Source organism: Eurosta solidaginis, chromosome 2 (assembly GCF_040869045.1).
Source record: "Eurosta solidaginis isolate ZX-2024a chromosome 2, ASM4086904v1, whole genome shotgun sequence".
Taxonomy (NCBI): domain Eukaryota; kingdom Metazoa; phylum Arthropoda; class Insecta; order Diptera; family Tephritidae; genus Eurosta; species Eurosta solidaginis.
Genome location: NC_090320.1, coordinates 217102705 through 217246883, shown reverse-complemented (window position 1 = coordinate 217246883; position 144179 = coordinate 217102705). Strand labels below are relative to the sequence as shown.

General features: G+C 36.4%; 1 protein-coding gene across 1 annotated transcript; it reads left to right on the top strand.

Moving 5' to 3' along the window:
* The first annotated feature begins 34535 nt into the window (after positions 1-34535).
* Positions 34536-139197, top strand: rdo (reduced ocelli). The gene is made up of 12 exons (XM_067769878.1): positions 34536-34665; positions 50298-50495; positions 73574-73701; positions 86243-86386; positions 86589-86693; positions 89347-89473; positions 89647-89843; positions 92067-92222; positions 104952-105098; positions 108581-108743; positions 111570-111701; positions 138176-139197. Exons 1-12 carry the CDS (start codon positions 34536-34538, stop codon positions 138712-138714), a joined length of 2166 nt encoding a protein of 721 aa, XP_067625979.1. The 3' UTR covers positions 138715-139197.
* The last annotated feature ends 4982 nt before the right edge of the window (positions 139198-144179 follow it).

The window sequence follows — 144179 nt, the reverse complement described above, 5'->3', positions numbered from 1 at the left end:
ATAAGGAGAAAAGAGAAATGACGAGATATACCTTGGAAAGCTTGCACATTTTAGAAAACAGAGAAAGGACCATGAACAAGAAGGAAGATAGCGATAATATTGCCGCAGCATACATGCTTTGTCTAAACAGAAAACAAATTAGTTATGACAAGACTACCACACAAGGTGGTACTGATGAGTAAATGTTAATATTGTCCGATATTGTTGTAAGTGTAGAATTTTTGTTTACTTTAAAACTACTTTGTTAATTTATATGTATGGGCTTTTCAACATAAAATCTTTTTTGTTTGTTTATTTAATTTGAAAATAAATAGTGTTGCCCCTGAGGATGTTGAAATATTCAGCGAAACGTCGGGCGTAAGCTGAATTAATCGTTTTATTTGCACCAGCATAAATTAGATCAGACTAGCCTACAAATCACAAAAAATAAAAATTATCGAACTGATCGCAAAAAACCCAACAAAAAAAATAAATTAAATTTAACTTAGTTAAATTAAGTTAAACTATATATTTATGGCGGCCACCGTGGTGTAATGGTAGCGTGCTCCACCTACCACACCGTATGCCCTGGGTTCGCACCCCGGACAAAGCAACATCAAACATTTTAGAAATAAGGTTTTTAAATTAGAAGAAAATTTTTCTAAGCGGGGTCGCCCCTCGGCAGTGTTTGGCAAGCGCTCCGGGTATATTTCTGCCATGAAAAGCTCTCAGTGAAAACTTATCTGCCTTGCAGATGCCGTTCGGAGACGGCATAAAATATGTAGGTCCCGTCCGGCCAAATTGTAGGGAAAATCAAGAGGAGCACGACGCAAATTGGAAGAGAAGCTCGGCCTTAGATCTCTTCGGAGGTTATCGCGCCTTACATTTATTTTTATTTTTATATATTTAATAAGCGAGACACGCTCACATTGCTTTACATATTTTTCTAATGATATTAGAGAAAAATTACAAACTCTACACACAGCGATGGTTTCTAGGAGATCTTTCTGAATTTTACTTCTATATCAGCTAGCTTTTCGGGAGCTGAGTTTTGAACTCAAAGTTCCCAACATTCATACTTCATACTGGTGTAATTTTTTGCATATATTTATGAATTCGGCCACAAAAAAAAAATTGTACCAGGAGATTCGACTATGAGTATGCTTTTTCCCCACCACTCTCTTACCAGTTCGGTACTATTAAAAAAGGGAATAATATCGTATTAGAAACAACATGTAGAGTTTCGATCCAGTTCGGAGCCAACGAAATAGAACCAAGATAAGAACTAGTTAAAGTGAAAACTTGTATCTACCAGTGAAAAGGTATTGACGAACTGTAGTGGTTCTGAATGCACTAGAAGCGCACTACTTTTGGAGTAGATATTTTACCTACAGTGTATTTAAACTATATTTTTTTAATCCAAGTTGTACGGAACGTTTTCAGGTATATTTAACAGAATTTTGTAGCATTAAATTTTTAGTAGTGAATTTTTATCGATGATTCAGCTTACAGCTTATAACTGGGGCAAAGTTACCTGAATACTGCAATCTTCATAGGCAGAAAGAAAACATCATTATAATATCAGGGAGAACAGGTCTTCTGAGACAGGGATGATGCTAAAAGCCTCCTCTCTAACAACAATAAAAAATAAGCTAATGTCCATTGTTACAGTTACATTACACCTCGTTAAGAAACAAAAAGATTAGTCACCTTTTACGTTTGTATCCGAGCTGCCCTACATAACCTAATGCGTACTACTATCGGACCCGAGGATAACTCGGGGTACTATTCAGACAAGTACGCCATTGCCCATACATACTACATTCCGGAACGCCTGTACTACCCGCAACTTTTCGTACCTCGCACCAATCCGAAGCCGAGTCCGTGTTAGTTACAAATTAGCAAAGTAAGGTCTCGCTTTTTGATGCTTCTTTTCAGCTTTTACACTTCAAGAACACCAACAAGCTGCTAGACGCATCTTTCTCTCTAAGAGACTAAATAAGAATACGAGCTGCCGTGTATGCACACTTATTTATAAACAAGCTGCAAATAGTGACCAGAAATTTTCCTCGCTTGCTGGGACTTCTACACCCACCCAAAAACACATTTCGTATGTGCTTCTATATCCCTTCATGTTAAAGAGAAGTGGTAATAACAGCATCTTCACTGCCAAAAGCAAAACTATTTTAGTCACACGTCCACTTAACTCGAAAAGCCTTTTAAATTATAGGAGCAGGTGCCATCAGCTACATATCAATAAGGTTTCGCCTATTTATTGCCAATTCGTTTTGCCTTGTAACCTTTGAGCATATGTTTATACTACAAACTTTGTAGTATATCTACGATGTGCCACACCAGGCCTGGCGGCTTACGAGTTAAGACATCGCGTATTTACTTAACTAGTTATGCATGAAATGTTTGTAGTGATTACTCGAAGAGTACGTGCTTTGATTCATATGCACACACTCTTTTACACTTACATACGTACATATACGACAGTTTTAGCAACCTCATTTTAACCAACTGGACACATGCTTACAAGTAAGGCCTCGCTAGTAATAGCAGATGTTGGAAGTGCGGGTTGCAGGAGGAAACGATCGAGCACGTTCTATGCTCCTGTCATGCGCTCGCCAGGCAAAGACTCCAGCTATTAAGAAAAATAAAGTTATCAGACCCAGAAGCAGCAAGTAGCATAGGTCCTTTTATTGTTTTCCAAGAAGACGAAGTGGCTTTAAAACTTAGGTTGTGTTGTTTGATACGGCTTGGACTTAAATATTTCATATTTAACATATATTTGAGAAATTGGCCACCAACAAAAAAACTGCTACCAGCTTTAAGGAGCCTCGACTATAAGTATGCTTTTTTCCCCGCAAAGAGGATAATATTGTACTAAAACCACTATGTAGAACTTTGACCGGGTTCGGAGCCAACGAAATAGTACCAAGAAAGAACTAGATGTTAGCTGTAAATTTGTATCTAGTTCGGAACTATCGAAAAAGTGCCAATAAAGAACAAATTTTAAAGTGAAAATTTTTATCTAGTTCGGAACTTGTGAAAAGGCAATGCAGTGGGACAGTTTCCATCGCTAGTAAAAAGCAGGTAAAAGAGATAGATGACGAACTAGTAGTGCTTCAAAATGCACAAAAACTCATCTATTTTGAACTAGAGATTTTTCCTTCAGGTAGAACTTCATAACAGTCGTCCAACCAGTCTGAAAATGAGTACCAAATAAAAAATCAAAATACTGGGAAAAGCCCATTGGCTTCGAAGTATTTTGCTGAGTTGATTGACCTCTGAAAGATCGTGGTTTTATATTACGTTGTTGATAAAATTGCCCAAAAAAGTTTAATTGTAAGTATAATTTTAGATAACGGGTGGGATTGAAGGCGTGGTTTAGCGCAACTTTTTCAAAGGGCTGCCAGGGCATTTTATAGCTTCACCAACACAGTTAAAAACCTCATCTACCCGTTCCGAATCCTATTAATTTAGCAAGAGAGGTTCTGGCGATCCAAAGTTCCCCATGAAAGGGGAGGTTGTATGAGAAGGTTCAACTTGACCTCATCAAATACTTATTGAAACTGGTATTCTAGTACCTTAATGGTGCTATTTCCCGCTAAGTATCATATCAAGAGCCTGCAAAAGGACTATCAACTTCAATAAAACTCCCCAAAAACTTCGGGATTAAGGAGTTGATAAGCACAATTCACAGCTCCCGTAACCCAATTGTTAACGTCACCCACGCGAGGTTGATCCTATTATGACATGAATGTATCATACACATACATATTTAGCAAGCGAGGCTGTGGCGACCTAATGTTTCCCATGAAATTTGGAGGTGAGGGCGGTATGGTCTAGAAGTTTCAATGTCGTCATATTAAATCGTTCCCAAGATGGTCGGGCTAATGATGCTTGTTTCCGGAGCGTACCGCATCTATATCCGGAAAAAGATTATCAACATCGACAACTGTCCGTAATACCGTCGAGGAGTGTTTTTGGTGAAACAACAACAACAATGAAACCTCCATCATGTCTCCGTACCGCTACAAGAAGGAGAAAAAGAAGAGATGCATATATCAGCGCCGTTTAAAGAAATCGCGAAATTCCGGCAAAGTAGTCTGCTGATTGAAATGTCTTTAACCCAGAATTTTTTTGGAGAAAACTGTTTTTCAAATTATTTTCATAAACGCGGCATTTTAAAAGTTTTTTCAATACCGCCCTATTTGAAAATTCGGTTGAAAAATTTTGTCTAACAAAATCCAGAGGGTGGAACTTTTTAGAAAGTTTTTCAAAAGTTTCCTGAGGGCGGTTTCGAAATGGCAGCTGGAATTGGGTGTTAGTCTACTCAACAGTCGGTATATACTATATGCACTTCATAATCCCGACTTTCAGAATACCGAAAATACATTATTTCGACAATTTTCAGAAATTGCGACACAACGAAATGCCGACAAGATAGTATTCGGACTAGGAAAAGTCTTGACAATTCCAAATCCCGACAGCACCCGACATTATTATCGGTGTTGAATAAGCCACGGCTTAATTTTTTAAGGTGCAGACGAAGGGCTCTATTGCACAAAAGTGTTCTGAGCAGAAATAATGTCAATCGTGTAGTAGACGCTTGATCGGCTATATGTTTTACAGAGTTAAGAGCAAGACTGCAAGAATGTACCCCGTGCAAGGGCGCCTTTTTTTGATGAAACGAAATAACTATTACTGAAATGCAGCACCCTATACTTCAATTTTATAATTGAATTACTAGCTTCCTCGTAATGTGGAGGAGGTTTTTAGAGCTAATAAAAAATGTTGTATTCCAAGAAGTCACAATTTTTCCTAGATGGCAGTAATGCCCACTGTCACATGTACATATATACTTATATTATTTTTGTATGAGTATATACATTTTTATACTCAGCGCGCTTTGCACACAGAGTATATTAACTTTGATTGGATAACGGTTGGTTGTACAGGTATAAAGGAATCGAGATAGATATAGACTTCCATATATCAAAATCATCAGTATCGAAAAAAAATTTGATTAAGCCATGTCCGTCCGTCCGTCCGTCTGTCCTTTAACACGATAACTTGAGTAAATATTGAGATATCTTGACGAAATTTGGTACACCAGCTTATCTGGACCTAGAATAGTTTGGTATTGAAAATAAGCGAAATCGGATGACCACGCCCACTTTTGATATATATAAAATTTTAGAAAACACAAAAAACCTGATAATTTAGTAAATAATACACCTAGAATGTTGAAATTTAACATGTGCGCTGATATTGAGACTCTTGATAAACATTTGGAAACATTTTTTTAAATGGGCGTGGCACCGCCCACTTGTGATAAAATCAATTTTACAAATATTATTAATCTTACCTCAAAAATCGTTAAACCTATCGTAACAAAATTCGGCAGAGAGGTTGCCCCTACTATAAGGAATGCTTTGCAAAAAAATTAAAGAAATCGGTTAAGGACCACGTCCACTTTTATATAAAAGATTTTTAAAAGGGTCGTGTACGAATAAAATAAGATATATTTTTGCAAAAAAGAGTTTTATGGCAATGGTGTTACATTTCCCAAGTGGATTTATAACAATAAATAGGAAAACTTTCAAATTTAAAAAAATGGGCGTAGCACCGCCCCTTTTTTACGACTAAGCAATTTTCTATGTTTCGGAAGCCATAACTCGAGGAAAAATTTACGGATTGTAATAAAATTTGGTACACAAATTTTCCCTATAGCAGGAAATATTTCTAGGAAAAATGGACGAGATCGGTTAAAGACCACACCCACTTTTATATAAAAGATTTTTAAAAGGGTCGTAGACGAAAATAATAAGCTATATCTTAGCGAAAAAGAGCTTTGTATCAATAGAATTTTACTTTCTAAATTGACTTATAGCATTAAATTGGAAAAAACCAACATTTTTGAAAATGGGTCTGGCACCACCCCTTTTATGACTAAGCAATTTTCTGTGCTTCGGGAGCCATAACTCGAAGAAAAATTAACATATCGTATTGAAATTGTATACACATATTTTCCTTACAGCAGAAATTATTTCTAGTACAAATGGACGGAATAGGTTAAAGAACACGGCAACTTAGATATAAAACAAATTTAAAAGGGCCGTAAACTAGAATAATAAGCTATAACTTAGCAAAAAATAGTTTTGAATCAATGATATTTGACATATCAATTTTTATTGTAAGATAAAATGGGGAGACATTTTTTTTTTAACGGGCGGTGCCACGTGTTATGTAGAAAAGTCATTTATCTGAAATGAATTGTACAATTGAAGCTCACGCTGAGTATATAATGTCCAGTTACACCCGAACTTAGACACCTTTACTTGTCATAACTAAAATTTTTAAGCCCAACATTGCGTCGGCATGGGTGTTATAAACGCTAATGTAATCACAAGGTCAAAATGTAAAGCGCAGCGATTTCTACTTCTTACAATGCCCAATAGTGAGCTGAAAATGTTGCCAAAAGTTAACGGAAAAGGGTCGTGTTGAAATCATGTTATTTTCAAATCAACACCACAAATCTGACGCCGTACACTCCAAAACAATGTAACGCTAAACGTGACTGTTTACACTTACAGACCCAACACAAAAAGAAGCTAACTACAGTCTGACTAGAAGTTGATTTCCATCAAAATTCGGATTATGGTAAAAATTATACAAGCGTATAATCAGCTGTGGAATAGAAGGAGAGAGTAGGCCTAACAAACCAAAGTACCCAGCTTCAAGTGACGAGACAACTGACAAAAAAAATGTATTTTTGTGAAAATTTAGAAAAAAGTTTTTGTAATTAGAAAACTGAAAGTTTTTCAAGAAGATCAGTGGTCAGAATGCAGTGATTTGGCAAACACTCCGAGTGTATATCTGCCACGAAAAGCTTCTCAGTAAAAGTTCATCTGCCGTGCAGACGCCGTTCGGAATCGACATAAAACATGTGGGACATACCAACTCGTAGGAAAAATTAAAAAAAGCACGGCGCAGCCTCACCTGAAATCTCTTCGGATGTTATTGCGCTTTGCATTTATTTATTTATAATAAAGATTAGTAGACCGCAGGACTGTTTTTGGAAAAATATCCTTTCCGAATTCTTCACCAACTTTTGCCGCGATTTGTGTTCAGGATTTACTTTATTCGTTTCAGAATACGCACTGCATTCACAGCAACTTTAAGACCCAGAGATAGATAGAAATTACTTTATTATTAAACATCTTTTGTAGGTTGTCAATAAAACATAGTTAACCTTAAAATATATATGAGCTCCACACCAAAATGAAACATTTACATTATTGGTAATTTCGAGAAAATCGGAAAAATTTATGGCAGAAAATACTATACACGTAAAGACCGATAGTTCCAAAAACGGACTGGGTCGGGTCTGACACTAACTTTGTCGATCCATAAATTAGAGGAAGGCAGATTATTGCAGCGTCTTTCAGGCAGAAATTATAGTCATGAAGAAAGCAGAAGAAGTTTTGGGGGAAGCATGAATAAGCTGCAGTCACGCCAATATACATATATATTGTTAGTCAGGCGGCGATTAACACAAAAATTTCACACAGTACTTCATCAAGAAGGGTACTGGAATGCAAAGAAGCACAGAAAAAACTTCGCTCAGGCCGGACTTTAATCTACTTATGCTAGTTTCCTGGTCACAAACGGATGGGGAAGGTAAGAAAAAGGCCAATGAGTTGGCAAAGAATGGTGCAGGACTTCCTGAATCGACGGTAGACGTCCCAATCCATTTCGGAGAAATCAAAAGGAGATAGGAGTTGCATATGATCCATCAATCTGGAAAGGAGTGGACAGAAGTATGGGACTGTTAATTTTCTTACATAGTGTGCAAATCCTACGATTTAAGGCTCACAATGTAGCTCATATCTCAGAAGAGCGTATAATTAAGGCTCACGATGGGCATAATAACTTGACACTGCCTTCTGAAGTTACTTGCTTATGAGCTAGGCCTCGTCAGTAAAGATCTGTGTTCGTATCCTGTGCTCGACAGGTCAAGGCTCCTGTGGCGGCAATTAAGCTAGGTCTTAGTAAATGTCTAGTATTTGCCAAGAGGGTGGAGGTTTTCTATTACATAATTCCTGGCACCTGATTCGGGTTTTTGGTTTAGTCGTCAAACAAATTCTGGTATCACTATGAACACATTCAGCCCATGTGGGGTCTTTATCAGAATCGATTGTTCTGAAGCCTTGATATTCATAAGGCGACGCATACTCATGTCATGTGTTGTTCAATAAAACTCTGATAGCTTAGATAGGGTGGTTTAGAAACTGCAATTATGATGGTGATTTATAAGCTGAGGAGCGGGTTGCTCAGAAAAGGATTTTGTGAAGCTTTGTGGGAAGCTTATTTATAAAAAGATGTATGAGTGGACTGAGGCTCTTCAAAAGAATTGATACATGCGCTATAAGGGTTGATGCTTTCAGGGCAAGATAGTTCTAATAAAGCGATAATATTTGAGATTCATTTACAAAAAGTATATCACCTTTGATACACCTAAAGACCGTACCGTCCTTACTTGTTTTAAATCAATTTGAAGTATGCATAATTTGTGTCAATAAGTATTTTATTCATAGCGCACGTTTGACTCATGCGTACATAAACCGTTAAATGCTCTAACTAATACAATTAATACCAAACCGTTATAAATTTAATGCCTCAGCTGTGATAAATTCGAGTAGGCTTTAGAAAAACAATACCAATAAAATTACGCGAAATTTTATTTGACGAAATTCGCGCTGATGATGCTAATGCAGAAAAACCTGCGTTTAAACATGTACGAATAAATAGAAGCTAGACGTGTGCGTGACTAAAATGAATTTTTTTTTTGTAACAAATGTTGTTTTAATTCAAATTGTTCATGCATGAAGTATTAAATATATTATCTGTAAAACAAAGTCTTTGTGTGAATTAATATTATTAAAAAGTACTATGTAAATTTAGTATATATAGGGACATATGTACATACATTAAGACTGGCATAAAATGTTCTGAAAATTTAGTACTTCCTACAGGTTTTTTGGTATTGTCATATCACGCTATAAATTAAAATATTTTTGAATTGGTGTTATATGACATTTATAAAAATATATTAGCTTCTGAAGCCAAGCCTTCATAAACGAAAAAAAGAATACGAACAAAGAGCTATGTTAAACAATTCTGTATGTTTGAACGAATAATTCCTAAGTGAGAAAAACTGTTCCATGTAAACAAGGGATATCGCCAAAACCACACATGTGCAAATCATGCGAATCAAGTAGAGAAATCTACATATATATAAATAGGCAAGTGGAAAACTTTGCGCCCCTTTTACGGCCAAATCATAATCCTTAGATATAAACAATTATATACTGTATGTATGGTATTCTCAGGGAGCTGTGCACACAGATTAAAGATGCGTCCACACCAGTAACAAAACGTGTTACAAACAGTTATATAACCAATGTTATGTAACTTGTTAGAAATTCAACTGAAAAATGTTGTATAACACGATGTTGTGTAACTTTTTTTCTGTTTTTATAGCAGGTTACATGTTACCCAGAGGTTGTCGGTAAAGATCAAAGGAATTAGATAACCTGGTTGTATAACAAGTTGCAGTTGTTTTAAAACAATTGTTATACAACTTTACTATTTCGTTACCGGCGTGGACGTACCTTAAAAACGTTCAATATAGCTCTAAGTTATTTATTTAAAAATGAAACCACTTCAAATTTAAAAAACAAATTGAAACTACTAGAACGTTTAAACTCACACTCCAAATGCTAAGCGTGTTCGGTTTTGTTTTCTTGAGGAAAGAAGCATGCCTTATGCAAACGAACTCAAATTTGATCTAGAGAGCAAATAGTGTGTACATATGTAGTGTTTTTGTTGGAAATTTGGCGCGAGAAAATGCCAATATGTAGTAAGCTTCTCGGTTTGTCAGCTCCAACAATTTTGTATACTACTTTGTTCGTAAAATAAATAAAATGAAATAAAATAAATTTAAATAAAATAAAATAAAATAAAGTGAAATAAAATAAAATAAAATATAACAAAATAATATAAAATAAAAAAATAATAATATAAAATAAAAAAAAATTTAAATAAAATAAATATAAAAAATAATAAAACAAAATAACATAAATAAAATGAAAATAATAAAAAAAAAATGTTATTAGAAAAATTAAATTAAAAAACTTAATTAAAATATTAATAAAGGTAAACAAAATAAAATAAAAGATTTAAAGTAAAATAATATAAATTTGCCGAGTAGCAACATCGGATGAGCTTATTGTTTATTAGCGCATTTCAACGAAGATATTTTGTAAACAAACGATCATGCTCATGTTTTAATGCTAACAATTTATTTTTTTTAAATTTTCGTTAGACTCAAACAATAAAACAATGGCTTATTTACTAATTATTTTTTGAATATTAACAAACATGCGAACATATATCCTACCACATTGCTTTTTTTTCGACAATTTAACACTACCACTAAGTTGATTCTAGTCTTACTAACACAGCACTTTGGTGACAATTGGTCTAGATTTTACGAGAAATATGTGAATGAGGCAAAAAAGCAGCCTAAGCTGAGGAATAATGAATAAGTGTGATTTTATCACGCTATAAGTGAAATATGCGAGTATTTAAAATGTGAATCACTTCTTCAGTACTCTTAATCTTACTCTTACTGTCACTTTTATTCTTACTCTAACTATTACTCTTACTTTTACTCTTACTCCTACTGTTAATTCTTATCTTACTCTTACTCTTATTCATAGTCTAACATCTACTCTTACTCTTACTATTACTCTTGTTTTTACTCTTTCTCTTACCTTTACTCTCACTCTTATCCTTTTTCATACTCCTACTTTTACTCAGACTTTTACTCTTACTCCTTACTTTACTTTTTCTCTTACGCTTATCCACACTCTTATATAACTTTTACTAGTACTCTTACTCATGCTGTTACTCTTTCCCTTGCTCTTACTCTTATTCTTACTCTGAGTTTTACTTTTAGTCTTAATATTACTTTTCCTCTTACTTTTACTCTTACTCTTAACTTTGTTCTCCCTCTTACCCTTATTCATACTCAATTCTGACTTTTATTCTTAATCCTTATTTTACTTTTTTCTTACACTTATCCATACTCTTATTCAAACTCTTATTCGTGCTCTTACTATTACTTGATCTTAAAGGAGGTTTGCTAGTATTTTATTATTATATTAATATTCCGTTTTAGATCTTGGGGTAATACTGTTTTCACAAAGAAATTAAATGATCTCATTTCACCTTCTAATGAAATCGTTAATTTTTTGCTTTCACACAGAAGTAACTGCTCGATTAGTATGAAGGATAAGACAGACAATCATGGCGGAACGATACAAGGTGGGAGCATGGTGACATACCTACAAACAAAAAAAATTCCATGTACTTGTAAATTCGATGGACAAATGTCAAAATCGTACTGCGCCGGTAGTTGATGTATCAAATCAAATAAAAAAGGTTATAATCAGCTGTTCGATGCGGCCACTTGTATCGTTCCGCCATGCAGACAATGACATTTGCTTTGACAAATGACATTTTTAAGCACTGAACACACCAAAAACTAAGAAGCGGAAACGGAAGCGGAACGCTGCCAACAGAGTTGCATTGTACTTTTGACTTCACTAGGCATTCGATTAGCTACTAATGAAATAATAATAGATTCGAATTTTGTAGGGAAGATTGAGCTCAATAAGCGTCTTAATGTAGAAAACTGCCTTTATTATTCAATAAGCCGTCTGTGTGAAAACAGTATAAGATTGAAGCCCCTATCTCAGTAATTAGTTCAAAATAAACCAATAATGCGGAGAGTTTTCAAGAAAAGTTTATCTCAAAACTATGAAAATTCATATCTTAGAACTCCTTTGAAGAACTTGCATAAAATCGTTAAAGGGCTTTGTTTCATTCAAGATTTGGCCAATAGATGATTTACAGAAGTTTAAGGCACACTGACCTTGAGAACTTTTTACTCTTGTAAAAATAGTTATGTTATAATTTTTAGGTAATATTACACACTGTAAGAAATGGTGTCGAGCTCCATTCTCTTCAGCCTAAATGCAGCGTTTCTAGTTCCTAAATAGTACGACATTCATCACCGTTTCAGTTATTTTTCTGAGCTCTCTTTGGGATCAGAAACGGCTGTACCATATGAGCATGACTGTTTTGTTTGGTCAGTTGCTCTGATTCGATCCTTTCATTTGCATAGGTGAAAACTCTTGGTCAATTGAGATGTTATGTGATACTATAACTATCTGACAATTATATTAAATTTAAAATAAGTATGTCAATTAAGCTTTAATAAGCTCTTCGGCAGAAGCACAATTATTTGCTGCATATGTATAAAGTGTTAATACTTCGAAGTAAGTATATTGATTCTAGAAACTCACTTTGTATGCATTTTGCGTCATACGATACAGTTTTGAAGTGAATACACAGTATATATTATAGATGCACTTTAAATTTACTCTCATTCCAACATTCACTTCCTACTCAAATTAGCCTCCATGACAAAACATCTCTGATATGCATTGTAGCATCCAGAATTTAAACTTAGCAAGACTGGTCCTATTACTTAATTCAATACTGCATCAAAGCAATCCTCTTAGTAAGTGTATGCACATATTTGAAGGCAAACTGAAAGCAAAAGGAAACCAAAGTATATGCTGCAATGCACTTATTGTTCTTTGTATTTTCTTTACGCAAATACGTTATAAATCAATATCAAACTCAAAAGTTTTGTTCGAATTTTAGGGATTATCTATTACTTAGTCGTTTAGGGATTTTCGAAGCGGTCTAATCACTGAACTGTTGAACAAATAACTAAAAAATTTTTAATGCAAAATGATCCTTATTTACGGTGCTACTATGGTAGTAGAACTCCACAGTTAAATGTGTTCGCGGACTTCACTTACACTATGCTTCAAAACACTATGCTTAGCTCTATGTAGATGATGTTAAGGGGTCAAAAAAAAAAACATCCCGCGGCAATTTTGAGCGCAGGCTGGCCTGCAGCATTTTTAGTGTGTGTTTTTTAGACCTGAAATTATACTACACTTCCCTGCCGAAGCTCCAAATTAAGAATATCAACTTTGATACTATGCGATTGGTAATTGAACATAAATGTGCCAAATGAGAGCATCTACAGAACTTAAACCTCTCTGTGGTGTCGGTAAATTGTGTCCTATATTGTTGCTGTTGTGTCAACAGTGTTTCGCCCCATTCAATGGGCACTAAGAATTACAAATTTTGATCAAAGTCCTCTAACGGAGGCACAGGAAACTGACAGGCTCATCTGGGCGGACCATAGGGAGACTGGTGTTAGAGGCGTAGTTTCCACATTTCAATTGAAAAGGTGGTTGGTGTCATGTTAAGACACATCGCGCAGGACATACATTACGTATGCCGGGGTTGATACTGGACAAGCAATAGTTTAACCTGTTGCAGTATACAGATAGAAGTTAGGCCTGGTTGAATTGTGTCTCCCTTGGTAGTGTGTTTTTTTCTTCTGCAAGTGTAGGATATTGTGCATTGACAAAAGTCTTTATCGCGAGCGTTCTGGCAAATGCGTTTTGCCAAAGGGCTTCATTGATCTGATTCTATCCCATTCTATGTACCGGAGCGACTCGGGATTTTTTTCCCGACCAAGGGCTGTCATTTCAGTGTAGCCTACACATCAAAACTCGCTTACTCACCGGAAAGAGTCACCTTCATTTCCTATACTGATGAATGCACGACAATGGCAACAGATTCCAGCCCTTCAATGGACGAATTCGTTTTTTTAATAAGTAGCGGCCTGGTATTGTCACCGACCAAATTCAAGGCCACCCTGTTCACGACGTGGAATTCTTGACGCAAATATTGGACGCTCGCGTCGGTAACATTACGCTTACGATTATCATTCACTCAAGGATCTTAGGGGTAACGTTCTTTAAGACTCGTAATTGTATCTTAAGTGTTATTGAACCTTTAACTATAACGATTACAGTTGTAGTAGTTTTTTTCTCTGGAACGCATTAACCTATGAATAGCTTTGTTCGCTAAATCGTTGAACAACATTTTTAGGTTTTTACTGGCATCTTTAAAGCCACTTTTTATTAACATGCTTAATGTTTGTTCGTATGTAACAGAATTTTTGGACTCGATATTGACCCATCGTAAACGGACAGATTCAATTCGAACTTTGTACACTTATTAAAGACCGATATCACTGATGGTGGGGTGGCATAAGGTCCACAGACTCAACTTCAATTGACCTTACGAACATTTCAAAAGGCCAAAAGGTCAAGGAACATAAGCGCAATTTAGCGCATTGGCATATGAATTGGTCTTAAGGTCAATTGGCCATTTAAAGTGGTCATAAGGCTAATTGACTATGTGGCCATTTAGGAAATTTCAGCTTGACTATGAGACTATTTCTGGGAAAAGGTCGAACCATGTTTTTAATGAATTGAGGTCAGCACAAAAAAAAAAAACAAGAACTAAATGATGAATTTTCATTATATTCAGCTGAGCTCACAGTGTATATTAATTTTGTTCGCAAACCGTTACCCCGTAACGGTATAAACTAATCGAGATATATATAGACTTCTGTCTATAGATCAAAATGATCCCCCTGTACGTCCGTCTGTCTGTAAACACGATAAATTGAGTAAATTTTGAGGTATCTTAATGAAATATCGGAAATTTCGAAAAACCGAAAAAGTGCGATAATTCATTACCAAAGACGGATAAAGCGATGAAACTTGCTAGGTGGGTTGAGCTTTTGACGCAGAATAGAAAGTTAGTTACCTTTTGAAAGAAGGTAATTTAAAAGTCTTGAAAGCTGTAATTTGGCAGCTAGGTTAGGTTAGGTTGAACTGGCCGGTCCATGAGGACCTCACATAGACGGATTGAGTCCGTAGTGTTACCAGAAATTTGTTTTAACGACGAAACTGGAAACCCCTATCAGAAAGCAGGACCTATGTTATAAAATAACTCCATCCTCTTGGAAAATACTAGAAGCTTCCTAGGAATTAAGCCACTTGCTGCTTCTAGATCTGACAGCTCTATCACTTCTAATAACTGGAGTCTTAGCCTAGCAAGTGCAGGGCACAAGCACAGAACGTGGTCGATCGTTTCCTCATGCAACCCGCACTTTCTACATTTGCTATCACTGACCAAGCCTAATTAAAAGGCATGTGACGCCAGAATGCAGTGTCCAGTCAGAATACCCGTCATGAGTCTAAAATCCTCTCTTTTTAATGATAGATGCAACTTTGTTAGTTTAAGGTTGAAAGGCCTACACATAATCTTCGACACTTTACAGCCCCGCGCTTGAACCCACGCCTTTCCCGCTTGGTCGATCATGTACACCTCTCGTCTTCGCTTAATCTCGCCAAGTCTAATTGGGACGTCTTCGGAGCAAGCTTCAAAGGATGCGTCCTTGTTAGCTAGTTCGTTCGCTTTTTCAATCCCATCTATTCCCATATGCCCTGGAACCCAATATAGATGTATGCTTCTCCCTGTCCCGGTTCTCTGCAGAGACTGCTTATACGCTAACATGCATTTAGATGCTGTCCTATGCGAGATTATTGCCTTAATTGCTGCTTGACTGTCAATATAAAAGTTAACACGGTTGCAGCTTAAGCTATTCTCTGCCAGGGTTTCTACTGCTTTAGTTACGGCTAATATTTCCGCTTGGAAAACGCTACAGTAATCCGGCAGCCGCTTATTTCCGGATCAGCACCAGTATACCACAGACCCTACTCCTTTCACTACTTTGGAACCATCTGTGTACACATGTATCGCCTCGTCCGCCGTTTGCGCACGCTTGCGCCAACCGTCCACCTCTATTTTGGCCTTAAGATCCCCTCGAAGCGCAGATAGGGAATCAGGTAGTCTGTTCGTCTTGTGATTGATGACGCCATATTACTATGGCCATATGGTCGGCGCTCAAGCTGCCCCGAGGCACCGAGCCTGGTTGCAGTTGTTAATGCTATGTTCTTTGATACCAGGTCTACAGGTGAAATGTGCAGAATGGCATACAGTGCAGCCGTCGGGGTTGTTTTCAGGGCTACGGGAGCCCTGCATCGATAGTCTGCATATCCCTCTAATTTTTTGAGGTATGTTGTTTTTTGTGTGGATTTCCACCAAACAAGAACTCCGCAGTATAAAATAAGGCTTACAATCGCTGTAAAAACCCAATGAAAAAGGGAGGGCGATAAGCCCCACGTACACCCCAGCATTCTTTTACATGCATAGAGTGCCGTTGAGGCCTTCTTCAACCTCTCCTCCACGTTGAGCTTCCATGACAGCTTACTGTATAGAATGATTCCTAGATATTTTGTACAAGGTTTCTCCTGTAAGTTGACCCCTCCTAACTTAGGCCTAGTCTAATTTGGGACCTTGTACCTCTTTGTAAACAAGACGATATCCGTCTTCTCCGCATTGACTTTCAACCCGACATTAGATGCCCAGGTATGAATATCCCGAAGCGCCCGATGCATCAAAGAACTAATCGTTGGAAAGCACTTTCCACTTATGACAATTTCAACGTCATCTGCGTAAGCCGTAAGTTTTGCGGGTCCCTCATCGTATCGCCTGAGCGGTTTCTTGATGACCAGCGTCCACAGCAGAGGTGATAGCACCCCTCCTGCGGCGTGCCCCTGTCCCTTGATTTCGTGGCTTCGTACAATCCCCTTTGTGAAGTAGTCTTCCTGCAATTTAACAAACAACCGATCCATCTGACTAAGGCGGGATGTGCTTCAATGTAATTAAGACCATCCATAATCGCATTAGAAACATTATTGAAAGCCCCGCAATGTCCAAGAAGACTCCTAGAGCATACTCCTTATATTCCAGGGATTTCTTTATGCTTATTACAACTCTATGCAATGCGGTGTCTACCGACTTGCCGGATGACGATGAAACTTGTTAGGTGGGTTGACCTTGTTGAGGCAGAATAAAAAGTTAGTTACCTTTAGAAAGAAGGTAATTTAAAAGTTGTGAAAGCTGTAATTTGGCAGCTAAATATGTAATGTTCGGTTACACCTGAGCGTAGCCTTTTTTACTTGTTTTTGTTCAACTTTTTAGTTGGAAGTGCATTGAAACCTTGTTTTTTTAAGCTTTTTTACGCGATATTTTTTATTTAGCCTAAATATAACTGAAATCCTGTTACTATTACTTAAGTCAGTCAATAACGCAATCGGTCCGCAAGCAAAAATCTTTAGTTTAAATTTCAAAAAATCGTATAACGTAAAAACTAGTGATCTTCTGAACTGAATTCGAAATCAAAAATAGTAATTCGTAATATTTTATTGGAATTGTAACACATAAATGTTCATTGACTAATTGTTATGCATACACACAACAACTTATTAAATATTTCTGTGTGAATAGACCCATCAGCTAAATTTGATTTATCATATCCAATTACTTACAGCATACTACAATCAATTACAAATTGACATGCGTACGTAATTTACATACATATAGTTACATATTCTCTTATTTAGATATCTTTATACATGTGTTCTTCTTGTAAAGTATATTTTCCATATCATTGTAATGATACGTGAAATTGACTTACCAATCTTACTTCAGTTTCAAAATATCGTAGCTCCCTTTTTGCGAACGCTATTCGCTTCATATTCAAGACAGTTTATTCAAGGAATTACTTTAAGTTTGCTTTGCATAAAAATCTTTACAAAGTTTCTTTTGCTAAGGATGATTATTGCTACTTTTGCTATTCTCAGCTTACAACTAACAATACTAAAAGAAATATGAATACACATAGATATTTACATATGTGTATATGCCAGATCCAAACTTGGCTGCTGGCACTTCACGTTAAACGTATATATTACGTGTTTACCCAATAAACTTTTGTGTTCAGTCTGTTACCTGCATCGAGTTTGCTTTGTTGATTTTCCGACAGGGTGGATAATTGATGTATATTGGAACTATAGTTACGACACAAACCCGTTTAGGCGTAGGCCCATCATCAGTGTCAATTTTCATTCTGATTTGTTGTTGTCGTTTGTCTTGTATTTATAGTTCGTAGGTATATGAGCAGGTATTTTCAAAATGGTGCTTGTGTATGTGCTGTGTGCTCATTAAGAGCCGGGGTGGTTTTGAGTGATCGATTTGTGTGGCTGAATGCAATAGCCGGTATGTGGCCGGACGGGACCTACATGTTTTATGCCGACTCCGAACGGCATCTGCAAGGCAGATGAGTTTTCACTGAGAGCTTTTCATGGCAGAAATACACCCGGAGCGCTTGCCAAACACTTCCGAGGGGCGACCCCGCTTAGAAAAATTTTCTTCTAATTGAAAAAGCTTATTTCTAAAATTTTGATGTTGGTTTGCCCGGGGTGCGAACCCAGGGCATACGGTGTGGTAGGCGGAGCACGCTACCATCACACCACGGTGGCTCAATCAATTAATGTTCATTATATGTAAGTATTGGGTGAATGGATCTTGGGTGGTGCCTAGCGTGAAAAAAGCCTTCGGCGCTCATGTTATCTAGCTAATTTGCTACAACAGCACTATCTAAAAACCCATCTCTTGATAGGTCCCTTGTTCCTGGCTTGCACAAGCTGAATAGAGCTGAACCCTCCAGCTATGTCTTACTCTTCAGTGCTTTTCCTGCTCGTCACCCACAAAACCCAATTACTCCCATTACTTTAAACATTTTTCAACTTTACTACTGACTTAATTGAATGTCGACAAGCGCGCGAAATTTACAAGTATTTCAACAAATATCGAGCTCTCGATTTCTCGGATCTCGAAGCTCTCACTTGTGTTCGAGAAGAAATCATAAGCTCTAGCCGGAATTTGAGCCCTTTTATTTATTCAGCATTCACTAAAGTTGGCTTTTTCCATTGCTTACAATAAATAAAATACATTTTTTTTACAATTTTACTTTTGTCGTTAAACATAGGGATTTATTTTTCTAAAAAGCCGAATGTGTGTGTGTGTAGGTCGAGCATAGTAAGACTCAAATGCAAATATTTTCGTTCCACTATTCCAAATGCTTGTCTTTACTTGTAAAAAATTGAAAATTATCGTTTGGGAAAACAATTATTTTCAAATAATATACAAACCTCAAAGAAAATGGAGCATTTCCGTTTTCTCTAACCGTTTAAAATTTTCATTTCGTTGTTTGTTGCGTGATATGCGTATGATGGAAATCCCCGTTCTTATGGCTTCTCAAAACATAAGTTATAAAAAGTAGAAAAATAAGGTTTGCAATGAGTTTGAGAAAATATTTAGAATTATATGATATATAATTTCGAAAATCAAATTGAGAACTGATATTTTCTCCAACCCTTGAGAATTTTTATTTCTTTGTTTACTGTGTAGTACCTATATATATATTAGACTGGGTCGATTTATTAACCGATATCGCGCCATCGATTTTTCGATAGGATTTGGGCTCAGGAAAAAAAGTTCCACTACGCTTACCCATAAAAATAATTATCTAGTCTGCGAAATTTCATTTTTTTTGTATTTTTTTTTCGACTTTGATTTTTAAGGTTTTTTTCATGACCTACTAAACAAATTTTCATTTGATTGTAAAGTTTTCGGTTAACTTTCGTCCATACAAATCGACCCACCCTAATACATACAAACACGCCCTCACACGTTCGCGCATGTATGTGCTTTTAGTAGTTGTTACCCACTCAGCATTTAGGTGATTCAATTTTGAATTTCCCTACATATCAATACAATTTCATTACTCTTTCTGACTAAATAATAAGTTATCATTCAATTGAACAAAAGAAATAATCAAATATGAATACTTTTAATGATCAATAACTGAATATAGTTTTTCAATCACATTTTGGAATCATATTTGAATCAAATATGCTTACTTTAGGTGATCAAAATTTTTTAATTATTTTCCATTCCGCTTTCCGAATCTTTTCTGATTATCTTTGTTGGCTGAATAATGCATTTTATACTTGTTAAAATTTTATTTTCATTGAAGATCTTATTTTTTCACATTTTCAAATTTCTTCAATCATGAAGTTCAGAAAAAATATATTAAAATTGTATTCTTCAAGCCAAGAAATAATGCAAATACTGCTCCTAAAAAAAGATGACCCAACCATTTCTCCACCCTTGGCTTCCCAGAAAATACAAATACAACCATTAGACAATACAAAGGCTTCAACAACCCGTACCGTATCGTATTTTAAGATATTGACGATCATAGCTGATGCCGGATGTTGTAGCCGCAGGTGTATATTGGCCAAGTTTGTTTGCGAGTGACCCGTGGTTCAAATAGCTCACTGCCCCTGATGAAATAAGATTACTACGTAGTATCTTATTTTGAATAAGATATGAAGAATAAATGCATGATAATGGTATTCGGAAATCATTCAAAAATCTCAACCACAACGATTGATATGTGTTCACAAATATGATCAGAAAATGACTGTGAAAAGCAGTCAAATATTACTCTAAAACAATTAAAGCTCAGTTTTACAATGATATCAAATATGAACAAAAAGCGTTTCGAAATATGAATCATAAATGATTATTCAAGAATAATCACATTTATGGCACATTTTTCTCCCGACGATACATTAATTTTCGAACAGAAAGTGCTTTTAAATTTGAACGTTTTTAATCATCTTGGGGTATGATATTTGAATATTTTTTGATCAAAATTTTCAAAAAATGCTGGTTGGGTACCTCTTTGTTAAAGTAGAAGCTCGACTGCACCCCCGAAAAAATTCACACCTTATATGTATGTCATTTGATTTTGGTTTTATTGTACTGATGTCCTTTCTCTCTGTCTGTGGTAGGTTGTGCAAAGTAAGGTACATGTAAGGCCTTATCATAAAGTAACTATTACCGAGTTCGCAGGGGTAATGTTTCATTGTGTTATCGATCGCGGCTACAAGTTGAGTCAAAACTAAATACCCAATGGCCTTTGGCTGTATTTTTTAACCCTCCGATAGAGTGTGGCGTTCGGCCAGACGAGAAGGCTTTATTTTCGTGAATAACTTAACTGCTGCCCACCCGATCATGAAAAGCATTAGCGTATTTTTAAGTTTAGAGGCGGTCTTTATATAAAATAATTTTTTGTACCAAAGTTGGTTATGTCACATTTTAGCGTTGTCGTCTGGCTAGACGGACATATTCTATAAGACCTCATAGTTCGTATTCACTTCAAAATTTATCAATAAAAATTCAAACTTTTTTCTGGATTACCACAGTGTGCGACGAGCTTTCTTTAAAATTTAAATAAAAATTTAAATATTTCTGGGTAAAGTTCAAAGTGTAAAATTTCGTCTGACGACAACGCTAAGGTGTGTTGAATTTATTCACCGCTAATCGGAGCGTTAATGAACATCTATGGTTCTGGTTTTAAAATATGAGCTGTTGCTTATGATAGCGGCACCACAAACTTTCTTAATACTCAATTTGGTAAGTGAGATAACTGTATGTACGCAAGTTAGCCGCATCAAATAATGTTATGCACACGTAACTCGTGAGATTGCGGAACTTATTGTAAGTGCTTTTTTAAACATTCGTACCTTGCGCTACAGTATCTATAATGCTAATGTCATAAATATGTTTCCAATTTTCTAATGCTTAATTTTTAAGCAACTTTTTTAAACAAGTGGGCGTGGTCTTTAACAAAATTTCTTCAGAAGTAAAAATACTTATAACTATTATTTCGAAAAATTTCAAAGTGAATTTTCAATTTTCTTCCTCTAAATGTGGGCGGTGCCATGCTCATTTTTCAAAATATGGCAAAATTTCTTTTTTTCGTCATAAAGTCAACCCACATATGTATCAAATTTCATCAATTTATCGGTCTTTGTATATGAGATAAGAATAATCTATGTAAATTTCAAAATCATATCTTGAAAGGCTTTTGATTTACTGCTTGCAAAACTACAATTTTCGTATTGTGAATGTAAGCGGTGTCACAACTGTTTACCAAGATTTTACCATTTCTCCATTTAACCGAACATTACATACCCAGCTGTGCACTCGAAACGCTGTTGTTGTTTTCTTTGTGTGGTACATCGTGTTATAAGGCTGCGCTATAAAACATATACATATGGTTCTATTCTATTTTGGAAAGTGAAACAAAGAAAGTGGCGGGTCACGCCCATTTTCAAAATATGTTTAAGTTTTGTACTTAGCTTAGTTAAAACCCATAGAGTTATTGGAAATTTTGTTAAGGTTAGACTTTTAGGAAAATTGGGCGCGGTCTTAAACCAATTTTGATTACCTTCACTCAGTCAACATAATTTTTGCAAGGACAGTGTCTCTGCCAAATTTCAATGTAGTATCTTACCAGCTTTTGAATTACGGCTTTTTAAACTTCCAAATTTTCTTATTCTAAAAATGGTGGTACCACGTCCATATTCCAATTTTTTTTTGGAATTTATGTTTTGCGTCATAAACCCAACCCACTTACCACATTTTGTTAGGTTAGCGATATCCCTCTTTGAATTGTTTCATTTTTTCAAATTTTCGAAATTGAAAAAGTTGACATGGTTAACGAGCGATTTCGCTCATTTTAAATACCAATCTATTCTGGGTCCAAATGAACTCGCGTGCCGAATTTCGTGAAGATATTCCAATATTTGCTCAAGTTATCGTGTTAACAGAGGGAAAAACGGTCGGGCGGGCGGACATGCTTGGTTACCAGCTATATACATACATTTTTATACACAGCTGAGCAGAGCTCACAGAGTATATTAATTTTGTTCGTAATCCGTAAAGGCCAAACTAATCGAGATAGATATAGGCTTCTATATATCAAAATGATCTGGACGAAAAAAGAAATTAATTTAGCCATGTCCGTCCGTCCGTCTGTCTGTCCGTTAACAAGATAACTTGAGTAAAATTTAAGGTATCTCGACTAAAGTTGCTATGTTGGTTCCTTGGCACTATTTAAAATGAGCGAAATCGGACTATAACCACGCCCACTTTTTCGATATCGAAAACTTCGAAAAACCGAAAAAGTGCGATAATTCATTACCAAAGACGGATAAAGCGATAAAACTTGATAGGTGCGTTGACCTTATGACACAAAATCGAAAATTAGTAAAATTTTGGACAATGGGCGTGACACCGCCCACTTTTAAATGAAGGTAATTTAAAAGTTTTGCAGAAAATACAAATACAACCATTAGACAATACAAAGGCTTCAACAACCCGTACCGTATCGTATTTTAAGATATTGACGATCATAGCTGATGCCGGATGTTGTAGCCGCAGGTGTATATTGGCCAAGTTTGTTTGCGAGTGACCCGTGGTTCAAATAGCTCACTGCCCCTGATGAAATAAGATTACTACGTAGTATCTTATTTTGAATAAGATATGAAGAATAAATGCATGATAATGGTATTCGGAAATCATTCAAAAATCTCAACCACAACGATTGATATGTGTTCACAAATATGATCAGAAAATGACTGTGAAAAGCAGTCAAATATTACTCTAAAACAATTAAAGCTCAGTTTTACAATGATATCAAATATGAACAAAAAGCGTTTCGAAATATGAATCATAAATGATTATTCAAGAATAATCACATTTATGGCACATTTTTCTCCCGACGATACATTAATTTTCGAACAGAAAGTGCTTTTAAATTTGAACGTTTTTAATCATCTTGGGGTATGATATTTGAATATTTTTTGATCAAAATTTTCAAAAAATGCTGGTTGGGTACCTCTTTGTTAAAGTAGAAGCTCGACTGCACCCCCGAAAAAATTCACACCTTATATGTATGTCATTTGATTTTGGTTTTATTGTACTGATGTCCTTTCTCTCTGTCTGTGGTAGGTTGTGCAAAGTAAGGTACATGTAAGGCCTTATCATAAAGTAACTATTACCGAGTTCGCAGGGGTAATGTTTCATTGTGTTATCGATCGCGGCTACAAGTTGAGTCAAAACTAAATACCCAATGGCCTTTGGCTGTATTTTTTAACCCTCCGATAGAGTGTGGCGTTCGGCCAGACGAGAAGGCTTTATTTTCGTGAATAACTTAACTGCTGCCCACCCGATCATGAAAAGCATTAGCGTATTTTTAAGTTTAGAGGCGGTCTTTATATAAAATAATTTTTTGTACCAAAGTTGGTTATGTCACATTTTAGCGTTGTCGTCTGGCTAGACGGACATATTCTATAAGACCTCATAGTTCGTATTCACTTCAAAATTTATCAATAAAAATTCAAACTTTTTTCTGGATTACCACAGTGTGCGACGAGCTTTCTTTAAAATTTAAATAAAAATTTAAATATTTCTGGGTAAAGTTCAAAGTGTAAAATTTCGTCTGACGACAACGCTAAGGTGTGTTGAATTTATTCACCGCTAATCGGAGCGTTAATGAACATCTATGGTTCTGGTTTTAAAATATGAGCTGTTGCTTATGATAGCGGCACCACAAACTTTCTTAATACTCAATTTGGTAAGTGAGATAACTGTATGTACGCAAGTTAGCCGCATCAAATAATGTTATGCACACGTAACTCGTGAGATTGCGGAACTTATTGTAAGTGCTTTTTTAAACATTCGTACCTTGCGCTACAGTATCTATAATGCTAATGTCATAAATATGTTTCCAATTTTCTAATGCTTAATTTTTAAGCAACTTTTTTAAACAAGTGGGCGTGGTCTTTAACAAAATTTCTTCAGAAGTAAAAATACTTATAACTATTATTTCGAAAAATTTCAAAGTGAATTTTCAATTTTCTTCCTCTAAATGTGGGCGGTGCCATGCTCATTTTTCAAAATATGGCAAAATTTCTTTTTTTCGTCATAAAGTCAACCCACATATGTATCAAATTTCATCAATTTATCGGTCTTTGTATATGAGATAAGAATAATCTATGTAAATTTCAAAATCATATCTTGAAAGGCTTTTGATTTACTGCTTGCAAAACTACAATTTTCGTATTGTGAATGTAAGCGGTGTCACAACTGTTTACCAAGATTTTACCATTTCTCCATTTAACCGAACATTACATACCCAGCTGTGCACTCGAAACGCTGTTGTTGTTTTCTTTGTGTGGTACATCGTGTTATAAGGCTGCGCTATAAAACATATACATATGGTTCTATTCTATTTTGGAAAGTGAAACAAAGAAAGTGGCGGGTCACGCCCATTTTCAAAATATGTTTAAGTTTTGTACTTAGCTTAGTTAAAACCCATAGAGTTATTGGAAATTTTGTTAAGGTTAGACTTTTAGGAAAATTGGGCGCGGTCTTAAACCAATTTTGATTACCTTCACTCAGTCAACATAATTTTTGCAAGGACAGTGTCTCTGCCAAATTTCAATGTAGTATCTTACCAGCTTTTGAATTACGGCTTTTTAAACTTCCAAATTTTCTTATTCTAAAAATGGTGGTACCACGTCCATATTCCAATTTTTTTTTGGAATTTATGTTTTGCGTCATAAACCCAACCCACTTACCACATTTTGTTAGGTTAGCGATATCCCTCTTTGAATTGTTTCATTTTTTCAAATTTTCGAAATTGAAAAAGTTGACATGGTTAACGAGCGATTTCGCTCATTTTAAATACCAATCTATTCTGGGTCCAAATGAACTCGCGTGCCGAATTTCGTGAAGATATTCCAATATTTGCTCAAGTTATCGTGTTAACAGAGGGAAAAACGGTCGGGCGGGCGGACATGCTTGGTTACCAGCTATATACATACATTTTTATACACAGCTGAGCAGAGCTCACAGAGTATATTAATTTTGTTCGTAATCCGTAAAGGCCAAACTAATCGAGATAGATATAGGCTTCTATATATCAAAATGATCTGGACGAAAAAAGAAATTAATTTAGCCATGTCCGTCCGTCCGTCTGTCTGTCCGTTAACAAGATAACTTGAGTAAAATTTAAGGTATCTCGACTAAAGTTGCTATGTTGGTTCCTTGGCACTATTTAAAATGAGCGAAATCGGACTATAACCACGCCCACTTTTTCGATATCGAAAACTTCGAAAAACCGAAAAAGTGCGATAATTCATTACCAAAGACGGATAAAGCGATAAAACTTGATAGGTGCGTTGACCTTATGACACAAAATCGAAAATTAGTAAAATTTTGGACAATGGGCGTGACACCGCCCACTTTTAAATGAAGGTAATTTAAAAGTTTTGCAAACTGTAATTTGGCAGTCGTTGAAGATATCATGATGAAATTTGGCAGGAACCTTACTCCTATTACTATATGTGTGCGAAATAAAAATTACCAAAATCGGATTACGAACACGCCCACTTAAAAAAAAAAATTTAAGTTAAATTTTAACAAAAAATTTAATACCTTTACAGTATAAAAGTAAATTATGCCAACATTCAACTCCAGTAATGATATGATGCAACAAAATACAAAAATAAAAGAAAATTTCAAAATGGGCGTGGCTGCGCCCTTTTTCATTTAATTTGTCTAGAACACTTTTAATGCCATAAGTCAAACAAAAATTTACCAATCCCTATGAAAGTTGGTAGGGGCACAGATTCTATGACGATAATTGTTTTCTGTGAAAATGGGCGAAATCGGTTGAAGCCATGCCCAGTATTTATACGCGGTCGTCCGTCTGCCCTTCCGCATGGCCGTTAACACGATAACTACAGCAAAAATCGACATATCTTTACTAAACTAAGTTCACATACTTATCTGAGCTCACTTTGTATTGGTATAAAAAATGGTCGAAATCCGAGTATGACCACGCACAATTTTTCGATTTCGAAAATTACGAAAAATTAAAAAAATGCCATAATTCTATACCTATTATGAAAAAAGGAATGGAACATGGTAATTGGATTGGATTTTTGACGCAAAATATAACTTTAGAAAAAACTTTGCAAAATGGGTGTGACACCTACCATATTAAGTAGAAGAAAATGAAAAAGTTCTACAGGGTGAAATCAAAAGCCCTTGGAATCTTGGCAGAAATACGGTTCTTGGTATTACATATATAAATAAATTAGCGGTACCCCACAGATGATGTTCCTTGTCACATGGTCCACATTTTGGTTGATATCTCGAAAGCGCCTTCACATGTACAACTAAGGCCCTTATAAAACCCTCATTAGTACCTTTAATTTAATACCCATATCGTACAAATACATTCTACAGTCACCCCTGGTCCACCTTTATGGCGATATCTCGAAAAGGCGTCCACCTATAGAACTAAGGCGCACTCCTTTTAAAAATACTCATTAACACCTTTCATATGATTCCCGTATCGTACAAACACATTCTAGAGTCATCCCTGGTCCACCTTTATGGCGATATCTCGAAAAGGCGTCCACCTATAGAACTAAGGACCACTCCTTTTTAAAACACGCAATAACACCTTTCATTTGATACCCACATCGTACAAACACATTCCAGGGTTACCCTAGGTTCATTTTCCTACATGGTGATTTTCCCTTATTTTGTCTCCAAAGCTCTAAGCTGAGTATATAATGTTCGGTTACATCCAAATTTAGGCTTCCTTACTTGTTTGAGTTTATGCTTTTCTACTAGCCATATGCGTGTGTACATGTGAGTATCAACGTCTGCTTTCAGCTGATGACTACATATGTGTATGTGAGATATTATTCGTCGCCTTCTATGCGTACATGTACATAAGTGTAGCTTGCTTTGTTATTTTTGTGCATTTATTTAGTAACAGCATAGTGATGATTATACATATCTCACTTTTCATAATCACTTACCTAATTTTTTCGGAACATTAATTCTAACACACACACGTTTCTCTGCACCCATAATACAAGTAGATACTTTCATATTACCAATATCCTTTGCGTTGCTATTTCCGTTGTCACTTTTGATTTGTGCTTTGAACTCGCCAGGTTCAACGTTGAAGTAGGGTAAGTGCCCGTTTGCTTTTGGTGTAAAAGTTGATATCGACAACATTTTAGCGACATTCCTTTGTTTATTTTTTTGCCTCTTTCCAACTCAATTACATACTAATAACAACCTCTTTGCCTTCTGTCAATTTTCATCTTCTATCAGGGCAAACGCTCTTTTATGCAGAGTTTGATGTATGCGACTAACGCCAGCAGATGTAGGTATATATTCGTTTATCGCAGGTTTGCAGGTCGATTGACTTCGTTGATTTGCCTTTTAGTTTGACATTTCATTGTTGGCTTTTAGCTATCAGATGTTTTCGAATGTCTTTTTTTCTGGCTGTAAGCTTTTAGCTTTTGGCTATGGGTAGTTTTTGTTGTATACCAAAGTAGCTAATACGTTGCATTAATTATGGAAACTAAATTTCATCTTAGATATAGTGATTGCATGTTATACAGTCGGCATGTGTTAAAAGCTTCCAACTAGTTCTTAATAAAGCGAAGTATTTCTTAAAGAAAAAAAAAAAAATCGGTGGGATCCACGAAGGCAAGTGCTGAGAGCTGTTAAAAGTTTTCTGTTCCATCTTAATCTCTTCGCCAAAGTGTTATTCATATTTAGTAATTATGCTTAAATTAAGTTGGGATTATTCATACCCGATTATGGGAAATATATCAAAATGTTAAACTCATAACCTCGAGTCTTTCTAATAACGTTTGTATTTGTAATACTTAACTGATGTTCCCGGTCATGTTAGTGTAACTTTGTACAAGGGGGGCAAAAATATTGGACAGCGCAATGGAAAGAGGATGGATCCAAGCACGGGGCTAAAAAGTTAGGAAGATCTTACGATATATGAGGTTGATATTGTCTGAGGATGAAGAAGCACTTGGCCAATCCAATGTGGAGTATGGGTCTCACAAGCCCCCACCAAATAAAAAAATAGAATTTATATGGGGGTATCGCACCTGATAAGGGGTATAATAGCGAAGATTAGCCGCTAAATATCAGCGATGGAACGGTTGTATCAGCCACGGGATTTATTAGGTTTGCAACAACTTAACGTGGTTTAGATAGAGGGCAGCTGCAGCTGAATAGAATAGCGACCATTAGCGAAATTGAAAAGATAAAACGCGTACCAATAACAAAACCGATAGGAAGGGAGCGTTAGTGATAAAGGGCGGGCTGTAAGGATCGTTTTTTACCTTCCACCAGTGACTATTCTTCTGTATGTGTATGCAGAGTTTGGCAGAATGCAACTGCAAGACTGGCTCAATCCCTGTATTCTATCGCCTTCTTAGCTGTACGCTACATGGAAGCAGTGGAAGGCGGGGTTCTAGCAGCCGACACTCCCTCTACTAAGGTAGCCAGCAAGATAAGGTGATACTGGCATGCCCGCTGGAGATCGTACATCCAGCAATGGCACAAACTAATATAAGGTGTCGAGAGGGTGGTGTGCCAGCTCGGGAAAGCATAACCCGAGAGAACTGCTACTCCGTAAGCGAATCATGGCTGAAATAAGTTGTAAGGGAAGGGACCGATTGGTTAATACGTATCGAGTCCCCTCACCTAACATGGATGGCACGGCATTCTCGCGAGCGATGTGTTAATGATAAGGTAACCTGAAAAACAGCTCCAATACAGCCAATACAATCGGTTCTTCCGATAACCTGTGATTATATATAATTATTTTCCTTGTGATGAAGTAGAATATTAAATAATTAGTCGGACCTTTGTGACCGCCGTGATGGGGAAGTTTCAGAGGTCAAGTCTATCAATAGAAACTCACTTGCTTTGCAACTGCCACTCGGAGTTTATATAAAACTTGTAGGTCCCGTCCCAAATTTGTGGGTAAAGTAAATGGAATTACGACTCAAATTAAAGGAGAAACTCGGTCAAAATCTCCGCGCCAAGTACTTTTTAGTCAGCCTTCTCGTGAAATACCATGGATTGTTGGTCTTCAGCTGATGCTTGCTGTTCTGCCTTCCCCATGCTACTGTACCGTATTATAGTTTAGGGTTGCAATGAAGTTAAAGTAGGGTCGTAACATGATGATGATAAGTTGCAGATATTAGACTAAACATTTTAGTATTACTAAGTAAGAGTGGATTGTAGGGTTATGGTGGATATTCTTCTAAGACACTGGCTACGCATATAAATTACGTATGCAGAGTGGTATCAAATTGAGGAAGAGTAAATTGTCGTGTTATCCTGGGCTAGCTTTTACAGGTAGGAAATGGCCAAACTTTAAAATAACATACATAGCTACAGAGGGTGAAGAGGTTAGAATATACACAAGGCAGGTATGCCTGTCACAAGAGGCAACTAAAATACCAAATTGATTCAATGGGTTGTGTAGCACAACCCTTCCAACCCAATTTTCAACCTCATCTACCCGTGACGAATCATGTTTATTTAACAGCCAAGGCTCTGGTGACCCCCCTTGTTATCGGAACCTAACGGATTTGCATCTGGCAAAGGGCCATAAACATCGATAACATAAAGCCTTCGGGGAGTGTCCTTATCGTAACAACAACAGGGCTGGCCCCTGAAAACGTTTAGTATTTCCCAACAGAAATAGTTGTTGAGAATTACAAACATTGTCTGTTGAGTTTATGGAATTTAAAGCAAAGTGCGTTTGATAAATTTGCATCTATGCTATTGCATTTCGCATCAATTTTGATATATTTATTTAAGGAATAAGATTTGATTCGGATGACTGGTTAGACAGAAGCGTTGTTTTTTGTGATAAAATAAGCTTAATTTATATCATATGATGTTTGGTTGAATGCTCAAATGCAGAATAATAATATATCCAGTTGTTTTCGATGACGATCGGTGACTGTATAATTAATTTGAATACATTTTGGGTTAGTTTGTAGTGTAAGCTCTTTAAATATCACTATGGATTATTCAAATTAATTCTGCTCATATGACATTAAGTCATGCCATGGGAGATCATTGGGATCCTAGCTAACAGAAATCTTTGAATTGTAACACAAATTTATGGAAAGAATTCCATAGTAAATTTTGTGAATGAACCCACTATTCGATAGAAGTTCATTCAAAGTTACGTTAAGAACTACGTTAATCCGTCGTGAAATCACAAGTAGGTGTGAAACGACCTAAGGTCGCCTTTTGGAGGTGACTACAGCTGATAAGGCAGCACAATCTTATTATACGGTCTACGCTAGGCCAGCTTTGATTACACTTTAAAAACGAGTCTAAGAAGAATTGATATTCCAACAGAGTTAGCCACACCAATCTTCTTATAACTTTAAATAACAAGTAATGAAGCCTAATTTCGGGTGTAACCGAACATTACATACTCAGCTGAGAGATATGGAGACAAAATAAGGGAAAATCACCATGTAGGAAAATGAACCTAGGGTGACCCTGGAATGTGTTTGTATGACATGGGTATCAAAAGGAAGGTATTAAAGAGTATCTTAAAAGGGAGTGGGCCTTAGTTCTATAGGTGAACGCCTTTTCGAGATATCGCCATAAAAGTGGACCAGGGGTGACTATAGAACTTCATCTGTTGGATACCGCTAATTTATTTATATATATGTAATACCACGAACAGTATTCCTGCCAAGATTCCAAAGGCCTTTGATTTCGTCCTGCAGAACTTTTTCATTTTCTTCTACTTAATATGGTAGGTGTCACACCCATTTTACAAAGTTTTTTTCTAAAGTTATATTTTGCGTCAATAAACCAATCCAATTACCATGTTTCCGGAAGGACAGACGGTCGACTGTGTATAAAACCTGGGCGTGGCTTCAACCGATTTCGCCCTTTTTCACAGAAATAAGTTATCGTCCTAGAATCTAAGCCCCTACCAAATTTCACAAGGATTGGTAAATTTTTGTTCGACTCATGGCATTAAAAGTATTCTAGACAAATTAAATGAATAAGAGCGGAGCCACACCCATTTTGAAATTTTCGTTTATTTTTGTATTTTGTTGCACCATTACATTACTGGAGTTGAATGTTGACATAATTTACTTATATACTGTAAAAATATTAAATTTTTTCTTAAAATTTGACTTAAAAAAAAATTTTTTTTTAAGTGGGCGTGGTCGTTCACCGATTTTCCTAATTTTTATTAAGCATACATATTGTAATAGGAGTAACGTTCCTGCCACAAATAGCGGCCCATAAACAACAGCTCCAGCTTTTCCGTCATCAAATTTTGATCCATCCGTGAACCAGACCTCTGAGTCAGGGTCAGTATATTAATTCCTTGTTTGCCAAAGAATTCTGTCCACAATGTACACCGCAAAATTCCGTGAGATTCTGAGCGTAAGGGCCATTGAAACTGGTTGTTGAAATACCGGATTTCCTTTGAGTTTTCTATTACTTTCATGACAGGGAATCATGTTTCCGCTCTTTAGCTTAGAGGTATTTTAAAATCTTTGGCTTTGTCAATTGTTGCTTCGTTCTCTATAAGAATAGGGAAGGGAGGTATTCCCCCAAGGCATTAAGTGCATCAGCGGCGGCCGATGCCAATACAAAATAATTGATGCAGTTTGCTTAGTATTGGTGTTGCTGTACTTTGCGTGGTATTCGACCCCCAAACTAAGGAAGCACCGGATAATGGGAACTACGCCAGTTTTGTAAGGATTATTAGACAGTTCTTTGGCATTACACCACCTTTCTATGGTGTGTAGAGCTTATCGCATGCGATTTGATATTGTTTCCTCGTACATATCTAAAATGCAGATTACTAAGAAACCCCTGTGTGTCAAATCCATTGGATTTCAGTAGCTGAAAGAAGTCATTTATGAATATGGTCCACAATAAAGGAGAGAGTACCCCCTTGAGGGCATTTCATAGTAGCTACAATTGATTAAATTTTTCCTCCCAGGTGAAGGTTGAGTCTTCTTCCCTTTAGCATGGCGGCACCGCGGTGTGATGATAGGGTGCTCCGCCTACCACACCGAAAGACCTGGGTTCAATTTGCGGGCAAAGCCACATCTAAAATTTAGAAAAAGTTTTTTTTTTATTTAATTGAGGAATCGGGACTTGAATTGGCTGAAAGTGAACAAATCCTCTTATACTTGCTTGACAGTAATGACCTTTGTTGCTATGCTTTTTTTTCTACAACTTTCGGTCGGCAAGTCTTCAATTATTTGTGAGTATTGACAGGCTTCTATATAGTACGGCTTACATGCCTCTTCCGGCTGTTTGGCGGGAGCTGCACCTGCCTTTCTGACTCCCCTGCGGGCTAGAGATCAAAGATATACCCGCGGTAGGTATACCGAGCGTAAAAGGCGATCATAATACCATGGCTAACCAATCCATGAGTAAGGTGTCTTTACTCGAAAGGGAACAGGTAAATGCGGCGTATCACTTGCACGACCCTACCATGATCGTTAATAACTGTGCTCGCGGGGAGCAGGAAAATCCAGTTGTGACCAAATGCACTGCATTGCATGATGCTTGTATTCAGGTCTCACCTCCTGTCCTTTTGGTCGGCCCCCTTGTGGGAGAATCGCGGGGGGTGTGGTTTCACCCCTAAAAGTTCACATATACACTAGCCCTGAGTAGGCAATAAAGGTTTTCCCTCGGGGTGCAACCCAGGGGAATTCGGTCTCTTGTTTGTCTCAAAAACCTCAATCATTGAAAACTGACCCATTGGGCAGAAAAAAAGGTTGGCCAAATCCCACAATTGTGACAATCTGCGAAGAACCGGTTCTGAAATGAAGAAAATGGACGCCTATCGTCAATTAAAAATAATTGATAATTGAATGAGTGTTCCAGTACTCTTCTTGTCGCTTGAGATGTTTGAAGCTGCTGAAGCATGCTTTCGAAGAATGGATGTCCACATCCAAAATTGTATCGGGAATTGACGGAAGATGTTGAGAAATCGGCTGAGTATGTTGGTTGACAGCGGTGGACGAACGGCTTTTGCGAACATATTGTTGAAGCATTAGCGCATTGCAAACTGGTCTATGATAAGAAAAGGTTGGCCACAGCCCTCAATTGTGGTAGAAATTGGAGTGTAAATTAGGGTGGAAATTGGAATGATAATTGGAGTGAAAATTGATGCGAAAATGAAGCGTAAGGAAAATGTATCTTTTATCTTATCGCTTTGCCAAGGGCCGAGGATTTGAGAAAGATGCATCGAGGTATTGACGCAAGAAGGTGCATAGCGCTGGGAAGGAAGTTCAGTTTTAAGCAATGTCGAAGCAAAGGCAGTTTGTCGTCATCCATGTATCATACATTGTTGCAACGGCTTGTTAGAAAAGGTTGATCACATTCCTAAATTGTGAGAGACAAATTCATATCTCATACTGATTATCACTTTAATCAGATATTGAGATAACAAAAATTAATGAAAAAGGGATACTGAGACAAGCTCGGAACTCGCTGTAGAGCTGCCAAGCAACCGGGTGCCATTTACCTAGTAATGGAAAGGCGGGGTATAGGTAGGCGCAGGACCTCACCAAGGCTGTATCTAATCATCTGGCTGTTGAAAGGTAGTTCAAGGTAAAAGCTTCATCAAAATATTTAAGAAAATTAAAGAAAATAAAAAAGAGATACATTTTATTCAAGTCTCATTACAAATTCAAGGCACAATTTTAATAGAAATTTATTAAAAACATTTTTTTTTATATTCTGGCTCCTACGTACGTATTAACCAAGCTTTTGTTCTTATCCATTCCAAGATGCTGACGCAGTGGTTCGTGATCTGCCTGCTGGCCATGCCTGTGCTGACGGGTACAGGCCGAAAATGCCCCAAGGAATGTAAATGCGATGTGGATGAAAAAAATCGTCGACAAGTGCTTTGCATTAAAGGTGAGTGGGAAGTTCTGATGTTTTACAATATTAGCGCTATGCTTTATAAAATATGTAATTTATTTTATAACAGGAAAAAAAATTTTAGCACACATTCTTTATTTGGTAAACTTAAAAAACGTATGCACACAAAACCCAATTAAGCGCTTTTTCCTTCCTTGAAAGTAATAATACAATGATGAAGAATGAGAAAGAAGTAAAAACAATCATAAAAACTTCCATTAACAAAAGCTTTATTTAACTTCAAGAAAAAGCTCTCAATTCTTATTTTTAATTCCTTCTCTTTATGCAATCGTACAAACAAAATACGCAATGCACAATGAGAAGCAAGCGAGATATGACCTCCAAAGAAAATCGTCCTCTCAATAGCTTACAAAACAATTGCACTGAAAAGCCTTTATGCCATAACAATTCCAGGAAGAATGCGACGCCCTAATGCATTTAGAGGGTGTCCCAAAATCACGTTTAAATATATCTTGCCTACGAATTCTTGACGTACCTATAGACGAAGCGGACCAAAACGACAATGACTCCTAAGAAAAACTAAAAGAGATTTAAGATGACTGCCCGTGCCATAAGATTAAAATCATTGTGGGTGGATTTAATGTAAAGGCAGTCAAGGAAGGGGTATTCGGTCGTTCAGTCGAAAAATTGAGATTCCACGATGTAGCATCTCGCAGCGGATTGTGGCTGGTTGACTTCGTCGCGGCTCGAAATATGATTATCTGCAGCACCAGGATCCAGCATAAAAAGATAAACCAAGCTACTATCAAATCGATTACGTATTTATCGACGGCAGACATAGTTCAAGTTTACTGTGTGTTCGCACTCTACGAGCTCCAAAGATCGACTCGGATGATTACGTTTTGGCAGCCAAGATACGTACACGCCTTTGTGCAGCAAAGGTGCGTTCAGTGACACAAGGAAAATTTACCGTCGAAAAGGTGCCCACAAGCAGACACCTTGTAATTACTCCACTTTGCTCTCACATATTCTCACTGAGAGTCATTTTCGATCTCACGATATGGCCCAGTGGTAGGGGCATGTTTCTTTCTCATTACGTACCGCAACTGCTTATGCCGTAGGCTTCCAGCGAGCCCGCAAAAACAACTGGTACGCTAATAAATGCCCCGGAATAGAAGAAGGCTGTCTATAGGGCCACTGGCGCTGCAACGCGCTGTATATTGGAGCGTTATCGTGAGGCGAAGAAGGGAGAGACGTCTAATTAGAAGGAAAAAACGGAAAGCGGTACGGCGTGAGTGCAAGGAGCTTCAGATGCTGATTTATAGGAATAATTCCCGAAAGTTCTACAAAAAAAATCCGGCAGATGACGGCTGGTTTCAAGACCGTGGCGGATACTTGCGGGAACGATAATGACGACTGTAGTAAAAGACGTATATAGTGTGCTTGAGTTACTAAAGAGATCCTGCAGAAGGTTGACCATAAGGGAATCGATACTCAACATATTTTCGTCGACTTCAAATCAGCCTTTCACAGAGCGACAAGTAACTTCTTGTATTATAATCTGTCTAAATTTAATCATGCTGGAGAAGATAATTCTACCAGCGGAACTAAGCCATGCGCACAATTATTGGCGTTTGCTGACGATATTGTATGATTTGCTGATCAGATGTGCTGTGAGTTCTGTCTGGGTTGGATGAGCAGGAAAAAAGTGGGTCTTGTGGTAAATGAGGAAAAGATGGAGGACTTCCTTTCATCCATTGCGCCTTTTGACGTATTTAAATCGAGCCTGTGGAAGATTTCGTATATAAAGGAACCAGCATTAACAGCAAACACAATTTCATATAAGAAGTCAAATGGGGAATTATTCTTACCAAAAAGTGCTACTTTGGACTGTGCTGGCACTTGAGAGATAAAGCTCTCTCTCGACGAACAAGAATCATATTAATTTTCTTGATGTATGGGTGATGTCGAAAGACGATTAGATATGGCTCTTGGAGTGATCGAGATATTAGTTCTTTTGAAGATTTATAGTCCTTTCCATGATGCCGATGGCGAATATCCAAGGAAGCATAAAGTTTAGTTTTATAAGTTTTACACAGATATAAAAAAAGTGCAGCGAATAAAAAGGAAACGGCTGCCTATATCATATTATGCAAACGGACGAAGATGCTCCAGCCAGGAGAGTATTTCAGTCGATACCGCAGTTTGGAAGAAGGCGAAGGTGGAGGCCTCCTTTGACCTCCCTTGCTGCTCCCAATTGGCGTCAGCTATAGTTAAGCAGGGATATATACGGTGACTTGTTATGAAACGACCAAATAGCTTTAGCGGTTGAGCGTCAATTAATGATGTAGTAAAAAATCATAAAATTGTGATTTACTTGGCTATTAGCGAAGACCGAATAACCTGGTCGAATTATTTCTTACCTGCAATAAAACTTTGAAATATTTGATTCGTTTACAATATTAATGAAACTGTTAGTATAGAAATTGTATTGTGACGAATACTAGCAACACTGAGGGGTACTATCATCTCTAAGCCGGGATTCAAGGGGTTGTGTAGCGAAATATATAGCTTCTCCAACCCAATTGTCAACCTCACCTTCGAGCGGCGAAACCCGTTTCACTAACAGACGAGGCTTTGACGACCCCAAGCTCCTCATGGAACTTGGTGGTGGTGAGGGAGGGATGGCCTGAAGGTTTAATATGGCCATATAAATAGTTCCCGAGATGGTCGGGCCAGCACCTTAATGGTGCTGTGTTACCGGAGCGTATCGGATCTGTATCCGACGAAGGACCATCACATCGATAACACTCCCCAAAGCCTTCGGGGAGTAACCTAATCGCTACAACAACAACAACAACATCATCTCTAAGCCGATACTGAGCAGTGACTTGTATGCACATAACCAAATTAATCCAGGCATGCTTAACCAACGAAACGATATCATTTCGTTACGATAATCAACGTTAATAAACGAAACGAAGTCATTTCGTTTCATTTATTAACGTTAAGAGTGTCAAATTAATGACTTCGTTTCGTTTATTAACGTTGATTATCGTAACGAAATGATATCGTTTCGTTGTTTAAGCATGCATGAATTAATCATTATGTCCATACAAGCAGCGGTGAGCAACGCACAAACACATGCATATATCTGAGGTACTCCCAAAAGTATGCGTTTATTTGTGCAAGTATCACTCACATATACACGCTCATGGGATATGAGAGAAGGTATAAAATCGTGCATCTGTAGTTATAGCTGAGAAATTTATAGCTGATAACTAACTAGTAAATTCTGGAAATAGAAGCCCCTAGAAATATATCTGCGAGGAAACCGGCGGTAACAGTTGAAGCACGAAAATTCAATTTGATTTAAGCACGCTATCTGTCGAGCAATAGAAGTGTTATTTTGAAAGTAGTCTAATAAAGACCATTTTGCATTATCGAATATTGGAGTTATTTATTCAACAGTTTAGTGATTCCAACGTTAGCAGAAGGTTGCAAATAAGCGGAGTTGCAGTAAATTCGTAACAATATTTTTTATGTGTTTGTTCGCCATGAATCACGCACGTTTTTAGCGCGAGTATTTCAGCGCATTGTTCATCGTTCATTTCACATAAACCCAAAACGTCTCTGCAGTGCTAAATTATGCGCTTACACAAAACTACACTACCATTTTTTTGATAATTTGTCTCCTCATAAACTGTCACCCTATAAAACGAGAAGCGAACGGACATGCTGCTGTAAACATTTACATCAAAACTTTGAATACTAACAAAAATCTGTGCTGTGTTGCATACTCCATCAGCATTAAAAAACACAAACGTCGCAACAAATAATGAAAAATTTGCATAAAAAATCATGAGCGGAAAATGTTGAAAAGGAGAAAAAAATTAATTCAAGGCAACCATAAGGGATATCAAAATTTTAAATCCAAAAATTTGTGAAAATAGCGAAAATCGAAAAAAGTGCATGTTGTATGCATAACAACTTTAGTTTTGCATATTCCAACGCGCTCATAGCACGCACGATGCTAAAGTAAGTATACATATTTAACGCGAAATACATACTAATTGTAAAAGGTGTGGCTCTTGAAGTTCTCATTCTCAGATCTCATCTTAAAAACAGATTAAGCCCAACCGACAACAAGCGAGCTGCGGCAGGTGTTAAAACGTCGGGTTTTTGCTATATTTCATGCGCATACGCTTGAAACAAAGACAAGAGTCTGTGCTTAGAAAGTTTTCATGGTAGAGTTAGATCAAGTGAGCTTGACAATCTACTGACGAGAAACAATATTTCGCTTACGAAGTAATCAATGAATCCAGTTTTCACTAAAAGTTGGCACATTTTTAGCAGAACCTCCCTTAGTTAGTTTGTTGCTATGCTACCAGGCTGATGAGACCGCACGTTCCCCATTAACCAATTACCTAATGAGCCCAATGATTCTCATTTTAACACCGCCTTTAGGTTTGACAGGAAAAAACTGCCAGGATTTGGAACCTCAAGCTCACCAGGGCAGGGCAGTGGCAGAGGAAATGAGTGAATAGCTCCTTAAAACCATCCACACTAAAGCTCCTGCACCTGTCATTGAAGTTAATTCCCTTTCTCTCCGCGTGTCGGCAAAATAACCATATTTAGCAGAGACTCTCTCTTCTCTGGTTGTAGTCAGGCCATATTGCTTGCTGGTTTTGCAGTTATTCGTAGAGTACCAATTGCAAATTGCGGTTTTCTTGAGATATATAAGAGTATCACTCTTTATTGACGAACTTTACGGGTGCACTGTGACTGTGTCAGATGTATCTTAAGATGCTCCGGCCCTTATCAGTTCATCTGTTTTAACATTGGCCCTCTCTGTACCAAGTATCTGTGCTTGGAAGTCACTAGCTGAGTTTTAAAGATGCTGATATATTGCGACTTTTAGCTGTTCAGAGAAAACCCCCGCCCCTGCAACAACAGCGTCAACCATTTTCAACCCGCCGGTGTAGAGTGTGGCTACGCCCACTTTGTAAATTTGTCAGCTACCCTATCAGTTCTTGAGGGAAACCTCACCTTGAATTTTTTGTCAACGTTCCATATTGAACGCAGTTATCACTGTTGTCGCATCCAAAAGAATGAACATTTTCAGGATACCGCTGTGGGCAAACAGCTGGATTCTTTAAATCTTAATTTTGAGCTAGTAGCTGTTGTTGTTGTTATATTAACGATGAAGACACTCCTCGAAAGTTTCGAGGAGGATGCCAATGTTGATGGTCCTTTGCTAGATATAGATCCTGTACGTTCTGGTAACTTCCCTGGAACGATTAATATGACCACATTGTACCTTCTAGGCCATTATACCCCCCACACTTTGTTTCATGAGGAACTTGTGATCGCCAGAGCTTCGCCTGATAAATATTTGTATGAAACATTCATATTGGAAAGGTGATTCCCCTCCCGTAGGTTAGGTAGACAATTTGGTTGCGGAAGCTCTGAAGCCATAAAGCCTGAATTGCGCTTATCAACTTCTTGAGCTTATAGCTGTCAGGCATATATGCAGGACGAATGTCAGCTGAATAAGTCCCGTGAATGCCTCCCTTACCTAGCATTCTGGAATGACAGGTGCACCTTACCAAGTACAGCTCTTCAAGTTTGTATTTCAAGAACAATTGGATGCAGTTTATGGACTAGTCAGATATTTTAAAACCAAAAAAAAAAAAAACACTTTTTTACATATGCGTGATTTTGAAAATAGTTTCGTGAATTCGAATTTTTACTGATTAACAAATTTTTAACAAAAAATAAAATAATTTTTTTCCAATTTGCCATATATTTTATTTATTTTTTGGTAACGCAATTTTCTTCCTTCATTCTTGCTTTCAAAACTGACTTCCTACTTTCAGTTTTTGAAAAAGGACAAAAAAAATAAGCTTCATTCATTTAACTCAGATCTTCCTCAAAATGCACCCTTTATAACGTTGAAAAAATTATAAAAAAAGAATTATTTTGAAATTACTTAAAATGCAAGGATAAGAGAAAAGATAGCGAGTAGAATTTTACACATTGGTAACTTGATAGGTGGTTCGAGGCACAACACATGCAACGCTAGAGCACAAAACAGTATATAAATATGCAAAACCAGCAATAACAAATTTTCAAGGAAGATACAATTGCCGCAATGTTACTACAGCTGATGATGCATTGTTGTTTATGTGCGAGAAGAAATGTGAAAAATTCAAAAATTTAGAAGCGTTTTTTGCGTGTTAAATTTTTATACTCAGCTGAGCAGAGGTCACATAGTATATTAATTTTGTTCGCATAACGGTAATCCCTAACGGCATAAACTAATCGAGATAGATATAGACTTCTATATATCAAAATTATCTGGGCGAAAAACGAAATTCATTTAGCCATGTCCGTCCGTTCGTCCGTCCGTGTGCCCGTTAACACTTGAGTAAGTTTTGAGAAATCTTGATGAAATTTGGTACGTAGGTTCCGGGGCACTTATCCCAGCTCGCTATTTAAAATAAATGAAATCGGACTATAACCACGCCCACTTTTTCAATATCGAAAATTTCGAAAAACTGAAAAAGTGCGATAATTCATTACCAAAGACGGATAAAGCGATTAAACATGGTAGGAGGGTTCAACTCATGACGCGCAATAGAAAATTAGTAAAATTTTGGACAATAGGCGAGGCACCGCCTACTTTTAAAAGAAGGTAATGTAAAAGTTTTGCAAGCTGTAATATGGCAGTGGTTGAAGATATCATGATGAAATTTGGCAGGAACATTACTCTTATTACTATATGTACGCTAACTGAAAGTGAGCAAAATACGATAACGAACACGCCCACTTTACAGTATATAAGTAAATTATGTCAAAATTCAACTCCAGTAGTGATATGGTGCAAAAAAATATAAAAATAAAAGGAAATTTAAAAATGTGCGTGGCTCTGCACTTTTTCACTTAATCTGTCTAGAATACTATTAATGCTACAAGTCGAACAAAAATTTACCAATCCTTGTAAAATTTATTAGGAGCATAGACTCTGCGACGGTAACTGTTTTCTGTAAAAATGGACAAAATCGATTGAATCCACGACCAGTTTTTATACACAGTCGACCGTCTGTCCTTCTGCTCGGCCGTTAACATAATAACTTGAGCAAAAATCGATATATCTTTACTAAACTTAGTTCACGTACTTACCTGAACTCACTTTATATTGATATAAAAAATGGCCGAAATCCGACTATGACCACGCCCACTTTTTCGATATCGAAAATTACGAAAAATGAAAAGATTGCCAATATTCTATAATAATAAACAAGTAAGGAAGGCTAAGTTCGGGTGTAACCGAACATTACATACTCAGTTGAGAGCTATGGAGACAAAATAAGGAAAATCACCATGTAGAAAATGAACCTAGGGTAACCCTGGAATGTGGTTGTATGGCATGTGTATCAAATGGAAGGTATTAAAGAGTATTTTAAGAGAGAGTAGGCCATAGTTCTATGGATGGACGCCATTTAGGGATATCGCCATAAAGGTGGACCAGGGCTGACTCTAGAATGTGTTTGTACGATATGGGTATCAAATGAAAGGTGATAATGAGTATTTTAAAAGGGAATGGGCTTTAGTTCTATAGGTGAACGCCTTTTCGAGAAATCGCCATAAAGGTGGACCAGGGGTGACTCTAGAATATGTTTGTACGATATGGGTATCAAATGAAAGCTGTTAATGAGTATTTTGAAAGGGAGTGATCCTTAGTTCCATAGGTGGACGCCGTTTCGATATATCGCCATAAAGGTGGACCAGGGGTGTCTCTAGTTGTACGATATGGGAATCAAATGAAAGGTGTTACTGAGCATTTTAAGAGGGAGTGGGCATTAGGTCTATAGGTGGACGCCTTTTCGAAATGTCGCCATTAGGGTGGGCCAGGGGTGACTCTAGAATGTGTTTGTACGATATGGGTATCAAACGAAAGGTGTTACTGAGCATTTTAAGAGGGAGTGGGCATTAGGTCTATAGGTGGACGCCTTTTCGAGATATCGCCATTAGGGTGGGCCAGGGGTAACTCTAGAATGTTTGTAAGATATGGGTATCAAACGAAAGGTGTTACTGAGCATTTTAAGAGGGAGTGGGCATTAGGTCTATAGGTGGACGCCTTTTCGAGATATCGCCATTAGGGTGGGCCAGGGGTGACTCTAGAATGTTTTTGAACGATATGGGTATCAAATTAAAGGTGGTAATGAGTATTTTAAAAGGGAGTAATCCTTAGTTCTGTAGGTGGACGCCTTTTCGAGATATCGCCATAAAGGTGGACCAAGGGTGACTCTATAATGTTTGTACGATATGGGTATCAAATGAAAGGTGTTACTGAGCATTTTAAGAGGGAGTGGGCATTAGGTCTATAGGTGGACGCCTTTTCGAGATATCGCCATTAGGGTGGGCCAGGGGTGACTCTTGAATGTTTGTACGATATGGGTATCAAACGAAAGGTGTTACTGATCATTTTAAGAGGGAGTGGGTATTAGGTCTATAGGTGGACGCCTTTTCGAGATATCGCCATTAGGGTGGGCCAGGGTGACTCTAGAATGTGTTTGTACGATATGGGTATCAAATGAAAGGTGGTAATGAGTATTTTCAAAGGGAGTAATCCTTAGTTCTATAGGTGGACGCCTTTTCGATATATCGCCATAAAGGTGGACCAAGGGTGACTCTAGAATGTTTGTACGATATGGGTATCAAACGAAAGGTGTTACTGAGCCTTTTAAGAGGGAGTGGGCATTAGGTCTATAGGTGGACGCCTTTTCGAGATATCGCCATTAGGGTGGGCCAGGGGTGACTCTAGAATGTTTGAACGATATGGGTATCAAACGAAAGGTGTTACTGAGTATTTTGAGAGGGAGTGGGCATTAGGACTATAGGTGGACGCCTTTTCGAGATATCGCCATTAGGGTGGGCAAGGGGTGACTCTAGAATGTTTGTACGATATGGGTATCAAACGAAAGGTGTTACTGAGCATTTTAAGAGGGAGTGGACATTAGGTATATAGGTGGACGCCTTTTCGAGATATCGCCATTAGGGTGGGCCAGGGGTGACTCTAGAATGTTTGTACGATATGGGTATCAAACGAAAGGTGTTACTGAGCATTTTAAGAGGGAGTGGGCATTAGGTCTATAGGTGGACACGTTTTCGAGATATCGCCATTAGGGTGGGCCAGGGTGACTCTAGAATGTGTTTGTACGATATGGATATCAAATTAAAAGTATTAATGAGGGTTTTAAAAGCGAGTGGCCCTTAGATGTATATGTGAAGGCGTTCTCGCGATATCGACCAAAATGTGGACCAGCTGATCCAGAAAATCATCTGTCGGGTACTGCTAATTTATTTATATATGCAATACCACTAACAGTATTCCTGCCAAGATTCGAAGGGCTGTTGATTTCGCCTTGTAGAACTTTTTCATTTTCTTCTACTTAATATGGTAGGTGTCACACCCATTTTACAAAGTTTTTTCCAAAGTTATATTTTGCGTCAATAAACCAATCCAGTTACCATATTGCATCCCTTTTTTCGTAGTTGGTATAGAATTAAGGCATTTTTTTAATTTTACGTAACTTTCGATATCGATAAAGTGGGCGTGGTTATGGTCGGATTTCGGCCATTTTTTATACCAAGATAAAGTGAGTCCAGGTAAGTACGTGGGCTAAGTTTAGTAAAGATATATCGGTTTTTGCTCAAGTTATTGTGTTAACGGCCGAGCGGAAGGACAAACGGTGGACTGTGTATAAAAACTGGGCGTGGCTTCCACCGATTTCGCCCATTTTCACAGAGAACAGTTACCGTTACAGAATCTATGCTCCTACCAAATTTGAGAAGGATTGGTAAATTTTTGTTCGACTTATGGCATTAAAAGTATTCTAGACAAACTAAATGAAAATGGGCGGAGCCTCGCCCATTTTGAAATTTTCTTTTATTTTTGTATTTTGTTGCATCATATCATTACTGGAGTTGAATTTTGACTTAATTTACTTATATACTGTAAAGATATTAAATTTTTTGTTAAAATTTGAATTAAAAAAATTTTTTTTTTAAAAAGTGGGCGTGTTCTTCATTCAATTTTGCTAATTTTTATTTAGCACATATATAGTAATAGTAGTAACGTTCCTGCCAAATTTCTTCATGATATCTTCAACGACTGCCAAATTACAGCTTGCAAAACTTTTAAATTACCTTCTTGTAAAAGTGGGCGGTGCCACGCCCATTGTCCAAAATCTTACTAATTTTCTATTCTGCGTCATAACGTCAACCCATCTACCAAGTTTCATCGCTTTAACCGCCTTTGGCAATGAATTATCGCATTTTTTCGGTTTTTCGAAATTTTCGATATCGAAAAAGTGGGCGTGGTTATAGTCCGATATCGTTCATTTTAAATAGCGATCTGAGATGAGTGCTCAGGAACCTACATACCAAATTTCATCAAGATATCTCAAAATTTACTCAAGTTATCGTGTTAACGGACGGACGGACGGACGGACATGGCTCAATCAAATTTTTTTTCGATCCTGATTATTTCGATATATGGAAGTCTATATCTATCTCGATTCCTTTATATATGTATAACCAACCGTTATCCAATCAAACTTAATATACTCTGTGAGCTCTGCTCAACTGAGTATAAAAAAGGATGAAACATGGTAATTGGATTGGTTTATTTATGCAAGATATAACTTTAGAAAAACTTTGTAAAATGGGTGTGACACCTACCATATTAAGTAGAAGTAAATGAAAAAGTTCTGCAGGGCGAAATCAAAAGCCCTTGGAATGATGATGGTCTGGGTCACCCTGGTCCACATTTTGGTCGATATCTCGAAAACGCCTTCACATATACAACTACCACCACTCCCTTTTAAAACCCTCATTAACACCTTTGATTTGATAACCATATCTTACAAACACATTCTATAGTGACCCCTGGTCCACCTTTATGGCGATATTCCGAAATGGCTTCCACCTATAGAACTATGGCCCACTCCCTTTTAAAATACTCTTTAATATCTTCCATTTGATACCCATGTCATACAAACACATTCCGGGGTTACCCTAGGTTCATTTTCCTACTTGGTGATTTTCCCATATTTCGTCTCAAAAACTCTCAGCTGAGTATGTAATGTTCGTTTACACCCGAACTTAACCTTCCTTACTTGTTTTTTCAATTTTTCATCAGGGTCGCTTCTTTTTACTTGTTCTTTATGCTTCTCTGTGTAAAACCTCACTAATGCACTGACTTCTAAATTAATATGCATGCAAAATTTGCAACATAACATGGCACGAACTGGCAACTTGAGGATTTTTGTGCATATTTTCAAGTTAAGCAGAGTAAACTTATTTGAATATTAAAGCAAAAAAGAGTACAGAATATTTGAAAGATTTTGGGAGTGAAAAGTGAGAAGGTTAAAATTTTATTAGTAGGAAAAGTTTTGTATCTACAAAATTTATTTAGTCGTATTCGCTTGTTAGTAACTTTTTAAATGAAATCTGTAAAATAGTATAAATAATAATCAGCAAAATATTAGTCTAATAAACCAGACGGCAGGCCAGCATTCGCGCTCTTATACCTAAACACATTACCACAACGCCAAAAAAGTGAAAGAATCCATCAAATATGTGAAGAAATCCAAAGCAATATTCCCGCTTATGAACACCTTAGAAACCAAGGGCTCAGTTATATCTTATCTCTGCTTCAAAAATGTAAAATGCCGAGAGTGGTACCGCTACTAGTTAAAGACTTGGAAACCAGCTCAGAAATGGACACTATAATTATTCGATATATCACCTTTCGCCAGTAGCTAAGTTATTTAAGCCATCCTGCTCCATTATTTCACTACAAAGCTGTGGCTTTTCAACCATTATCATGACTGTCGAAAATAACTTGACACGGCACTGCGCTAAAACCCCTTAATACTCAAATTAATTGCGGATTAAACCAAGAATATGACAATACAACCAAATTAGTTTAAACCTATCATTTGACACAGTCAATCATGGCATGTTACTGCAAGACATATAAGGTACCCCCATTCCATCTAGACTCAAAAAGTGGACAGCAATTTATTTGAAAGATCGGCAAACATCGGTTCAGTTTAGCATTCAGACCAAGAAGAACTAAACAAGTTGTATACCAACCTGATGTTCTAACACCAATTTTGTATATTACCACAATGACCACAGGTCCTAGCGCTTCCATGAGTGAGATTTGCTTTAAAATTAACAACTATCTCCCTAGTCTTTCGACCAAGTTCTAGGCGACTTTATTCACGGCGATTAAGCAAATGTTGAAACTATTGCATACTTACGTCGATGGCATTACCTTACCGAGTATTCGACATCCAAAACTATAGGCCTGAATTTGATAATGTCTCACATTTCCAAAAGACTGCAGTCGTAGCTGTTATTTCATGCAGGCCGTAAGCACCACGAAGAGATCCAATACACATGTAGTCAGTGAGTATAAAAAGGCTTTCAGCCTGATTCACCAAGAGTCGGTAAAATCTATTCATCATCAAGGCAAATGAAGGAAAGGAAAGTCACAGAAAGAAAATATGAGACCACAAGAAATTCAGAAATCGTTCTGAAACTGGTGCCAAATACGGGACTGGAACCAAAGCCGAATTTAAAACCTGAACCAAAATCCTAGAGAAAATGGAGCAGAAACCAGATCAATGTTAGAAATTAAAAACAGAACCGCAGCTAGAGACAAAAACGAATCCAAAAAAGCAACTGAGTTCGGAACGATAACTAAAATCGAAACTGATATCAAAACTCGAACTAAAAGAAAAAGCGAAATCAGAGCCAAATTCGAAACCAAATCTGGACAAAAATCGGAACCTAAACTAGAACTTACTCTGAAGTGAGAGCGGAACCAAAACCGATCTGACTTTAGAAGCGGAACTGACCCCGAAACCAGAACCGAGCAGGAAGTGAATCAGAAACTAAACCCGGAAGCAAAAACAGACCTAAACAGGAAACGAAAATAGATCGAAGTCGGAATTGGATCCGAGGCTGGAAGTGAAAAAAGATAGGAACCAAGCTCAGACCAAAAACCTGGACACGAAAAAAGGACCGAAACCAGAATTTTCTCGGGTTCAAGGGCAGCCCTAAAACTATGCCCGGACTACAACCAAAATCAGAATCAAAATACCGTCCGAAACTGGAACCTAAACCAATTTGAAATCAAGACCGTAACTGAATCCCGAAGTGAAAACGTAGCAAACACCAGAACGAATCTGAATTTGAGATCGAAACCGGACCAATGGTGGAACCAAAACCGAACTCAAAACTCGAGCCGAGACCGAAAATGAAGCTAATAATGCAAACGATACCAATGTCAAATCCAAATGCTGGTCCGATTAACTGAAATCTACTCTGATTTCAACGAAGTCAACGAAGAATATTTCACACACATAACCAGCAGCTTGAAGTGAAGAGATTATTTCACATACACATATGTATTCAGCAGATAAAAGCGAAGAAAAAAGAGAAACAATCACACATCTTGTTATCATCAGCTAAGAGCAGAAGCTGTTACTCACACATACACATGCATACAGCTAGAAGGAAAACGTAAATTACAGATATATATATGTATATAGCTATATGTATATAGCTAAATAACTAAGTACAAGATGCAACTGTTCCAGAAGACATGTTCATGAAAAGTCTAGACCTTAGGAGAAATAGGTGAACGAGGCTAACTGAGAGTATAAAAGCAGCGCGGTGCAAGCGATAATGAATCAGGTTTATTTAAACACGCTATTAGTGAATTACGCGATAATTGTGAAGTACTATACCCAAAGTATATCTAAATAAAGAGCGTTTTGCTATATTAAATATTTGAGTTACATATTTATTCGACAGTTCAGAGATTCGAATGTTAACAGAAGCTGCAAAATAATAATGAATTCCCCAAAATTCGTTAAAATATAAACCCTTTTGCACGGTGTTATCACATATTATAAGAGATTTAGGTTAGATTGAACTGACCGGTCAATAAAGACCTTATATAAAATGAATGTATCCATAAGGTTACCAGAATTTTTTTCACGACCAAACCGAAAAGCCAGAACTAGTTACTAGGACTAACGTTATAAAATATTTTTGTCCTCTTGGCGAATACAAAAAGTTTTCAAGAACCTAGGTGAATAGTTTCCTCGATATTTGGCAACTCTACTGCCCACAGTAGCTGGAGCACTGATATGGCCAGCACAATACACGAAAAAAGACCTTCCTAAACCATTACTTCCTGCAGCTCGTTCTTTTTACGTCTGCTGTTACTGACGGATAAGCATGTGACGGCAGACGGCAGTGTCTAGATAATATCCCCATTGTGAGCCTTAAGTTTTCTCTCTTTAGAGATATACATAAGTAACGTTTTCAGTTTAGCTTCTTAGGATTTACGCATGATCCGCACTGCTTTCCACGCCCTTCCTGCTTTATGAATTATATGCAACTCTTGTTTCCTCTATATTTTTCCCAAATGGATTGGCATGCCCACCGTCGGCTCATCGGCCTTTTCGGCCGGGAACCCAGTAAAGATATGTGAGCCGGTCTGGGCGAAATCTCTTCAATGTTTTTTTTCATTCCAGGACACTTCTTAATGAAGCACTGTGTAAGATTATTGGCTTGATCGCGGCTTGGCTATCATTATATACATATACTAGCCGAACCCGTGCGCATCTTGCGCAACTAATATAAAAGTCTCATATCAAATATCAACAGAAATCAGATGTTCTATAAATCAATCATCTATCAATAAAAACTTACATGCGCTTGTGCTGCCAACTATCGAATATTAGCAACTACCGGTAATGCAGTGTTAATTCTAATCAAATATTCACAATTGCCATAATACAAATAGATTTCTTTGTGTTCTCCAAATCGTTTAATTTTAACAAAAAATTTTAATAAAATATAGCTAAACAAAGGCACTACGACCAATAATGCCCAAAGCTCGCTAATAGCATGAATCCCCATCTTTAGAACCAAAACTATATTTATAGATTTGGATTCCAAATAAGAGCGAAAAAGGGACCTGCACATAAAAACAGCAATTAAAAATAATATCTAAGATATTGACGTGACTGCAGCTTTAGCACGCTTCCTCCAGAACTTCTGCTGCTTTCTTCATTGCGAGAATTATCATCGGAAAGACTCTACAGTGAGGAGTTTCTTATTTCTTGATAGAAACAGTAAACAACAGACCCGCGCTTTCCGTTAATTTGGAACTATCGATGTAAACGTGCATAGTATGCTCCACCATTTTCGCACATTAACGCTAACCCTCCTGCTCTATTGTGGGCCGGCCCAAGATGTCCTTTGAAGCTCAGCCAAGGAACCCATATGTACGCTTCTCGGCTAATAAAGATAATCATTCCCTATAGCGAATTTTTGGAACTGTAAATATCTTTGCAAAACCATAAAAACAAAGTACTCATAATTGTCGAAATGAATGCGCTCAAACTCATTAGCACAATCACTCAGCATTGCAAAACAAAGACTTAGTTATTATACTAACTTTGATGATGTGCACCTTTATAAAATGCTACAAAAATTCAATTTGCAAAATATCTAAATAATAAAAAACTTTGTTTGTATGTTTTATTGTACTTTTTTTCTTTATATTGCAGGTGGTCTCAGCACAGTGCCGGTAAGTCAAATAGAACCGGATGTGCGTGTTATTATGATAAAAGGACCAGGCAACAATGTTACAATTGGTCCTTACTTTCAAAATTTTTCGGGTTTGGAAGTATTACGCATCATTGATTCGCAAGTGCCATCGATGGGCTACGAATTCTTTTGGGGTCTAATCAAATTGCGTATATTGGGTAAGTAGTAAAATAAGAATAACAATAATGCATCAAAAAATAATTTAAAAAAAAAAGGATTTGAAAAAGTTTCAAACGCTTACAACTGCTACATATTTGTAAGGACAGTAAGGTGATTCTAATGCCAAGGCTATTAATATTAAGCTTTAAGTGTGGGTACGAAAACAAATGTGGGATTTTATGCTTACTTTGACAACAATACATCAAAAATGCTAAAGTGAGAAAAAAACCAATTTGTCCCAAAATCCAAAAATAACAATGACCAAATCCTACCTGCTATAAAACATTCCAGCTCAAATCTTAAACAACAATAAACAAGCAAGAACGGAACTCTTCTCTGCCACAGCATGGCGGCCGCCACAAAGGTGTTATACCCTTCATGAATATGACTGATGTAAAATATTTAGGCAAACAATTTTGCTCATGTATCATCAATAATTTTTTGTTGCATCAACAAATTGAATTATTGTTATTCCCAATCATTTCGCAAGGAAACCTTTAATGATGTTCTTTTATGACATATTCCGAAACATCTTTAAAAGCTCAACATGTTTAGCTATTAAGATAAACAATCTGCTGCTATGTCTTATAATAAATATGAACTATTCCAAAAAATCTAATATATTTGCAACTCGCCATATACTTGAGATACGGGTTGAGTCTTAGGAAAATTGTTTGTCCGGGAATAATTTATTTTTGGAGAGATTTGGTGTTTACTTAGTACATTTATATGGCTCCAAGTTAACGGTTGGAATCGGGTCTGCTGTGTCGATCCAGAAATAAGTAGATACTTCAGGCTGCCAGATTACTGCAGCGTCTTTCAGGCGGAAATTATAGCAGCGAAGAATGCAGCAGACATTGTGGAGGAAGCGTTCTTAAGCTGCAGTCATGTCCATATATTTATTAATTATTCTAAAATGCAAAGAGGCTTTGGAGAAAATTCACTCCGGTCAGACCATACACCTATACTGTGTTCCCGGTCATAAAGCGATATAAGGTACTGAAAACGCCGAAAAGTTGTCAAAGAAGGGTGCAACACTCGTTAAATCGACGATAGACGTCCCATTTCATATAAAATGGGGACAGGAGTTGCATATGATCCATTATGCAGTAAAGGCGTGGACAAAAGCACGGGGCTGCAAAATTTCTAAAATTATGTGCAAAGTCTACGAATTTAAATTCACAATAGCCATCATCCAGTGAATTTTTTGGGTACGTATCACGCACAATTCTCACGGGAATGCTCTGGATCATTGCGAGACTTGAAAAGCAGGTTTCGTGTTATTTTTGTACACATGAGTTGTCATAGGCATATGTCGCCGCTGTGCTTCATTTAACTCATACGGCTAAAAGTCAAGCAGAGGCATCTATTTTTGAAAAAGTAGGTTTATTAGAGGCAGCGTTGCCAAACTAAAGACAAGAAATTACCAAATTATCTGGCTCACAAATTGAACCAGACTTTTATCCGGATTAATCTGGCACAAATTATTGTTGTTGCATTGCCATGCAACATTATTTATCTGGCTCAGGATCTTTGCGACGGAATTATGGCAACTGGCTCAAATCTCTGAAGGGAGAAGACTTTAGGCTGACGATGGGTATACTTACTGGATACAGCCTTCTGGCGTTACATGCTTATAAGTTGGGCCTCGTAAGTAAAGGCAGGTATAGGAATTGCGATCTGCAGGAAGAAACGGTTGAGCACGTTCTGTGTTTGTGTGCTGCGCTTGCCAGGTTAAGGCTCCAGTTATAAGGAGCGGCAGAGTTGCCAGATCTCGAGGCAGTAATTAATCTAGGTCCTAGAAAACATCTAGTATTTGCCAAAAGGACGGAGTTATTCTATAACATATGTGCTGCCATCTGATATGGGTTCTTCTGTTTGGTCGTCAAACAAATTCTGGTAAGAACAATTACAAATACACGTAACGTATTTATGTTGCTCTAATTCCCCTCCCCTTATCGTACTCCTGTTCACTAATACCGTGACCTAACATTGACTCACTTTGGAAGTAATGTTATAACTTTTTCAAAAATTGACCGTTTGGGATCTTTTTTTTTTAAATTTGTTTTTAAATGTACTTTTCGGAAAAAATACAAAAAAATTTTTAAAATCGGCCCACTCCAGATTAGTGGGGATGATTGTAGAATTGACTGAAGTTTTTTATGAGAAAAAAAAAATGGCGAAATTCGAAAAATCTCGAAAAACTGAAAAATTACAAAAAAACAAAAAACTTTAAAAATTTTTTTGTATTTTTTCCGAAAAGTACATTTAAAAACAAATTTAAAAAAAAAATCCCAAACGGTAAATTTTTGAAAAAGTTATAACATTTTGAAAACAAAAACGGTGTTTTTTTTAAAATTCATAACTTTTTTTGAGTTGGATGAAAAAATTTGAAAAAATTCTGAAAAACGTCTTTCGTAAGCTAGAAAAAGAAGAAAAACTTTCAGCCAATTCTAAAGGGATCGGGTTCAAAATTGGTCGAAATGGGATGGAATACCCCATATGTATAGGCAGTAGTTTAGAAGGATCTACTATGTAGATACAAATTTTTTTTTTCACGCCCAATGAACATACTTACTTTTTAATCATCCTGAGACTCGATCACGTAGAAATAACAAATAATTATTTAATTATAATCACTACCTTTTTAAAAGAAGCTATCGTAGGCCATCTGAAAATAGTAACACTTAAATCATTTTCAATTGCTATAACTTTCTATATATCAATTTTCTTTTATTTTTACTCTATGATCATATGAGAAGCTATAACGTGCATCTGTAGTAACTAAGCTAAATTCTAGAAACGCCTAGAAGTATGCGAACGAGGAAAGCACAGAGTATAAAAGGAGGTAAAGCTGAGAATCAGTAATCAGTTTGATTTAAGCACGCTATCTGTTGAGAAGTAGAAGTGTTTTTGTGATACGAACGTTAGCAGAAGGTTGCAAATAAGAGGAATTGCACTAATTTCGTTACAGTATGTTTACTTTTTTGTTATGAGAGCGCAATCAAAATAAAAAAAATTTGAGAAACGTGAGATTTTTACATTATTTTAAACGTCATTTGTCTTTCACCGGTTTTACCATGTAATATTTTTATCATGATATACATTAATGGGATATTAATTCCAAAAAGTAGGTAATACAAAACTTTTTAATAAAATTTAACAATTGAATTGAGTGAAACTGTAGGATATGGTTTCTATATATATCAGTGTACATCTAAGGAAAATTAACGATTTTGGCTATTAAAATGAAGAAAAAATTCAAAAATCCTTTTATCTACTTTATATGGGGTTTTCTTTCCTTTTTCATTACTTGCAATTTTCGCGATAAATATATTATACCTATTAATTTTCAGTTAGGGTATAAAAATACTTATACACATACAAAGGTGTATATTCATTGCATTGTATATTGCTTATACTCTAACGTTTGATTTGATTCGACAATCGCAACAAAGGATAAACATTTACGCATTTTATGTGGTGACAACGATTACAAGGATTCAATATTTACAGGCCTACAAATACATAAAATTCAACCGCAGGAACAACAGTGAGGGAAATATTATAAAAAGAGCATTTTAATAAGATTGAGTGAAGGAAGCATAAAATAAATGAAGGACGGCGTTGTATATACGAGGGGCGCTGCATAGAGTTTTTATGAGTTTTTTTGATATTAAAGTAGATCCACTACGTTCTTTGAAAGCTTTTGATGTTTGCTAAGCCATACAGTGAGCGATTTGATTTTTTTTAATTTTCCAAGAAAAGTTTTAATGATAGACGCGGAAACTCACAGACTTTTCATCGCAAGGATATTCGGACCTTGACGAATTTGCATATCTTCTGATCACAAATCACAAAACGCAGTCTGCCACCACGTGTTTAATGACAGATATGGCTGTAGTATTGTGGATGACGGCAGAGTTTGAGGTTCCAACCGACTCGAAACATAAAGTTATGGCAGCCGAGATATGCAAAGGTGTTGGACAGAAAGTGGGAAAACTTGCTGTTGGGCTACCCAACAAATCGAAAGCTGATATTTCTTGCAATTGGCAAAGGCAATGTCAAATTCTTCTTCTTATGCTTTAATGTAGCACAAAATTAAAATTTCCGACTTTTGTGTGCCAGATGCGCTAGTGTTGCGTTCGATTTGCCGTTCTCCATAAAAATATATGCAATCCACCCATGTGTTAGCGCACAAATATAACAATTACCCACCCGACTGCAATAAATATTCCAATTATGAAACTTTTTTCGTTTCTTCCATTTTATTTCAAACTTGTATTATAATCTCCTAACTTGAATAGTAATTTTCTGAGCTTTTCTTGTAATATTTTGAATTTGAATTGCAATTTTCTGAACTTAAATTGGAAACTCTGAACTTGAATTGTATTTGTCTAAATTTAAATCAAAAATTTCTGAATTTTAATTGTAAATAGCGGAACTCGAATCGGAAATTCTGAAACTAAGTTGCAATTTTCTGAAATTGAACTGAAATTTTCTGAATTTAAATTGAAACTTCTGAACTTGAATTGAGACTTTTTAAACTTGAAATGTAAATCTCTGAGTTTAAATTGGAATTTCTGAATTTGAATTGTATTTTTCCAAATTTGAATTAAAAATTTCTGCATTTGAATTGTAATCTTCTGAAATTGCATTGTAAGTTTCTGAACATGAATTGTAAATTTCGGAACTTAAGTTGAAATTTCTGAATTTTGTAATTAAATTATAAGTTTTTTTGAAATTAAATATATGTATATATAAAATTCGGAATTCAAATTTGTTACTCTAAATGGCGGCCACAGATCTGTAGTGGTATCGTGCTCCACCTACCACACCGAAAATCCTGGGTTCAATATTTGGGCAAAGTAACATCAAAAATTCAAAAACAAGTTTTTTCATTAGAAAAAGGTTTTCCAAGCGGGTAGCCCCTCGGCAATGATTTGGCAAACACTTCCACTGCATTTCTGCTATGAAAAGATTTTCAGTGAAAACGGAGTCGGGGCACAACTTGCAGGTCCCGTTGTGGGAAAACTAAGGGAACGCGACGGAAATTAGAAGAGAAGCTCGCCCTAAAATTTTCTCGGAGGTTATGGTGCTTTTTTTTATTTTATTCGAAGCTTGAATTGGAGTTTTATGAACTTAAAATGGAAAATGTGTAGTCCAAAAGGATTTCCAAAGCAAAATAAAGTGGATATAACAAAGCCAATACCTTCATATCCTCAATAAATAAAAAGAACGTATAAGGCATGCGATCCACCGCCGAACTTGCTGCAAATATTACATTGACCACCCCCCCCCCCCTCCCCCCGCCCCCTCCCTTAAAGTGTAAATACAACATATAGTAGTTGGAATAGTTATGACGTTGATGAATAGTTTAGATACTATAAGGAAACGACTCCGCAAAGTTTCGCCAATTACACGACTCTACAAAAAAAAAATGTTGTTCTTTGTCCTTAATTTTTTTCATGATTTTCTGTTTTATTATTATTTTATTTTTTATTTGGGTATAAAGTTTGCTTTCATAATAGTTATAGTAACAATACTCATGGCGCTGGAGTGAAAACTAAACAACTATCAGGTGTTTTGTGCAAATCTAGAATAACCTATCTGATGTTTTTTGTTATATATGTGGGCAATTTATTAAAGTTCGAGATATAAAATATGAATTAAATACAGCTCTCATCCTCGGTGAAGCCTACGAAGCATATTTTGGTTGTCCTGGTTGGAATCGAGACAAGACATGGGCTCCACAGGTTGCTTGTAGTTATTGTAAAAGAAGGTAAGCAAATTTTATTTAAATAGTAAATTAAATAAAGTAGACATATTGATTTCTCTTTCTATATTTTAGGTTGGTATCGAGGTGAGAAAAGATCTATGAAATGTGCAACACCAAAAATCTGGCGAGAACCAAAAGACCACGTTAAAGACTGCTACTTTTGCATTGTGAATCCGAGTAAAAGACGTAGAGGTAAAAAGGCAAAAGCTATCGAATACGATCTAACACGACCAGTACCAAAGCCAACCCAAAAAAAAAAAAAAAAAACCACCAGTACTAGAGCCAACGATAAAATTATCGCAGAGATCGATCATATCCTAGCCGATAAGGAGTTTTTAAGGACACCAGAACAACCAAAACATCATCTCATCACTACTGAAGATTTTAATGATTTGATTAGAGATTTATATTTACCAAAAAGTAAAGCAGAGCTTTTAGGCTCTCCTTCGAATAACGTTATCAATACCAATATAATGAAAACATGATGGGAGACTATATTTGGGGTTTATTGAGGGATAGTACCAATGAACCTAAAGAAAAAGTAAAAGTGTACACTTCTAAATCATTTTCTACTTTTTTGTAAGTTATTTCGGTATTAAAACTTAATAAAAATATTTATTTGAATTGTTTCATTTTCAAGTAAAAATTAAAACCACAGATTTTGAAAAATTTTATTCAAGCAGTTTCCTAAACAGGAAAGCAAACTTTTTCATGCCATATATTTTTTATACTCAGCTGAGCAGAGCTCACAGATTATATTAACTTTGTTCGCATAACGGCAATCCATAACGGCATAAACTAATCGAGATAGATATAGACTTCTACATATCAAAATGATCTGGGCGAAAAAAGAAATTTATTTAGCCATGTCCGACCGTCCGTCCATCCGTCCCTAAACACGATAACTTGAGTAAATTTTGAGGTATCTTGATAAAATTTGGTATGTGGATTCCTGGGCACCCATTTCAGATCGCTGTTTAAAATGAATGAAATCGGACTATAACCACGTCCACTTTTTCGATATCGAAAATTTCGAAAAATCCAAAAAGTGCGATAATTCATTGCCAAAGAGGGATAAAGCGATGAAACTTGGTAGGTGGGTTGACCTTATAACGTAGAATAGAAAATTAGCAAAGCTTTGGATAATGAGGGTGGAACCGCCCACTTTTGAAAGAAGGTAATTTGAAAGTTTTGCCCTTGGAATCTGGACAGGAATACTGTTCGTGGTATTACATATATAAATAAATTAGCGGTACCCAACAGATAATGTCCTGGTCACCCTGGTCCACATTTTGGTCGATATCTCGATATCACATATAAAACTAAGGGTCACCCATATCGTAAAAGCACATTCTAGAGTTACCCCTGTTCCACCTTTATGGCGATATCCCAAAATGGCGTCCACCTATAGAACTATGGCCCACTCCCTTTTAAAATACTCTTTAATACTTTCCATTTGGTACCAATGTCATACAAACACATTCCAGGGTTACCCTAGGTTCATTTTCCTACATGGTGATTTTCCCTTATTTTGCCTCCAAAGCCCTCAGCTGAGTATGTAATGTTCGGTTACACTCGAACTTAGCCTTCCTTACTTCTTTTCGTCAAATTACGACCTAAAGAATTGAAATTTAATACTTTGAAGTCAAAGTCAAATTTTGTGTTGACCCGTGTTACCAATCTGCTTAGCATAGCATTTTGACTCAACAGCTTTATCTGCCTAACTAACAACAAAATTTCTGAGTATCCCTCGTATGTACATATAAATTGTGAAACGCGCCTGCATTACCATGCCGTTGTAAGAGGATAAAGGGAAAAAAGGTTGGCTGCATTGTCAGGCAACTGATTAAATGCAAACTGGGGCTTCCACCAAAATATTCAACCGAATATTTAACGACATCACATTCAGGGGATAGGTAAGGAATACCCAAGCTGAAAGGATTGAATGGTTGATAAGTAAAACACTAAAATAAAAGCGTAAGATAAATAAGATAAACGAGTTTTGCCACGCAGCGCAGAAAAGGAAAAAAGGCAAGCCATAAAATAAATGTACTAATTCTGGTAAAATTTCACTTTTCATCTTGACAACTTTCAAAAACAAATTTTGTTAATGGAAAAGAAAGCATTGCAAGTTTGTTGGTGTGGAATTGTCAAAAAAGTTTGAGAATTTATTTCTTCTTAAATTGATAATAATTAAATATTAATCTTAGAAAGTTGTGGTATCAAAGATTTTATTGACACTAAGATTTGCAATTTCAATACTATGCTTTTACTTTTGGATTAGTTAAATGAATTGGCCTGTCAAGAAAGATAGATTGAATGACGTTTATGTAGGCAAAACTTAAAAATTTTCCTAAAACTGAGGAAAGTAGCTATTGAAATAATTTAAAATAGAAGCCATTTTTTGCTATGCAACTGCTTTTGAGTATACACTATCTTGTGGGAGTGTCGCTGGTGCTGTTTGACAAGTGAAAGTAGCTTGGGGTTCAATTGAGATCAGACTCTCATCGCCTAATCATCACCAAAGAGCAGAAGTTATTACTCACACATACACACATACAACTAGAAGCCAAACGTAAATATCATATAAAAGAGTGAGAAATAAATAAAGAGCTGTTCAAGCAAGCTGTTCGTGAAAAGTCTAGACCCTTGGAGAAATAGAGGAAAAAGCGGCGAAAACTGAGGAATGGTCAATCAGTTTGATTTTATCACGCCATACGTGAAATACGCGAGTAATGTTAATTGTAAAGTACTATTACCTAAGTAGTGTAAAAAAAGGGTATATTGCTATTCTAAATATTTGAGTTACTTATTCGACAGTTCAGCGATTCGAACGACAAAAACGGGCAGAAGTATCAGGAGTTTCCTGAAATTCGTTACAATATAGTTGATTGCATGTAAAGAACGGTGCTGTATTGTCTGAGACTCCACACTATTCCAAAGGTATTACGGACTTATCTATACCAAATAAAATTTCAAATCGCGCACAGTGCAACTAACAAAAAATTTCACTAAAGATGGAACAACCACGAACTGCATTGTCCAATGCAAATTTGACAAAGGATGACGGAAATCGGCTGACAAAAAAATGTTTGCCTGTTAATTTAACACCCTAATGCTCACGATAATAAAACTACACAAAGTTGCTAGCTTGCGCAAAAACTTCGCATACAAAAATTATAATAAAGTAAAAAACCACAACATAGTGAATATAATGTTATAGTGCTGTTGTCAGTTCATCTATTTAAAACATATATGTATATTGTAGCAATAAATATGATTGTGTGTGTGTGTGTTTATACATAAAACTGCGTGGCATGCAATGTTTTTATTGTTGCTGCAATCATTAAATGGAATTCCAAATATGTGCCGCATTCCCCTGTGCGACGCACTTGGCTTACGTACTCTCGTTATAAGCTCCATGCCCCTCTTGCGAGTGAATTTCTTTGTTTGTTACATTAGTCTCTCTTTGATGTGCCCTTTCTTTTCAATTGTACTTAACTTCTTCACCCTCTTTAGTCTAGGCAGAGACAGGGGCGTATGAGTAACATAAAATGCTTTTTATTGCACTCCAATAAATATATGTAGCTTTCCGGTTTGCTTCTTGAACATACATACATACATATCGTTAGCTTAATGTGAAAATGTGCTAAGTCAACTTTTACGAATTGTATAGTAGACGAAAAAAACTGAATAATTTTTGAAATACCCTTCTTTTTTCAAAACTGTGAATGAGGATACCTTAGTTGCAATACTTTTGAGTGAAGAAGCTTTGAAAAAGATAAATAAAAATCATGTATGCCAACTCAGCAGCTATTTTATGACTAGCACAATTTCCGCACTCAAAACAAATTTTTTCTCCGGACTTAGCACTTTATACTCAATATGTTTTCCCATCACTCCTTCCCTTTAATGATTGAAATATAACACTAAAACTATATATTTGAAAAAAAATACTATTTATATGTCAAACTATTTATAACAGTTCTGATCTGTACTCTTTTGGCGGATGGTGCGCAGACACTAATTTATTTTTAAATTCAAACAAATGCTGTGTTGTGTCTTATTCCATAAAGACAACTGCCACATACTTTATCTACAAACCAAATGCTAAATCTCTTAATCGTTGTCAAGAGAGTAAACACTTGGGTGTAATTTTTGACTCCAAACTCTCTTTTGCTGGTCACATTGGCTTCATTGTTTCAAAATTTGTTGCAATGGTTGGGTTCAGTAGACGTAACACCATTGACTTTAAGGACCCTATGACGTTGAAGGCACTTTATATATCTTTGGTCAGAAGTGGTCTTGAATATTGTTCAATAATATGGAATCCTTTCTATGAATCTAACTCCTATAAAATTGAGGGAGTTCAAAATTTTTTTACAAATATTGCCTTACGTGTGCTTCATTAGCCAGACGGCCTCCCATCACATACCAGCAGGCGCATATTGCTTGGTCTTCGGGCTTTGCATGACAAAAGAACTTTTATCTCACTCATGCTTGCCTATAATGTAATAAACTTTAGCACGAATTGCTCTGATTTATCTAATTTGTTCATTCCATATATTCCACTGCGTGATCTTCGCATAATAGATTACACAGACCAACAGCATTACAGACCCAGGAACCATACTATATATTTTCGAAGGATTTTGATGCGATGAATCGAAATCTGAGCTCAAAATTGCTCTATCAGCTCTGGTTTTCGAGATATCCTAACCTAAAAGTGCAAAAAACACAGTTTTTGCCCATATTTGAGGTTATGTAGCCTTGCAGGTGTTTTCTCTCACCAAAATTAAAGGATGACATCTTTGAATAGAAGTCTTATTCTTTCAAATGGCGTTGAGTTTGCTCAAATAACATTTTTGTTTCGCTGAGATATCGTATTTTCAAATTTTGTGGTGTGGTAGGAGTGGCTTCTAGGGGTTAGGGGATACGGAAGTTGATGGGTTAACAGTTAAGTCACACTTGTGGTGTGAGATATCTAGATAAATACGACTTACTTTTGGAAAAATATGCGAGTAAACGTTGTCCCCAGGGTTAAGTGGGTTAGCCTGCTTGCGGTATGATAGGGGTGGTTTCTAGGGGTTAGGGCTGTGTGTGACTTGTTAACCGGGGGTTAGATAGTGTAGGGGCGTGGTGGGTTAGCAAACTTATGGTCTGAGGCAAAATTTTAAGAAAAATACGACTTAATTCAAGAAAATTAGTAATCGACTATATCATGTCTATGTTATCCCCATCGATTTTCAGGTCTAGGGAAATTTAGAATAATGAAAATTTCAAAATGCGTTATTTCAACGAAATAAAATGATATTTGAGTAAACTCAACGCCATTTGAAAGAATAAGATTTGTGTTCAACGATGACATCCTTTACTTTTGGTGAAAGAAAACATCTGCAAGGCTACATAACCTCAAATATGGGCAAAAACTGTGTTTTTTGCACTTTTAGGTTAGGATATGTCAAAAACCAGAGCTGATAGAGCAATGCTAGATTTGGATTCAGCGGATCATAAACCTTCGGAAATATATAGTCTGGTTTCTGGGTCTGAATAGTGGTTGAATTTTGTCGGCCTGTGCTATTTATCGAAATAACTCATAAAACGAATTATGCTATGAATGAACCTATAATTAGGACTATACACCTACATAGCAAATAGATTCAGTAGCTTTATTAATTTTAATAACAGCTTATATAAGTTTAAGCTTGAATTGTTTTCTATTTTTAACTAGTCTGTAAGAAAGCATGTAGTTATCGACATGTAAAAATTAAAAGTAAGCGCAAAGCATTTATCAAACACTAAAGGCATGTCTCAATTGGGTGAATCCAATTTCAAGGGGTTGTGTTCGCAACTCCCTCAAGGGGTTGCCAGCGCAATATATAGCTTCTCAGCAACCGTGGCGAATCTTGTTTTATTGACAGCCGAGGTTCTGGAGACCCCAAGTTCCTCATGGAGCTAGGGAGTGGGGAGAGTGGAATGGCGTGGAAGGTTTAAAGTGGTCTTATAAATCGTTCCCGAGATGGTCGGGTTAATACCTTTATAGTGATTTGTTACCGGAACGTACCGGATCTATATCTGGCAAGGGACCATCAACATCGGCTCAAAACCTTCGGGGAGTGTCTTTATCGTTAATATAACAACAACAACAAAGCATGTACTTTTAGACTGAATGAATTCAATAAGTAAATAAAATGCGCGCACAAAGATATTACTAGTAGTATCATTGCCCACAGTACGTAAAAATGAAAATATTTTTTTTTCTGTGATCGTTGAATTTTTAGTTCAGTTTTAAAACTGCATTAAAATACAATTTTTCAAAAAAAGTGACTTAGCACATTTTCACATTAAGCTAACGATATATTGTATATAGACGTGTATGTAAGAACTCATGTAAAAAAAAAAGTATCGTTACAAAAGTTAAAACTCAGTTTAAAAAATTAAATATGGAAATTGTGGCATTGTTTTTGGAGAAGTTGCAACTATGCTATTTTCGTGTAGCTACATTATTGTTTTGCATTTGTCACAAACAAAGGAGTTTACAATGAAACTTCAGTTTATATTCAATTTTGATTAAAAATCATAAAAGGAGTTTAGAATTTTGTGTATTTTATATTGGAAACTTTGCTATAGTAAATGAGAGCTACGGATCGTGAACAACTTTTTTCATTTCCAATTTTTTCTTTGCATATTTTTTTTTTTGTTTTGACAGTTGTTGATTTTCTATTCAAAATTGAAAAAAAAAAACTACGGTTTTTATGTTGAGTATTTGCCATGGCGTAGCAAATGCATAGCCGCGTATTTTGTTTGTGTATTGGAAAAAATATGCCACACCAGTTTGCAATGGAATGATGCTGGACCAATTCCACAAAATTTTTATACTCAGCGTGCTTTGCACACAGAGTATATTAACTTTGATTGGATAACCGTTGGTTGAACAGGTATAAAGGAATGGAGATAGATATAGACTTCCATATATCAAAATCATCAGTATCGAAAAAAAATTGATTGAGCCATGTCCGTCCGTCCGTCCGTCCGTTAGCACGATAACTTGAGTAAATATTAAGATATCTTCACCAAATTTGGTACACGGGCTTACATGGACTCATAATAGATTGGTATTGAAAATGAGCGAAATCGGATGATAACCACGCCCACTTTTTATATATATAACATTTTGGAAAACACAAAAAACCTGATTATTTAGTAAATAATACACCTATAATGTTGAAATTTGACGTGTCGACTGATATTGAGACTTTTGATAAAAATTTGAAAACAATTTTTAAAATGGGCGTGGCACCACCCAATTGTGATAAAATCAATTTCACAAATATCATTAATCATAAATCAAAAATCGTTACATCTATCCAACAAAATTCGGCAGAGAGGTTACTTTTACTATAAGGAATGCTTTGAAGAAAATTAACGAAATCAGTTAAGGACCACGCTCACTTTTATATTAAAAGGGACGTGGATGAATAAAATAAGCTATATCTTTGAAAAAATAGCTTTATATCAATGGTATTTCATTTCCCAAGTGGATTTATAACAATAAATAAGAAAAACTTCAAATCTAAAAAAACGGGCGTGGCAGCGCCCCTTTTATGACTAAGCAATTTTCTGTGTTATTTTTATACCTTTCATGAAAATGAAATGGTATATTAATTTCGTCACGAAACCCAAAATTGTAAGTCCTTAAATGAAAATAGATAGACCCACCATTAAGTATACCGAAATAATCAGGTTGAAGAGCTGAGTTGATTTAGCCATGTCCGTCTGTCCGTCTGTCTGTTTGTATGCAAACTAGTCCCTCAATTTTTGAGATATCTTGATAAAATTTGGTGAGCGGGTGTATTTGGGTGTCCGATTAGACATTTGTCGGAACCGGCCGGATCGGACCACTATAGCATATATCCTCCATACAACCGATTTTCCAGAAAAAGAGGATTTTTGTAATATCTTACCCAATTTAACAGATTGAAGCTTCAAACTTCACCATATACTTTGGTATATTGCACATATTGTTGCCTGAAAAAATTGATAAGAAACTTTTCGTAATTACTGCCCTATTTTAAGCGCTAGAAGTTTCAAATTTCAACGAATGCTTACGTATATAGTATATATTGCTGTGTCAAAAAATTATAGAGATCGTTGATATATATAATATATATATGATGGTATTTATAGTATATATATATAGTATATATATTTTTTTTTTGCGATTTCGGCCCCATTTTAACATCTAGAAGCTTCAAATTTCACCAAATGCTTACGTATATAGCATATATTGTTGTCTGAAAAAATCATTGAGATCGGTGGTATACATACAACCGATTGTTCAGATAAGAAACTTTACGCAATTTCTGCCCCGTTTTAACAGCTAGAAGCTTCAAATTTCACCAAATGCTTACGTATATAGCATATATTGTTGTCTGAAAAAATCATAGAGACCGGTGGTATATATTGTATATATCTCATACAACCGATTGTTCAGATAAGAAACTTTGCGCAATTTCTTCCCCATTTTAACAGCTAGAAGCTTCAAATTTCACCAAGTGCTTATGTGTATAGCATATATTGTTGTCTGAAAAAATCATTGAGATCGGTGGTATATATTGTATATATCTCATACAACCGATTGTTCAGATAAGAAACTTTGCGCAATTTCTGCCCCGTTTTAACAGCTAGAAGCTTCAAATTTCACCAAGTGCTTACGTGTATAGCATATATTGTTGTCTGAAAAAATCATTGAGATCGGTGGTATATATTGTATATATCTCATACAACCGATTGTTCAGATAAGAAACTTTGCGCAATTTCTGCCCCGTTTTAACAGCTAGAAGCTTCAAATTTCACCAAGTGCTTACGTGTATAGCATATATTGTTGTCTGAAAAAATCATTGAGATCGGTGGTATATATTGTATATATCTCATACAACCGATTGTTCAGATAAGAAACTTTACGCAATTTCTGCCCCGTTTTAACAGCTAGAAGCTTCAAATTTCACCAAGTGCTTACGTGTATAGCATATATTGTTGTCTGAAAAAATCATTGAGATCGGTGGTATATATTGTATATATCTCATACAACCGATTGTTCAGATAAGAAACTTTGCGCAATTTCTGCCCCGTTTTAACAGCTAGAAGCTTCAAATTTCACCAAGTGCTTACGTGTATAGCATATATTGTTGTCTGAAAAAATCATTGAGAGCGGTGGTATATATTGTATATATCTCATACAACCGATTGTTGAGATAAGAAACTTTGCGCAATTTCTTCCCCATTTTAACAGCTAGAAGCTTCAAATTTCACCAAATGCTTACGTATATAGCATATATTGTTGTCTGAAAAAATCATAGAGATCGGTGGTATATATATTATATACTTCATATAAACTGTCATTTTTGCCCCTTTTTTACGGATAGAAGCTTCAAAATTCATCAAATTTCATCAAATAGTTACGTTTACGTTATATATTGTTGAAATACGTGATGCGTAGTCATAGTTTTTACACGCAGACCACAAAAAACCTGAAACTTTGCATCCTCACACAAAGTACCTACTTGTTTTTTATTTTATATTTATCTTAAAAATCGTTTAGGTATGTAGATCTGTTCACTATATATTTCTTATGTTATACATCCGATTATTCGGAGATTAAGAACGGGATAAGATTATTGTTCAGCGCCATTCATGAAAGGTATGAAGTATTCGGCACAGCCGAAGACAGTCCCGTTCTTACTTGTTTTATTTATTTTTAATAAAATTGGGTACACAGATTTTTCCTATAGCATACAATATTCCTAAAAAAAATGGACGAGGTCGGTTAAAGATTACGCGCATTTTTATATAAAAGAGTTTTAAAAGGGTCGTAGATGAAAATAATAAGCTATATCTTAGCGAAAAAGAGCTTTGTATCAATAGAATTTTATTTTTTAAATTGAATTATGACATTAAATTGGAAAACACTAAAATTTTTCAAAATGGGTGTGTCACCGCCCTTTTTATGACTAAGCAATTTTCTATGTTTCGGGAGCCATAACTCAAAGAAAAATTAACGGATCGTAATAAAATTGGGTACACATATTTTCCTATAGTAGAAAATATTTCTGGTAAAAATGGACGGGATCGGTTAAAGACCACGGCAACTTAGATATAAAACAAGTTTAACCTTTATGTCATTACGACATACCCGGGTATGTTTTTCACATTTCAAATACGTATGAAAACGTTTCTAATTACTGTGGAAAATTGAAACTTCTTCGATTCCTGTAAGTATTCAATAGCTATAATTAAAAAAAAATAATTATTTGGACTATTTTTATGGGCGTGGCAGGCATTTTTTGACTTAAAACCTTATTCCCAATACGCACGTGTATGTACATATAAATTAGCTCTCCATACAAATTTTGAAATTGAATTTGAACTGCAAAAGATAAGCAGTCTTTGAAATAAACAGTTATGTACCAATTACGCAGCATCAATAGTTCTTTCTTCTTTCTTTCATGGTCAAATTCACTAACTATATATCGAAATCTTAGCACAAGAAATGGAATCGAAGTCTTGATTCAGAAAGAATTGAATTTTAATGGGATGCCATCAAGTTCCGGTAATACCCGTGAAGATCTCAGCAGAGATAATAGTGGAAGACGTAAGCACAAGGGGAATTGCTCCTTCTGTATAAAACGGCGTTCAAAAGAAAAATCCGCTCTATATGTAAAAACCTGTTTGTGCTGAGCACAGTATTGATATTTCGAAATATATTAACTGTCAACAAATATAAAAACAATGCAATAATAAGAAAAAAATTATCGCTGGGTGGCGTAAGGATCGAGATATTCACAAAAATCGTATTTGTGGACCGATTTGGCTCATATTTGGAACACATAATACATGCAAAAATAAAAAGCGACTTATGAAAAAAAATCGCCGCTAGGTGGCGCAAGGATCGATATATTCACAAAAATCGTATCGAAAATTTTGAATATCTGGATCTTTGCGCCTCCTGTTCCAAATATGAGCCAAATCGGGCCACAAATACGATTTTTGTGAATATCTCGATCTTTGCGCCAACTAGCGGCAATTTTTTGCATAGGTCGATTTCTATTTTTGTATGTATTATGTGTTCCCAATATGAGCCAAATCGGACCACAAATCAAAAAAGATCAAAAAAGTTAGTACTGATTTTTTGCAATTTTCAAAATTTAAATCGAATTTTCTCAAAAACGGTTTGGTAGAAAAAGCTTAAATTTTGGATTCTGACTTAATTTGGTCCATAAAATCAGAATCCATGAGAAAATCGGTTGTGCTTGGCCCTTCAATTAAACTTGCTTCAGGCACACCGTGCTTGGAAAAAACTTTAATTACTGGGGAAAAAGTTATTAGTTTTCCCATGAAATCAAAATTTTATATCGCACACCTTCTTACCGTGCGAATGGTATGTGCATACCCGGGTATGCTTCGTATTGGGAAGGCGTTGTAAAATTTCGTATTGACACAAATGTTAAAAGGGTCGTAGACTAGAATAATTAGCTATAACTTAGGAAAAAATAGTTTTGAGTCAATGATATTTCACTTATCAAGTTTTATTGTAAGAGGGAGTGGGGAGACATTTTTTTTAAACGGGCCGTGCCGCGTGTTATGTAGAAAAGTAATATATCTGAAATGAAATATGCAATTGAAACTCACGCTGAGTATATAATGTTCGGTTACACCCAAACTTAGACACCTTTACTTGTTTAATAGTTAAAATTGGAAATAATGAAACATACTGAGCGACGTTATACATATATGTAATAATCCTATATTGCTACAAAGGGCTCGGTACATTCCCAAATATCAGAGTGCCGATATATTGCTGTCTAAACGTTTTTGTTTTTGTAATTAATAATCGAATGTACCTAAATTAAAATTTTTTTCTTGTTACACTTATGCTGCTACAGTCACAGATATTTTATAGGCTGTCTTGTTTTGATTTCGAATTCAAAACACATTGAGAGCATTTTCTATTAGCAATATAGGAGTATTACATATATGATGTTATAGCTATTTCCATCCTGCTAAATATTTCATCAGAAATGTTCGTATTTCTAAACTGAAACTTCTATCCTCCCCGAGCTGAGATTCGAACTAGAGTTGTCAGGGGCTATGACTGTACCTGTTTGTATGCTGCTTAATTATGTGAGAATAGAGACTGAAACTCATTAAAACATTTTACGATAGTAAAAAATGTATATAATGATAAACATATTCCATGGTTTGAGGGCATGCACTTGGAATGTTCGTTCCCTAAATGGGATTTGTGCAGATGCCCGGTTGGTTGATGTCCTTGTCAAAGCTTAATCTAAAATCAGCGCTATACTGCAAATGTGATGGACGAAGCAAGGATATAAAAGTCGTGCTTGGCAACTTCAATGTCAGGATGGCCAAAAAGGTTGGATTGGATTGGATTTTAAGGCACATATCGCGCCTACTCTGGAAATTGCTTATATATCGTTTATAACATTTTGAGGATGTGTTCTTATGGTAGTGTGTAATAATGTCAATGGAGTTTAACATCAATGGACATTTATTAAATTTTGAAAGTGTAAAATAATCGTACACATAAATTCTCAACCTGAAATAAAAACAAGTAAGGAAGGCTAAGTTCGGGTGTAACCGAACATTACATACTCAGTTGAGAGCTATGGTGACAAAATAAGGGAAAATAACCATGTAGGAAAATGAACCTAGGGTAACCCTGGAATGTGTTTGTATGACATGTGTATCAAATGGAAGGTATTAAAGGGTATTTTAAGAGGGAGTGGGCCTTAGTTCTATAGGTGGACGCCTTTTCGAGACATCGCCATAAAGGTGGACCAGGGGTGACTCTAGAATTTGTTTGTACGATATGGGTATCAAATGGAAGGTGGTACTGGGTATTTTAAAAGGAAGTGGGCCTTAGTTCTATAGGCGGACGCCGTTTCGGGATATCGCCATAAAGGTGGACCAGGGGTGAACCTAGAATTAGTTTGTACGATATGGGTATCAAATGAAAGGGGTTAATGAACATTTTAAAAGGGAGCGGGCCTTAGTTCTATAGGTGGACGCCTTTTCCAGATATCGCCATAAAGGTGGACCAAGGGTGACTCTAGAATTTGTTTGTACGATATAGGTATCAAATGAAAGGTGTTAATGAGTATTTTAAAAAGGAGTGGGCCTTAGTTCTGTAGGTGGAGGCCTTTTCGAGATACCGCACAAAGGTGGACCAGGGGTGACTCTAGAATGTGTTTGTACGATATGGGTGTCAAATTGAAGGTATTAATGAGGGTTTTGAAAGGGAGTGGCCCTTAGTTGTATATGTGAAGGCGTTTTCGAGATATCGACCAAAATGTGGACCAGGGTGACCCAGAAAATCATCTGTTGGATACCGCTAATTTATTTATATATGTAATACCACGAATCGTATTCCTGCCAAGATTACAACGGCTTTTGATTTCGCCCCACAGAACTTTTTCATTTTCTTCTACTTAATATGGTAGGTGTCACACCCATTTTACAAAGTTTTTTTCTAAAGTTATATTTTGCGTCAATAAACCAACCCAATTACCATATTTCATCCCTTTTTTCGTATTTGGTATAGAATTATGGCATTTTTTCATTTTTCGTAGTTTTCGATATCGCAAAAGTGGGCGTGATCATAGTGGGATTTCGGTCAATTTTATGAGTTCAGATAAGTACGTGAACTGAGTTTAGTAAAGATATATCGATTTTTGCTCAAGTTATCGGGTTAGCGGCCGAGCGGAAGGACATACGGTCAACTGGGCGTGGCTTCAACCGATTTCGCCCTATTTCACAGAAAACAGTTATCGTCGTAGAATCTAAGCCCCTATCAAATTTCACAAGGATTGGTAAATTTTTGTTCGACTTATGACATTAAAAGTATCCTAGAAAAATTAAATGAAAAAGGGCGGAGCCACGCCCGTTTTGAAATATTCTTTTGTTTTTGTATTTTGTTGCACCATATCATTATTTGAGTTGAATGTTGACATAATTTACTTATATACTGTGAATATATTAAATTTTTTGTTAAAATTTGACTTTGAAGAATTTTTTTTTAAGTGGGTGTGGTCGTTGTCCGATTTTGATAATTTTAGTAAGCATACATATAGTAATAGGAGTAACGTCCCCGCCAAAATTCATCATTATATCGTCAACGACTGCCAAATTACAGCTTGCAAAACTTTTAAATTACCTTCTTTTAAAAGTGGGCGGTGCCACGCCCATTGTCCAAACTTTTACTAATTTTCTATTTTGCAACATAAGTTCAGTCTTTGGTAATGAATTATCGCACTTTTTCTGTTTTGCGAAATTTTATATATCGAAAAAGTGGGCGTGGTTATAGTCCGATATCGTTCATTTTAAATAGTAGGAACCTACATACCAAATTTCATCAAGATACCTCAAAATTTACTCAAGTTATCGTGTTAACGGACGGACGGACGGACGGACATGGCTCAATCAAATTTTTTTTTCGATACTGATGATTTTGATATATGGAAGTCCGTATCTATCGCGATTCCTTTATACTTGTACAACCAACCGTTATCCAATCAAAGTTATTATACTCTGTGAGCTCTGCTCAACTGAGTATAATTATGTCAATTGACTTTTAGACGCTTTGGTGTTGTTGAGGCCAGCACAAAAACAAAAAAAGGTTATTTATCCTGCCTTATACGTTTAGCTGAATAAGTTTTTTATACTATTACCCCTGGGATGACACCTGAATATAGAAAATAAGCGAAAATTTGGAATAAAAAATTCCGCGGTAATTAGATGAATGAGTGCTCCTTATTTCAATCTAGTTCTTAATCTGAAAACCGAAGTCAATTTATATGAAGGGGCCCGCCTATACTTTTTCTTCAAAGCCCATACGAATTTCGAAAATCCCATATTTTTAGTTTCGCTTTTACGCACGCTGTGCACAACTTTCATCAGTAGAATATAAGCGAAAATAAAAAAAAATGTTGATGCAAATTCGTCAGCTGTTAACAATTTAATACGTGCGAGTTTGAGAAAAATAAGTGACCTGTTGACATCTTGAGAAAAGTCGAGTTGACTTTCTGACCATTTTAGAAAAGCAGATTTTTTATATGTAACCATTTTAAATTTGACGTTATGCACATTTTTTATGGTCCTAACTTCAATTGGATTTCAGTTCATTTGGAATGGAAATACGTTCAATTGAGACTATGGCCATTGACTTTATGTCACACCTCCACCGAATTTGAAAATATATTGCAGGCTACCAAATATTATGATTCGATTTTAAATCACAATTAAAAAATCGCGTGTACATCTAGATGTCCATTTGACGTTAATTCCATTGACAATATTGCACTTCATCGTTTTGACATTATTCCTCTGAAATTTTTGCGACTTTTTGGGGACATTTTTTGGAACCACTTTACGATCGCTTACCTTGAAGCGTGAGATATTCGTAATTTTGTCATGCGATGTCACGTACTAGCTGTTAACTTTCGAAGATGATAACAAAATGAGCTCATCTCGATGTTTAGATAATTTATGCACACATATCTCATATCGAGGGCTACGTATCTGGTGTGCCTCTGCACTACCTGAGTCGTCGTTCCATTAAGAAATTCAGCATCTCCGTGGTGTGATGGTAGCTAGTTCCGCCTACCACACCGAAGATCCTGGGTTCACACCAACGCAAAGCAACATAAAATTTTTAGAAAAACGTGTTTTCAATTAGAAGAAAATTTTTCTAAAGGAGTCGCCACTCGGCAGTGTTTGACAAGCACTCCGAGTGTACTTCTGCCATGAAAAGCTCTCACTGAAAACTCAACTGCTTTGCAGATGCCGTTCGGAGTTGACGTAAAATAAATAGGTCTCATCCAGCCAATTTGTAAGAAAATTTAAAAGGACCACGGCGCAAATTGGAAGCTCGGCCTTAAGCCGCTTGGGAAGTTATCGCACTTTACATTTATTTATTTAATTCAGCACATTTCTTAGGATTCATTTCGATAAGTTTACAAAAACAAAGCACACATAAAAACTACCATATGGGTAAAGCTTTTTCAACTGAGCACCGTTATCACCAAAGTCAATATTTTGCGATGATATTCGGTCAGTGCCAAGTCTTGTGGTCGAGAAGAACACTGTGTGAATTTTGTTGTAAAATTCTGCACGGTTTTTTTTTTAAATTGGCAATTAAATATTTTTGGATTGTTTTGGGAAATTAATTGTTTATCCGAAAGTAAGCATTCAAATGGGACAATTTTTTAGGTATACATTAAATAGACATTCAAGTACAGGGCAAAATAATTTTCTTTGCAAAAATTGTTCTTGCTCTTGGTTTGCAATAAAGTTTCTATAAACAATTGAATATTTAAACAATTTCTCCGTCTTGCAGACGGAAATTTTAAAGAACAGCTTATGTAAAAGCCATTTCTAGGATAATCTACGAAAAAAATGCTTGAGATCTGACATAGTTTGAAAACACTGCTTTGTTTTACGAAATATTTAGTACTAAAAATTTTGTTTTCAATAAGGAAAAAAATAAAAATAGAGTTATTAATAATTATTTTGTTTGCATTGATATTAAACACGAGCATATTGGTGAACAAAATGTCGAACCCAAATCACTGGCGAACCCTTTTCAAAAAAATAACTATAATACAGTGTTCACAAATTTAGTGCGAATAAGTGATGAAAATGTTAAATTTAGCGAACTTGCCGGACAATACTTGGGTCGAACGTGTAGAAAATATTTATACAACGGAAAATTACATTCGTCTCCTAATGGAAATACTGGTCATACCCTGTGCAAAGGTTATTTTTATATCACGTAAATAAATTCCACTGTTGAGGACGGTTCGTAAAATATTCTGGAAAATCCTATGGATCTCCAAACCATCGAGAGCAGATCCAGAAAAATTACAAAAACAGTTTTTGCAAAAAAAATAATTTTGCCCTGTACTTGAATGTCTTTTGAATCTATATCTAAAAAAATTGTCCCATTTGGACGCTTACTTTCGGATAATTTAATTCCCCCAAAACAGTCCAAAAATATTTAATTGCCAATTAAAAAAAAAAAAAAACCATGCAGAATTTTGCAACAAAATTCACACAGTGTTCCTCTCGACCACAATACTCGGCACTGACCAAATATGATCGCAAAATATTGATTTTGGTGAAAACGGTGCTCAGTTGAAGAAGCCTTACCCATCTGCCAACAAATGAACCAGCAGTTAATACCGCTATAGATATTAAAAAAAATATTTTCATTTCTTTCAGATCTTTCCGGAAACAATATTACAATAGTAAATCGTAACAGTTTGCGTGGACAAGATAATCTACATGAATTGGACTTATCTAGAAATAAGATTTTCAACATATCAAGTTCGACTTTTGATCATTTAACCGTAAGTACATATACATACATACAATAACACATTATTTATTATCATTATTAGCCTGGAAGCACCGCGATCTTTGTCCAGATCTATAGTGCATGAGTCTTTAGCCTAATTTTGTATCTGGAGGCTTTTGATGTAAGAAGTACCTCTTCAGGCATTTTACTCCATATCACATAGGGATTAAGAGTCATACCACCTAGATGGGAGAGTATCTGCCTAGCCAGAGCGGCGCATTCGCAGAAAATGTGAACCAGTTCACAGAAACGACAAATTGGGGAATCGGATAGATTTAACTTACTTAGGTGATATCGTAGACCACAGTGTCCCGTATAGTACCCAGTGAGAGTTCTTAGGTCCTAACTGCTTAGATTAATGAGTTTGGCTGTCACTTTCATTGCTGGAAGTATAAACAGTTTGGCTTGTCTCTGCCCTGGGCAGTCAATCCAGTGACGTCTGAGTTGTTTAGTTCCCCAATTATTTATAGGTTCCCTGGTGTGTGCTTTTGTAAGTCCACAAAAGGGCTCTGAACCATAGAATTCTGCTATAGCAACCTGCTTTACTAGGTAATCTACATGTTCATCACCTTCGTGTCCCTGCTGTTCCGAAACCCATCCTAACAAAACCTAGTTTTTGCCCCCCAGGTCATTAAGGATTTCAGTGCAGTCATCCACTAGCTTAGATATAACTGAGTAGGATTGCAAGACTTGCAGGGCCGCCTGTCTCTCCTCCATAATGTGGATGCTCTTCAGTGTTGAGCCTCTACGCACACATTCTCTACCACAGACTTCTATTGCATGGATTTCTGCCTGATATATGGTGGGGTAGCATCCCTTGGTTATCGATTTCTTGAAGTTCGGCCCATCGATGCCAGCTGCGCTTCTTTCGTCATCGAATATCGATCCATCCGTGAACCAAACCTCTTATTCATGGTCATTATAGGGATCCCCCTTTTTCCAGTGGGTCCTGTCCATAATGGACACTTCAAAGTTCCGTGAGATGCTGAGCTTAGGGGACATCACGCCACACAGTTTGTAAAACACATTATATAAGTAACCTCGTAAAAATTTAAATACAAATACATATGTATATATGTTCATAGCAGATTAAACAGAAAGCCAATCAGATGCTTAATCAATGACTTAATGTTTATTTTAATACTCATTGTGATTGTAATTCTCTTCAAAAAATAGCACAAGAATTCATTTAAAGACCCAACGAAATGCGGGTGTAAAATGCGTAAATACCAACATAATGTAATTATCGCATAGCAAAGTAAAGTCAGTCGACCCAATGATGACTTGCACACCTACTTACACATGCACGCAAACATACACGAATGAGAAGTAATAAAGCTTGTGTGAATTCAATCAACCTGCAGCAATCGAAGCATTTTACTTGAATCAGCTACTACGATGCTCTTGTCTTCCAGCTTTTACTCGTTGTACTATTTACTTATGTAGACTTCATTTAATGCTGCCAATATTTTCTATTTTACACACATTTGCTCATATACCAACGCAGCTCCTTGTTGTTCACATTTTTATCGCCTGAACGTGCTCGGTAATAAATCTTACCTTACTCAACTTCATTTCATTTCATTATTTTTTTTTTATACCTAGCTGTACTTGTACACAAGGTATTATAACTTTGATTGGATAATGGTTGGTTGTACAGGAATAAAGGAATCGAGATAGATATAGACTTCCATATATCAAAATCGTCAGTATCGAAAAAAATTTGATTGAACCATGTCTGTCCGTCCGTCCGTCGGTCTGTTAACACGATAACTTGAGTAAATATTGAGATATCTTCACCACTGGTACACGTGCTTATCTGGACCCAGAATAGATTGACATTGAAAATGAGCGCAATCGGATGATAACCACGCCCAATTTTCATATATATAACATTTTGGAAAACACAAAAACCCTGATTATTTAGTAAGTAATACACCTAGAATATTGAAATTTGACGTGTGGACTGATATTGAGACTCTTGAGAAAAATTAAAAAAAAAATTACAATGGGAGTTGCACCGCCCACTTGTGATAAAATCAATTTTTTTTACTTTACTATAAGATATGCTTTGAAGAAAAATTTACGAAAACGGTTAAGGACCACGCCCACTTTTAATTGAACTATTTTTAAAAGGGTCGTGGACGAATAAAATAAGCTATATCTTTGCAAAAAAGCTTTAAATCAATGGTATTTCATTTCCCAAGTGAATTTATAACAATAAAAAGGAAAAACGTCAAATTTTAATTTTTATGACTAAGCAATTTCCTATGTTTCCGGAGCCGTAACTCGAAGAAAAATTAGTTCCGAATAGAACCATATGTATGTATATGTATTATTTCGCAACCTTGTAACACTATTAGGCACACAAAACAAACAACAACAGCTTTCCAAGTGTACAGTTGGGTATGTAATGTTCGGCTTCATCTGAACTAAGATTTCCTTACTTGTTTTTTTTTTTTTCATATTCTTTGTATATTTTTTTTCACACACATACTTACACAGGCGTTTCCTTTACGTTGTTCTTTTATGTCCGTTTTGTATGCTGGCAGTGTACTATTTAAGATTCTGCATTCTGTTTGTAAGCTTACTAATACATATAAAAAATTTAACATTCACTATACGGTTTGCAACTGATTGTGCCATTTTTCAATTTTAATGCATTCGTTTTCCTTTGGATATTTGCTTAGTTACCGTCGTTCAGGAAATAAAATACTAATGAAATGAAATAATGAGGAAGATAGAAGATTTTTTTTTTATAGCAATACGAAATACCTAAAAATGGTAATACTGCTTCTCTATTGTAGTCATTGATAGAACGATATCAATACGGAGTGATTGATAAAGATGGTTTTCAGGAAAATATTGAAGTATTCATTAATTTCTGTTTTTAACTGGGCACTTTAAAAGCTTCACACTGACCAATATAAGCTTTTTAAAATGTGGCAACTTGAGTACGATGTCTTTCGGGAGCATTCTCAAACATGCATACAATTCAGTTCAGAAACTGAACCTTATACCTATATACATATTTTATTTACTTAACTGGCGCTTAACCGTTTAAATAGTTATGGCCATTCAAGAAGGCGCGCCAGTCGCTTATTCGGTAAGTTAACTGGCTCCAATTGATCACACCAAGGGAGTTTACGTCGTTTTTTATCTGACATTTACAGTTCCGAAGAAAATCTTTTCTGGAACAGCAAGACCACAGGGCACTCTAGTATAATAAACAAATACAGTTTTCTCCCTCCTAGCACGGATCGCTGTGCGACCACAAAAGTTGCGGAAGCCAACTTTAAGATAAACATTCCCAGTAAGGATGACTGCACGGAGTCGGATAGGTGCTTTGCTATTGACAGCAGCATTTCCATATACACGAACGGCTCCAAGCTAAACGGTAGAGTAGGAGGAGGAGTATACTCAAGAGACCTTGACCTCCAGTTCTCCTGAAAACTACCCGACCACTGCAGTGTATTCCAGGCAGAAGTTTCAGCCATCAGGGTAGCCGCAGCTAGGATAGGGACATACAATGTCGGCAAAGATAGCCAGGCTGCCATTAAATCTCTTGGCTTCTACTCGTTCAATTCTGAACTAGCACTAAACTGTCGCCGATCTCTTCAAGAGATGGCCCAACAGAACCGTGTACACCTCACATGGGTCCCTGGACATAGGGACATCGAGGAAAACTGCATTGTAGATGATCTTGCTAGGCTTGGTACAACCAGGTAGATTCTTCCTGACCAAGAACGCTTAGGTATGCCCCTGGCTACATGCAAGCTAATGCTAACAGAACACATCCACCGTCACGCCGACGAAATATGGCTACAAACACCCGGGTGTCGAATATCGAAGCAAACTTGGCCAAAATGGGATCCTAAAAGTTCCCGTCACGTGTACAACCTAAGTAGGGATACAATTTCCATACTTGTGGGGGTACTAACTGGTCATTGCCTTATATTTAAGCATGCTGAAAGGAGCGCCTTAGCGTCGATGCTTCAGGAGTTGTAAAGAGGGTGAGGAGGGGGAAACGGTGATTCACCTCATCTGCAACTGCCCGGCACTAAGCGGAGCACGGTAGCGCTTTCTGGGTGCTGCATTACTAGATAATCTCAGCCAGGTGGTGGTGTATGAAGTCAGGGACCTATTAGTTTTTATCACGTCCTCAAAATGGTTCGAAGAGGACAGGTAATGAATGGTGTATTTTCGTGGTATCGCAACGGGCCTAATATCACTGGCCTAAGTGTGCCCCCTGGCAGCCACCTCAACCTAACCTAACCTTGCTGGATCGTGTTCTTTCATTCGCAAAACATGGACCAGCCAGCGTAGCCGCTGTATTTTAATTCGCTGGACTATGTTGATATCTGTATAAAACTCGCACAGCTAGCATTAAATTTTCTTGGTAAACGCGGTCTGCAACGCATATAGGTCCATAGAACTTTTCTCTCGAATACTCCAGAGCCACTACATCTGATATTGTCATGGTTCAAGCTTCTAAACCATACAGCAGATCGTTTACGATAACTCATTTGTAGAGCATAGTTGTCGTTTGCCGCGAGAGGACTTATCTTTACAATTGCCTACCTAAAACTAAGTATCCTTTATTGGCAAGAGTAATTATACGCTGGAGTTCAAGGTGATGTTGTTGTTTGTGTGAATGCTAGTTCCTAAATAAATGAAGTACTTTCCTCAGAGCTCACAGAGTATATTAATTTTGTTCGCACAACGGTACCCCGTAACGGTATAAACTACTCGACATAGATATAGGCTTCTATATATCAAAATGATCTTGGCGAAAAAAGAAATTCATTTAGCCATGTCCGTCCGTCTGTCACACAATAACTTGAGTGAGTTTTGAGGTATCTTGATGAAATTTGGTATGTAAGTTCCTGGTCGCTCATCTCAGATCGCTATTTAATATGAACGAAATCGAACTATAACCGCATCCACTTTTTCGATATCGAAATTTTCGAAAAACCGAAAAGGTGCGATAATTCATTACCAAAGACGGATAAAGCAATGAAACTTGGTAGGTGGGTTGAACTTATGACGTAGAATAGAAAATTAGTAAAATGTTGGACAATGGGTGTGGCACCGCCCACTTTTAAAAGAAGGTAATTTAAAAGTTTTGCAAGCTGTAATTTGGCAGTCGTTGAAGATATCATGATGAAATTTGGCACGAACGTTACTACTATTACTGTATATGTTCTAAATTAAAACTAGCAGAATCGGATAACGGACACGCCCACTTAAAAAAAAAATTGTAAAAGTAAAATTTTAACAAAAAATTCAATATCTTTACAGTATATAAATAAATTATGTCAACAATCAACACCAGTAATGATATGGTGGAACCAAATACAAAAATAAAAGAAAATTTCAAAATGGGCGTGGCTCCGCCCTTTTTCATTCAATTTGTCTAGAATACTTTCAATGCCATAAGTCAAACAAGTATTTACCAATCCTAGTGAAATTTGGTAAAGGCATAGCTTCTATATCGATAACAGTTTTCAGTAAAATCGGGCGAAGTCAGTCGAAACCACGCCCAGTTTTTATACACAGTCGACTGTCTGTCCTTCCTCTTGGCCGCTAACACAATAACTTGATCAAAAATCGAACTAAACTTAGTTCACGTATTTATCTGAACTCGCTTTATCTTGGTATTAAGAATGGTTGAAATCCGTCTATGACCATGCCAACTTTATCGAAAATTTCGAAAAAAGATGCCATAATTCGATACCAAATACCACAAAAGGGATGAAATATGGTTATTGGATTGGTTTTTTTACGCAAAATATAACTTTAGAAAAAACTTTGTAAAATGGGTGTGACGAAATCAAAATCCCTTGGAATCATGGCAGGAATACTGTTCACGGTATTACATGTGGTATTACATATTGTAACGAATTTACTTGCAAATCCTCTTTTTCGCTCTTTTGCTAAGTTTGCTGTTGAATAAATAACTCCAATATTGAATAAAGGAAAAATGGCCTTTTTTAAAGTACTTCACAATAACACTTATACTTTGCAACTAGCTGGCTTAATAACGAAACTGATAGCTTAAATGAAACTGACTTTCAAAATAATACTGCTATGGCTCGCTAGATAGTGTCTTAATCGAAACTGCTTGATAGATCAAATCAAACTGAATTCCAGCGCCTCTACATTTGCTGCCTTTTATACTCTCTGATATCAACGTTCGCATCTGCTAGGCGCTTCCATTTCCAGAATATACTAATTGCCACCAGCTCTCAAACTTCTCAGCTGTAACTACAATTGCACGATTTTATAGCTTCTCTCATTGCATACTTTCAGGAATATCTCAGATATATGCATGTGTTTGTGCATTGACTCTCAGCTGCTCGTATACGTACATGATACATATGTTTAGACGCTATTTTTGTTTCGTTTATGTAGATACATAATGATTGATCTATGGATGTGCATGATATCACTATTTAGCATCGGTTTAGAGATAGCAGCACACCTTGGTTTTGCTAATATTCATAACAATATATAAATAAATAAGCAATACCCGACAGATGTCGTCCTAGGTCACCCTGGTCCACGTTTTGGTTGATATCTCGAAAACTCCTTAACATATACAACTAAGGGCCACTCCCTTTTAAAACCCTCATTAATATTGTAACGAATTTCCTGCAATTCCGCTTTTTTCAAATATTCTACTAAGGTTCGAATCACTATACTGTTGAATAAATAACACCACTATTCTGTAATGCAAAGTGGTCTTTATTAGACTACTTTCAAAATAAAACTTCTATTGCTCGACAAATAGCGTGCTTATTCAAAATTGATTCTCGCGTTTCTACTATTGGTGCTTTTATACCTGTGATTTCCTCGTTGCATCTTCTACCCGCTTCCAGAATTTATTTAGTTACTGCCATATAATTATAACTACAGATGCACGTGAGGAGCTCTCATATGCGCGTGTATTTGTGAGCGACACTTCCACAATTACAATTGCATACTTTGGGGAGCATCTCAGATAAGATATCTGCATGTGTTTGTGCGTTCCTTCTTCGCTGTGTACGTACATATGTGTAGTCATAATGATTGATTCGTTTATGTAGATACATAACGATTGATTTATAGATGTGCATAAAAGTCACTCTTAGCATCGGCTTAGAGATGGCAGTACCCTTAGTGTTGCTAATATTCGTAACAATACCTTTAATTTGATACCCATATCGTACAAACACGCTATAGAGTCACCCCTGGTCCACCTTTATGGCGATATCTCGAAAAGGCGCCCACCTATAGAACTGGGGCCCACTCCTTTTTAAAATACTCATTAACATTTTTCAGATAATAGAGATATCATACAGACACATTCCAGGGTTAGGTTCATTTTCCTACATGGTGATTTTCTCTTATTTGACAAAGGATGAAGAAAAATCGTTCCAAAAAATATCACCCTTGCTCTACAATTTGGTCGATATTTCCAAAAATATATGATGTGGAATGGAAAACCACTTATAAACTACATATCTACGAAACCCTACGAAACCAACGCAGCTATAGTTATACTCAGATGAGCAGGGCTCGCAGTGTATATTAATTTTGTTCGCATAACGGTATTCTGTAACGGTATAAACCAATCCAGATAAATTTAGACTTCCATGTATCAAAATTAAAAATACATTCTTGGCTTGCGGGTCACCTTATAGGAGTCATATTTGTGTATGAGTATTTTATGATTATCGGTTTAGATTTTCTCGAGGCACATATTTCTCACATATTTCGGACTCTTATCGAACTCATAATTAAGAGCCCTTCGAAATATTTCGGGGATGATTTAAAAAAATTGTATAAAGAAATGCGGTCAAATTTAACCAAATTTTCATATTAAAAAAATATTCAAATAAAACGAATTGATAGCCGAAGAAAGATAGCAAAGGCAAGTTGCTCGACTTTTTAGTATTACCATTTGTATGTATCCATTAAAAAGCCAATTTTGTCTCCAAAGCTCTCAGCTGAGTATGTAATGTTTGGGTACACCCGAACTTACTTGTCGAAATTAAGTCTGCCAAGTGCCCTCACTATTTGCTTGAGACAGCTGGTAGTTTCTTTTGCCCTCATTCAACATCAAACAATTAATGGGGTCAGCATACGTCAAAATTATACACTCTTTGTGAATATTGCTCCGTAGTGGTTAAGTTCTGCAGCTTATATAATTTTTCCAGCATCAAGTTAAATAAATCGCACTATAGCGATCACCCTGTTTGAAAACTCGTTTAGTTTCGAACGGCTTGCAGAGTGTCCTTCCCAATTCCGACTACTGAGCTGATGATGTTGCTCAACGTAATTTTGCATAGCCGCATAAGTTTTACGGGGTTACAAAATTCAGATATAGCGGCATATAAGCAGCTCCGTTTTGTGCTATCGAAAGCGGCTATAAAATCGATGAAGAGGTGATGTGTGTCAGTTCTTTTCTCGCAGTTTTTTACCAAGATTTGGTGCAAAGTGAATATATCACATATTACCTCAATTCTAATTACCTTTTCTGTGCTATTGCGATTTAAAAAATTGAATTCGATCACGGATGGTATAACACAATACGAGCCTTGTTTTCACAAGTGGTTATAACCTTAAGACTATTTGACCTTGATCAGTGACTTATGGTAAAAGGGTTGCATTACTCAAGGTCCAAGCGATTTTGGAAAATTGAGATGTCGGTCATAAAAGGCAGGGTATAGTTAAGCAAATTTAGTGCAAAATAGTGCAGTACCCCTTACATCCACTGACAAAGATTATATAGACTACTAGCAGACCCGGCAGACGTTGTTCGGTACTAAATTTGGCCTATCTGCATACATTTTAATAAGCTTTTTCTGTCGAACTCTGCCCTATCCCTCTATACTTTTTCCTAATCTTTTTATTCACTCCTCCCTCCGTCTTTTTCGCTTCATCTCCGTCTTCGTCTCATTCTATCTCGTTCTCAGTCTCCTTCTCTCTTTTCTCTTCTCTCAAATTTTTCTCCTTCTTCTTCATCTCTTATTGCCAGTCACAGAGTGTGGTATGTATTTTGTTCCAGTCCCATTCCGAGTCTCAGTCCCAGTCCCACTCCGAGTCTGAGTCTCAGTCCGAGTCCTAGTCCTAATCCCAGTCCCAGCCCGTCTCTGGTATACATCCCGGAAAAAAGCATCGTAAATACTAATATAGGCAAATTTATATACGAAATTTCAGGCAAATCGAATAGGACGTATGTAAATAGGTATGTGGGTATTATTAATTCTTGTCTTTATTTCGGCTTCGCATGCATATATATCAGTTTTGCCAGGTTGAGGCGATTAAATCGAATATCACAATGAACTTTAGAGCAACAGCTTTCATTTGATATCCATAATACACACATATTCTAGGGGTATCCGGGTCCATGTTTTGGCCTATATCTCGAGACCCTAGTCACTCAGCGGTGTAAAACTTACTCTGTATTATAGCACACATCAGCAGCTTAAATTTGATACCCATAATATAGAAACATATTCTAGGTGTATCCGGGTCCATTTTTTGGCCTATATCTCGAGACCATAGTCACACAGTGGTGTAAAACTTACTCTGTACTAAAGCATACATACATCAACAGCTTCAATTTGATACCCATAATGTAAAAACACATGCTAGGTGTATCCGGGTCCACGTTTTGGGCTATATCTCGAGACCCTAGCCTCCCAGTTGTAAGAAAATTATCCTGTACTTTAGCACTCATCAACAGCTTTCATTTGATATCCATATTGTGTAAACACATTCTAGGGGTACCCTTTTTCACGTTTTGGGCTATATGTCGAGACCCTAGCGTCCCAGTTGTATGAAAAATATCCTATACTATAGCACTCATCAACAGCTTTTATTTGATATCCATATTGTATAAACACATTCTAAGGGTACCCGGGTCCACGTTTTGGCAATATCTCGAGACCCTAGCCTCCCAGTTGTATGAAAATTATCCTGTATTATAGCACTCATCAACAGCTTTCATTTGATATCCATATTATATAAACACATTCTAGGGGTACCCGGGTCCACGTTTTGGGCTATATCTCGAGACCCTAGCGTCCCAGTTGTATGAAAATTATCCTGTACTATAGCACTCATCAACAGCTTTCATTTCATATCCATATTGTATAAACACATTCTAGGGGTACCCGGGTCCACGTTTTGGGCTATATCTCGAGACCCTAGCCTCCCAATAGTATGAAAATTATCCTGTACTATAGCACTCATCAACAGTTTTCATTTGATATCCATATTGTATAAACACATTCTAGGGGTACCCGGGTCCACGTTTTGGGCTATGTCTCGAGACCCTTGCCTCCCAGTTGCATGAAAATTATCCTGTACTATAGCACTCATCAACAGCTTTCATTTGATATTCATATTGTATAAACACATTCTAGGGGTACCCGGGTCCACGTTTTGGCCTATATCTCGAGACCCTAGTCACCCAGGGGTATGAAAATTATTCTGTACTATAGCACTCATCAACAGATTTCATTTGATATCCATATTGTATAAACACATTCTAGGGGTACCCGGGTCCACGTTTTGATATCAAGACCCTACGCACGTAGCGCAAAAAAGGTAGACGTTGGCCGATTCTCAGACCTACCTAATATGCTCACAAAATTTCATGAGAATTGGATCAGCCATTTCGGAAGAGTTCAGCCTCTAAAACCGTGACAGAAGAATTTTATATATTAGATTTTGGAACAATATCGCAATCATTTGGGGACTGTTTTGGGATAGGTGTTGGGATAATCGTAATTTTTTCCAGAATAGATTTCGGTAGTTGCTCTGGATCATTTTGCGTTTGTATTCGGAAGAATATTTGTATAAATTTTGACCTTTTCGGGAACCTTTCGGGGCAACAATGAATTTTTTTTAATTGGCTTAATTTCACGTGACCATTTCTATAGAACTTTGCGGCTAAATTTGAATCTATTCGAGAGATATTCGGGATACTTTTGGGCTTTTTTGTGGATTTTCGGAATAAATTGGACAATACTTTCGAGATAATATTTCCTTGCTTCGGAACTATATATATCAGCACGCTGCGGGGTCTGTATCCGAAGGCAAACTGGGATTATTTTCTAATAATTTCGGGACTATTTGTTCGCTGTTTGGGGTAATTCTGTTATTAATTTCGGGGCCGTTTGAGAATCGTTTTATAATTCGTAATGGTTATAATTTGGAGTTAAAAAGAAAAAAAAAATATTCTTAGCGCGATTTACTTCAGAGTAGATTTAGGCAGAGCTTCTTTTCTTCGTCGTGCCCCTATTTATTTTCCCTCTGAATTGGCGGGACAAGACCTACATAATTTATGCGCATCCGAACTGCATCTGCAAGGTAGATAAATTTTCACTGAGAAATTTTAATAGCAAAAATACACTCTGAGTGTTTGCCAAATTACTTCCTCGGGACGACACCGATTGGAAAAGCTTTTTTTCAAATTGAAAAAAAAACTTTTTATAAATTTTTGACGTCACTTTGCCGGGGAGTTGAGCCCAGGACCCTCAGTGTGTTAGGCTGAGCACGCCACCACCCTACCACGGCGGCCACAATAATTTGGGATCATGCTGGGATAGTTTTCTGAAAACAATAAATCTATAGCAAGTTTTCGGAATTTATTCGGTATCTTTACGGTATTATGAACGATATAACTCCAATTCTACTCCAGCATGATTTCAGGAATATCTTGTGACCATTTCCGAAGTATTATATATTACATCCAGTATCACATCGGAGGGAATTTCTGTTTAATATTTGGAGTGTTTTGGAGATACTTCAGAAAGGATACGAAATTACAATCGCGATAAGTTTTTTACTGCTTCGGGATTGTATCGCGAAATCATTTTAGAATTATTTTGTGATCATCTTTTAATTATTCCATGATAGTTAGTACGCTATTTGGGGTAATTTTGATATTCTTATAGAGATATCTTGTTTGAATCATTTAAGAAAAATTTCGTAAGCTACTGGTCCCAATGAAGGGAGAGGACTACAAATCGTTTTTCAAAAGTAACTAGGTCCTTTCACATCACGCTAAGACACAAAAGCAATTATCGGGGCACCCAGATATCCAAACATCCAGATATGGTGTGTTTAGAGATTGTTATATTTTTCTCAGTAAATATAAAAAAAATATAGTCGATGCGACGGATGAAGGACAGTTTTATTATAAGCGTGAACGACTTAAAAGGTATAGCTCCGCAAATATTTTAATTGGCAAACCGTAACCATTCCAATATCGCTTATGAAAAAATATGTAGTCGAGCAGTGTATAGAGCTAAGGCGTGGTCCCTTTAGCGTGCTCCATGGAGCTTAATCTAGGACGCCACATGTTAACATGTTGCAATTAGTTATTTTTTATATTGATTGGCTACTTTTCTCAGGTGGACAAACTACGCGGCAAATTAATAAATATAGTTTAAACTCTATACTATTTTACATATTTAGTACAAGTGTCATGGCCATATTCAAGCCTTTCAATTGCTACATTTTTTCAATCCTTACAGGAGCTACATCGCCTCAGTTTAGCTGACAACTCCATAATGGAATTAGTGCCGCGCAATTTCTTTCTGCTCAACAAATTGAAATATCTCGACCTAAGCGGCAATCCGTTACAGGATCTGCCGCCGGATGTGTTTCGCGATGTGCCGGTAAGTGTTAGTATGAAGTATTTTCACTTTCGTTCATCAAAAGCAGAGAAATAATATTCAAGTAATGAATATATTTTTTCTAGCAGAGCAAAAAAAAAAAAAAATGAAAAAGACATAATTGACAAGTAGCACACTATTTTCTTTACCAGACCATTCTTATTAACTATTGATCTCTTCTTTTGTATATTTTTCCTCTTTACAGGCATTGCGCATTTTCAAATGTCGCAATTGTCAATTGAAGAAAATCAATCCACAATTTTATAATTTATTACCAATGCTAAGCGAATTGGATCTGGGACGCAATGAGGTAAGTATTTATGTAATGTTGTAGGGTTTATAAATATCACAACTTTTAATATTTATGTCAGTGGAGAATTCTATGTCTAATCGATAATGGCAATAATATAATAAATGTTTATTAATTTATAAGTCCATCCACTGGAAACATTTCGGAGACATAACATGACACAAAAAATTATATTACAAATTTATAGAAAGGACGAACTAGTGGCTGCCCTCAATAAAGCTGTGGAGCAAGGCAGCTGAATATATTGCTGAAGATATTGATCTTCCTCCTTAATAAGTGCGAACTAATTTGCCCATTTTATTTAGCGCATGCTTGCGAATTTCTGCAGATCCAAGTTCTGCTAAACAGCCGATGAAACGCTTATTCATACATTCCATGTATCCAGAGACAGGTATAAGCAGAGGAAATTTTTAACACTTTATAACGGTTCCTCATCCCTGCAGCGACAATAAAACATGCGTTTTCCGTGTACTCCCGTTTAACTCAGATAGTGTCCCCTTTGTATCTCCTGATCAGTGTCCCAAGGAGAGACTGATAAAGACATTGATAAGAAAAATTAGTCGATTCTCATTTAAACGAGGCCAAGTGTGTTGAGACATCTCACAATTGTATTACAGTGTAGAAAACAACAGGAATCTTAATGGATTTCGAAATTCAGCTTGCATGTACTCAAACAAGAGAGCCCTTTGTTGTATAACATCTAACTTTGTTGCGCCAAGCAGAAATCGGCTTCTTGCAACTTATATATTATTTCTAGTTGCTGTTTTTATGTGCAGGTCCCTTTTTTGTGCTTTTTTGGTGATTCGTGTTATTAGCGCTTTTGTTTAGCTATATTCTAATAAAAAAAATTGTTAAAAATTGTGAGCACACAAAGAAATTTATTTGTACCATGGCACTATTGTGAATATTTCATTAGAACTAACACTGCATTACCGGCAGTTGCTAACATTCGCCATATGGCAGGGGAAGCACATGTAAATTTTTATTGATAGATGATTGAGTGATAGAACAGCTGAGTTCTGTTGATATTTTATATGAGACTTATATATTTGTTGCGAAAGATGAGGACGGGTCCGGCTAGTTATATACTAATTTCATAACGAAAAGCAGTACTCACAATTTCCTATGACTCGAAGGAGTCGGCTTAGGTTAGAGTCGGCTAATGTTGGAATCGGTACGTTTAGCTGTTTTTTTTTAACTGATGAATCTTTGGCATGGTGCATCTGATATAGAGAGCACCAAATGATGTATGTTTCAATATAAAAATATATTATCAAAGCAATAAAAGTAGATTGGATCATGGTTCACTTTAATGTGTTTTAAAATTTCAAAAAAAAAAAAAAAAAAAAAAAAAAAAAAAAAAAAAAAACAAAGTTATATATATTGGATTGGAAACTAATCATTCCGCACTTATAAACATGCGTTTTTTACTTTGATAGGAATCACGCCCAACAACGTCAACATATACATGTTGTTGTTGTTGTTGTTCTTGTTGTAGCGATAAGGTTGCTGGCTTTGGGGAGTGTTATTGATGTGATGGTCCATTGTCGGATACAGATCCGGTACGCTCTGGTAACACAGCAACATTAAGGTGCTAGCCCGAACATCTCGAGAATGATTTATATGGCCACATTTAACCTTCATGCCATCCCTCCTCCCCACCATCAAGTTCCATGAGGAGCTTGGGGTCGCCAGAGCCTCGTCTATTAGTGAAACAGGATACGCCGCGATTAGGTGAGGTTGACAAATGGGTTTGGAGAAGCTATATATTGCGCTGGCAACCTGAGGGGTTGCGCTACACAGCCCCTTGAATGTGGTATTTTAGTCGCCTCTTACGACAGGATTAGCTACCGCGGGTATTTTCTGACCCCCTAACCCGCTGGGGTATCAACATATACATCAAAACAATTTTTGTTCAGGTCGGGAAGAATTTGATTAATCTGCAGATCTAATAAATAGAAAACTTAGCAAGAAACGTTTTGAATGAAATCCTCACAAATCGAAATGGGCGGTTTGATAGGGAATAACGCATACACCTCTACTGTTGTTGTAGGGCTAAAGATACTCCCTGATGATTTGGATGTGTGTTATCAATGTTGATAGTACTTTTACGGATATAAATCCGGAACGTTCCGCTAAAAAGCACCATTAAGGTACAAGCCCGACCATTTCGGGAACGAACCTCCTAGGCCATCCATCCCGCACCCCCTAATTCTATGGAATAGCTTCGTCTACTAAATAAAATGGATTTGCGGCGGGTAGGTGAGGTTGAAAATTTGATTGTAGGAGTTATAAATTGCGCTACACAATCCCTTGAATCACTTGGATATTTTAATCGTTCTTACGACAGGCATACCTGTCGCAGGTATATTCTAAGCCCCACAACCCGCTAGGCTTGTTTTGTATAAGAATCATTTTAGCGATATGCTTTTTTTATCTTTTTTTCCAATCATCAATTTTCAGCTTTAAAAAATCCAAAATTTTCTTTTTATGCTGAACACAGCTATTTATTTAATTTCTTTTTAGAGTGCTATTTTCAAATTTGTTATGCTTTTCTTATTTTCGACAAACGATATTTTCACTTGCATAATATTGGCCATCAGCATCATTTGCTTCATTTTCATCCTTTTCAACTTTTTCTTTAATTTCGTAGTTCAAATTTCTCGACAAAGATGAATTTCGCGATGTCAAACGCCTTACAAAAGTCTTACTTGATGGCAATCAACTGTCAGTTGTTGTTGACGAGCTATTTCGCAATCAAAAGAGCCTGCTGCACTTAGGTAAGTACAAATGAAAGTCTTTAGTACGCTGCTGGCAATTTTGTACTCCTTTTTGTTTACTATACATACATTAATAACTAGTTATAGAGTAGGTATCCTTAAAAGCTCACTAAACCTGCTCAGCGCTTATACTTAACTATCGAATATGTCACGGGTTTTACCTTCAATTGCAGACTTATCCTACAATCGCCTGGCGAAAGTGCCGAACAACTCCTTCCAGCATTTACACAATTTGACGTTCTTGGATTTGTCCTACAATAAACTGGTGCGGCTAGAGCCTCAATCAGTACGAAGTTTGAGCAATTTGCAAACTTTGAATATCAGCGGGAATGTGCTGATGAGTTTACATGAAATGCGAGAAACATTCGAGGTGAGTAAATTGAGTTGCGCCCGCCCGAGTATCAAAGTGTACTTAAAATATCACAGTGTAATCATTTTTCAATTAACCAATTGATTACTTTAGAAATGGTGGTCTCTTGTTGGGAGAAGAAAATTAAGTGCAGTGTTTTGGTTGACAGCACAGATTAAAGAAATGACAGGTGAAGTGGGTTTTGCAGTTTTCACTAATGCTTTCCTTGTTATGTGACCACCGCATTATTTAACAGTGAGAGGTGTGGTGAAACACAAAGAATTACGATTCGAAATTTTCGAAAAATGGAACCCACTTTTTGCTCAAACGAATATACATACAATTGCCTAAAGCGATTACTAGAAAAGAACCGAAGAAAGGCTCACTCTGATTCTCTGTTCATGACATTTTGGCAGGACTTTGTGCTAAGTTGAATGTGGTCGATTAGATATTTACGAATGCTAGGCTGCACCAGCTTTTTCTAGCTCATTTAACTTTGGGCATTTACATTGGTTACATTGTACAGCGGGTTTTGCCTTCACATTGCCAGTAGGGCAGGTTGGGCAGCAACTTTGCTAAAGTATTTTTGATGTTAATTGGCACGTCACATTCAGCGGGGTTCCTCATTGCGGTAGGTCACCACACTCATGTGGTTTCCAGTGGCTCGTAAAGAGCCCTCTCAATCCCTAGAAATCGGGTGGTGTTGCTCAACGTCATTGGACAAAGCCTTTTGCAGGAAGCCTAAATTCAGACTACCTTTAGCACTTTCAAGTCTGCTTTGAAATCGACAAAGATATGATGCGTTCCGATTCCCTTAAAGTAAGTATACACTAGGATCTGGCACATTCTGGGAATCTGGCCGATTGCTAAGTTTGAAGCTGCATTGACAGGGTCCGTGCCGCCCGTCGACTATGCGCTTCACAGAACGCCATACAGAAACTTATACGCGATATTAATCAGTCTGATTCCACCGTAGTTCGCGCGTACGACCATATTTTGCCTAGAATATTTACTCTATACTGTTCGCTTTCGTATCTGAATAGTTCGCTGGGTATACCGTTATTACCCTGCGCCTTGTTATTCTATAGCGTGAATACTGCCATTCTCACTTAGCCATAGTCGTGTGCCGGAATATTGTTTCCGTAATCAGTGATAAGGGTATCGGGTTTGTTGTTGTTGTTGTTGTAGTAGTGCTTCGCACCTTCCAATAGCCGAGACAACTCCCTTATTGTCATCAATGTCCTCTAACGGGAGTCCGAGAAAATTAGCTGTTTCAATAGGGTTGAATAAGTGAGATAAAGGTATTCGAGGCGTTGGTATCACATTGCAATTTAAATTGTGGTTGGTGTCATGTCTTTAAGGACGGGGTTCACCGGGCAATCCGTGGCACAGAGGTGCCATGTCTTTTTATGGACGTGTCTGAGAGCCTTGTCATTTTCCCCGATTTCAAACGACAAGATTCTTAAATGCCGGATTTCTTCATACTGCTTAAGGAGATGTCTTCTTAAGTTAAAGTCTGAAGTTTTCTGCAGTTTTAGATTGAGCGACCATATAGGGGAGGCGTAGAATACAAGCGACCGGCTTTTTACTTTAAAGGTGACTATGGGCATGTCTTCATATTTGCCTCGGGCGCTGCCGACAAGAGCTCATCTTCTTCCTTACTACATAATATTATTGAGGATAAGCGCTCCGTGTTCTCGAAGTCAGCCACTAAGTCGCAACTATCATTTCGTAGAATCTGCGTCGTTCTTCAAACCATCCGTCTTTTGTTGGAAATTTGAGGAGAACTTTCAGGAATTACTCCTAATAGTTCGGATATGGAGCACCTTTTAGAAAATGTATATAACAATATAGACAAGGGCACTGCATATATTTAAAGAATCCTATACAGTTTTGATAAGTCGGTTAGTGACCTTTTTGGAAAAAAAACGTGGATTTTAAATTTGTCCAAAACAGTATAGGTTTCAAAAAATCCTATCCCAAAATACTACTTAGGACAGCGAGAAAGTAATAACGTGCCAAAAAATGCAATGTATCCCGCCTTACAATTGGCTAATATTTTTTGCCCTTCTTCATTTTGAAATTCGTATATCTGAAAAGCCATAGCAGGAAAATAAAGTAAAACCACGTAACATTTTAAGTATTCAAGAATATAATTTCAAAACATAAATACCAATATCTCAAAATTTTAATTGCTATCATCGAATATTTTACGACTTAGTTTTTGTTTTCCCTCTTTTGTAGGTCATACCACAGCTAACACATCTCTCAATAGCGGATATGGGAATACTGCCGATGGGCTTGTTGGTGCCATTCAAACAGCTGCGCTATCTCAACATTTCCGGCAATCATTTAGACAATATGTCGCTGCAGGTTATCGATCCATGTAGAGAATTGGAGGTGAGTGGAAAGTTACTGAAATGAAGAATAACCAAAAATTCAATGAGCCAATAATACAGACAGTTGAACTAAAGTTACATTTTATGACCGTTGTTGTGGGTGGTCAATCGATCTATGTATGTTTATATGTAGGTATGGTGATGCAGCAGTCATATTCTGGTATAGTAAAATATATAAAATTCTAACAAATTCAATGTGGCATAACGTTAATACCAAATACAAATTTATTTGTGGTGTATAAGTGAAGAAGGCTAAAACGTTTGTACTTTAAGTGTACATTAGCCTGGCCGTTTTTGTAAAGTCACTTGATATCAATGAGCGCCGGGTTGAAAAAGATTCTATTTAACATTATAAATATCGCTGGAAATTTTTACGTCCATGTGGCTGTTTTTAATGGACCAAATAATTGATTAAAGTTGAACTAAGGCATTTGTATGGATATTTAAAGCTCTTTACTTATTTTTTTAAGAAAGTGCACAACGTACATTGTACGTACTTAGATATTATTGTGTGTATATGATATTTTAATTGAATTGAAGAAAACTTTACAACGCGTGAGGTTGATCAATCAATACAGATTTTGTATGGGATGGAAACTTTTTTCGATATGAGTCAACTATATACTTGCAATATAAAATGAGCTTCTTCTTCGTCGTGTGTTAAAATACGATTGTAATCCTTCATAAACTTGACGCCATGCCCTGCAGTGTCATTTACGGCGAATAAATTTTCAAAGAATTCCAAAGCTGTCTGATATTCATCATTTTCTTTCCATAAGGCGGGATCCAGCTCAATAAAATCACAATGAAGCTCGAAATTGGAAAGCAAAAATTTTGTCTTATAAGATACAAAATCAGATAAATCATATTCCAAAAAATGTTGCACATTTGGAAACGTACGATATTTAACCAAAGCTACAACAGGATCCTTTTCTTTTAAACGATTCGTAATTTTTCGTTTAATTTCGAGTAAGACGTTGGGATCAAAAAACAAAAAAAAAACAAGTAAGGAAGGTTAAGTTCGGGTGTAACCGAACAGGTGGACCAGGGGTGACCCTAGAATTTGTTTGTACAATATGGGTATCAAAAGAAACGTGTTAATGAGTATTTTAAAAGGGAGTAATCCTTAGTTCCATAGGTGGACGCCGTTGCGAGATATCGCCATAAAGGTGGAGCAGGGGTGACCCTAGAATTTGTTTGTACAATATGGGTTTCAAAAGAAACGTGTTAATGAGTATTTTAAAAGGGAGTAATCCTTAGTTCCATAGGTGGACGCCGTTTTAAGATATCGCCACAAAGGTGGACCAGGGGTGACCCTAAAATTTGTTTGTACAATATGGGTATCAAACGAATGGTGCTAATGAGTATTTTAAAAGGGAGTGGGCCTTAGTTCTATATGTGGATGCCGTTTCGAAATATCGCCATAAAGGTGGACCAGGGGTGACTCTAGAATGTGTTTGTACGATATGGGTATCAAATTAAAGGTATTAATGAGGGTTTTAAAAGGGAGTGGTGGTTGTTGTATAGGTGGTCGCCTTTTCGAGATATCGCCATAAAGGTGGACCAGGGGTGACTCTAGAATGCGTTTGTACGATATGGGTATCAAATGAAAGGTGTTAATGAGTATTTAAAAGAGAGTAATCCTTAGTTCCATAGGTGGACGCTGTTTCGAGATATCGCCATAAAGGTGGACCAGGGGTGACCCTAGAATTTGTTTGTACAATATGGGTATCAAACGAAAGGTGTTAATGAGTATTTTAAAAGGGAGTGGGCCTTAGTTCTATAGGTGGACGCCGTTTCGAGATATCGCTATAAAGGTGGGCCAGGGGTGACTCTAGAATTCGTTCGTGCAATATGGGTATCAAACAAAAGGAGTTAGTGAGTATCTTAAAAGGGAGTGGCCCTTAGTTCTATAAGTGGACGCCTTTTCGAGGTATCGCAATAAAGGTGGACCAGGGGTAACTCTAGACTTTGTTTGTACGATATGGGTTTCAAATTAAAAGTATTAATGAAGGTTTTAAAAGGGAGTGGTGGTTGTTGTATAGGTGGTCGCATTTTCGAGATATCGCCATAAAGGTGGACCAGGGGTGACCCTAGAATTTGTTTGTACAATATGGGTATCAAAAGAAACGTGTTAATGAGTATTTTAAAAGGGAGTAATCCTTAGTTCCATAGGTGGACGCCGTTGCGAGATATCGCCATAAAGGTGGAGCAGGGGTGACCCTAGAATTTGTTTGTACAATATGGGTTTCAAAAGAAACGTGTTAATGAGTATTTTAAAAGGGAGTAATCCTTAGTTCCATAGGTGGACGCCGTTTCGAGGTATCGCCATAAAGGTGGGTATGTAACATGGGTATCAAACAAAAGGAGTTAATGAGTCTCTTAAAAGGGAGTGGCCCTTAGTTCTATAGGTGGACGCCTTTTCGAGGTATCGTAATAAAGGTAGACCAGGGGTGACTCTAGACATTGTTTGTAAGATATGGGTATCAAATGAAAGGTGTTAATGAGTATTTTTAAAAGGGAGTGGGCCTTCGTTCTATAGGTGTTCGCCTTTTCGAGATATCGCCATAAAGGTTGACCAGGGGTGACTCTAGAATGAGTTTGTACGATATGGGTATCAAATTAAAGGTATTAATGAGAGTTTTAAAAGGGAGTGGTGTGAAGGCGTTTTCCAGATATCGACCAAAATGTGGGCCAGGGTGACCCAGAACATCATCTGTTGGATACCGCTACTTTATTTATATATGTAATACCTGCCAAAATTTTAAGGGTTTTTTATTTCGCCCTGCAGAACTTTTTCATTTTCTTCTACTTAATATGGTAGGTGTCACAACCATTTTATAAAGTTTTTTCTAAAGTTATATTTCGCGTCAATAAAACAATCCAATTACCTTACCATGTTTCATCCTTTTTTTCGTATTTGGTATAGAATTATGGCATTTTTTCATTTTTCGTAATTTTCGATATCGAAAAAGTGGGCGTGGTCATAGTCGGATTTCGTTCATTTTTCATACCAAGATAAAGTGGGTTCAAGTAAGCACGCGAACTAAGTTCAGTAAAAATATGTCGATTTTTGCTCAAGTTATCGTGTTAAAGGTCATGCGGAAGGACAGACGGACGACTGTGTATAAAAACTGGGCATGGCATTAACCGATTTCGCCCATTTTCACAGAAAACAGTTAGCGTCATAAAATCTATGCCCCTACCAAATTTCAAAAGGATTGGTTAATTTTTGTTCGACTTATGGCGTTAAAAGTATCCTAGACAAATTAAATGAAAAAGGGCGGAGCCACGCCCATTTTGAAATTTTCTGTTATTTTTGTATTTTGTTGCACTATATCATTACTGGAGTTGAATGTTGACATAATTTACTTATATACTGTAAAGATATTAAATTTTTTGTTAAAATTTTACTTAAAAAAAATTTTTTTTTTTAAAAGTGGGCGTGGTCCTTCTCCGATTTTGCTAATTTTTGTTAAGCGTACATATAGTAATAGGAGTAACGTTTCTGCCAAATTTCATCATGATATCTTCAACGATTCCCAAATTACAGCTTGCAAAAGTTTTAAATTACCTTCTTTTAAAAGTGGGCGGTGCCACGCCCGTTGTCCAAAATTTTACTAATTTTCTATTCTGCGTCATAAGTTCAACTCACCTACCAAGTTTCGTCGCTTTAGCTGTCTTTTGTAATGAATTATCGCACTTTTTCGGTTTTTCGAAATTTTCGATATCGAAAAAGTGGGCGTGGTTATAGTCCGATATCGTTCATTTTAAATAGCGATCTGAGATGAGTACTCAGGAACCTACATACCAAACTTCATCAAGATACCTCAAAATTTACTCACGTTATCGTGTTAACGGACGGACGGACGGACATGGCTCAATCAAATTTTTTTTCGATCCTGATTATTTTGATATATGGAAGTCTATATCTATCTCGATTCCTTTATATATGTACAACCAACCGTTATCCAATCAAACTTAATATACTCTGTGAGCTCTGATCAACTGAGTATAAAAAAAAAAACAGCCCCACCATTTATGGAGTTAGATACCACAAATGATTATTCATCTTAACAATTACCGCTTCAGATACAGTCTTATCGATTTCTGAATACTTGAAAGCATCGCGCAAAATGTTCAAATCTTGATTGGGGCATTCAATAGAATTAGTGCACCTATACCATACTTTGATGTAAAGTTTAAGAATAAATACTGACATATCTCGAATACAATTAAGTTCTCTTGACAAAACTGTTTTATTTGCTTTATTTCTTCGTGGCTAATTTTGGAACCAACAATCTGGTCATTTATACCGAAACTGTATTAGTCGCGTTTTATATTCTGCCATATGTCAGCGAATCAATTAAAAATTAGAGTTTCCGTCGCACTACTTGTACCGCACTTCTTTTCAAAAACGTTTTTTTAGCACAATTTCATAAATGTGATGACGGCACGCAAGATTGATAAGTGTCCGACCGAGAAGTTTATCCCAAAAGCATACAAGCACCACGTGTAAGGCCAGTATTTGAAGAGGTTGAATCGAAGCTTGAAGCTACTACTTTTTCAGGAATCCCCCACTCGACTAGAAGTTTGTGAACAGCTTGGGCGATGTTTTTTTCGTTACCCGACTCAATTTTGGGAGCTCATAAAACTTGGCCGTATCATTATAGCTTACCAGAACTGCTATTCCATCAGCATTTGATCTGCCAAAATTTTCCCGTCCCAGTGAACCACCGAGCGATCGTTGGTACTTAACTATGTTATAATACATAGACAAACTTAAATATATAAAATATATTTATCTATGCATAATACCCACGGTTTTTATGAATTCAGACCTTGTTTCATTGAATTGAGAGAGTCAATTGTTTTCACGCAACTGCTGTAGTGAAGTACGATTCAGGACCAGATTATCTGCAGAAATTTTTAAAGCCTCTACTGTTGCCATTAATATGTGCATAGCCTGCCGATTTGATACCTACAGTCGTAATAAATATTAATTTGGAGTTAGTCTAATTTTCAAAATTCCTTTTTTGCAACCTTTGGTTTATCAAATTTCATCATTATATCTTCAACGACTGCCAAATTACAGCTTGCAAAACTTTTAAATTACCTTCTTTTAAAAGTGGGCGGTGCCACACCCATTGTCCAAAATTTTACTAATTTTCTATTCTACGTCATAAGTTCAACCCACCTACCAAGTTTCATTGCTTTATCCTCGCACTTTTTGGGTTTTTCGAAATTTTCAATATCGAAAAAGTGGGCGTGTTTATAATCCGATTTCGCTCTTTTTAAATAGCGAGCTGAGATGAGTGCCCGGGAACCTACATACCAAATTTCATCAAGATACCTCAGAATTTACTCAAGTTATCGTGTTTACGGACGGACGGACGGACGGACGGATATGGCTAAATAAATGTCTTTTTTCGACCACATCATTTTGATATATAGAAGTCTATATCTATCTCGATTAGTTTTTGCCGTTACGGATTACCGTTATGCGAACAAAGTTAATATACTCTGTGAGCTCTGCTCAGCTGTGTATAAAAAAAGAAAAACGTGCAGAAGGACGTCAAGTCAAAGGACAATTTTCATCGATTTCGATTTACTGACATATTGTTATACAAGGCCATTGTGAATTCATACAAGTGGAAAATTTTTATAGGTATTCCTCCATTGTAATACCTACCTGTCAAATAATATCTGGCAGGGAGAACGGCCGTCGCGAATGACCAGAGAATGGCAAAAAGATTTGTTTTTTGCTCGCGGTTAATAAATTGAAGAGTCATAAATTACCCATTCGCGTTTCAACCCAGTTTTTCTTTTAAATGTGTCTACAGAAAATCAGATTACATATTAATATTCAACCGAGATTAATTTATAAATTATGAGCAGCCAGTTAAGCTAACATGTTACAATATGTCAAAAATGCAATAGAGCAGTCCCCTACAAAATAGGTTGAAAAACACTATTGAGCAAATAATTTAAGTAATATTACAGTGATTTAACAGGTGATCCAGGCTGTTTACTATTGGGAACGTTTTTCTTTTTCAAACATTCGCTACATGTACATATGAATTCACAATGAAAATAATCAAGAAGAAGCTATCAGATTTTGGCATAACAACACAGCACTGAGTTCAACCATTTTTATACTCAGTTGAGCAGAGCTCACAGAGATATTAAGTTTGATTGGATAACGGTTGGTTGTACATATATAAAGGAATCGAGATAGATATAGACTTCCATATATCAAAATAATCAGGATCGAAAAAAAATTTGATTGAGCCATGTCCGTCCGTCCGTCCGTCCGTCCGTCCGTTAACACGATAACTTGAGTAAATTTTGAGGTATCTTAATGAAATTTGGTATGTAGGTTCCTGAGTACTCATCTCAGATCGCCATTTAAAATGAACGATATCGGACTATAACCACCCCCACTTTTTCGATATCGAAAATTTCGAAAAACCGAAAAAGTGCGATAATTCATTACAAAAGATAGCTAAAGCGACGAAACTTGGTAGGTGAGTTGAACTTATGACGCAGAATAGAAAATTAGTAAAATTTTGGACAATGGGCGTGGCACCGCCCACTTTTAAAAGAAGGTAATTTAAAATTTTTGCAAGCTGTAATTTGGGAATCGTTGAAGATATCATGATGAAATTTGGCAGAAACGTTACTCCTATTACTATATGTACGCTTAATAAAAATTAGCAAAATCGGAGAAGGACCACGCCCACTTTAAAAAAAAAATTTTAACAAAAAATGTAATATCTTTACAGTATATAAGTAAATTATGTCAACATTCAACTCCAGTAATGATATGGTGCAACAAAATACAAAAATAATAGAAAATTTCAAAATGGGCGTGGCTCCGCCCTTTTTCATTTAATTTGTCTAGGATACTTTTAACGCCATAAGTCAAACAAAAATTAACCAATCCTTTTGAAATTTGGTAGTGGCATAGATTTTATGACGTTAACTGTTTTCTGTGAAAATGGGCGAAATCGGTTAATGCCATGCCCAGTTTTTATACACAGTCGTCCGTCTGTCCTTCCGCATGGCCTTTAACACGATGACTTGAGCAAAAATCGACATATTTTTACTGAACTTAGTTCACGTGCTTACTTGAACTCACTTTATCTTGGTATGAAAAATTAACGAAATCCGACTATGACCACGCCCACTTTTTCGATATCGAAAATTACGAAAAATGAAAAAATGCCATAATTCTATACCAAATACGAAAAAAAGGATGAAACATGGTAAGGTAATTGGATTGTTTTATTGACGCGAAATATAACTTTAGAAAAAACTTTACAAAATGGTTGTGACACCTACCATATTAAGTAGAAGAAAATGAAAAAGTTCTGCAGGGCGAAATAAAAAACCCTTAAAATTTTGGCAGGTATTACATATATAAATAAAGTAGCGGTATCCAACAGATGATGTTCTGGGTCACCCTGGCCCACATTTTGGTCGATATCTGGAAAACGCCTTCACACCACTCCCTTTTAAAACTCTCATTAATACCTTTAATTTGATACCCATATCGTACAAACTCATTCTAGAGTCACCCCTGGTCCACCTTTATGGCGATATCTCGAAAAGGCAACACCTATAGAACGAAGGCCCACTCCCTTTTAAAAATACTCATTAACACCTTTCATTTGATACCCATATCTTACAAACAATGTCTAGAGTCACCCCTGGTCTACCTTTATTACGATACCTCGAAAAGGCGTCCACCTATAGAACTAAGGGCCACTCCCTTTTAAGATACTCATTAACTCCTTTTGTTTGATACCCATATTACATACCCACCTTTATGGCGATATCTCAAAACGGCGTCCACCTATGGAACTAAGGATTACTCCCTTTTAAAATACTCATTAACACGTTTCTTTTGATACCCATATTGTACAAACAAATTCTAGGGTCACCCCTGGTCCACCTTTATGGCGATATCTCGAAAATGCGACCACCTATACAACAACCACCACTCCCTTTTAAAACCCTCATTAATACTTTTAATTTGAAACCCATATCGTACAAACAAAGTCTAGAGTCACCCCTGGTCCACCTTTATTGCGATACCTCGAAAAGGCGTCCACTTATAGAACTAAGGGGCACTCCCTTTTAAGATACTCACTAACTCCTTTTGTTTGATACCCATATTGCACGAACGAATTCTGGAGTCACCCCTGGCCCACCTTTATAGCGATATCTCGAAACGGCGTCCACCTATAGAACTAAGGCCCACTCCCTTTTAAAATACTCATTAACACCTTTCGTTTGATACCCATATTGTACAAACAAATTCTAGGGTCACCCCTGGTCCACCTTTATGGCGATATCTCAAAACGGCGTCCACCTATGGAACTAAGGATTACTATCTTTTAAATACTCATTAACACCTTTCATTTGATACCCATATCGTACAAACGCATTCTAGAGTCACCCCTGGTCCACCTTTATGGCGATATCTCGAAACGGCATCCACCTATAGAACTAAGGCCCACTCCCTTTTAAAATACTCATTAACACCATTCGTTTGATGCCCATATTGTACAAACAATTTCTAGGGTCACCCCTGGTCCACCTTTGTGGCGATATCTTAAAACGGCGTCCACCTATGGAACTAAGGATTACTCCCTTTTAAAATACTCATTAACACCTTTCATTTGATACCCATATCGTAGAAACGCATTCTAGAGTCAACCCTGATCCACCTTTATGGCTATATCTCTAAATGGCGTCCACCTATAGAACTATGGCCCACTCCCTCATAAAATACTCTTTAATGCCTTTCATTTGATACACATTCCAGGGTTTCTCTCGGTTCATTTTCCTACATGGTTATTTTCCCTTATGTTGTCACCATAGCTCTCAACTGAGTATGTAATGTTCGGTTACACCCTAACTTAACCTTCCTTACTTGTTTATACTCAGTTGAGCAGAGCTCACGGAGTATATTAACTTTGATTGGATAACGGTTGGTTGTACAGGTATAAAGGAATCGAGAGAGATATAGACTTCCATATATCAAAATCATCAGTATCGAAAAAAATTCGATTGAGCCATGCCCGTCCGTCCGTCTGTCCGTTAACACGATAACTTGAGTAAATTTTGAGGTATCTTGATGACATTTGGTATGTAGATCCCTGGGCACTCATCTCAGATCGCTATTTAAAATGAACGATATCGGAGAATAACCACGCCCACTTTTTCGATATCTAAAATTTCGAAAAATCGATAATTCATTACCAAATACGGATTAAGCGATGAAACTTGGTAGGTGAGTTGAACTTATGACGCAGAATAGAAAACTAGTAAAAGTTTGGACAACGGGCGTGACACCGCCCACTTTTAAAAGAAGGTAATCTAGAAGTTTTGCAAGCTGTAATTTGGCAGTCATTGAAGATATCATGATGAAATTTGGCAGGAAGGTTACTCCTATTACTATATGTACGCTTAATAAAAATTAGCAAAATCGGAGAACGACCACGCCCAATTTAAAAAAAATTTTTTTTTTTAATTCAAATTTTAAAAGAAAAGTTAATATCTTTACAGTATATAAGTAAATTATGTCAACATTCAACTCCAGTAATGATATGGTGCAACAAAATACACAAATAAAATAAAATTTCAAAATGGGCGTGGCTCCGCCCTTTTTCATTTCATTTGTCTAGGATACTTTTAATGCCATAAGTCGAACAAAAATTTACCAATCCTTGTGAAATTTGGTAGAGGTTTAGAATCTAGGACGATAACTGTTTTCTGTGAAAAAGGGTGAAATTGGTTGAAGCCACGCCCAGTTTTTATACACAGTCGACCGTCTGTCCTTCCGCTCGGCCTTTAAAACGATAACTTGAGCAAAAAATCTATATATCTTTACTAAACTCAGTTCACGTACTTATCTGAACTCACTTTGTATTGGTTTAAAAAATGGCGGAAATCCGACTATGACCACGCCCACTTTTTCGATATCGAAAAGGCATCTACCTATAGAACTAAGGCCCACTCCCTTTTAAAATACTCATTAACACCTGTCATTAGATACCCATATCGTGCAAACAAATTCTAGAGTCACCCCTGGTCCACCTTTATGGCGATATCTCGAAAAGGCGTCCACCTATAGAACTAAGGCCCAAGCCCTTTTAAAATACTCATTAACAACTTTCGTTTGATACCCATATTGTACAAACGCATTCTAGAATCAACCCTGGTCCACTTTTATAACGATATTCCGAAAAGGCGTCCACCTATAGAACTAAGGCCCACTCCCTTTTAAAATACTCATTAACACCTTTCATTTGATACCCATATCGTACAAACAAATTCTAGCGTCACCCCTGGTCCACCTTTATGGCGATATCTCGAAAAGGCGTCCACATATAGAACTAAGGCCCACCCCTTTTAAAATGCTCATTAACACCTTTCATTTGATACCCGTATCGTACAAATACATTCTAGAGTCAGGCCTGGTACACCTTTATGGCGATATCCCTAAATGGCGTCCATCATAGAACTATGGCCCACTTCCTCTTAAAATACTCTTTAATACCTTCCATTTGATACACTTGTCATACAAACACAGGGTTGCAGGGTTGCCATAGGTTCTTTTTATAACATGGTGATTTTCCCTTACTTTGTCTCCACAGCTCTCAACAGAGTATGTAATGTTCGGTTACACCCGAACTTAGCCTTCCTTAGTTGTTTATTCCTTGAATTAATTGGCTGAAAAAACGCAGAATGCACATTTCTGAAAATAGACTAAACCTGTCTGTACCTGGAATATGTATGTGAATACAAGTGAAATGGAGTAAGTTTCCATGTATAAACATTGCCTTAAATAACCACTGCATACATTTTTTTTATATAAAATATGAGGCGCGAAATACCTCCGAAGAGAATTCAGGCCAATTTTCGTCGTCCTCCTTTTAATTTCTCTTACAAATATGAGGGACCGATTCACATGTTTTACGCCGACTCCGAACGACAGATGCTAGGGCAGATGAATTTTTACTGACAAACTTTCCATGGCAGAAATACACTCCAAATCACTGCCGAGGGGTGATCCCGCTAAGAAAAAGTCTTCCAATTGAGGAATACTTCAAAGAATTTATCGTGAAAAGCTGGTGAAACATTACCGCCCTCGCTGGTTGTTTTCAAGCTGACTCCGTTTAAGATGACGTTAGGGACTTCCCTCCAGGATCTAAGCTCTCTTTGGACATTGGTTAACAGGTCGGCCTTTTCGTTCAGACAGAAATTGGAACCGGACTTGAACTTTTCGTTTTTCTCGAATTTTGGGGAACATTTTAAGTTTTTCCTATTCTCTTTAAATTTGGAGCTGAATATACAAATATTTCGGAAAACAGCTAAGTCTATCGTCCTCACTTTATTAATTAATATCTGAAATTGCTGTGGCAATGCATTTTTATGAACAATATATGAACTTTATTCTTGGCCAAATACATGGGAAAAAGCGGTAGATACTACAAATCTCAATTTTTTTTTTTTCATTGTTATATATAAAGTGGGTGCATTAGTCAACCGATTTTGAAAAGGAAAGATGGTTATAAACAATATCGCAAACTCTTCATCCGTTTTTGAAGTTGATGCAAAGATTTGCAAAAGATTGGAGCGGCCATACTAGACCTTGCCAGGCGCTTTCGTTTTCAAAATAGTTGAATACAGTTTTCAAGTCAACCTTATGAAGTTGATCATACAAAATTTTAGTATTGTAGCTTTATATATGACGGAAAAATCCCGTTAAGTATTAAATTAACTCAAAATTATATTTAATTTTGAAATATTTTTTTTTCACAGTAGTATTAGTATATATGTGAAAACACACAGCTGGGTATATCTGTCGAATTTTTAGTTTTTGTCCAAAAGGTGTGAATATCATTTCTAAACTTCACTCTGTGCTCTTGACTTTTTGGAAAAAGATAGTATTTCAGATATTTTTGGTTAGTTTGAAAATACTGTACCTCCATTTTTATCATTATAATACTTTCCGGGATATTCACCAGTTTACCTCTCAGCTATAAGTATAATGTTCGATTTCAACAAATTTTAACGAATTCTCGGGGATTCCTATTATTTGATATCGTTTGAATGGCTGAATTTTCGAATAAATAACTCCAATATTCAGTATTATAAAACGGTCTTCATTTAGACTACTTTGGGAGTAGTACTTCACAATTGTACTTCACAACTAAGAGCGTGTTTAAATTAAAACTTATTAGTTTTTCCTCAGCTTGCGCTGCTATACTCTCGTTCGCATATTTCTCCTAGTGTCTAGACTTTTCGCGAACATGGAACAGTTGCATCCTATACTTGGTTATTTAGCTATATGCTTGTATATGTGTGAGTAACAACTTCTGCATATGTATTCTTCGTCGCCTTCTATGTACGTGTGTAAATGGATTACTTTGATGGGTTCATGTACACAAGGGTGGCTGCTTGCTTTATTGTTGTTGTGCATTTACTAACAGCATATTGATGCTAACATTCTCCACAATATTTAATCTAATGATTATGTTTTACCTTATGATTTTGTTTTATTTAATCTTTCGTTCATGCAAAGAAAACTATACATTTTTTATCTCATTTCTAATTTCACGCATATCGTTTTTGGAAAATGATCTTTGTACAAATCTGTATTTGACGTTTTACCACTCAACGAAAATACAATGGCTTAAATAATTAATACCGACAGTTTTTGGATTTATCACGCAACCAATTGTATGGCATAAACGAGGACACAGTGCTACGCATACAACGCATTCGAAATGTTCGACTGGATAACAATCCGCTGATATGCGATGAATGTCATATGGGAAAATTAATAAATGTCGTGCAACATGTGAGTATATAAAACCAAAAACACATTACAATTTCACCGAAAACTAGAAACAAATTCTCAAAATCGTGTATTATACAGAAAACGAATCAAATTTTCGTTTAATAGTCACAATGAATGTATTGTGCGCTGTGGCATTGGAATTTTAATGCATTTCCATCTAAATCTAAAATAAAAATGCATTCCATTTGCAAGCAGAAAAAAAAATTATATTATATCAGAATGAAAGAGCAATTGCGCTTTATTCGATTTTGATTTTTTTGCACGTGCCGCTTACACAATTGCATATTAATCGCTGTTTTTACAAGAATTTGCAGCAGGGATCGAAACAATTAAAAGTTGTATTGTGAATACGCGTTGACAATTATTTTTTTAGATTTAATTTTCCCTCCCAAAAAACAGTTGTATGAAACTGACACCCCAGAACACTAATTTTTAAGAAAAACTCTGAGTTTCGCTTGTCCAAAATTTGCCCACCTTTTTTCGTTAGCTCATATGCGGAAAAAAATTATTGTGAAAAAACATTTCAAGTTAAATACCACCAAAATCAAATAAATGCAAAATGATTGTTTTCACACTATGGAGCCTTTGCACAAAAATTTCCCATTTTTTTCTCAACGAATTTTGTGCAATTTCTCTTATTTGCAACCTTCTACTATCGTTCGAATCACTAAACTGTTGAATAAATAACTCCACTATTCAATAATGCAAAATGGCCTTTTTTAAAGTACTTCACAATAACACTAATACTTCGCAACTGATAGCTTGCTTAAATCAAACTGATTGTCGTGCCTCAACTCTTGCTGCTTTTTATACTGTTTGGTTTCCTCGTTCACATATTTCTAGGAGCTTCTATTTCTAGAATTTACTAATTAGTTATCAGGTATAAAATTACCAACTATAACTACGTTTATAGCTTCTGATATGCGCGTGTATATGTGAGTGATGGTTGCACAATTATAGCTTCTCTTATGCGCAAGTATATGTGAGTGATACTTGTACAAATGATTGTATACTTTCGAGAGTATCTCAGATATACGCATGTGGTTATGCGTTGCTCTCCGTTGCTTGTATGGAGATAATGATTAATTTGCTCAGTATCGGTTTAGAGATGATAGTACCCCTTTGTGTTGCTAGTATTCGTCACAATATAAACAGGTTGAATGAGATTGAATGATGAAAACGCCAGCATTCGCTAGCGTTATTTGACCTCAGCAGTGCATTTATAAGTATGTCCATATTTTCTTGACATACATTCATATTGATGCTTTTTAACGTTGTTAAAGACTAAATATGCATACATTTTTTGAAAAATACTCTTTCGTTAAAAATTCTAAACTTTTCTTTAAAATTCATAAACAAAAGTTTTATTTTTTGACTTGTTTGTATGTATGTATATTTATGCTAATATTTTTTCACTAAAAGAGATTAAATCTATCTATATATACAAAGAAGAATGCACATATGTTTATATGCAGCTTATGGTATTTGGACAAATTTGCAGGCACAGGAACTCGGAGCAGAGTGCTTCCTCTTGAAGTTTCATTCCAAGAAGTGGACCAGAGGCCGACCTTTTCAAACAAACTATACTCAACTCTACGGCCGTGTATTTTTCAAAAGATGTATGACTATTAACAATATTAACACGCATAAATATGTATGTATGTCGTGCTGATATGAAATGAAAAATGTACATGCATACATCGATATATACCTACAAATGCATTCCCAAAGTTAAATAATGCTACCGAATGCTGGCTTTTGTGTTAATTCGATCTATTTCAACATATATGTGATGCATCATGTGGTGTGATGAAAATCCCACTCTATGCAAGTATGCTGGTATAGTTCATAACGAACAACCACACGAACTGCATTTTCAAAATATTAATTTTATGTCACATCTTAAAATTTCACTCTCATCAGTTTTGCATAACGCGCCTAAAGAAGTATAACTTGAAAAAATTTATTTTTCAAAATCTTGATATATTCGAGCGTAAGGAAATTTGTTTTTGTGTTTTTTTTTTTTGAGATTAAGGGAACCGTAAGAGTTTACATATCATATAACTTCTCTCGTCTAAAACGCTTAGTTTAAAAATTATGATTTTTCAAAAGCGGCCACCGTGGTGTGATGGTAGCGTGCTCCGCCAACCACACCGAATGCCCTGTGTTCACACCCCGGTCAAAGGAACATCAAAATTTAAGAAATAAGGTTTTTCAGTTAGAAGAAAATTTGTCTAAGTCGGGTCGCCCCTCCGCAGTATTTGGCAAGAACTTCGAGTGTATTTCTGCCATGAAAAGCTCTCAGTGAAAACTCATCTGCCTCGCAGATGCCGTTCGGAGTCGGCGTAAAATAAAGTAGGTCCGGTCTCGCCAATTTGCAGGACAAATAAAAAAGGAGCACGACGCAAATCGGAAGAGAAGCTCGGCCTAAAATCTCTTCGCGGGCTATCGCGCCTTACGTTTATTTTTTTTTAATATTTGAAATTTTTTTATTTTATGATATCCGAGCCACATAGTTGCTATTTAAAAAATTGCATTTTGGAGTGCCAGCTTCACACACTTCACACAGCCCAAAATTAAAATTTATTTTTGTGGCTACAAAAAAAGTAAATTCTTGATTTCAATCTTCTACTCGATAAATAATAGAGACTGGAATAACTATGTATACATATAAATATAAACCAATGGATTTACATACATATACCAAAACGAAAAATAAAATACTCTAAAAATAACTATTATATCTCGAACAAAAGAAAGTATATCAAAAAATAATTATTATTTAAAATTTTTAAATTAAAACTCAAGACAATCAAAATTAATCCATTTGTCGATAGTTTGTATAAAAAGTAACGTATTTGTGTATACAATTTGGTGGCAGCACCACTTCAGCATGATTTTTTTGGTTTTAACTCTCCGATATATTGTGGCGTCTGGCCAGATGAGAAGGCTTCATTTTCGTGAATAACTCTTTTGCTACCCACCCGATCATGAAAAGCTCTAGTGACTCTTTAAGTTTAAAGGCGGTTTTTATAATAGTTCGGAACGCGATATATTTTTCTTTTTATTTAATTTTTTTTTGTACCAAAGTTGATTATGTTACATTTTAGCGTTGTCGTCTAGCTAGACGAACATATGTTTAAGCCTATAAGACCTCATAGTTCGTATTCATTTCAAAATTTATCCGTAAAATTTAAAACTTATATCTAGGTAATCACAGTGTGCGATGAGTTTGCTTCAAAATTTAAATAAAAATTCAAAGCGTCAAATTTCGTCTGGCCAGACGGCAACGAAAAGATGTGTTGACTTTTTTCACCCCTAATCGGAGGGTTAATTTTTACCAATAACAACTATTTGCAATCCCTTATTTGAATCGTTTTTCTGCACTATGCTTCAAGTTTTTTACAATTTAATCCGTTTCTATCTCCACACTTAAACTTTTTTTTAATATTTAATTCTTTTGTTTTCGTACTTTCATTTAGCTCGAATCTGAATGGGAAACATATCCAATTTGCTTTCTACCAAAACCTCTGCGTGGATTTGAGATCACTGATTTGGATGTATCTAAGTTGAGTGATTGCCTTGACTATATAACCGATGAGGAGCAGAATGCAGCGAGTACTTCACACAACTTCTTAGAACGCGGTAAGTAGGAACACAATATGGGGTTACGCTCGAGTTTAAACATAGAATTGATTAGAGACGATAAAGTTACTCCTGAAAACTAACGTGTTTTTTAACTTTGTCTTATCGATAGTAATGATTTTAGGTCGTGACTGTCACAGTTTACAGCCACTCTTACCAATAATGGCAATAATAAACCTAATCCAGTACCCAAAGAAACGTACCAAAAACTTGCGGAATAGGAACGCATAGTCCCCAGGGTAACGCGAGTCACTCTAGCTCAACTTCGTTCTGGATACTGTAACAGGTTAAACTCTTACCTATCCAGAATCTACCCCGACATACAAAATGTATACCCCGCCTGCAGTGTGTCCCCACATGACACCAACCATCTCTTTAATTGTAATGTGGAACCAACGCCTCTAACACCCCTTTCATTATGGTCCACCCCTGTTAAAACAGCAAGTTTCCTTAGACTCCCGTTAGAGGATATTGATGACAATTTATGATCGGTCGCAGCTGTTAGGTGGGGCAAAGCACTGCTACAACAACAACAACGAGGTGATTGCTTTATGAACAACTCAACCTAATAAAAACGCGCGAAAATCAAAGCCAATTTTTGCACGAACCAAAATACGTGCGTTAAACATGTGTGCAAAAGTCAAACCGAAATATCATGCAGAAAAAAATGGAATTCGAGTCAGCTTTTTACGCAGTAAATTCAATTTCGGATGCTCTCATACAAGTTGTATTTATGTGCATGAGACAGTTTTTGATAGAAAACTGGCGTCTTCGTTTTTATTGGGTTGAGGTGTGATGGCAGCGCGATCTCTTCTCTAGGTAAGCTGAGTGGCAGGACTGCACGCATTAGTATGGGTTACACTATTCTTTTGTGGACAACAAGCCACTTATTTCAGGTTATCTTCAAGATAAGTTGGGGTACTAGCAGCCTTATTGCCACCCGACTCCGTTCTTTCAGCCCTTATTCCTGCCGCTGGCTCATGTGTGAACTAGATACTGCTGTGCCTTTTTGGAGCTCAGGGTGATACAGTTCTGCCTTTCATTCTGCCACCGAACATATGTGAAGGCGGTAGTGTCCATCAAATGAGCTAGTTCTGAGAGGGGGCTTGTCGCAGTTCCTATCCTCAGCTGTTGCCGTCGCCATACCGTTCGTTCCCGCTTTGACCGCTGGTCGCCCGCTATTATGCTGCTGCTGCCAGCTTAATTTCGCCATTCAGCTGCTGCTGTGCGGATCTCCCGGTACTACGACTGTACGCCGATTGAAGATCATCTCCCTGAACTGCGGCACAATCTGTACTCCTTGCTCTCTCACCCTCTTGGTACGGAAAGCTACTGCCCTTCTAACGCATAAAGCCGTGTTCGTGAGTGTTCATATTTGGCACATAAATACTGTGTTCTTGTTAACTGCGGGTTTGTGTGATCTATTTTGAACCTGTGTAACCTTCGAAAAAACTAATTTTATAAATAACTGCTAGCCTTCTACTGATACTGAGAAAAGGCCACTGTAAGGAAAAGTGTAATTTCAAAATTTGGCTTGTATGCCCATGTAAATAATGATGAGTTCTTTTGGTTAGTAAAGATGCATTCTACTCGTTACCCAGAGCAAACGGTGGTATTCACGAAATGCTTAAAGCTTTACGGTAATAAGGAAAATGATTTTTCAATTCCTTGCCCAAATATTATTTACGTCCTTACGTATGAAGCTGCCGTGCATTGCAGCAATGCCATTGTTAGCCATGAAGGAGATGATCTTAAGGCTGTTAAATAACCGTTAGCCCAGACATCGGCAGAGAAAGTGGTACATCGACTCCTCTTCCTCCTCATCCCGACAGCTTCTGCAGAGGGAGCTTTTGGTATTCGTCACCGTCGGAGCTTTGTTGCGATAGCACAATGACCTGTGATAACACCCGTAAGTACCCCCATCTTTTTTTTCTAAATTGCCGCTCAACGGTAAGTGACATGGGACTCTACTGCTGGCGAACTAGCGATGAAGTCTACTGAATAGAAAAAAATCTAACGCCAGACTAACACTAAAACCCACATATAAAATGACAAACCAAATGAAATTTCGTATGAATAGGAACCAAAATAGGTTCGTTGAGATTAAAGCACCGTGTCTGGTGGAAGGGAATCGAAACAATGACTTCAATCGAAGATGTTTGGATAAAAAAGAGATAGAAATTGTCGCCCTATGTACATGTCATACTCTGACCTGAAATGTGTTAATAGCCACTTGATCGAATATTTAGCGGAGCTTCTATTTTTAATGACCGTTTGGGTGCGACCATTCCTCGAGCTATACAAAGTCGATAAGACAGAGAGGTTTCGATGTGCATACTGACATTTTAAAGCGAAAAATTCTTTATCCCAAAACGGCTAAGAACATCTTCCTTCAGAGAATATCTCGTCATCTTTCCTTTGACAATACCTCGTCAAAGTTCTGCGCCAAATAAGTAGAGACCGCCATTTTCATAGCTAAAAGCAGCAGTCAGTTGAAAAGTAAAAGTATTTTTTACTGGAAATACCCGCAAAGCAATTGCAGTACATAACATAACATAACATTATTAGTTGGGTTGCTCCTGGTTGAACTTTGGTGGATTTAAATAATTAATCATTCCATGCAAGTACTTGATTTAAGGGCCAAATGGCCAACTCCAGCAAGAAAGCTTAACTAACCTGCAAATTACTGGCAGTCATTGCCTTAAGGTTTTGAATAATGAAAGTAGTCTGTATTTTGCATATTACAACAACATCTTTACTTTATGTTACTCATTTTCACAATATTTTTTACCTTTCACTTTTTCTTCTTGACTTTCTGTTTTGCAGGCGGCCTTAATACTCTTGCCATACTGGGCGGCATTATATTGGTTTTAATTGTGGTAATTATACTAGCAATGGCTGTTTGCTTCTCAAAACGAAGAGCACGTTACTATACGCGTGAGGATCGTCTGAATGGAGGTCAGTAAATATAGAATGTTGGTAAAAGCTTGGAGATAAATACTTAAAGTAACTTGTGTATGTGTTTATGCATTAATTTAAGTGAATAAATACGTAAGGTTGAATCATTCCCTTAGCAGTTGTAGTTGGTTGACTTACAGATGAGCTTATGAATGATTCAAAGCATTTGTATTTATGTACTTACAAAAAGAACAGAGAAATGTAAATGCATAGCATCTGGCATCAATCAACTAGTTTCTATATAAACAGTGCATTATCAATGCTTCCAAAGAACTTTATATCTTACTCATTTTATTATTTCACACTCACAACACGAGAACCGACGCTCCCCATCTTTTTATAAAAGTTCTCTGCACAGTTGATAAGGCTATTCCAATGAAGTTGAGCAACACCACCAGCTCCTAAGGATAGGCAAGGACCCCTTCGAGCCATTTGAAATTAAACGAGGAATAAGACAAGGCGGCTAACGTGCGGCGTGTGATTACTTTATTAGCTTAAGGTTATTATGGAGGTAGATCTAATCTGCTTCATGTAAAGCGAATTAGTGAAAATAAATAATTTATATCGGCAGCCGCATTTTGAAAAAAAAGGACTTTTATTGTGAGTTTCTACGTAACTGCCAAAAACGCCTAGGTGGTTAATCGCCAATAAGTGACGATGACTTCTTCAAGAGAATTTAAAATTCCTAAATGATGGCTACTTTCTGGAAGTCAATTTGTAAGTGGCATGCAATATTCTTTTTTAGGTCTTTTTATATGGAAACTCCGAATTGCCAAATGTAGCAAAGTTTTAAATGGAATTTGGCGGGAATTATCAGAGTAATATTCACAAAAATGCAGGACGCGTAACTTGAGTTGAGATATCAATACCACGTATTCAATACCAAAGAAAGTACGAGGTAAAAGACTAAAACAAATACTTGAAAATAGCAAAGTTCTGTGTATACCTGTAGTTATTCGTATTGGAACAATACTAAACATACAGCAGCGGAGAATAAAATAGCAGTGACTTTTTTTGAAATTTGAAAATTCGAAACAATTTTACAAAAATGTTGAGCTTTTCACTTGGAGCTCTCTAAAGTTCTTTGAATATGCAAACTTTTAGGTCAATCAATTTTAGTCAGATAAAGTACAAGTTTTAGATCTTTCAAAGTTCATCTATATTTTTGAACATTTTTCTTCACTTTTATGGAGGGAAAGGCACCCGCGGCCCTGTCGTTGGTCAGTGCAATCAAGGGTGGTCTGGGAGTGCATTGATATTGCATCGAACTATCATTGGTGCAACTGAACGGGTTGAAGATGGTTGTAGGGATTTCAGAATTCTGCTGCCCACCTGTTGTCCGCTGCTGAATATATGGACCTCCAGTCAACTCAACAAGCGTTGCACGGACACCACCTCTTGCAGGGTAGCAAGATCTATCTGGCCAGAACTGGATAGCTCGAGGTCTACCGAAATAATAGGGTTTATCTATCAATGATCATTGGGATTTTGACAGAGTTTTAAAAATGAGAATCCATGCGATACGTCTCAAAATACTGAATATCTCATTACGGTGAAGCTGTATGGATGACAATTGGAATCATCTAATCACTTTATGCTTTATTGCCCACCTTTTTCCAGAACTAGGCGAGTGTATTTCAGTCGCAACTCAAGGTTGAGATCGGGATCATTATAAAATATATCGCTATTACGCAACGATTCTCTAAGTAGTTATAGCTCCGTCGCCGTCATTTTATTTTATGTGGTATCACAAAGGGGCCTTCATCTTGTCCAAGAGAACTTAACCTACCAGGGCAGCTACCACCTAACCTAACCCTAACCTATGGAGGAAAATTTAAAACATCCTCGAAGAAATTATCAAATTCAAAATTTAACACAAATGGATTAGGCTATGTAACTGCATACCTAAAAGTATTCAAAAACTCTAAAATATGTTCGAATTTTTTTCGATTTTTCGAATTTTTTCGAAAATATTTTTGAAGTTGGTTTCAAAATTTCAGTTAAAAATCCATATAAGCATCTTCCTCAGACATCGAAAGTAAGAACAAGAAGGATTTTAATGACGAAACTTTATAAAAATTGCCACTGCTTAAATTTCCAAAATGAAACATGACATTTTCTTAACACAAACGGATCAAAATGCAGCAAGCTTGAAGGGCGGAAAGGAAGGGAAAGCAAGGGAAAGTAAAGGAAAGAAAAGGAAAGGAAAGGAAAAGAAAGGAAAGGAAAGAAAAGGAAAGGAAAGGAAAGGAAGGGAAAGGAAAGGAAAGGAGAGGAAAGGAAAACAAGTAAGGAAGTCTAAGTTCGGGTGAAACAGAACATTACATACACTTTGAATGCTGTTGTTTTTTGTTTTGTGTACTTAACAGTGTTACAAGGCTGCGCAAAAATACATATAAATATGTTTATATTCTGAACTTACTTTTCATCGAGTTTGGGCTCCCGAAACATAGAAAATTGCTTAGTCATAAAAGGGAAGGTGCCACTCCCATTTTTTTTAATTTGAAGTTTTTGCTATTTATTGTTATAAATTCACTTGGGAAATGAAATACCATTGATATAAAGCTCTCTTTTGCAAAGATCTAACTCATTTTTTTCGTCCACAACCCTTTTAAAAATATTTTATATAAAAGTGGGCGTGGTCCTTAACCGATTTCGTAAATTTTTTTTCAAAGCATTACTCATAGTAAAGGCAAATTCTTTGCCGAATTTTGTTAGGATAGGTTTACCGATTTTTGATTTATCTTAATATATAAAAAACACGTGTCACTATGTTTGAACCGATCTTGAATTTGTTTTCACCCCGTGTGTAGTTTGGTCTAACTTGAAATATAGGATAGGTGACTGGGTGACTAGGGTCTCGAGATATAGGCCAAAACGTGGGCCCGGGTACCCGTAGAATGTGTTTATGGAATATGGATATCAAATGAAAGCTGTGGATGAGTGCTTTAGCAGAGGGTAATTTTCATACCCCTGGGTAACTAGGGTCTCGAGATATAGGACAAAACGTGGGCCAGTGAATGCCTAGACAGTGTTTATACAATATGGATATCAAATGAAAGCTGTTTCTGGGAGCTTTAAAGTAATTTTCATTGTGATATTCGATTTAGTCGCACCAACCTGATAAATATGCATGCGAAGCCGAAATAAAGGCATGAATTAATAATACCCACATACCTATTTACATACGCCCTATTCGATTTGCCTGAAATTTGGTATAAAAATTTGCCTATATTAGTATTTGCGATGCTTTTTTCCGGAAAGTAGACCAGAGACGAACTGGGACTTGGATTAGAACTAAGACTAGGACTGGGACTGAGACTGAGACTGAGACTGATACTCGGAGTGGGACTGGGACTGAGACTCGGAATGGGACTGTACAAAATACATACCATCCTCTGGGACTGGCAATAAGATATGAAGAAGAATAAGAAAAACTTGAGAGAAGAGAAGAGAAAAGGAGAAGGAGACCGAGAAAGAGATAGAATGAGACGAAGATGGAGATAGATGAAGCGAAAAATACGGAAGGAGGAGTGACTACAAAGATTGGGAAAAAGTGTAGAGGGGCGAGGGCAGAGTTAGACGGAAAAAGCTTATTAAAATGTATGCAGATATTCCAAATTTATAGCAGAACAACGTTTTCCGGGTCTGCTAGTGATTAATAATATTTGTAAAATTGATTTTATCACAAATGGGCGATGAAGCGCCCATTTTAAACAATTTTTTTTTTATTTTTATCAAGAGTCTCAATATCAGTCCACACGTCAAATTTCAACACTCTAGGTTTATTATTTACTAAATAATCAGGTTTTTGTGTTTTCCAAAATGTTATATATATAACAAGTAAGGAAGGTTAAGTTCGGGTGTAACCGAACCTTACATACTCAGTTGAGAGCTATGGTGACAACATAAGGGAAAATAACCATGTAGGAAAATGAACCGAGGGAAACCCTGGAATGTGTTTGTATGACATGTGTATCAAATGAAAGGCATTAAAAAGTATTTTATGAAGGAGTGGGCCATAGTTCTATAGGTGGATGCCATTTAGGGATATAGCCATAAAGGTGGATCAGGCTTGACTCTAGAATGCGTTTGTACGATATGGGTATCAAATGAAAGGTGTTAATGAGTATTTTAAAAGGGAGTAATCCTTAGTTCAATAGGTGGACGCAGTTTCGAGATATCGCCATAAAGGTGGACCAGGGGTGACCCTAGAATTTGTTTGTACAATATGGGTATCAAATTAAAGGTATTAATGAGGGGTTTAAAAGGGAGTGGTGGTAGTTGTATAGGTGGTCGCCTTTTCGAGATATCGCCATAAAGGTGGACCAGGGGTGACTCTAGAATAAGTTTGTACGATATGGGTATCAAATGAAAGGTGTTAATGAGTCTTTTAAAATGGAGTGATGCTTAGTTCCAGAGGTGGACACCGTTTCGAGATATCGCCATAAAGGTGGACCAGGTGTGACCCTAGAATTTGTTTGTACGATATGGGTATCAAATTAAAGGTATTAATGAGGGGTTTAAAAGGGAGTGGTGGTAGTTGTATAGGTGGTCGCCTTTTCGAGATATCGCCATAAAGGTGGACCAGGGGTGACTCTAGAATGCGTTTGTACGATATGGGTATCAAATGAAAGGTGTTAATGAGTATTTTAAAAGGGAGTAATCCTTAGTTCAATAGGTGGACGCCGTTTCGAGATATCGCCACAAAGGTGGACCAGGGGTGACTCTAGAATGCGTTTGTACGATATGGGTATCAAATGAAAGGTGTTAATGAGTATTTTAAAAGGGAGTAATCCTTAGTTCCATAGCTGGACGCCGTTTCGAGATATCGCCACAAAGGTGGACCAGGGGTGACCCTAGAATTTGTTTGTACAATATGGGCATCAAACGAATGGTGTTAATGAGTATTTTAAAAGGGAGTGGGCCTTAGTTCTATAGGTGGACGCCGTTTCGAAATATCGCCATAAAGGTGGACCAGGGGTGACCCTAGAATTTGTTTGTACAATATGGGCATCAAACGAATGGTGTTAATGAGTATTTCAAAAGGGAGTGGGCCTTAGTTCCATAGGTGGACGCCGTTTCGAGATATCGCCATAAAGGTGGACCAGGGGTGACCCTAGAATTTGTTTGTACAATATGGGTATCAAATTAAAGGTATTAATGAGGGGTTTAAAAGGGAGTGGTGGTAGTTGTATAGGTGGTCGCCTTTTCGAGATATCGCCATAAAGGTGGACCAGGGGTGACTCTAGAATGCGTTTGTACGATATGGGTATCAAATGAAAGGTGTTAATGAGTATTTTAAAAGGGAGTGATGCTTAGTTCCAGAGGTGGACACCGATTCGAGATATCGCCATAAAGGTGGACCAGGTGTGACCCTAGAGTTTGTTTGTACGATATGGGTATCAAATTAAAGGTATTAATGAGGGGTTTAAAAGGGAGTGGTGGTAGTTGTATAGGTGGTCGCCTTTTCGAGATATCGCCATAAAGGTGGACCAGGGGTGACTCTAGAATGCGTTTGTACGATATGGGTATCAAATTAAAGGTATTAATGAGTATTTTAAAAGGGAGTAATCCCTAGTTCCATAGGTGGACGCCGTTTCGAGATATCGCCACAAAGGTGGACCAGGGGTGACCCTAGAATTTGTTTGTACAATATGGGCATCAAACGAATGGTGTTAATGAGTATTTCAAAAGGGAGTGGACCTTAGTTCGAGATATCGCCATAAAGGTGGACCAGGGGTGACCCTAGAATTTGTTTGTATAATATGGGTATCAAAAGAAAGGTGTTAATGAGTATTTTAAAAGGGAGTGATGCTTAGTTCCAGAGGTGGACACCGTTTCGAGATATCGCCATAAAGGTGGACCAGGTGTGACCCTAGAATTTGTTTATACGATATGGGTATCAAATTAAAGGTATTAATGAGGGTTTTAAAAGGGAGTGGTGGTAGTTGTATAGGTGGTCGCCTTTTCGAGATATCGCCATAAAGGTGGACCAGGGGTGACTCTAGAATGCGTTTGTACGATATGGGTATCAAATTAAAGGTATTAATGAGTATTTTAAAAGGGAGTAATCCTTAGTTCCATAGGTGGACGCCGTTTCGAGATATCGCCACAAAGGTGGACCAGGGGTGACCCTAGAATTTGTTTGTACAATATGGGCATCAAACGAATGGTGTTAATGAGTATTTCAAAAGGGAGTGGACCTTAGTTCTATAGGTGGACGCCGTTTTGAAATATCGCCATAAAGGTGAACCAGGGGTAACTCTAGAATGTGTTTGTACGATATGGGTATCAAATTAAAGGTATTAATGAGGGTTTTAAAAGGCAGTGGTGGTTGTTGTATAGGTGGTCGCCTTTTCAAGATATCGCTATAAAGGTGGACCAGGGGTGACTCTAAAATGCGTTTGTACGATATGTGTATTAAATGAAAGGTGTTAAAGAGTATTTTATAAGGGAGTGGGTCATAGTTCTATAGGTGGACGCCGTTTCGAAATATCGCCATAAAGGTGGACCAGGGGTGACTCTAGAATGTGTTTGTACGATATGGGTATCAAATTAAAGGTATTAATGAGAGGTTTAAAAGGGAGTGGTGGTAGTTGTATATGTGAAGGCTTTTTCCAGATCGCGACCAAAATGTGGACCAGGGTGACCCAGAACATCATCTGTTGGATACCCCTAATTTATTTATATATGTAATACCTGCCAAGATTTTAAGGGTTTTTTATTTCGCCCTGCGGAACTTTTTCATTTTCTTCTACTTAATATGGTAGGTGTCACAACCATTTTATAAAGTTTTTTCTAAAGTTATATTTCGTGTCAATAAACCATTCCAATTACCTCACCATGTTTCATCCCTTTTTTCGTATTTGGTATAGAATTATGGCATTTTTTTCATTTTTCGTAATTTTCGATATCGAAAAAGTGGGCGTGGTCATTGTCGGATTTCGTTAATTTTTCATACCAAAATAAAGTGAGTTCAAGTAAGTACGTGAACTAAGTTCATTAAAGATATGTCGATTTTTGCTCAAGTTAACGGATGAACGGCCATGCGGAAGGACAGACGAAGGACAGTGTATAAAAACTGGGCGTGGCATCAACCGATTTCGCCCATTTTCACAGAAAACAGTTAGCATCATAAAATCTATGCCCCTACCAAATTTCAAAAGGATTGGTTAATTTTTGTTCGACTTATGGCGTTAAAAGTATCCTAGACAAATTAAATGAAAAAGGGCGGAGCCACGCCCATTTTGAAATTTTCTTTTATTTTTGTATTTTGTTGCACCATGTCATTACTGGAGCTGAATGTTGACATAATTTACTTATATACTGTAAAGATATTAAATTTTTTGATAAAATTTTACTTAAAAAAAATTTTTTTTTAAAAAGTGGGCGTGGTCCTTCTCCGATTTTGCTAATTTTTATTAGGCGTACATATAGTAATAGGAGTAACGTCCCTGCCAAATTTCAACATGATATCTTCAACGACTGACAAATTACAGCTTGCAAAAATTTTAAATTACCTTCTTTTAAAAGTGGGCGGTGCCACGCCCATTGTCCAAAATTTTACTAATTTTCTATTCTGCATCATAAATTCAACTCATCTACCAAGTTTCGTCGCTTTATCTGTCTTTGGTAATGAATTATCGCACTTTTTCAGTTTTACGAAATTTTCGATATCGAAAAAGGGGGCGTTATAGTCCGAAATCGTTCATTTAAATAGCTATCTGATATGAGTGCTCAGGAATCTACATACCAAATTTCATCAAGTTACCTCAAGTTATCGTGTTAAAGGACAGACGGACGGACGGACGGACGGACATGGCTCAATCAAATTTTTTTTTCGATGCTGATGATTTTGATATAAGGAAGTTTATATCTATCTCGATTCCTTTATACCTGTACAACCAACCGTTATCCAATCAAAGTTAATAGTATAAATAGGATAGGAAAGGAAAGCAAGGGATAGGAAATGTAAGGAAAGGAAAGGTAAGGAAATAAGTAAAGTTATAGTGCCTTTTGTAGTTGTTTAATTTCAATCACTGTTCGAATTCTTGTCTAGAAAATTTTATTTAATATTTAATTAACCCTCCGTGTGAAATCTGTAAACGCGTTTTTATTTATCGGAAAATAATTGAGATTCCAACCAGTTTTTGTTTGAGAGCTCTAGCATGAGAAAATCAAGAGCATTTATATTCTCAGGAAATTTTTATTAAAAACAGTCCACAGAGGTTGGACTGTAAATATCAGTCTGTAAATATCAGTTTACATTTGTTTGTTATTCCTTTAAGGAAATTTCTCCATTTTTTATCGTGAAAGTTTCAGTGCCTCTAACTAGCATATGGGTTTACGAGTAGTACTGGTATTAGCTGTAAACAACCTTGTCGTGCACCATAAGAAAAATTAATACTACTGAAATGATACGAATAAAATAAGAGTTAGAAGAAAAGTGTTCAAAGTAGATGGTGGAAAAAAATGGCTATGCATTTTTTCTGTTATCATCGTTTGATGCTGATAATAAAAAAACCAAAAACTCTTAAGGAGCTTGCTTTGTCGATATTTTCCATTGCCACACAATTTTGAGACTGATAATCAGGGTTTGCTGCCTCACAGAAATAAGACAGGCAAATGCGCTTTAATGCAAAAGAAGATTTTCCTTCCATATCAAACGGCGTTACAGGAAAGCAATTAATGCTTCTTATCTAAGCTAAGTTGGCGGAAGATAATGAGCGTAAAAAGTCTTAGAAAAAAGAGTGTAGCCAGCAAGTGTTGGTATATTTATTTTTGTGAAAGGATAATAGTCCAAGCAAAGAAAAAACTTTTTCAACAGCTGTTTATTAAAGAAAGCGAGAACACTCCAATTAGAAACGAAAAAAGAAGCCGTAAAAGTGATGGCTTAATTATTTTATTAAAATTTAGCAATGCACCATTAAGGCAGCTTAAAAATTTGAATCTACACAAAACACAAATTATCCTAAAATTTATTTTTGTGAGTTATACTTTTGTGCGATTTATCCTAAAGATCATTAATGGCGTTTTTATACTCAGCTGAGCAGAGCTCACAGAGTATATAAACTTTGTTCGCATAACGGTAATCCGTAACGGCATAAGCTAAACGAGATAGATATAGACTTCTATATATCAAAATGATCTGGGTGAAAAAAGAAATTCATTTAGCCATGTCCGTCCGTCCGTCCGTCCGACCGTTCGTCCGTCTGTAAACACGATAACTTGAGTAAATTTTGAGGTATCTTGATGAAACTTGGTACGTAGGTTCCTGGGCGCTCATCTCAGATCGCTATTTAAAATGAATGAAATCGGACTACAACCACGTCCACTTTTTCGATATCGAAAATTTCGAAAAACCGATAAAGTGCGATAATTCATTACCAAAGACGGATAAAGCGATAAAACTTGGTAGGTGCGTTGACTTTATGACGCAAAATACAAAATAAGAAAAATGTTGGACAATGGGCGTGGCACCGCCCACTTTTAAAAGAAGGTAATTTAAAAATTTTGCAAGCTGTAATTTGGAAGTCGTTGAAGATATCATGATGAAATTTGGCACGCACGTTACTCCTATTACTATATGTGTGCTGAATAAAAATTAGCGAAATCGGATGACGAACACGACTACTTAAAAAAAAATTTTTTAAAGTCAAATTTTAACAAAAAATTTAATATCTTTACAGTATAAAAGTAAATTATGTCAACATTCGACTAAAGTAATGATATGGTGCAACAAAATACAAAGATAAAAGAAAATTTCAAAATGGGCGTAACTCCGCCCTTTTTCATTTAATTTGTCTAGAATACTTTTAATGCCATAAGTCGAACAAAAATTTACCAATCCTTGTGAAATTTGGTAGGGCATAGATTTTCTGACGATAACTGTTTTCTGTGAAAATGGGCGAAATCGGTTGAAGCCACGCCCAGTTTTTATACACAGTCGACCGTCTGTCCTTCCGCTCGGCCGTTAACACGATAACTTGAGCAAAAAACGATATATCTTAACTAAACTTAGTTAACGTACTTATCTGAACTCACTTTATCTTGGTATATAATATGGCCGAAATCCGATTATGGCCACGCCCACTTTTTCGATATCGAAAATTACGAAAAATGAAAAAAATTCCACAATTCTGTACCAAATATGAAAAATGAGATGAAACATGGCAATTGTATTGGTTTATTGACGCAAAATATAACTTTAGAAAAAACTTTGTAAAATGGGTGTGACCTACTAACTACTAACTACTTAAGTAGAAGAAAATGAAAAAGTTCTGCAGGGCGAAATCAAAAACCCTTGGAATCTTGGCAGGAATACTGTTCGTGGTATTACATATATAAATAAATTTGCGGTACCCGACAGATGATGTTATGGGTCACCCTGGTCCACATTTTGGTCGATATCTCGAAAACGCTTTCATATATACAGCTAAGGGCCACCCCCTTTTAAAACCCTCATTAGTACCTTTAATTTGGTATCCGTATCGTACAAACAAATTCTAGGGTCACCCCTAGTCCACATCTATGGCGATATCTCGACTAGGCGTCCACCTATCGAACTGAGGCCCACTACGTTTTAAATGATCTTTAACACCCTTCATTTGATACACATGTCATACAAACACATTCCAGGGTTACCCTAGGTTCATTTTGGTAAATGGTGATTTTCCCTTATTTTGTCTCCAAAGCTCTAAGCTGAGTATGTAATGTTCGGTTACATCCGAACTTAGCCTTCCTTGCTTGTTTTTACTATTAAAATTCAGGTTTTTGTAAAATGTTGATTGCCATATGATAAACGTTTTAACCGCACTTGAGTACCTTTTCGGTGGTATGAGGGGCTCAACCTGATTCCACCATCCCACGGGCCTCTGGCAAGCACTAGCTCCAGCGGACTGACTGAAGCTCGAAAGCGCTGGAATGAATGTTGACCCGTTTTGGAAAAGTGCTCGTTTTCTTATTTTTGTATCTGACCATTACAAACTCTTTTTTAACAGGGTTTGATACCCGCAGCTTTTCACATAGAGAGTTATTTTCCGCGGCACGCGACAACGCAATTCTCTTTTAATTTTTATCAGTACCAAAGTTTTCAGTTTATCATCTCGGTCATTCAACTACCTTCTAGACAAGGCAGATTTAACGGTCTGTTGACAAAGGACCCGATACGGGCGGTATATTTGTTCACAGATAATTTTTATCGGTACCTATATTAGGAAGCATTTAAACTGGAGAGCCTGGTGATTGAAGACTTGATATCCTATGGTGATGACAGTTACGAAATGGGTAAACTATCCTAGGTCATTAAGTACCAATTAATGCTTACAATGCGACGGTCTGATATTGGGAGGGCTTCATTGTAGTACAGTCCAATGTACCTAATTGGATGCAAATCATGCCACATGCCATGACTGGATAATACTTCGAATTAGAAGAGTTGGTCAACGACATACCGTCGTCTTCCTTTGTGATTTGCAATGAATATAGGCCATTATAACTTGTAGCGGGGTCATAGCCCAAGAAGGTGCCTCAATCCATATAGAAAGCGGCTCCAAGAGACCATCTGGTTTTCCCCAAGAGCGTAGAATTATTTTATAACATAGGTATTGGATCGGCATGGTGTTGTGGAAGTGTGCTTCGTATATCAAACTTAAGATCTTAAGTTCCTGAGTTAAACTCCCCGGCAAAGCAACATCAAATATTTGGAAATACGTTTTTTCAATTAGAAGAAAGATTTTCTAAGCGAGGTCGCCCCGCGGCAGTGATTTGCAAACACTCCTAGTGGATTTCTGCCATTAGCTTCTCAGTGTAAACTCATCCGCCTTGCAGCTGCTGTTCAGAGTCGGCAAAAAACTTGAAGATCCTCTCCCGCCATTTTAAAGATAAAACTAAAGATGTGCACGGCGCGAATAGAAACGGAAGCTCGGCCGTCTTAACTGGGTTTTACGTTTTTAAAGGTAAAAAAAAATCTCTAACACATTTAGTTCATGTGGTCCCTTTATTGAACAACCCGGCCGAACATACTAATAAAAGAGTCTTCCTCTGATAACTATTTATCAATAAAACTCTAACATGAGAAATATATTAAGTAAGGACCACCTTAATGCACCATTATTTTTCCTAACCCTTTAAAATGCTTAAAATTAATTTCAAGCAAGTGAAAAAAATATAAAGCCGGATGCATAAGGTGAATCTGTAGAAGAAGGAAATTTTAATAAAATACGGTCAGGCATAAACGTTTTATCTGCACTCTGACCAATCCCCTAACTCACCTCAAACCATTTCGGTTGTTTACTGGCATATCACCTGCGTCGTGCGGGTATAGCACCAGCAGCGTCTTATATACTCTAAAGTTTGAGTCTTCCTTGCATGCAACCCAGCCAGCTTACTAATATTCAGCACAATTGGGGGACGGATGGGCAGAAACGTGCTGTGAGCAAAGCACATGAAAAGTGCGAAGAAAAAAAATTTAAATTACTTAAAATATGCAATGAAATGAGAAAACGTAAGAATAAAATACAAGCTAAAATGAACTCAAGTGCCACTTGGGAAGGCGGAAATGAACAAAATGTGCACTTAATTAATAAGGAGCCATGATAAATTTCTGTATTGTCCGGGCTAGCTTATTCACATGACCTACTGCTGCTTTTGTTGTTATTTTACCGCTCAGTGGTGTCGCACTGCGGGAAAGTAATCGAAATAACAAAAAGCTGTTTGTTGTTTCTACAACATAGCAACTTCAACAAATTCAATAGCCAACCTAAATAAATAAATAAAAAGTTCAAAAAATCAAATATTTATTTATTTAAACAGCGTGAGTTATGAAGTGCTTCCGTATTATAGAGCTTTCAAATTGGTAAGCATTTTATGTGAAGTGAGCTTTTACGAATTAATTTTGAATTAGTTCAATACTGCAAACTTTCAAGGAGTATGTATGTATGTATAACAAGTATAAGTAATATTTATGGAGTAAAATTAAAATAAAGTAATCAAATGACATAGAATAAAATAATATAACATAAAACAAAATATAATAAAATAAAATAAAAAATAAAATAAAATAAATCAGAAAAAAATAAAAAAACATGAATTGCTAGATTTGTTGAACTTGAAGGCTTCGAAAGATGAATATAACTTTTGTTTTCTATTTATATTTTATTTGGTCGATTATACATATCCATATGTCCCTGATGACGAATTTAGATTGAAGTCGAAGTATCGACCTAATAAAATATAAAAGAATATAACAGAAAACAACAATTTTGTTCATATGGCGAAGCTTTCTAGCTCAACAAATAAATCATTAAAAAAAAAAATATATTTGAAGACAATAAAATTTGAATAAAACAATATAAAATAAATTAAAGTGAAATAAAATGATTTAGATAAAATAAAATAAAAGAAGATAAGATAAGTTAAAATAAAATACAATAAAAAATGTAAAGCGCGCAACCTCTAAAGAGAATTTAACAAAATAAATTAAAATAAAATAAAACATAATAAAGTATAATAGAATCAAATAAAATAAAATAAAATAAAATAAAATAAAATAAAATAAAATAAAATAAAATAAAATAAAATAAAATAAAACTAAAATATAATAAAATAAAATTTAATAACTTAAAATAAAATAAAATAAACTAAAATAAATTAAAATAAAATAAAATGAAAAGAGCAACAATGACGCTGCTAACAAAACTTGGTGCCCATCACCCTAAATCTGCGATAGAAGGCCTCTACTTGCCACGCCATTATGGTGGCCGAGGCATGGTAGATATAAAACATCTGCACAAGAAATGTGTTCGTAAGCTACGCATATACTTCAAAAACCAACGCAGCCTCCTCTTAGAAACGATATAACTGACTATGTTTTTGTATAACCGTTTACTATCTGAGGCTCAATCTGGATTTAGAAGAGGGCATAGTTGTGCTACATCTATGTTAAAAATTCTTGAGGACATACGTCCAGCGTTCGACCATAATGAACTCACAGTTCTAGTTCTTCTAGATTTCTCAAGAGCTTTTGACACGGTTGATTATAAAATATTACTTCGCAAGCTTGAAACAGCATATAACTTCAGCCCTTTCGCAATTAAGTTAATGCAAAGCTATCTCACTGGCCGCTTTCAGAAAGTTCAACGTGACGATAAGTTATTTGATTTGAAGCCCATAATGTCTGGTATTCCGCAAGGATCCATCCAAGTCCCAATATTGTTTACTCTGTTTATTAACGATATAGTCACTTGCTGCCATAATGTGTCTATTCATCTTTATGCTGACGATACCCAAATTTACATATCTCATCCGATCGGGCTTTCGGAAGATTTATTTATTAGGCTGAATGATGATTTAAGACGCATCGGGAACTGGGCTCTTTTAAATAACTTGTCTCATAATGCTACAAACTCTAAGGCGATGGCAATATCTAACATAACATATGATTTAAGTAGCCTTCCTGAAATTATGCTTAATGGCGATAAAATATTATTTCACGATGCTGTCACCAATTTAGGATTCAAAATTAAGTCAAATCTGACCTGCACTGACCATATCAACTTTGTGGTTGGTAAAATCTATAATATCCTTCGTAACTTATACAGAACTGCCTATTTGTTACCGCGAGAAGCTAAAATGAAGCTAGTCAAAGCTCTTATAATACCTCACATTTCTTATGGAGAACTTATTTATGGTAGCCTTGATTCGCTATCGCCTAATAAATTGCAGCTAGCCATAAACAATACTGCTCGGTTCGTATTTTCTAAGAGGAAATTTGACCATATATATTCGTACGCTGCCCAAATTCTCGGATTCTATCATTGATTATTCAACTAATAGGCCAAAGATGCTCCTTTCACACAATGTACAAATAAAAATTAATAGCTTTTCTTTTTTAAATGTTATTATCTTCTTAACCTTTTATTCTTCAAGAAAACTCGTTTTTATATGTAATTTGTAGTTGTAAGATCTGTTGGATGTACTATCTAAAAGACATAGTCTTACTTGTACAAATAAGTTCAAATAAATAAATAAATAAATATGCAAGGCAGATTTAAAATATTCCCCACTAAACCTACATGATGTTACGACGTACGATCTCCCCTCTGATCGAGAGCACATTCAATCGCTGATACAAGAGTGGAAAATGAAAGCGATTCATGGAAGACATGCATATGCCCTGGATCATACAGAAGTGGACACACCCCGGGCAAAGCAACATCAAAATTTTAGAAATAATGTTTTTCAATTAGAAGAAAATTTTTCTAAGCGGGGTTGCTCCTCGGCAGTGTTTGGCAAGCGCTCAGGGTGTATTCCTGCCATGAAAATCTCTCAGTGAAAACTCATATACTATATATATATATATATACTATAACGATCGCAAATAAGCAGGAGAATCAGGCTTACCTAATAGACATAGGTGTTCCAAACACACACAACCTACAGGATTGCTATGAGGAGAAGCTCAGAAAATACCAAAGTCTCGCACACGAAATTAAGGAGATGTGTAAGCTGCACAGACATAATACCAATAATAGTATCCTCAACTGGAGTTATACCGAAATCACTGAATTGTAGCCTTGATAAACTTCAACTCACCGAAAAGCGACGAGCGATACAGAAGGCTGTTATTTTATCGATAAGCTCTGTAGTTAGAAAATTCTTAAGAATACACTAATCTTCGACGAATGATATAAATTTAAAAACCTGATGCATATATATTTATTTATAGAAAATCTTACCAACAACTGTAAAACCAAACCAATGTAACTAGTTAATAGAATTAAATAGCATTAAGTATCTTGTTTTTATAACCGATATTTAATGTAAACCCTCAATGGAGAAAATTTTAAATAAATAAATAAAATAAAATAAAATAAAATACAATAAAATACTATAACAAATGTAAGGCGCGATAATCTCCAAAGGGATTTTAGGCCAGCTGAAAATAATCTAAAATCAAATAAATAAAATAAAATAAATAAATTAAAATAAATTTAAAAAAAATAAAATAAAATAAAAAATAAAATAAATTAAAATAAAACATTATAAAATAACATAAAATAAAAAAAAATTAATTAAAGAAAAGTAAAATAAAATAAGATGAATTAAAATAAAATAAAATAAAATAAAATAAAATAAATAAAATAAAATAAAATAAAATAAATTATAATAAATTAAAATAAAATAAATTAAAATAAAATAAAAAATTATAAAATAAAATAAAATGTAATTAAATAAAATTAAAAAAAATAAAATAATATAATATAAAATGCGTAACAAAATAAAATAAAATAAAATAAAAAAAAATAAAAAATAAAATATAATATAATATAATAAAATAAAATAAAAGAAAGTAATTTAAGGTTCGAATCGAGCGCAAGGCCAGAACAATAATTTTTTTCTAATTATTGTTATTTTTTAATTTGTCTAAATTTGAAAAATTGTATTTTGTTTTTGGAATAGTAAGTAGACAATTTTTCAGACAACCTGCCATAGCTGCGCAGATAGATCCACTTCGAAGGGTGCTAAGCCTTCATCATCAGTACGCTTTAGGCATGCTGCGCTAACCATTTAGCTATACAGCGGTGGTTTGTTTGACTGGCAAATTTGCTAATTCTATGCTTTTTTACCAACTATATTTATTCAGTGTTGCGCCATCTGGTACAAGTCACTGATAATGCTGGATTTTTGTTTATTGTCAATTACTTTGTTTGACATTCCCAAGTGCTCATGGTTTATTAACAATTGTTTTTGTTTTTATCGGCCTATTGATAAATCATTCAAGGTTCGAATCGAGCTCAAGGCCAGAACAATAATTTTTTCTAATTATTGTTATTTTTTAATTTTTCTAAATTTTAAAAATTGTATTTTGTTTTTGGAATAGTAAGTAGAAAATTTTTCATACAACCTGCCATAGCTGCGCAGATAGATCCATTTCGAAGGGTGCTAAGCCTTCATCATCAGTACGCTTTAGGCATGCTGCGCTAACCATTTAGCTATACAGCGGTGGTTTGTTTGACTGGCAAATTTGCTACTTCTATTCCTTCTCTATTACTAAGTTAAATTCATATTTAGCACGCTTTTATTAGCTTGGCCTGTATGTAATGGAATCTTTGAGCTTAATTTTCACCGGTTTCTAGAAGTCTGATTAATTTGAAACTTTGCATGCGTATCAAGGACCGATGACAATGCATTAATGTGATGGTGTGGTGACATAAGGTCAACAGCCATAAGGTCAATTGGCCTTATCACCACTTTGAATGGCGATAAGTTTGATTGCAACTTTGCACACCTATCAAGGCTCGATGACAATGCATTAATGTGATGGTGTGGTGACATAAGGTCAACGGCCATAAGGTCAATTGGCCTTATTACCACATAGCCATTTAGCTGATTTTTTTATGTAAAGTGCAAAACCGGCGATTTTTTGAAATGTTTGTATGGTGAACCCCCAGGGGGGTTCCAGGGGGTGTGCCACTGGCATCGGTGGGTCGGGCCTCCAAAGTTAGTGGGGGTCGGTCATACATTTGGACTCGATTGGAGCACTCTAAATGGGTCAAAGTGGGATTTTTCAAAATTTGCCCCTACCCAAAAGTTCGACCCAAATTGGTGGACATCAGAGTTCGTTTTATAGGTATGGTTCCTTCGGCAAGGTTTTCACAGAGCAACGATAGATTTTTTTGCCTCCCCACAAATCGACCCGGCCTAACCATTATGTTTTCGGATTGTTACCAGTTGTTAAACCGAGTGTTATGGAAAATTAATCCATTTGTTATTAGACAGTTATCTTTAGCTTGGTATCGAAAAGAAAAAATCCGGACGAATACCTCAAAAAGAAAAAAAACTATTAATCCGGAATTTGCGGATTATTAAGAGAAAAAAATGTTCCAAAAAATTATTCGTCTGGAATTTCCGAAAATTAGAAACAACCCAAACTGAAAAGTATGGAATATAAAGCAAATGTTTGCAGCTCTGGCAGACAATTTTCATAGCGTGTATGAAATTACATATCACATTCAATGTTGACAAAGAATAATTTTTAAATATTAAAAAAAAATTGTATTTCCCCCATATTTACACTATGGACTCATTCCATGTGAGGTTCTTACGGACCAGCAAGTTCTACCTAACCAATCCATATTGTTCCTGAAAATGTTTGCACCACAGTGTACGTGCTGCTCAGTTCCAGAGGACTAGTATGTCTGCATACTTATTGTTTCGCGCTTCCCTTTATTTAGTACTTTAACGATGTCCTTTTATCAATGCCTGCTGTGCTACTACTAACTCATATATCTAATGTAGCTATGCCGGAAACAAGTCAGTCTCATTTTTCAAACAGTGAAAGAAATCCTGTAGTGTGCACTGACGCCAATAATAATATTAATAGCAGCAATGAACATAACGAAAGTAGAATAAGTGCTATTGAAATACCGCGTCCGTCATACATACTTAAAAAGCAATAACAAACAAATGGACATGCATACATACATATGTATATGCTTATAAGCATTGCAAACTAATACCGGCACCGTCAAAGAAAAGTTTGATACTTAATTGTCACAGGACTAGGGGCACTAGAGGACCAAAGTTTTGAGCAACTTGTAGCATGCTGTTTTTGTTGGACCCGTTGGACAATAGTAAGGAGAAAGAGAAAATAAAAAGTTTAAATAATGAAATAAAAACAAAGTACGAACAGTTGAGAAATTAAAAGAAAACAAACGACCAGATAAACAATCGCAGTCAGCATGAGTTTGACTCTTTAAGAACTTTGTTTTTCGGATTGTACTCTAAGAAGAAATAAATAATTGTTTAAACTGGCAGATATTTTATTGTGTGAAAACTAGATCTTAAAGCGAAAACAAAAATCTTGTAAAAGTTGAGATACAACGTGTCTTCAGATACAGATCGATTTTTCGTCCCCTTTCTATGTGGGTACCCTTGATGACCAACAGGTTTGGAGGATCTATTTGTGTTTTACTTTGACGTTTCAGTGAAATTGTCGCGAAAACATATTCGAGAAAGGAAATATTTACGTTGACTACGTCTTAGGATTAAGCATTGTTATAGTTGTCAATATTGCCAAAAACAATGTCGATGAATTGGCTATTAAATATATGTAGTTTACCAAAACCACAGAAAAACTAGTTATACGTTTTTTTTTTTATTAATCATGTATGACACAATAATAATATGTACTGTGTATCTGGAAGACTTTTCGTATCCGAAAATTAGTTTTCCTGCAGTGTAAAGTGCATGGGCATGAATTCGTGGTAACATACAAGCGCAATGGCGTAACATTGTACTAGCATATATGAGTATCAACGTAGAAGTATGTGTATGAGCATGAAAACGTATCCTCGCAGTATCATAAACGTTTTTTATACTCAGTTGAGCAGAGCTCACAGAGTATATTAAGTTTGATTGGATAACGGTTGGTTGTACATATATAAAGGAATCGAGATAGATATAGACTTCCATATATCAAAATAATCAGGATCGAAAAAAAATTTGATTGAGCCATGTCCGTCCGTCCGTTAACACGATAACTTGAGTAAATTTTGAGGTATCTTGATGAAATTTAGTATGTAGGTTCCTGAGCACTTATCTCAGATCGCTATTTAAAATGAACGATATCGGACTATAACCACGCCCACTTTTTCGATATCGAAAATTTCGAAAAACCGAAAAAGTGCGATAATTCATTACAAAAGACAGATAAAGTGACAAAACTTGGTAGATGAGTTGAACTTATGACGCAAAATAGAAAATTAGTAAAATTTTGGACAATGGGCGTGGCACCGCCCACTTTTAAAAGAAGGTAATTTAAAATTTTGCAAGCTGTAATTTGTAAGTCGTTGAAGATATCATGATGAAATTTGGCAGGAACTTTACTCCTATTACTATATGTATGTTTAATAAAAATTAGCAAAATCGGAGAACGACTACGCCCACTTTAAAAAAAATTTTTTTTAAAGTAAAACTTTAACAAAAAATTTAATATCTTTACAGTATATAAGTAAATTATGTCAACATTCAACTCCAGTAATGATATGGTGCACCAAAATACAAAAATAAAAGAAAAATTCAAAATGGGCGTAGCTCCGTGGCTAGAGTCACCCCTGGTCCACCTTTATGGCGATATCTCGAAAAGGCGTCCACCTATAGAACTAAGCTCCACGCCCTTTTAAAACACTCATTAACACCTTTCATTTGATACCCATATCGTACAAACATATTCTAATGTCACCCCTGGTCCACCTTTATGGCAATATCTCGAAAAGGCGAACACCTATAGAACGAAGGCCCACTCCCTTTTAATAATACTCATTAACACCTTTCATTTGACCCATATCGTACAAACAAAGTCTAGAGTCACCCCTGGCCCACCTTTATTGCGATACCTCGAAAAGGCGTCCACCTATAGAACTAAGGCCCCATCCCTTTTAAAATACTCATTAACACCTTTCGTTTCATACCCATATTGCACAAACGAATTCTAGAGTCACCCCTGGTCCACTTTTATGGCGGATTCTCGAACCGGCGTCCACCTATGGAACTAAGGATTACGCCCTTTTAAAATTACTCATTAAAACCTTTCATTTGATGCCCATATCGTACACACGCATTCTAGAGTCACCCCTGGTCCAACTTTATGGCGATATCTCGAAAAGGCGACGACCTATACAACAACCACCACTCCCTTTTAAAACCCTAATTAATACCTTTAATTTGATACCCATATCATAAAAACACATTCTAGAGTCACCCCTGGTCCACCTTTATGGCGATATTTCGAAACGGCGTCCACCTATAGAACTGAGGCCCACTCCCTTTTAAAATACTCATTAACACGTTTCGTTTGATGCCCATATTGTAGAAACAAATTCTAGGGTTACCCCTGGTCCACCTTTATGGCGGTATCTCGAAACGGCTTCCACCTATGGAACTAAGGATTACTCCCTTTTAAAATACTCATTAACACCTTTCTTTTGATACCCATATCGTACAAACGCATTCTAGAGTCAACCCTGATCCACCTTTATCGCTATATGCCTAAATGGCGTCCACCTATAGAACTATGGCCCACTCCCTCATAAAATACTCTTTAATGCCTTTCATTTGATACACATGTCATACAAACACATTCCAGGGTTTCCCTCGGTTCATTTTCCTACATGGTTATTTTCCCTTATGTTGTCACCATAGCTCTCAACTGAGTATGTAGTGTTCGGTTACACCCGAACTTAACCTTCCTTACTTGTTTTTTTTTCTGTTTTGTTTCAGAGAAGAAGGTATCGACAGGTTCAAAGTCGGTGGGAGACTATAAACTGTTTTAAAATGCCTACCGTCTAAGCACCGTTTCCCCCAGTACAACGGAAATTATTCCGACGTGAGGGCACGCTACAATACTTTCACAAAAGCACGATCAGAGGCTTATTACTATATTTTATTTCATTTAAATTTTGTAATATTTTTTTATTTTTTGTATTCTAGCTAAAATTATTATTTATTTTGACATCCAAAAAGCAATTATAGCAACTACCTCGTTTTGGACAACATCTTAAGGTGTGTTAGAGTGTAAGCCACCCCTAGAAAGAATTTGGATGGGGAGAAGCATATTGCGTCCCAGGACGCATGGGAACAAAAGAAAAGATAAACTAGCTAAAATGGGCGGATCCCTCAAAGCGTGCTCCATAAACGTCCCAATTAGATTGGGAAAGATTAAAGGAAGGCCAGAGTTGCACTTGAACGACCAAGCGGGAAAGGCGTGGACCCAAGCGCGGGGCTGTAGAGTGTTGAAGATCATGTGTAGGTCTTACAACCTTAGCCTAAGAAAGTAACACTTATCATTAAAAAGAGACGACTTTAAACTAATTACGGGTAGTCGGGCTGGACACTGCCTTCTGGCGTCGCATGCCTTTAAATAAGGTTTAGTTCGTGAAATCAATTGTTGAAAGTATGGGTTTTAGGAGGACATGCCCAAGTACAACGTGTTCGTACCCTGCGTTTCCCAGGCTAAGACTCAACCTTATGACTGATTGAGGCTGTATAACTGCTATCCGATCTAGAAGCAGCAAGCGTAGCTCATAAAAAGCCCATAATATATCCAAGATGACGGAATAATTTTATAATACATGTCCTGGATTTTGATACGCGTTTTCAGTTTGGTCGTTAAATCAAATTCGAACCGGCCAGTTAAACCTTAGATAGGTTAGGTTAGGTAGAACTGGCCGGTAAAAGAGGACCTTATATGTACTGGATGAGTCCGTGGTTTTGACCAGAAGTTTATTCAACCCAACTGAAAATCCATATCAAAACCCAGGACCTATGTTATAAAATAACTCCGTTCTCTTCGCAACTACTGGAAGTTTTCTTAGAACTATACCACTTTCTGCTTCTAGATTTTACAGCTGTATCACTTCTAATAGCCGGAGTCTTAGCCTGAAAAGCGCAGGGCACGCGCGCAGTCTATAGTTGTTTTCAGGGCATACCCCGTCTAATTTTTTGAGTTAGGTTCTTTTTTGTGTGGTTGTCCACGCAACCAGAACTCCCAGGCATAAGATAAGGTTTACAATCGCTGTAAATACCCAACAACAAAGAGAGTGCGATAAACTCCACGTACGCCCCAGCATTATTTTACATGCATAAAGTGCTACCGAGGCCTTCTTCATTCCCTCCTCCACGTTGAGCTTCTACGACGATTGAGCTTCTACTTATTTTCTAAGATGGTTCCTAGATATTTTGTGCAAAGTTTCCCCTATAGAGCTTCCCCCCCCCCCCCCCTCCCGGTACCTAAGCCTGTACTTTTTTAAATTTACTTATCTAAATGGTTGGAACATTTTAAAATTTTTTTGTTTTCCCTCAATATTGTCGAGAACGGTGCGTCTAAACCACATTCAAATACGGAGACATAGCACCTCCATATTTTTATTTTTATACCTTCCATGAAAATGAAATGGTATATTAACTTTGGCATGAATCTCAAAATTGTAAGTCCTTAAAGGAAAATAGATAGACCCACCATTAAGTATACCGAAATAATCAGGATAAAGAGCTGAGTTGATTTAGCCATGCCCGTCTGTCTGTTTGCATGCAAACTAACCCTCAATTTTTGAGATATCTTGGAAAAATTTGGTGAGCGAGTGTATTTAAGTGTCCAATTAGACATTTATCGGAACCGACTGGATCGGACCACTATAGCATATATCCTCCATACAACAGATTTTTCAGAAAAAGAGGATTTTTGTAATATCTTCCTCAATTTATCAGATAGAAGCTTCAACCTTCACCATATATTTCGTATGTTGAACATATTGTTGTCTGAAAAAATGGATGAGATTGGTTGTATATATAGAATATATCCCCCACAACAGATCGTACAAATAAGAAACCTTTCGTTATTACTGCCCTATTTTAAAAGCCAGAGGCTCCAAATTTCAACGAATGCTTACGTATATAGCATATATTGTTGTCTGAAAAAGTCATAGAGATCGGTTGTATATATAGTATATATCTCATACAACCGATTGTTCAGATAAGAAACTTTTCTCAATTTCTACCCCATTTTAACAGCTAGAAGCTTCAAATTTCACCAAATGCTTAAGTATATAGCATATATTGTTGTCTGAAAAAATCATAGAGATCAGTTGTATATATAGTATATATCTCATACAACCGATTGTTCAGATAAGAAACTTTGCGCAATTTCTGCCCCGTTTTAACAGCTAGAAGCTTCAAATTTCACAAAATGCTTACGTATATAGCATATATTGTTGTCTGAAAAAATCATAGTGATCGGTGGTATATATATTATATACTTCATATAAACTCCCATTTTTGCCCCTTTTTTACGGCTAGAAGCTTCAAATTTCATCAAATTTTATCAAATATTTGCGCTTACGTCATATGTTGTTGAAACACGTGATTCGTAGTCATACTTTTTACATGCAGACCACAAAAAACGTGAAACTTTGCATCCTCACACAAAGTACCTACCTATTTTTATACTGTGTGAAGGCTTATTGAATAATAAAGGCAGTTTTCTACATTAAGACGCTTATTGAGCTCAATATTCCCTACAAAATTCGAATCTATAATTATTTCATTAGTAGCGAATCGAATGCCTAATGAAGTCAAAAGCACAATGCAACTCTGCTGGCAGCCTTCCGCTTCTTAGTTTTTGGTGTGTTCAGTGCTTAAAAATGTCATTTGTCAAAGTAAATGTCATTGTCTGCATGGCGGAACGATACAAGGTGGCCGCATCGAACAGCTGATTATAACCTTTTTTATTTGATTTGATACATCAACTTCCGGCGCAGTACGATTGTGACATTTGTCCATCGAATTTACAAGTACATTGAATTTTTTTTGTTTGTAGGTATGTCACCATGCTGCCACCTTGTATCGTTCCGCCATGATTGTCTGTCATATAGCATTGTCATTTTATTCGCTTGACATTTCATCCTTCATACTAATCGAGCAGTTACTTCTGTGTGAAAGCAAAAAATTTACGATTTCATTAGAAGATGTAATGAGATCATTAAGTTTCTGTGTGAAAACAGTATTACACTCAGCGTGCTTTTCACACAGAGTATATTAACTTTGATTGGATAACGGTTGGTTGTACAGGTGTAAAGGAATCGAGATAGATATAGACTTCCATATATCAAAATCATCAGCATCGAAAAAAAATTTGATTGAGCCATGTCCGTCCGTCCGTTAACACGATGACTTGAGTAAATTATGAGGTATCTTGATGGAATTTGGTATGTAGGTTCCTGGGCACTCATCCCAGATCGCTATTTAAAATGAGCGATATCGGACTATAACCACGCTCACTTTTTCGATGTCGAAAATTTCGAAAAAGAGAAAAACTGCGATAATTCATTACCAAAGACGGGTAAAGCGATGGAACTCTGTAGGTGGGTTAACTTTATGACACAGAATAGAAAATTAGTAAAATTTTGGACAATGCGCGTGGCACCGCCCACTTTTAAAAGAAGGTAATTTAAAAGTTTTGCAAGCTATAATTTGGCAATCGTTCGAAGATATCATGATGAAATTTGGCAGAAACGTTACTACTATTACTGCATGTCCTAGCGAAATTTGGTAGGGGCTTAGATTCTAGGACGATAACAGTTTTCTGTGAAAAAGGGCGGAATCGGTTGAAGCCACGACCAGTTTTTATGCACAGTCGACCGTCTGTCCTTCTGCTGCGCCGTTACACGATAACTTGAATCGGTTGAAGCCACGCCCAGTTTTTATACGCAGTCGACCGTCTGTCCTTCCGCTGGGCGGTAACATGATAACTTGAGCAAAAATCGATATATCTTTACTAAACTCAGTTCACGTACTTATCTGAGCTCACTTTGTATTGGTAAAAAAATGGGCGAAATCCGACTATGACCACGCCCACTTTTTCGATTTCCAAAATTACGAAAAATGCCATAACTCTATAACAAATACGAAAAAAGGGATGAAACATGGTAATTGGATTGGTTTATTGACGCAAAATATAACTTTAGAAAAAAACTTTGTAAAATGGGTGTGACACCTACCATATTAAGTAGAAGAAAATGAGAAGGTTCTGCAGGGCGAAATCAAAAGCCCTTGGAATCTTGGCAGGAATATTGTTCGTGGTACTACATATATAAATAAATTAGCGGTACCCGACAGATGATGTTCTGGGTCACCCTGGTCCACATTTTGGTCGATATCTCGAAAACGCCTTCACATATACAACTTAGGAACACTCCCTTTTAAAACCATCATTAGTACCTTTAATTTGATACCCATATCGTACAAACATATTCTAGAGTCACCCCTGGTCCACCTTTATGGCGATATCTCGAAATGGCGTCCACCTATAGAACTATGGTCCACTCCATTTTAAAATGCTCTTCAATACCTTCCATTTGATACCCATGTCATACAATCACATTACAGGGTTACCCTAGGTCATTTTCCTACATGGTGATTTTTCCTTATTTTGTCTCCGAAGCTCTCAGCTGAGTGTGTAATGTTCGGTTACACCCGAACTTAGCCTTCCTTACTTGTTTATTTTATATTTATCTTAAAAATCGTTTAGGTATGTACATCTGTTCACTATATATTTCTTATCTTATACATCCGATTATTTGGATATTACAAACGGGATAAGATTATTGTTCAGCCCCATTCATGAAAGGTATGAAGTCTTCGGCACAGCCGAAGACAGTCCCGTCCTTACTTGTTGTATTTAATATTAAAATAGTCTCCCGATCATTATTTTAAATGTGCAAGTTTTAGGAAAAAAATAAAATTTTTAACTTGTTTTTTTTTTCTTTTTTTTTTTGTTGACAAAACCAACAGTCATGTTTTGTTAGAGAGTTACCTAACTAACCTAAGTCGGTATAAGGAGCGTATTGAATAACAGCTTACTTCTGTACATGTTTTTGCATTTATTTCATCTTCTTTTTACATTTCATTCACAGGCGAAAGCGGCAAATGCATTGAAAAAAGTTCAGAAGCCACTAATGGTAAAACAGTCAATGGCGGCAGTCCTCCTGAACATACCAAAACTCCAACCACACCCACCAATGAAATAAACTTCAAATTCCCTATAGATGATCGCGTCTGTACAATTGATGAACTTGTATTACCACCTGCACCACCACCACCAGCTAAGGAACCACCATCACAACTACCACATACGCCACTATTTCCCGCCACGAACAGCATCTTAAATAGCCTTTCATATAGTAGTTGTTCTGGTATTAATACCGCTACATCAATTGCAGCAGTAGCTGCAGCTGCAACTGTTATACCACCTGGAGCACCATCGGTTACCACAAGCAATACAGCATACATGTTACCAGCGCCTAATAGTCTGCCAGCGGAAGCAATTGTTGTGGTATTGCCCACAGCGTCAATGCATTATCAAAATGAGCACCACCATCACCAGCAACATCAACAACAACAACCGCAGCAATTACACTTAACTACAATTGAACCGCTCATCAGCGTGAACTGACCGCCGGATATAGATATTTCAACCACTTGTATCACTGCCTCAACCAACAACGCGGCTATCAACACCGCATTAACCACAAATCAAAATGTCAAGATGCAGCCAAATTCACCGACGGGGAAGACGATAGCAATGAGAGTAAGAACAATTGATAGCGGGAGGTTATAAAAATAGAAATTGCGCGTACGTGTGTGAGTATGTGCATGTGTATAGAAACGAATAATGGCTGTGGTGAGAATTGAAAAAAAGTGTGAAAAATATTTAAAAATAAACAATAAGTATAAAATAACAGCGCAGACCACGAATGTAAGAATTGAATAAACGGTAATCTTTTGTTATCGAATTGCAAAAATACTTACACAGTATCAGCTTAAATGCACACGAAAATTGATATTTCATATCACCAACTATAATATGATCGATTTTGGGCATTAAAAATAAAAAAACCAAATTTTTATTTTTTTTAGTTTCTAGAGCAATCTTAACTTTGACTGACCCCTGAGCTGCACCCTCTAGCCGTGTCTAAATGAGACGAAATTTTAAATGTGTTGTTTCTGATCTAGGTAATAGATTCTGCAGAAGTGAGACTGGAAAACATAATTTACTGAATTTTTAAGGATCATCCTAATGCATGCCCTAAAAGTCACGCCATGCCTGAAATCATATTATTCGTGCTTTCTATGGCATATCGTCAATTTTAAGCTATAAGATTTCAATATATTTTAATTATATAACATAACTATGCTTAGAGGAAGTAGAAATTAAGCCCTGCATGGAAAGTCTCTTGTTCAAAACTGATGCACTTCTAGCGTATTCCGAACCACTACTAGTTCGCAATCTATCTCTTTTACATGCTTCCAACTGGCGAATTTAACAAGGCGATTTCCTAGGCCGCAGCATTACTTTTCCACTAGTTCCGAAATAGTTAAAAATCTCCACTCTAGAACTAGTTCGTTATTGGCACTTTTTCAATAGATCCAAACTAGTGTAAAAATGTAGTTCTGTTCTTATTTCTATATCGTTGTCTCCGAACTGAATTGATATAACATATTTTGCTTCTAATACAATATTATCCCCAATTTCAATAGTTCCGAACTGGTGGGAAAGTGTGGGAAAAGGGCATACTTCCAGTGAAAGCTCCTTAATGCTAGTAGCAGTTTTTTTTTTTTTTTTTTTTTTTTTTGTGGCCTATTTCTCAAATGTATGTTAAATATGAAATATTAAAATCTACACTATCTATTTTATAACTGGAGAAAATATAGCTTATGAACTAGTACTTATTTACCACTTTAGGTCTAGTTCCGAACCACTGAAATCCCTTCAAGGAGATTAATATGAAATTATGGGAAAAATATTTCATGAAAACTGTATAAATGAGTACGAGTTGTCCCATAACAACCGTGGAATGCTTTTATACGCATATTTTTAAATAGATTCATTGTTTTTTGCGACTTGATTTCAAAAGATAACTGAAAGTGAAAGGAAAATTAAGTTCAGCGCGTATGGCAGAAACGTTTGAAATGACATGATTTATAATTAGTTTTGGTTTTTTAAGGCTGTGTTTTTCAGTGCAAGGCTAAATGTCAGATAAAGTTCATTGAACTTAAAATTGTCATAAAAGCATAAAATTTTGCTGCTAATCTCATCTAAAGCGACCAAAGTGGTAAGGTTAAACTCTATTCAACTCTAGCTGAAGTTTAAACTCGCACTGAAAACCCGGTGACACATATACCGTTTTCATATTACATATTTTGTACTAGTTTCGAATGTATCCTTTCGAATTTTTTATAAGGTGAGGGTGTTGCTCAACGTCGTTTACGATTTTCGAGAAACCAAGTTCATACTGAGCGGCATATAGGCAGCTAATTTTTGAGCTTTCCAAAATGGCTTTACAGTCGTTTTGCAACTTGTGGTATATCGGAAAACTGCTTCGTGGTAGATTTTTAAGTTCTGTAACCAAACCAAAAAGGTCCAATCCGTTGAAAGACAGATTATGGACAGTTAACACAGTTTTCCGCCATATTTGAATATTACCGCAGGCAATTTCACGTCAGAATCTTGGCTCGTGATCAACATCCCTCCTGGGTGCTTCATTGCTGCCCTCGACTTAGAGGGAATATAGACGTCGGCTACCACGTTACAGTATTCTGTGGCAATTCATCCCACAGTTGAAACTTTACTGCTATTGCAGAACTTGTTGTTAAAATTGTGCGCTATTTGCTTGGCTGGTAGCTCAAGCTCTTTATACTGAAACATTTCAGCGTCTACTTTTTTTTTTTTTGAAAATACAACTCGATTCGTTCTTCAACTTACGGCAGCATTGACACACGTCTTGTTGAATTCGATCTAACGCGGTGTATATAAAGCTTTCTTTTCTCATCGTTCCTTGCCGTCACAGATGCTCCCATTCCAATAATTTACTCGAAATGTCATCCCCCTATGGGAACGTGGACTGTTTCTTTTTTTATCGGGTAATAGCCAGTAGGTTGATGGATCTTTTAAAGTTTACACCTGGAGCTGGGTAGATGTAGATGTAGGCTAGTAGCTTAAGCTCTTCATACTCACGTCTTTGTGCGTCTATATATATATTTTCCTTTTTATACCTTTCATGAACATGAAATGGTATATTAACTTTGGTCTGATGTTTGTAATGTTGAGAAATATAGAATAGACTCACCATTAAGTATACCGAATTGATCAGGGCGACGAACGGAGTTGATATAGCCATTTTCGTCTGTCCGTCCATCCGTCTGTCCGTCTGTCTGTTTGAACGCAAACTAGTCTCTCAAATTTTAAGATATATCAATGATATTTGGCACAAGGACTTATTTTTTTATTATATTAGACATTTATCGGATCCGGTAGGATCGGCCCACTATAACATATATCTCCCATACAACCGGTCGTTCAGATACGACGATTTTGGTCATTCCTGCCGCAATTTAAAAAGTATAAACGTGTAACTCGGTGATATATATTCTAATATATCATGGAAGATTTCTTGTAAAAATCTTTCGATCGGAGCTATATGTAATATATATCCCATACAACCGATTGTTCAGATAAGGGGGTTTTTTGCCATTTTTAAACGGTTTTATTTAGCTTGAGTTGACAGGCTGCACGGCCGCATGCACGGCCGTTGTGAACGAATCTTGTAATTGAAATTTAAGTAACTTCCCGATAAGCTACAAGCTTGAAACTTGGAATATAGTTCAGAACCCGATGACAATGCAATAATAAGAAAAAATCGCCGCTAGGTGGCGCATGGATCGAGATATTCGCAAAATTCGCATTTGTGGACCGATTTGGCTCATATTTGGAACACTTAATACATACAAGAATAGAAATCGACCTGTGAAAGAAATCGCCGCTAGGTGGCGCATGGATCGAGATACTCACAAAAATCGTATTTGTGGTCCGATTTGGCTCATATTTGGAACACATAATACATACAAGAATAGAAAGCGAACTATCGCCGCTAGGTGGCGCAAGGATCGAGATATTCACAAAAATCGTATTTGTGGTCCGATTTGATTTGGTCCATATTTGGAACACATAATACATACATGAATAGAAAGCGACCTATGATGCCCGATTTGGCTCATATTTTGAACAAATATTGCATACAGTCCAGTAGAAGTGACATCAAAATATTTTGGAGTTGGGGGAGGGACAAGCACACGTGGCGCAGAGTCGAGTAAAGTCTTTGGAAGGATTAGGTATTGAGGACTTGGGTTGTTACATATTGTCAGGAAAGAGTCCTCGTAATAATGCGTCACTATATGAACTAAATAGAATGAGAAATAATAGGCAATTAAATAAAGACTAAAAACTTGAAAATAAAATAATTAAAAAAAAATATTTTAAGTTAAACGGTTTTATTGAAAACAATACATACATGAAATAATAGAAATACGAAAAGCTAGAAAATAATTAGGTAGGTCCTAGGTACTAGCCATCACACTTCTTATCAATCTAGGGCGTTGATCAGACAATTAAATAAAAGCGTTGGACGCGTCATATTTCTATTGATAGTCATAAGTAAAACCAACTGAACCTTAATCAGGTTATGCTACGCCTCACATTTTTAGAAATTTCACGCGCCCAACGCTTTTATTTAATTGTCTGATCAACACCCTAGATTGATAAGGAGTGTGATGACTAGTACCTAGGACCTACCTAATTATTTTCTAGCTTTTCGTATTTCTATTATTTCATGTATGTATTGTTTTCAATAAAACCGTTTAACTTAAAATTTTTCTTTTTTAATTATTTTATTTATTTTATTTTTATCTTAAAAATCGTTTAGGTATGTACATCTATATATTTCTTATCTTATACATCCGATTATTTGGAAATTACGAACGGGATAAGATTATTGTTCAATCCCATTCATGAAAGGTATGAAGTCTTCGGCACAGCCGAAGAAAGTCCCGTCCTTACTTGTTTTCTTTTTGAAAAGAGACCTCGCTTTCTTCTTCAAACTTACGGCAGCAATCACATACTTTTCTCGTTGAATTTAATTTAACTTGGTGTTTTTAAGGCATCATTTTTAAGCGTTCTTTGCAATTCCAGAAGCTTAAACTCCAATATTTTTCTTGGAATGTCGTCCGTCTATCGCAGCATGGACGATCTGTGGTGAAATTCACTAAATTTTAACAATACGACTAGTCCAGACCTTAACTAACGAGTTTGCTATTCACTAACTCAGTTTTAGCATGGCTAACAGGTGACAATTATTATTAATTACAATTTAAAAATAATGGAATTCCAACTAATGCTGTCGACAATCTTAAAATTACTGTATAGTTAAGCGACAATAGCTGCTCAAAGTTTGACTAATATCGGTAAAAAGTTGTTACTGAATACCAAAATCGTTATAGTTATCCAGTCACCGATACATCAGTCGCGAAAATCGTTTAAAAATAAGTGGACCTTAATAGTTGTGTGTTTTTCGACCGGGCGATAGCCATGTAGCTTGATGGCTCTTATTAAGTTTATTTCTGGAGTTCGGAATGGACCTGTAACGGGCACTGGTGAAATCAATCAGTCTAAGTCGATTTATAAATGTGTGAAATTGCTGTTTTTATTTGATTGAAAAAACATTGTTTTACTCACATATACATACGTATGTATGTATTACTTCTCCCTCATTCATTTAAGTTCCAGATATAAAACCTGACCGCGTAAATTTTTTTAATGCGCTACTTAAGCTAACTCCAGTTACGATTCAGTTTTTGTTGTATTTAGTCAATAAAAGCTTAATAAACCAAATAAATTGCTCTTTAAAAATGAGTGTCTATAACACTAATAACACACAGTTTTTCCTACGATACGCACCAAAACATTTATTTAAAATGAAGTGAGTGTTAAAAAAATAATTTTTGAGATCATAATTTTTTTAAGTGGTTTATCATGAAACCACTTAATACTGCAAATAGTCAAACACCCATTATTATGATTCTATG

Coding starts and splice junctions, on each gene's coding strand:
- rdo (XM_067769878.1), top strand. CDS start 34,536: ATGCTGACGCAGTGGTTCGTGATCTGCCTGCTGGCCATGCCTGTGCTG. Junction 89,474..89,646: donor AAAGAGCCTGCTGCACTTAG/GTAAGTACAAAT, acceptor CTTCAATTGCAG/ACTTATCCTACAATCGCCTG. Junction 105,099..108,580: donor TAATAAATGTCGTGCAACAT/GTGAGTATATAA, acceptor ACTTTCATTTAG/CTCGAATCTGAATGGGAAAC.